This window comes from Procambarus clarkii, chromosome 29 (assembly GCF_040958095.1).
Source record: "Procambarus clarkii isolate CNS0578487 chromosome 29, FALCON_Pclarkii_2.0, whole genome shotgun sequence".
Lineage (NCBI taxonomy): Eukaryota > Metazoa > Arthropoda > Malacostraca > Decapoda > Cambaridae > Procambarus > Procambarus clarkii.
The window spans coordinates 7,821,109-7,958,608 of record NC_091178.1 but is presented as its reverse complement, the minus strand read 5'-3'; the positions used below and the strand labels follow the sequence as shown (position 1 = coordinate 7,958,608).

General features: G+C 48.7%; 6 protein-coding genes and 1 pseudogene across 7 annotated transcripts; 4 read left to right on the top strand and 3 right to left on the bottom strand.

The window, feature by feature from the left end:
• Positions 1 to 1,800: 1,800 nt before the first annotated feature.
• Positions 1,801 to 3,000, top strand: LOC138369578 (uncharacterized). The gene has a single exon (XM_069332999.1). It carries the CDS (start codon positions 1,801 to 1,803, stop codon positions 2,998 to 3,000), a length of 1,200 nt encoding a protein of 399 aa, XP_069189100.1.
• Positions 3,001 to 5,098: 2,098 nt separating this feature from the next.
• On the bottom strand, positions 5,099 to 6,028 carry LOC138369577 (octapeptide-repeat protein T2-like). Its single transcript, XM_069332998.1, has one exon. It carries the CDS (start codon positions 6,026 to 6,028, stop codon positions 5,099 to 5,101), a length of 930 nt encoding a protein of 309 aa, XP_069189099.1.
• Positions 6,029 to 46,331: 40,303 nt separating this feature from the next.
• On the bottom strand, positions 46,332 to 118,910 carry LOC123765006 (protein glass). Of its 2 annotated transcripts, none has more exons than XM_045753333.2 (2): positions 118,782 to 118,910; positions 46,332 to 50,519 (listed from the first exon to the last, which is right to left on the bottom strand). In XM_045753333.2, exon 2 carries the CDS (start codon positions 50,282 to 50,284, stop codon positions 47,939 to 47,941), a length of 2,346 nt encoding a protein of 781 aa, XP_045609289.2. In that variant the 5' UTR covers positions 50,285 to 50,519; positions 118,782 to 118,910; the 3' UTR covers positions 46,332 to 47,938. The 2 variants fall into 2 exon arrangements, with proteins under 2 accessions (XP_045609289.2, XP_045609288.2); XM_045753332.2 differs by lacking the exon at positions 118,782 to 118,910 and adding an exon at positions 65,297 to 65,457.
• LOC138369576 (putative uncharacterized protein DDB_G0285119) lies at positions 59,277 to 64,723 on the top strand. The gene is made up of 3 exons (XM_069332997.1): positions 59,277 to 59,373; positions 63,671 to 64,051; positions 64,395 to 64,723. Exons 1-3 carry the CDS (start codon positions 59,277 to 59,279, stop codon positions 64,721 to 64,723), a joined length of 807 nt encoding a protein of 268 aa, XP_069189098.1.
• On the top strand, positions 61,262 to 61,377 carry LOC123765201 (U6atac minor spliceosomal RNA; annotated as a pseudogene).
• Positions 64,762 to 65,250, top strand: LOC138369575 (110 kDa antigen-like). The gene has a single exon (XM_069332996.1). It carries the CDS (start codon positions 64,762 to 64,764, stop codon positions 65,248 to 65,250), a length of 489 nt encoding a protein of 162 aa, XP_069189097.1.
• Positions 118,911 to 127,535: 8,625 nt separating the features above from the next.
• Positions 127,536 to 129,076, bottom strand: LOC138369574 (heterogeneous nuclear ribonucleoprotein M-like). The gene is made up of 3 exons (XM_069332995.1): positions 128,972 to 129,076; positions 128,291 to 128,501; positions 127,536 to 127,831 (listed from the first exon to the last, which is right to left on the bottom strand). The coding sequence occupies exons 1-3, from the start codon at positions 129,074 to 129,076 to the stop codon at positions 127,536 to 127,538; spliced, it is 612 nt and encodes a 203-aa protein (XP_069189096.1).
• Positions 129,077 to 137,500: the final 8,424 nt, after the last annotated feature.

Sequence of the window (137,500 nt, the reverse complement as noted above, 5' to 3'; positions counted from 1 at the left end):
AAAAAAAATTGCATTGTTCTTCATTGCATTCATATCATTTGCTCCATTATAAGTATAGGTTGACTTTCCCTTGATGCTTATTAACTTCTCGCAAACCTTAATTGTTTTTAAAGCTTGGTTATTCTTTCCTTCATGTCATCTCTCTCACTTCCTTCTCACCTCAAACAGACAGGCAGACAGAAACAGAACAGGGAACAACAGGGAGACAGAAAGACAAGCAAATATTCTCTTTTCCAGACAGAAATGTACTAGAGAGGGGCGGACTACCTCAAGGTACAGCTCGAGTGATGGGAGCCACATCTTCACTACCTGCTCTCTTCATCATTCATACCATTTACACTTCACACGATCAATCAATACTGTAACCAACTATCCTGGCCATTCAACAATCGCATTGCCGAGGTCTTACTTTATTAGCGCCATATATGAATGTCTCCTCACGGTAGTCATCATAATATTTAATGCTACAGCTTTCAGGTCTATGTGAGGTCAGTAAGATTTTCATCAAACATTCAGGCCAGTATTATCTTTGTCACTGTTCATGAAGCACTTACATGAATTTATATTATTGGTCAGCTACTATTGGTCTTTGCAAGCATGTTAGCAATATGCTAACATGCTTGCATATTGCTACCCGAATCAACCTACCCTGGCTTTGCGCCCTGGAGAGGCCACTCCAGACCGACAACCAGAGCGCAACTCCATAGTCTCCTGAGACTGATGGATCCTTACTACTAGCAATATGTGTTGAGATGCCAACATGCAATAGTAGCCAGTCGAATCTAATCTCAAATCTTTTTTTTTTATTAGCAGCTAAGGCATTAGAGATGATGATTAGATGATTGTGGCTAAGGCATTAGATGATTGTGTTACCGAGGCCGAGAAGCAACGTGATAATGTAAGAGAAACAATCAAGCTTTTACTCTCAGTTCTCATGATAACCTTCGATTTTGCAAAGCATAAATATTTGCATATACTAAAATGTATTCGGCTAATAGAACAATGAGAGATATCGTGGCCAATTTCTTTCTCAGCTTCCGAGTGTTAATCTAAATGGAACCATTCTGCATCTTAGCGAAATAAGAACGAGCTCCTCGGCCCGGAGGTAATGAGGAAATATAAATGCATTGCCCGAATTTTTGGGTGGGGAGGAGAGGCGACCCAGAGACGGAGGAGCAACCAGGAGATCTTCAGTACACCCACGGTTAGTGTCCCTGGTTGGCTCAACCTCTCTCCCTCCACCACTCTTATTACACGTAGCAAATTCTCTTGTTTTGTGAGATTAGTTCAGTCTGGCTTAAATCTTTACAACTATATTATAGGCGAGTAATTTTTTTTTTTTTGTGGAGGAAGAAATGCAAGTTTCTTGTCCCCCCCCCTACCCATGACCCCTGCAACACCTACCATACTCAGGAGGGGGCGATATACCCCCTTCCTCCCCCTCCTCCTCTCACCCATTTTCCCACCACTCAGAAATATGGATTTCAGAAATATGCATTTTCCAGTTATCATCCATACTAATATCCAGTGACTGCCAACACTTGCCACAATATCCATCTGGATGTTGTCAGTCACACCTCACCCAGCAAGCTTCATCCATCATGCAACCCACTCTCCACCCCCCCCCCCCGTTCACGGTCACCCAGCCCCCCACACCCCCTCTCCCCAGCTATAATCATCCAGCCCCCCACCACCCCTCCCACCCCACTGACAAAGTTCACCCCATCGATACCACTGACAGGCATGCAACCTCCACATAAGTGTGTTCCAACACGGCGTGTTCCAACACTGTGTTCCAACATGGTGTGTTCCAACACCTGTCAAGAGCAGCATCCCAACAGACACCTGTCAGAGCAGCATCCCAACAAACACCTGTCAAGAGCAGCATCCCAACAGACACCTGTCAGAGCAGCATCCCAACAGACACCTGTCAGAGCAGCATCCCAACAAACACCTGTCAAGAGCAGCATCCCAACAAACACCTGTCAAGAGCAGCATCCCAACAGACACCTGTCAGAGAAGCATCCCAACAAACACCTGTCAAGAGCAGCATCCCAACAAACACCTGACAAGAGCAGCATCCCAACAGACACCTGTCAGCAGCATCCCAACAGACACCTGTCAAGAGCAGCATCCCAACAAACACCTGTCAAGAGCAGCATCCCAACAAACACCTGTCAAGAGCAGCATCCCAACAAACACCTGCCAAGAGCAGCATCCCAACAAACACCTGCCAAGAGCAGCATCCCAACAAACACCTGTCAAGAGCAGCATCCCAACAAACACCTGTCAAGAGCAGCATCCCAACAGACACCTGACAAGAGCAGCATCCCAACAGACACCTGTCAGAGCAGCATCCCAACAGACACCTGTCAGCAGCATCCCAACAGACACCTGTCAGAGCAGCATCCCAACAGACACCTGTCAAGAGCAGCATCCCAACAAACACCTGTCAAGAGCAGCATCCCAACAAACACCTGTCAAGAGCAGCATCCCAACAAACACCTGTCAAGAGCAGCATCCCAACAAACACCTGTCAAGAGCAGCATCCCAACAAACACCTGTCAAGAGCAGCATCCCAACAAACACCTGTCAAGAGCAGCATCCCAACAAACACCTGCCAAGAGCAGCATCCCAACAAACACCTGCCAAGAGCAGCATCCCAACAAACACCTGCCAAGAGCAGCATCCCAACAAACACCTGCCAAGAGCAGCATCCCAACAAACACCTGTCAAGAGCAGCATCCCAACAAACACCTGTCAGAGCAGCATCCCAACAAACACCTGTCAAGAGCAGCATCCCAACAAACACCTGTCAAGAGCAGCATCCCAACAAGCACCTGTCAGAGCAGCATCCCAACAAGCACCTGTCACTGCAGCATCCCAACAAGCACCTGTCAGAGCAGCATCCCAACAAGCACCTGTCAGAGCAGCATCCCAACAAGCACCTGTCAGAGCAGCATCCCAACAAGCACCAAAGAATGCAAAGACAAGTGCTGAAGACAGCAGACACAGCCGTCCTGGGGGACTCAGCACAGCATGCCGGATCTCCCCCCTCCCCCCACCCCCCCCCCCTTCCCCCTTCCCAGTCCTCCGGTGCTGCCCTCACGTGCTGACGCCAGCACACAAGAGTGCGCGAGCACGCTCCTTTTTCCACGTTGTTGCAAGGTTGTGCAACACACCGCCACTCGAGCGAAAAGTGACCAACGCTGTTGCTGAGCAAAACTCAAACCACGTCGGAATTTGTTCAGACTGAATATCGTACCGTCGTTTCCTGCTAGCGTATATTGTCTTTGTTTTGGGTCCTTTTATTAAACCTTTAATGTCGTGTTTTGTAGGTTTCAGACCTTCTATATTTACGCATTATGTCTATCGTAGCCAGCCAACGAACACTTGATGGTGTGTGTTGCGTCTCAGGGATACAACACCCAGTCCCTCCTCTCCTAGTAGTGTTGCAGGTAGAGGACCCCAGGGGCCGTCAGGCCTACAGCAGGGGTGGTGGGGGGCTTGACGCCCCCCGTCCCCCCCAAGACGTTACCTGCAGCAGCTGCACGACAAGGGACAGGTCAGGACGCTCCGATGACTCACACACTAGGCGGAGGAACACGGCGCACACGTGCAACAAGGAGCCACCACTTGGCTGGCTGGCTGGCCCCCTAGCAGCAGCAGCAACACGAGGCCCTACGCGCTCCTCTACAAGGTCACCCTCGTCTTCGTCTTCTCCTGCGCCCCCCGCCACCACCTCCTCCTCCTCAATGTAGCACAGCTCCGGCGGGGATACAGTGGCTCCCGCTCTCAGTATTACACGGTATTACAGTGGACGCTCTCTTGCAGACTCGGCAAATATATAAGATTTGTATTTTGTGTCTTATAATATTTTATAAGATTGTTCCCTTGTCGTTAGACCATCTTGCTAAGTAAATATTACATTTAGATCTAATTTGAATTTGCAAATCTTCATCTCTTCTTCCTTCCTTCCTTCCTTCCACCCTCCCATCCCTCCTTCTCCATCTCCCTCCCATCCCTCCCTCTCTCTCAACCCTCCCTCCCTCCCTCCCATCCCTCTCTCTCGCAGCTTCACTCCTGGTATCACAGAGTTAAATTTATTACGTATTTTACCGCTTTACCGACTAACTTTCCATAAAGTTTATCTCAGTCAGTGGTTAAATCTGCGGCGGGTGGCGGCCTGCTGACCCTCCCACACTCTCACCCTCACAAACCTTTACTTCAGCAAGTGTTCACATTTATCCCGCTTGGAGCCAGCTTCCCTGACCTCAGTGCCACCCTTTGTACTCCCTTCCCCCCCCCCTGCTCCACCACACCTCTAACCCTACCACACATTAATCCATCTCCCGTACTAAAGAGCCAGGTCACGACTCGGCTCCCGGCACCCCCGCTAACACCCCCACCAGCCCCCCCGAACACCACATTCGCGGGTCATTCATAAGTTTTACAAGCGGTGTGGCGGGCAAGCAACAAGAAGCACCACCACCACACCCACTGGCCAACCTCCGGTCAGCCAGAAGCGGACGGAGTGAGTGGCCGGCTGGCGGCGCCATGTTGCTCTATTGATTTTCTTTCGCTCACAGATCCCCCGTCTTAGCTGGACCAAGGGGCCTGGCTGGCCAGACCTAGAGGCTGGCTGGCTGGCTGGCTGGCTGGCTGGGCCTCGACGCTTGCCCCTGGCCACCACTCGGCCTCCCACGGTGCTCAAGTGACTGGTCGGAGGCGCTGCTACCTTCCATCACTGACTGCTGCAGGAGGACAGGAGTTGGTCGGGTCCTCCTGCTGCTGCTGCTGCTGCTGGTGTAAGTCGTGTGCGTCGTATCTTGGTGATGAATGTCGGACAGCCCAAGGTGCCAGGTCGTACCCCCCCTCCCCTTACACCACGACAACCCCCCTCCGCCCGCCACCTCCGGGGAACCACCCCTCCCCTCCCCCCCCTCCTTCCATACCAACACTTGACTTTATTACCATACCTCCTCTCTTCCTTCGTCTCTTACGCTTCTTCCTTCATCTACTACTTATAGGTAGTTCTTCCTTCTTGTTGGTTTGATGCTCGCTACTTCTTCATCCTTCCTCTCTCTCTTCCCGTTAGTCATTTATTGTTTATCCTTGTTGCCTCCTGGTCCTTGTTGCCTCCTAGTCCTTCCTGCCTCCTGGTCCTTGTTGCCTCCTGGTCCTTGCTGCCTCCTGGTCCTTGCTGCCTCCTAGTCCTTGCTGCCTCCTGGTCCTTGCTGCCTCCTAGTCCTTGCTGCCTCCTGGTCCTTGCTGCCTCCTGGTCCTTGCTGCCTCCTGGTCCTTGCTGCCTCCTGGTCCTTGCTGCCTCCTGGTCCTTGCTGCCTCCTGGTCCTTGCTGCCTCCTGGTCCTTGCTGCCTCCTGGTCCTTGCTGCCTCCTGGTCCTTGCTGCCTCCTAGTCCTTGCTGCCTCCTGGTCCTTGCTGCCTCCTAGTCCTTGCTGCCTCCTGGTCCTTGCTGCCTCCTGGTCCTTGCTGCCTCCTAGTCCTTGCTGCCTCCTGGTCCTTGTTGCCTCCTGGTCCTTCCTGCCTCCTGGTCCTTCCTGCCTCCTGGTCCTTGCTGCCTCCTGGTCCTTGCTGCCTCCTGGTCCTTGCTGCCTCCTGGTCCTTGCTGCCTCCTGGTCCTTGCTGCCTCCTGGTCCTTGCTGCCTCCTGGTCCTTGCTGCCTCCTGGTCCTTGCTGCCTCCTGGTCCTTGCTGCCTTCTGGTCCTTGCTGCCTCCTGGTCCTTGCTGCCTCCTGGTCCTTGCTGCCTCCTGGTCCTTGCTGCCTCCTGGTCCTTGCTGCCTCCTGGTCCTTGCTGCCTCCTGGTCCTTGCTGCCTCCTGGTCCTTGCTGCCTCCTAGTCCCTCCTGTCTCCTAATCCTTCCTGCCTCCTCCTCTTTCATGCCTCCGCCTCCTTTTTCCTGCCTCTTCCTCCTCCTCCTCCTCTCTACCTCCAGTTCATCATCGTCAGTGTAGGTTGCTCCCTCCTCGCAGCTTCGTTCAGAACCTGCCCTCCCTAATGACCACATTGATCACCCAACTCACTACCACGCTACCACAAGCACCACACACTACCACAAGCACCACACACACTACCACAAGCACCACACACTACCACAAGCACCACACACTACCACAAGCACCACACACACTACCACAAGCACCACACACACTACCACAAGCACCACACACACTACCACAAGCACCACACACACTACCACAAGCACCACACACACTACCACAAGCACCACACACTACCACAAGCATCACACACACTACCACAAGCACCACACACTACCACAAGCACCACACACACACTACCACAAGCACCACACACTACCACAAGCACCACACTACCACAAGCACCACACACACTACCACAAGCACCACACACTACCACATGCACCACACACTACCACAAGCACCACACTACCACAAGCACCACACACTACCACAAGCACCACACACACTACCACAAGCACCACACACACTACCACAAGCACCACACACACTACCACAAGCACCACACACACTACCACAAGCACCACACACTCTACCACAAGCACCACACACACTACCACAAGCACCACACACACTACCACATGCACCACACACTACCACATGCACCACACACTACCACAAGCACCACACACACTACCACATGCACCACACACTACCACATGCACCACACACTACCACATGCACCACACACTACCACATGCACCACACACTACCACACACTACCACAAGCACCACACACACTACCACAAGCACCACACACACTACCACAAGCACCACACACTCTACCACAAGCACCACACACACTACCACAAGCACCACACACTACCACAAGCATCACACACACTACCACATGCACCACACACTACCACAAGCACCACACACTACCACAAGCACCACACACACTACCACAAGCACCACACACACTACCACAAGCACCACACACTACCACAAGCACCACACACACTACCACAAGCACCACACACACTACCACAAGCACCACACACACTACCACAAGCACCACACACACTACCACAAGCACCACACACACTACCACAAGCACCACACACACTACCACAAGCTCCACACACACTACCACAAGCACCACACACACTACCACAAGCACCACACACACTACCACAAGCACCACACTACCACAAGCACCACACACTACCACACACACTACCACAAGCACCACACACTACCACAAGCACCACACACTACCACAAGCACCACACACTACCACAAGCACCACACTACCACAAGCACCACACACTACCACAAGAGTACAAGACAGGCTCGTGGAAGCCTACACAAGTCTCCACCTCCAGTTGAGAGGCGGGACCAAAGAGCCAAAGCTCAACCCCCGCAATCACAACTAGGTGAGTACAAGCTTTTTAACATTACCGCCATGTGTATTTCCTCCTCCATGTATCTCTTCCATGTCTCCTCCTCCACCATGTGTCTCCTCTACGTGTCCCCTCTTCCACAATATCTGCTCCCTGTGTCACCTTTCACCATGTGTCGCAAAGCTATGACAAGTTTTGTAATAATAGGTATTTGTATGGTCAGCACAGTAACCGAACCAGGCAATGTGATGTAGTCATTGTGGGAATTCGCCTTGGCTATAGGCACATCTGGCAGGTTAGTGAGTCTGAGCCACTACCAGAATATTCAGATTGTAAACTCTGTGATAAACCTTTAATGCATTCACAAGAACACTATATTGTTGAATGTGAAACCGTAAAGGTCTTTAGACCTCCTGGCCTCTTGTACCACCAACTGTGTAACTATTATATTGACTCAGGTGTTCTGGACGACATCCTAACAATTTATCCAAAATTTGCTTGTCCATTTTAAAGAATGAAGAACAATTTTTAATTATATTACTTCTAAGCTGCATCACTTATGAACCCATCCCTGCCCTTGTGTGGCAGTGCACAATAGAAAGTTGTTTTCACATATCTATACATTAAAACATTGATTGTAACCGTGATATATATGTGCTTCAGCCTACAGTTTAGACCTATTGTCTTGTGTATGACCCTCTGTCCTGCGTGACAGTGAATACCAGCATTATCCTCACTTTAATAAGACTATCAAAATCCTCAGATTAGGCAAAATTGTAATTAATTTTGTCAATAAAGATGTTAATAATAATAAAACATGTGTCGCCCGCCTCCATCATGTGTCCCCCACATTACATCATATTCTCCCTGTAGATTTGATCCCAGCTGTGTCTGGGTACAAGTGACAGGATGAACAACCCAGCGGGTTTTCTTCCTATTGGGGAGTGTTGTACATTCTGCTATGGCCGTATGTTCACTCACAAGATGAGTGGCGCTGCCCAATAAACTCGCCCCTCGGGCAAAATTTAAAATTTAAAAATCATATTCTCCAGGTCCGCAGCCAAGACAACAAACTGGAAACTTCCTATGTATTGAAGCGGCTGATAACAGGTTGTAACTTCTTCACGGTACCAAGTGTGTGTGACACTCTTGTCCCTACGAAAATATGAAAGCCGTTAAGGTGACTCTGCCCCAATACTCTTGTCTCCGCCACATTCCGCTGAAGCCGTTCATACGGGAGGAAAACTGAGGTGAAGGTTAGGCTCTTTACCTCACACTAGTCACAGTGTTCGTACCAACTACCCACACACCTATCCTTCAGTACTCAAAACAACACAACACATTCACAACACACGATGTAATCACTGTACCACTGTCGACCCTTCCTTATGGTCGACCTAGATCCCGAAAATTGGGAATTATGCTTTACTCTCCTATTCTGATTCCTCTGAGGAGGTCTTTCTGGTACTCATAGTTTCAGAAATCTGTTTTCTGCTTTCTAAACAGAAAATAGGGCATTATGTGGTGGGATATTGCAGCAAAAGTTGTTACTGGCATGAAAAACAAATCTGTAATGGCAAGACTCGATTTCGAATCTTAAGTAGCCTAAGACCTTCCTCTCATCATGGGGAATTCTGTGTTGCGAAATATTTGTAGTTAAATAACATGGGTGAAGCATTTTAAGAGGACAAACGTTCTCTAGAATGCGTACAGAGAATGATGAGAAAGTTAAGATTCTTCCATTCACCTGGGTGCTAGGAGGCTCGAACCGCGGACCCCCACGCATGTGAGGTCGAAGCTCTATCGACCGCGCCATTAAGTACCTCCTGAACCTCCCATGTGAAGAGATTAAGAAAGCATAATTTACATTCCCGAGAAAAGCACAGAGTAAAGAGAGGGACATGACTGAAGTGTGCAATGCTAATAAATAAACATTAAAGGGATATTAATAGTGCTAAATATATGAACAAAACCGAACACGCTACAATGGATAGGTTTATTTTCAGAAAAAAATATGAGTAAATAGTGTGGCGAAGTGGGCGCCGTCCACCTGGTAATGGCGCCGCCTCCACGAGGGGGCAGAGGACAAAGACAGTGAGGCTCACCTTGGATCTTGGCGTCTCTGGGGTCTTGTCCGCCGTGGCTTCCTGAGAGCTCCAGGAGTAGACAGGTCGACCGTCCAGGTCTTCGTCCAACCTGTCCTCTTACCATGAATGTCGCGTTTCGCTCGTATGCGTTACACAAGGCCAAAAATTGTCGTACTAGAAAATTGAAGCGGTTCGCGAAAGTGACTGTACTGTCCCGTTTTCTGTTTGGGGTCCTCTGGTAGGTTAGGACACTTTACATTGACCGTTTTCTTGACGTTGGGAAATCTTAGAAAGACGGGTTGCTTCGCTCGGCCTGGGGGGTGGAGGGAGAGGTCCCTAGGAGCTCAATATCCTGATAACTAAGCAGGTGGGTAGAATCAGCTGTATTCTGAAGGTGGGTGTGTGTGCGCACTCTGCAGGCGGGGGCCAGGTGCCCTGGGGCCAGGTGCCCAGCCCTTCCTGAACGGCGGCTCAATCACCTCCGGTTATACCCTGGTGGGGAAAATATTCCCGCTGGCAGGCAGTTTAAAAAAAGATTTATACATTTTAATGTATGGTTCATCACTTAAATTTATGGTTCATCACTTAAATTTATGGTTCATCACTTAAATTTATGGTTCATCATTTAAATTTATGGTTCATCACTTAAATTTATGGTTCATTATTTAAATTTATGGTTCATCACTTAAATACATAATTCATCACTTATTCCTAAGGTTCATCACTTAAATCTATGGTTTGTCACTTAAATTTATGGTTCACTTAAATCTATAATTCATCAATTATTCCTAAGGTTCATCACTTAAATTTATGGTTCATCACTTAAATACATAATTCATCACTTAATCCTAAGGTTCATCACTTATATCTATAATTCATCACTTATTCCTAAGGTTCATCATTTAAATCTATGGTTCATCACTTAAATTTATGGTTCATCACTTAAATACATAATTCATCACTTAATCCTAAGGTTCATCACTTAAATCTATAATTCATCACTTATTACTAAGGTTCATCACTTAAATCTATAGTTCATCACTTGGATATAAGGTTCATCACTTATATCTAAGGATCATACAGTTAAATCTATGGCTCATAACTTTAATTTATTATAGTAGTAATGACTTTGTGATTTCTCCTGATAATTACAATTTACCACTTCAATCTATAATTCATCACTTAAATTTATGGTTCATCACTTAAAACTAAGTCTACGTAAACACAGTACTGTATTTTACTGTATTAAAGTACGGAGTAGTTGGTGGTGATGTTGTTGTTGTTCGATATAGTGATGAGGACGGCAGTGGTGCTGGATGTGCCGAGGGAAACTATCATGTCTTGTGGCAGATAAACACACTGGTACAGTTGTTTGGGGACGCTCTAGGCGTCTCTCAAGGAGCTGAGCACTGGCCCCACCCCACACAGACAACTGTGCACGGTCAAAGTCGAGGCGGAAATGCAATGGCCGCCTACTAAACTCGTGCCTAATTGGGTAAACACGTCTTCCTGGAGTAGCAGGTGGTACTGAGGGCACACACCGACGCCGTCAACAATAACACTTTGAATCCGGATTCACGGAATGAGTTCATGGCCGGCCTGTTTCAATGATCCGTGTGGCAGGCAGCCACACATTAACACAATGTAGTTTTCTTTTAAAAATGTATCATGAATCATAGGTAAAAATTAAATAAAATGCTGGTAATTTAACGGTTTTCAATGTTATTTCAATAGTGTATTTTATAATTGTAAAGCCTTTAATGTTGTCATGGTACTTCCGGCATCCGGGAAAATAGACGCTGACGAGTCGACGAACGAAAAAATTCAAGGAAAATTTCACAAAATAAAAATAAAGAAATGGGGTAAGGTGTACAAGTATACAGTGCTGACCTTGCGTATACTTCTGAGATACACTACACTGCTTGAGAGGTCGCTGTGCAGTACCTTGCTCCCTAAGAGACAAATCTTAGGCGAGCTCTCCCCAGTTCTAGACAACTGGGTCCTGAGTCAACAAAGATTGTTTACAAGAGTCTCTCACAGCATATAGCGGGCAACGTGAAGCCTGCATATTCGTGTTATCGATAAACGCTTAGGTACTGTTTCCTTTCTGCGCCGTACATCTGGTAATGGCGCCGCCTCCACGAGAAGGCAAAAAATAATTAACAAACACAAAGACAGTGAGGCTAACCTTCAGTCTGACGTCTCCGGGGTCTTGTCCGTTGCTTTCTGAAGCTTCGAGAGGAGACAGATTGGCTGGCGAGGTCTTCGTTCGGCCTAGGGGGTTCTAGGAGCTCGACGTCCTGAAAACTGAGCATATTTTAGCTGTGCTCTCAACGTCGTGCGGGTGTCTGCTGCCGGAGGCGCCGGGGCTCAGCCAATCATCTCCGGGTATGACCTGGAGAGGTAAATACTCCCAAAGGCGGGCAGTTTAAATATGGATTCCCTCCACAAGTGGGTTGGAAATAGGAATGTACAATTTTTAGAACACGTTGTTAGGTAACATGATAAACGTGGGATCACTGGAGTGTTTCCAGCGTCAATTACATAAATATACGCGTGGATGTGGTTGGATAGGAACTGCCTCGCATAGCCTAGTAGGCCTTCTGCAATCTTATGATTCCTAATGTTGTTATGTGAAGGAATGATTCAAGAGGTTTGAGAAATTAAAACTGTGGTGTAATTAAATATGCAGTTGACCAATTTCTTGACAGAACTTACTCATTTTCAAACCCAATTCGCAAACTGGCGCACATAAATCACACGCGCATGTGTTTGCAGCGTAAATCTTCAACCCAGCTCATAAGTGAGGCTGTCAGATACTCAAATACTGCAGAAGGTTCACAGTCCTGCAATAACAGCCTCCCCATTACGCTGTACCTTGGCTTCTTTACGGTCACAGACATCACATCAGGTGCGCCGACCTTAGTGAAAGTTGAATACGCAAATGAGTTGAAGAAATGCAAGGAAATAATCATACCTTGTATAGGTGGTTAACAAGTAGAATTCACTGAAGGAAGTTGTTTAAGCCACCTCCATCCACAACCTTGAACAACAGAATAGTTAAATTATAACGTAACAAGTTCAACAAGGCCAGTAGGCGGGACATAAAGAGCCAGACTTCACTAGTCACACCCGTCAGCCTACCCCCACCTCCGTACGCTGCGGGAAGAACTAGATTATTATTTCTCTTGCCGGTAATGTATGCCCAAAACCACGTCTAGTCTATGCTTTACCTCCTCAGTCAAACACTTCTTGACTATTCTTACTTTAACCAATCAAAGTTTATTTTCTCTACCCAATTTTAAAATAACAGAACCTAATCAACCCCAAACCTAGACTTTCCGAAACCTCCCGCCAATCCAACAATAGGCTATCATAAACCCTAGCCAATTCAAACCCAGTCTAACCTGTTTTAGCTAAACTTTAACCAATCAAACGTTTTCCGCATTATTATAATATCCTGTGCAAGTTCAGCCTTAGCCTAACCAAAATAAAATCAAAGTTTCAGTCGTCTGATATTAATTTCACAGCCCATCCTCTTGAAATGATAGTATTTATAGGAACTATTTGGTCGAAAGTGACAATATGTAGTGATAGTCCACTAGAAGTTCGCTGTTTGTACTCTTAAATTTCATAGAATCTAGAAAATGAGGCTAAAATACAAATTTAAACATTCCTAGGCCTAGTATAGCAGATATATGTACTGTATTTTGCATAAGTTGGCGTGTATCAGGACTAGGATTGCTGAGAGAAGTTACGTTAGGTTTTATATTTATATTGCTGTAAAAATAAAAAGTTTCGGCCAAATTCAGTAATACTTAAACATCAACTTTCTGGTGGTCCATCACTACATATTGGTACTTTTGGCGGTCCATCATTACATATCGGTACTTTCTGGTGGTCCATCACTACATACTGGTACTTTCTGGTGGTCCATCACTACATACTGGTACTTTCTGGTGGTCCATCACTACATACTGGTACTTTATTGTGGTCCATCACTACATACTGCTACTTTCTGGCGGTCCATCACTACATACTGCTACTTTCTAGTGGTCCATCACTACATACTGCTACTTTCTAGTGGTCCATCACTACATACTGGTACTTTCTAGTGGTCCATCACTACATACTGCTACTTTCTAGTGGTCCATCACTACATACTGGTACTTTCGACCAAATAGTTACTATAAGTACTATCATTTTAGCAGGATAGGCTGTAATTTCACATATAATTAGACACCTTTCTTGTGCCACACTCGTTCCTTTATCGCTTAATTATCAAGACTTTCACCACTTTTGTGTTCGTTTACTTTCAGTTTCCTGTTATATTTTATCTATATTTGTATCGCCATTGATTCGTAACTTGTGTGGTACTTTTCGTTTTCTCTTGCCAAGTTCTTTCCATTCGCAAATTTCCTTGGACGGAGAAGAAACGGGAATAACGGGTTGGATAGGACGACGGGCAAGCATGGACGGAGAGGAGTGAAGGGCTAAATGAAACAGACATGGCTGGGATTGACAGAGACGAGCACGAGACAGACTCAAGAACGTTTATTGAGACAGTAAAGTACATCTCAAAAGGGATAGAGTAGCTTAGGCTATTTCTACCCTCCGAGAGAGTCACAGACGGGCAGGGGGGGTGGGGGACATACAGTGAGATGCAGGGGTAGACAGGTTAGGTAAATGACGGACATGAATCATAAGATAGAAATAGACAGACGATAGCTGAGGACATTTCATTTCTTTATTATGCATCCCATACCCATCCTGCCGGCGGTGGTAGAAAGGGTTACAGAGGAACATAATGGGGTTCAGGAACTAAACCACATAGTTCGTTTAGCTCAGCAAGTAACAAAGTGTGTAGCAAAGTGTGAAGCTGCTCAAATACAACTGAGGACATAGACGAATTTCGCCACAGCCTCAGTCATGTGTCCTCATCTTTGCTTACACAATACAATACAGTGATTACTAGTACAGTAATCACCAATTCTACAACTCATCACAGACATTCCCCAGGATACAGTGAGTTCATGCCTTCTATGAGTTAAACAGGAAGCTGGCCCCTATTCCCCCCCCCCCACCCACCCCCACAATCTATATATATACATACACCACCTCCTTCCAACCCCCCCAACCCCACCTGCCTCTTTCACACTACCTACCCCCCCTACTCTTTACCGAACATCCCTATCCATTGCTTATCCATCTAACACGGGATAGGGCGAACGTGTTTCGACTGTCAGAACTGTAATTCATCCCCCCCCCCCCCCCACCCTTCCCCCATGTCCTTGTCCTCTGTTAGGTTTGCTTAGTTAAGGTTAGGTTAGGTTAAGTTAGGTTAGGTTAAGTTAGGTTAGGTTAGGTTAAGTTAGATTACGTTTGATTTGGTTTAACTGCTTCATACCATCGCCATCACTGGATGTTTTTACCTGAGTCACTGCGTTTTACCTGGCCGAGCGCTGACTACTTCCCGTCACCTGGCCGAGCGCTGACTGCTCCCCTGTCACCTGGCCGAGCGCTGACTGCTCCCCTGTCACCTGGCCGAGCGCTGACTGCTCCCCTGTCACCTGGCCGAGCGCTAATGTTATTCAACACTTGCTATAGCCTCGGTGCCAGTGCTGTGTGGGGGGGGGGCACATTTCTCCCCATTAGATTCCCGCAAGCACAACTAGGTGAATACTCGTACCCACCAAACACCTGTACGCGTGTGACTGCTCACCTGTTTTGCCAATATGTATTAGAGATCAGGATCCAGATTCACGAAGCAGTTACGCAAGCACTTACGAATCTGTATATCTTTTCTCAATCTTTGGCGGCTTTGTTTACAATTATTAAACAGTTTACAAATTATTAAGCAGTGAGGTCCGAAACACCAAGAGGTTGTTTATAACAATAACAAGTTGATTGGGGAAGTTTTCATGCTTGTACTGGGCACCGGACCCAACAACTGGGGACCTGGGGACCGGACCCAACAGCTGGGGACCTGGGCACCGGACCCAACAACTGGGGACCTGGGGACCGGACCCAACAACTGGGGACCTGGGCACCGGACCCAACAACTGGGGACCTGGGCACCGGACCCAACAACTGGGGACCTGGGCACCGGACCCAACAACTGGGGACCTGGGGACCGGACCCAACAACTGGGGACCTGGGGACCGGACCCAACAACTGGGGACCTGGGCACCGGACCCAACAACTGGGGACCTGGGCACCGGACCCAACAACTGGGGACCTGGGGACCGGACCCAACAACTGGGGACCTGGGGACCGGACCCAACAACTGGGGACCTGGGCACCGGACCCAACAACTGGGGACCTGGGGACCGGACCCAACAACTGGGGACCTGGGGACCGGACCCAACAACTGGGGACCTGGGGACTGGACCCAACAAGTTACACCAGATGTAAATTTACCAAGGATTATATTGTGCTACCCGTGAGCGTCTTGGCTGCTCTCTCTCTCTCTCTCTCTCTCTCTCTCTCTCTCTCTCTCTCTCTCTCTCTCTCTCTCTCTCTCTCTCTCTCTCTCTCTCTCTTAGTATTTCAATCATTCAGTTCAGTATTTCAATGATATACATCCTGGCAATTCTCCCCATCTCTATCTTCTCTTTCTCTGCCCTCTTCTCTTGCATCATTTCCCCTCCCATATCCTGTGATGTGAAGCCGTCTCCCACCCTCTCCTTCCCTTCCTCTTCAGTTCATTCATCTCGTGCCTTTACCTGCGTCTTCTTTCCCGTTATCCTCTATTATGCCTGTCCCCCCCTCTCTACTACTCCCCCACTCCTCCCCCCTTCCTCCTCCACCTCTCTTCTCTTGTTCTCGCTCTCACCACTGTTTACTCCGCCCTTTCATCCTTCCCTCTCTCTCCTGAGCCTTTGCTGTGTCTCATTCGCCAGCGCCACTCTCTCTCTCTCTCTCTCTCTCCCTCACCCCGTCCCCTCTCTCTCCCTCACTCTCTCCCCACACGCAACACCCCCCCTGCTGCCCCTCTCCCATGCTAGTCCTCCCTCTCCTCACTTATCGACCTCACTAGGGGTCAGGGGGCCGGGATTCGGTCACTGGCGGGAAGCTGGTTACAAGATCACAGATTCTTGGAGGCGTAAGTTGTGTCAAGGTCCGTGCGTGGTCTGTCTGTCTGTCTCCCCCGCAGCACACACACACAACTCCTCCGTCACGTGACAGTCAGAAAACACGTTCTGATCTCATGGAAAAAAAAAGGGGAGGGATTAAATTTCTGCAAAATCGCTTCTAGTCTGTACTGAGAATTTGAGAGCTAAGGAGAGGCTTCCTGTCTTGGCCAGAAGGGGCCGTGAGTCTCATCACGTGACCCCAGCCACACGTGGACAATGTCCTCGTCATTGTGGTGACCAGATCTTTTAGTTGGGGTAGAAACTGAAATTGAAATAAGTTTATTGAGGTAAAATACACACAAAGGGATGAGGTAGATCAATGAGTGGGAGCCGGTCGGCCGAGCGGACAGCACGCTGGACTTGTGATCCTGTGGTCCTGGGTTCGATCCCAGGCGCCGGCGAGAAACAATGGGCAGTTTCTTTCACCCTATGCCCCTGTTACCTAGCAGTAAATAGGTACCTGGGTGTTAGTCAGCTGTCACGGGCTGCTTCCTAGGGGTGGAGGCCTGGTTGAAGACCGGGCCGCGGGGACACTAAAGCCCCGAAATCATCTCAAGATAACCTTAAGAAGCTCAAGCTATTCTCACCCCGTTCCGGTCCGTCTAATTACCACAAACTACACAAACTTCAGAAAGCTTCCTGGCAATACGTTAGTAATGAATAAATATGATATATTTACTCATTATAATGTTGGTGCTGAATGTACAACACGAAAAAACATAATTTTAATCTGAAAAAGTATCTTTTTATTTGAAATTAGACGAAAATAAAAAGCTGGTGACGCCAAATCAAGTCGACGATCCAAGCTTCGGTTAGGTTAGGTTAGGTTTGGTTAAGTTAGGATAGGTTAGGTTAGGTCAGCCTAACTTAATATATCATATTTATTCATTACTAACGTATTGCCAGGAAGCTTTCTGAAGTTTGTGTAGTTTGTGGTAGCTTGTGGTAATTAGACGGAACCCCCCCGTTCAGTACATCGTGTTAATACATACATAGACACATCACAAACAATAAACGTATTACCAAACATTCTGAGAGATAAACCATATACATTTCCTAGGGTAGAATCTATCCCTTTGAGATGAATTTCTTGCTTGCCTCAATAAAGATACTTGAACTTGAACTTAGTTGTATCCTTGCTTGTTCGGCCATAACGCCTTGTTCACCACCGTGTAGGTCGCGTTCGGTACACGGGATGGGAGCCAACGTTACAAACGCGACCTACTGCGACAAGTCATGGCTCACAAATATCTCCGTTTTCTCTGCATCGGACTCAATACGAAAGACGAGCTGTGAGAGGAAGCGAGACTCCAGGTCTGTTATCCCATAGATTGATTGATCGATGAAGATTAATCCACCCAAGAGGTGGCACGGGCATGAATAGCCCGTAAGTGGTGGCCCTTTTGAGCCAGGAGATCTGTGGAAGTGCGACTGCACCCTGCGTGACGGGAGATGTCTCCTATGTCCCATAGATTGATTGATCGATGAAGATTAATCCACCCAAGAGGTGGCACGGGCATGAATAGCCCGGATGTGGTCAATTTTGGGAAGCTGGTATCTATAGCCAGCCATACGTGTCTCTCTAACCTACAACTGAAAAAATCCAGCGATCCATTGTCAATGGTCTTACCGGATAATCTGTAGCTGTAAAACAGAATGTCTGTCTCTGTCTGAGGCTGGAGGCCAGACGCTTCAGGCTAGCCTCATTAAAATTTCCGGGATTAAAGATAATTTGATTTGGAGAATAATAAATGTGGGGGGGGGGGGGATCGATGTTGACCGCCATGCCCTCCCCTTTTCCTACCATCCCAGCTTGTGCACAGGTTCGGAATCCATTTCCCCTTCACGAAGTCGAAGGATATGTGCCATGAGATGAAATCTGCCAACACAAAGTTCCAAAATGTATGTGCAGATGACAGATTTGCATTTTGAGCTCAAACCTTTTGGTTACACTGATGGGCAACAGTGTGTGGGGGGAAGATTACAGTGATGGGATGAACAGGGAAGGTGGGGGGGGGTGAGGGGAATGGGGTCTGGGGAGGGGGGGTGGAGACAGGGATGGTGAGAGTCAAGGTCCAAGCCGTCATAATCCATTTCCACGATTCAAAAATGTTGGGAAGTAACGAAAGCAAATTCGTTAAACATGAGCGGCCGTTTTTTTTGAAAGCCATGTTGACAACCTTTCATTAATCGAAGATTATATTGAGAGAAAATGAAGTACATCTCAAAATGATAGAGTAGCTTAGGCTATTGTTTTAAGTTTTTTAGTCACTATGAGTTACTTGACCCAACTCATGTTTCAAAGAACCGGTCTTCTCCCTAGGCTTTGTTTGATATAGCTGGAATATTACATAGCACTGGTTGATACCTGGTTGATACCTGGTTGATACCTGGTTGATGGGGTTCTGGGAGTTCTTCTACTCCCCAAGCCCGGCCCGAGGCACTAACTCGCCTCCGTAAACTATTGAACAATTTGATGTAATTTACAGAGCACAATATTTCACAGCTATGTAGCATACCTCTGACAGCATGTATTAGGCCTAGGAAGGTTAGGTTAGTTAAGTTTTCTTTTGCAACTTCAGTATACAAACGTGTCCGATTTGTATCCGAATTCAAGAGTACCGATTTATACTCTTTTATTGTCTTCTACGTCCATATATGTACGATGGTCGTCATGGGTGCTACAAGTACGACCTAAACAGGAGGATGGAGTGGTATGTCTGTGTAATATTGTTGTTGTTATAGATTCAGCTATTCTTAACAAGTTCCAAGTAGCACGGGCTATGGTGAGCCCGTAGTGGACTTACCTGGCACAGGAGCGGTGCTGTGTGTGTGTGAATGTATGCATATACACGCTAAGTACTGAGGTCTGGTCACCTACTAAGCTTCACCAATCCACCTCACTTCTTGATGCCTTAAGCCCCCATAATCCGCTTAACCCAAGGCTACAACTCACTCACCGTTTTCTATCATTTAGCCTGGTTAAATTTTTAATTTCTATATGATCGTTTTCTCATAAGCTACCCCCTTACTTCACCCTTCATTATAGCGCGTGGTGGAGTTCTCTTCGGTAAATAATTAACTGTAAATTTATGGAAACTAACCAAACTATAAATGTACTAAAGAGACATTTATGAATAAAGTTTTGAATTGAGTCATCACCAGAGCATCCTAGTGATGACCTAGAGAGAGAGAGAGAGAGAGAGAGAGAGAGAGAGAGAGAGAGAGAGAGAGAGAGAGAGAGAGAGAGAGAGAGAGAGAGAGAGAGTGTGTGTGTGGGAGGGAAGTAGTTTGAACAATGTCAGGTCCCCAAATGACGCAAGCCGCGTCGGGTCAAGTGAGGTCAGACAGTTCCTGGAGCTGGTCTCAACAGGTCACTAAGGGAACAATGCCCTTGGGAGTGTCCCCGCCTGCCACACTGAGGAATGACAAGCGTCGCTACACCCAACACGTTTAAGGTACATATAAAGGTGGGGGGGGGGGAGGGGGGTAGAAATAGCCTAAGCTACTCTATCCCTTTGAGATGTATTTCTTTCTTGTCTCAATAAATATACTTGAACTTGAAATGTACATATTTGGCTTGTGTGTCGGACAGAAACAGGCAATGAAATAATTGGTATTATCACAGTTGTGCGTTAAATTAACACACAGATAACAGTAAAACCAAATTCATTTACTAATCTAGAAGAAAATCTATGAAATGTTGTACTCCAAAATCTATTTTTCCATCAACTATCAATCTAGATAGTTGATGGACTGTGGGATAGTTGATGGAATATGGGATAGTTGATGGGCTGTGAGATAGTTGATGGACTGTGGGATAGTTGATGGACTGTGGGATAGTTGATGGGCTGCGGGATAGTTGATGGACTGTGGGATAGTTGATGGACTGTGGGATAGTTGATGGACTGTGGGATAGTTGATGGGCTGTGAGATAGTTGATGGGCTGTGAGATAGTTGATGGGCTGTGAGATAGTTGATGGGCTGTGAGATAGTTGATGGGCTGTGAGATAGTTGATGGGCTGTGAGATAGTTGGACTGTGGGATAGTTGATGGGCTGTGAGATAGTTGATGGACTGTGAGATAGTTGATGGACTGTGGGATAGTTGATGGGCTGTGAGATAGTTGATGGACTGTGGGATAGTTGATGGACTGTGAGATAGTTGATGGACTGTGGGATAGTTGATGGACTGTGGGATAGTTGATGGACTGTGGGATAGTTGATGGGCTGTGGGATATTATTTTTGGTTTCAGTAATATTCCTGCCCGGGCTCTAATACCTCTAATACTTAGCTGGCCCGCTAAGTGTGACTCATTTTAGTCATACTAAAGGTGGTAGCTGAAGCGGGAGATGAAGTGGTAGATGAGTTCATGACTTGTGATGTCTTCAGTAAGGTTAACCTTACTGAAGTTATAAGGTGTGTCTCTTTGTGGCTTGTTATGTGTGTTAAGAGTGAGAGAGAGAGCGGGAGGGAGGGAGAGGGAGGCGCGGGGTGTCTCCCCTGGTGGTGACGCCTGCCGCAGCCTGGCAGTGTCCAGGGCCTGGGTGACTGTGTCAAGGCCGGCTGTTGCCTGTTGCAAGGTGAGCAGCCTGCACGCTGTCCCCAGGTGGCCGACCTCTGCCACAGGTGGCGCGGGGGGGGGGGGGGGTAGGTCGCTGGTGGGAAGGGGGGGGGGAAGGTCAGTGAGGACCTCTGGGATATTAAATATTCGCTTAACCCGTAAATACCACCGTTACGGGCTCACCATAGCCCGTGCTACATGGACACTTCGTTCTGAGTCGCTAAATCTAAAACAACGACCGTAAATACCATCAGTTACAGCCCCACTGTTACAGAGAGATAGTTACAGCCTCGCTCCTGTGCCAGGTGAGGCCACTACGGGCTCACCATAGCCCGTGCTACTTGCAACTTCTGGTTCCAAGTAGCTGAATCTGAAACAACGACCGTAAAGACCTTAAAGTGGACGGTCTCTGTGGATGAGCAGTTTCTCCAGCCCACACTCTCAGTAATCTAAAGGTGCCAGTTTGCACCTCCTGCCCCCCCTCCTCTGTACCCCCTCGCTGGCACCTCCTGCCCCCCCCCTCCTCTGTACCCCCTCGCTGGCACCTCCTGCCCCCCCCCTTCCTCTGTACCCCCTCCGTGGCACCGGTGTCACTCCACAATTTGCATGGAAAGATTTCGACAAAGTCTGGTACACAGGGCTAAAATACAAGATGATCTGGCGCTTGAACTTCCACGGAGACTACCAGACAACACTTTGCGACGTCATAGACCACATGCAGCTGGGGTCAGTGTTGGTAGCTACTTGGGAGACTTAGTCGAAGTGAAACGTGGAGTACCATAAGAATTTGATTAATGGTTGCCCTCGGAGGCGGCTAGTTTACTGTGCACCCCATACTCACCCTGTGAGCCGTAGCGCAAAAAGGATTACAGAGGGCACAAAAGGTCTTTATCAGATCTCAACGGTGATAATTACATTAACAATTACATCTATCCGTCACACCTCATTATTACAATGTCAGCTAGTCCATGAACTCCTTAACACACAACCACTAAACATCAGACGACAGCACCAAGCCTCCAGGGTGTGAAATACCGTCGTAATGTTAGACCCAATGTTAGAAAGATTACTCCAAGATGAGACGCCTCGCTCCCACAGCTGGTGGCCAAGAGCTTGGAACTAGGCGATGGAGACCAAGCCCTATAATGTATCATTCCAAGATGAAATTGAAACCAGAGCCACAAAAAGCTTAACTTAGAACATATACACATACACATAGAACATAAACATAAACACAAGCATATGAGTGTGTATATGTGGATACTACACAGTTCTCATCAATACACGAGAGAAATCTTCAAATACAATACTTCCTATATACATATATACATTATATACGTGTATAAGGAACAGGGTAATTTATAAAATTAAACAATAAAATGTAATTGAATACTTCAAATATATCTTCAGTATATATGAATATTATCATCTTCAAATACATGAGAGAAACTTTACATGCCTTCTGAGCTCTCAGACGACACACAGCAAGGTTACTCTAGCCACCAGACGACACCAGCAAGGTTACTCTAGCCACCAGACGACACACAGCAAGGTTACTCTAGCCACCAGACGACACACAGCAAGGTTACTCTAGCCACCAGACGACACACAGCAAGGTTACTCTAGCCACCAGACGACACACAGCAAGGTTACTCTAGCCACCAGACGACACACAGCAAGGTTACTCTAGCCACCAGACGACACACAGCAAGGTTACTCTAGCCACCAGACGACACACAGCAAGGTTACTCTAGCCACCAGACGACACACAGCAAGGTTACTCTAGCCACCAGACGACACACAGCAAGGTTACTCTAGCCACCAGACGACACACAGCAAGGTTACTCTAGCCACAAGACGACACACAGCAAGGTTACTCTAGCCACCAGACGACACACAGCAAGGTTACTCTAGCCACCAGACGACACACAGCAAGGTTACTCTAGCCACCAGACGACACACAGCAAGGTTACTCTAGCCACCAGACGACACACAGCAAGGTTACTCTAGCCACCAGCCACACACACATGGTGCCAACAGGCGGGCTGTCCGCCGTACTAATCATAATATCGTGTCAGCAAGGCGCACAGCTCGCCTGCTATCATAAGTTGCTCTATATCCCACTTTTCGTAAATCTTGTCATGCACTGTACCTCTTCGTCTTTCTTACGACAAGACTAAGACTCGATCTGTATATAAGAACTACTTTATCATCCTAATATCACTGCGGGCTCACCATAGCCCGTGCTACTTAGAACTGTGTGTTCGATTTAGCGAATCTTAAAACAACAACATCCTAACAACCCCCCCCCCCCCCGCCCTCACCTAACTCCTTTATCCAATAACCTCCCCCCCCAGCCCCAACCCCCCTCCCCCACCCCCCTCATCCTGTACTCCAACAACGTAACGACATATTAAGTGATTCTGTTTTCCCCTTTGTTGGTAGATAGGATTTTACCTGTTGCCGGGTCGAGAGTTATGCTACCTTAGCCCAGTCAGGAGCCAGTTTTTTGTTTGGGGGTAGGTGGGGGGGGAGGGGGGGAGGGGACTTGATCGGCGAGGCTGTGATGACAGCAGCTAAAATATCCTACACGCCATCACAGCCTAGCTGGTCCGGTATGTCCTGTAGAAAAATGTTAAATTAAACTTTTGGGAAACGAAGTTTTGTTCCGGTAATATTTATGACAGGTGACACGACCAGGTGACACGACCAAGTGACACGACCAAGTGACACGATCAAGTACCACGACCAGGTGACACGACCAGGTGACACGACCAGGTGACACGACCAGGTGACACGACCAAGTAACACGACCAGGTGACACGACCAAGTAACACGACCAGGTGACACGACCAGGTGACACGACCAGGTGACACGACCAGGTGACACGACCAGGTGACACGACCAGGTGACACGACCAGGTGACACGACCAAGTGACACGACCAGGTGACACGACCAGGTGACACGACCAGGTGACACGACCAGGTGACACGACCAAGTGACACGACCAGGTGACACGACCAGGTGACACGACCAGGTGACACGACCAGGTGACACGACCAGGCTTCTCCTCCACCACCAATTCACCTTAATTTAATCTCCAAACTTCTAAAAAATAAAAAATACAATATGTACTGACATGACTTATGCCCCCCTTGAGGGACTTGAAGCAGAGGGGGACTTATGCCCCCCTTGAGGGACTTGAAGCAGAGGGGGAGGCGGGTAGAAGAAATAGCCTAAGCTACTGTATCCCTTTGAGATGTATTTTATAGTCTCAATAAACGTACTTGAACTTGAATTACAATTTCCTTAGTGTTAGACAACCCGGAAGTTCATGTATCCTTAACCCTTACATAGAGAACATTGTGCAATATTCTTTAACATTTTGTTCCATTTATTCTGTGCAAATTCCCCCCCCCCTGGTCATTGGGTACGTGTTCCATAGTAAATTACATTTTACTCAGGAGTTAAAGGTTTTCTACGCCTCTTCTGATCAGTCATCCTGGCCAGGATGACTGGCCAGTCATCCTGGCAGTCATAGGGTGTGAGGGACTCCTCCGTCACCTGTCCATGGCGTTACCTATCTTATGTAATAATCTGGTGCCTTACCCAGCACAGTGTGTGTTTGTGTGTGTGTGTGTGTGTGTGTGTGTGTGTGTGCGTGGGTCTGTGTGTGCGTGTGTGTGTGTGTGGGTCTGTGTGTGTGTGTGTGTGTGTGTGTGTGTGTGTGCGTGGGTCTGTGGGTCAGGCGGTGATATGAGTGGCTTGAAGCACCCGCCGGCTGCCCTGTCCCCGGGGTCGTGTTTTTGTTGTGCTTCGGAAGGAGTGCGCTTATTTGTTGCCCTCCACACACCTCCCTCTTGCCTCTCCCTCTAGCCTCTCCCTCTTGCCTCTCCCTCTAGCCTCTCCCTCTAGCCTCTCCCTCTAGTCCCTCCCTCTAGCCTCTCCCTCTAGCCTCTCCCTCTAGCCTCTCCCTCTAGCCTCTCCCTCTAGCCTCTCCCTCTAGCCCCTCCCTCTAGCCCCTCCCTCTAGCCCCTCCCTCTAGCCCCTCCCTCTAGCCCCTCCCTCTAGCCCCTCCCTCTAGCCCCTCCCTCTAGCCTCTCCCTCTAGCCTCTCCCTCTAGCCTCTCCCTCTAGCCTCTCCCTCTAGCCTCTCCCTCTATCCCCTCCCTCTAGCCCTTCCCTCTAGCCTCTCCCTCTAGCCTCTCCCTCTAGCCCCTCCCTCTAGCCCCTCCCTCTAGCCCCTCCCTCTAGCCCTTCCCTCTAGCCCCTCCCTCTAGCCCTTCCCTCTAGCCTCTCCCTCTAGCCCCTGAGGTTGCTAGACAAGGATTATGTGTACTCACTGAGATGTGTGTGTGTGTGTGTGTGTGTGTGTGTGTGTGTGTGTGTGTGTGTGTGTGTGTGTAGGGTTGAGCACTATAGCCTTAGATCCATATTTTGAGTTACTGATCAATCACTGTGACGGTTACCAGCATGCGCTCGAGCTTGTCTAATGCTGCTTACCCAACAGTGACTATGGGGAAGAGAGGTCCAATTCTCGATGCCTCGCTGGCATGCCTGCTTGTACCTGTTGCCTCGTACAATCAGCCTGTCACGAGCGGCAAATGGCACACATGTCACTTTAGGAAGACACAGTTTCTCAACTTTCTTTGTTTAATTATAATAAATGTACCGAGTCTGGTCGTAACTAATTCCTTCAGATATTTACTCACCTCGTTTGGGGGGAGGGTGGCGATTGTTGCGTCATGCAGGTGTCATGCAGGTGTCATACACGTGTCATGTAGGTGTCATGCAGGTGTCATACACGTGTCATGGAGGTGTCATGCACGTGTCATGGAGGTGTCATGCACGTGTCATGCACGTGTCATGCAGGTGTCACCTCTGCGTTTCTTCCCCAACCTTGACCCTCTCACGATAGTTCATCTGTGAAGACGTCTTGGAACTAATTGAGTAGTTCCACACCCGCCTGTTGTTGGTCTTCTCGAGACTCTGTGTTATGTGTCCCTCACACGGGTCAAGAACAGAACTGGTTGGGCCTTAGATATTGACACAGTGTCGTTTTGAAATTACCTCCTGAGTGGTGGTTTGTGGCTTCCTCAGGTGCCCGTCTGTGGCGCCGTCACTCACATGTGGCTGGAGTACACAGGTGTCGTCACTCACATGTGGCTGGAGTACACAGGTGTCGTCACTCACATGTGGCTGGAGTACACAGGTGTCGTCACTCACATGTGGCTGGAGTACACAGGTGTCGTCACTCACATGTGGCTGGAGTACACAGGTGTCGTCACTCACATGTGGCTGGAGTATACAGGTGTCGTCACTCACATGTGGCTGGAGTACACAGGTGTCGTCAGTCACATGTGGCTGGAGTACACAGGTGTCGTCACTCACATGTGGCTGGAGTACACAGGTGTCGTCACTCACATGTGGCTGGAGTATACAGGTGTCGTCACTCACATGTGGCTGGAGTACACAGGTGTCGTCACTCACATGTGGCTGGAGTACACAGGTGTCGTCACTCACATGTGGCTGGAGTATACAGGTGTCGTCACTCACATGTGGCTGGAGTACACAGGTGTCGTCAGTCACATGTGGCTGGAGTACACAGGTGTCGTCAGTCACATGTGGCTGGAGTACACAGGTGTCGTCAGTCACATGTGGCTGGAGTACACAGGTGCCATCACTCACATGTGGCTGGAGTACACAGGTGTCGTCACTCACATGTGGCTGGAGTACACAGGTGTCGTCACTCACATGTGGCTGGAGTACACAGGTGTCGTCACTCACATGTGGCTGGAGTACACAGGTGCCGTCAGTCACATGTGGCCGGAGTATACAGGTGCCGTCAGTCACATGTGGCCGGAGTACACAGGTGCCGTCACTCACATGTGGCTGGAGTACACAGGTGCCGTCACTCACATGTGGCTGGAGTACACAGGCGCCGTCAGTCACATGTGGCTGGAGTACACAGGCGCCGTCAGTCACATGTGGCCAGAGTACACAGGCGCCGTCAGTCACATGTGGCCAGAGTACACAGGTGCCGTCACTCACATGTGGCTGGAGTACACAGGTGCCGTCAGTCACATGTGGCTGGAGTACACAGGCGCCGTCAGTCACATGTGGCCAGAGTACACAGGTGCCGTCACTCACATGTGGCCAGAGTACACAGGTGCCGTCAGTCACATGTGGCTGGAGTACACAGGCGCCGTCAGTCACATGTGGCTGGAGTACACAGGCGCCGTCAGTCACATGTGGCCAGAGTACACAGGTGCCATCACTCACATGTGGCTGGAGTACACAGTTGTCGTCACTCACATGTGGCTGGAGTACACAGGTGTCGTCACTCACATGTGGCCAGAGTACACAGGTGTCGTCACTCACATGTGGCCAGAGTACACAGGTGCCGTCACTCACATGTGGCCAGAGTACACAGGTGTCGTCACTCACATGTGGCCAGAGTACACAGGTGCCGTCACTCACATGTGGCCAGAGTACACAGGTGTCGTCACTCACATGTGGCCAGAGTACACAGGTGTCGTCACTCACATGTGGCCAGAGTACACAGGTGCCGTCAGTCACATGTGGCTGGAGTACACAGGTGCCGTCACTCACATGTGGCCAGAGTACACAGGTGTCGTCACTCACATGTGGCCAGAGTACACAGGTGCCATCAGTCACATGTGGCCAGAGTACACAGGTGTCATCAGTCACATGTGGCCAGAGTACACAGGTGCCATCAGTCACATGTGGCCAGAGTACACAGGTGCCGTCACTCACATGTGGCCAGAGTACACAGGTGTCGTCACTCACATGTGGCTGGAGTACACAGGTGCCATCAGTCACATGTGGCTGGAGTACACAGGTGCCGTCAGTCACATGTGGCTGGAGTACACAGGTGCCGTCAGTCACATGTGGCTGGAGTACACAGGTGCCATCAGTCACATGTGGCTGGAGTACACAGGTGCCGTCAGTCACATGTGGCTGGAGTACACAGGTGCCGTCAGTCACATGTGGCTGGAGTACACAGGTGCCGTCAGTCACATGTGGCTGGAGTACACAGGTGCCGTCAGTCACATGTGGCTGGAGTACACAGGTGCCGTCAGTCACATGTGGCTGGAGTACACAGGTGCCGTCAGTCACATGTGGCTGGAGTACACAGGTGCCGTCACTCACATGTGTATAAAAGGGCGTAACTTGGGGGTATTAAGGAAATGTTTATATTTACTAACACGAAACAGAGTATATAAATTTGATTAGTTAAGATTCAGGTGTGTGTATTTGTATTTATTTACTATTGGTGCCTGCAGAATCGAGCTTAGCTCTTGGACCCCGCCTTTCCAACCAATCTACTTTCCTCAATTATGCCTGCTACATATATTTCTCCTTAACACAAGCACACATCCCCAGGAAGCACGCCCGTAACAGCTATCTAGCTCCAGGCACCTATTTACTACTAGGTGAACAGGTCCCATCAGGGTGAAAGAAACTGCCCATTTGTTTCTGCCTCGGCCGGGAATCGAACCCGGGCCCATAGGACTATGTCCCGAAAGCGTTATCCACTCAGCCGCGATGCCCCCAGGGTGTGTGCGTGTGTACTCACCTAATTGTGCTTGCGGGGGGTTGAGCTCTGGCTCTTTGGTCCCGCCTCTCAACTGTCAATCAACTGTTGTACAGGTACCTGAGTCTACTGGGCTCTATCATATATACATTTGAAACTGTGTATGGAGTCAGCCTCCACCACATCACTGCCTAATGCATTCCACCTGTTAACTACTCTGACACTGAAAAAGTTGTTTCTAATGTCTTCTAACGTGTGTATGTGAGTGAGAGAGAGAGAGAGAGAGAGAGAGAGAGAGAGAGAGACAGACAGAGTAGTGTCAGAGTAGTAGTTTCAGTGTCAGAGTAGTTAACAGGTGGAATGCATTAGGCAGTGATGTGGTGGAGGCTGACTCCATACACAGTTTCAAATGTATATATGATAGAGCCCAGTAGACTCAGGAACCTGTACAACAGTTGATTGACGGTTGAGAGGCGGGACCAAAGAGCCAGAGCTCAACCCCCGCAAGCACAACGAGGTGAGAACAGACAGACAGACAGACAGCAGCCAAGCAACCTAGAAACAATCAAAAGATATCGACTCGGGCACATGGAGAAGGAGGGTTGTAAGGAATGAAAGGGAGGGAGGGAGAGTAGGAAGAGGGAGAGAGGGAGGGAGGGAGGGAGGGAGGGAGAGCGGGAGGGGGAAGGTGGCGGGGTTTCCCATGTGTCACGCCGATAATCCCGCCGCTCACGGAGACCTGACAGTGTCTGGCCGGTAACACTGCATGTATTACCCCCAAGTTTATCTCTGATTCCAGGAGGCATTTCCCTACCATGGTACCTTCTGTCCGGCCTCCTCTTTCCCTGTATCCTTCATTACTTTGCACTTGCCCGAGTTGAGCTCTATTGTCCACGTGAGGGACCACTCTTAAATTTTGTCCACGTCGTCCTAAAATTTCTAGCAGTCTTTCATAATAATCGGGCAGCACAAGGCTTCTACACCTGCTCTTAATATTCATGGTGATATCTTATCTAGTGCCACAGCCTTAGTGGTGTCCAGCTCCATCAGTTTCCTTGAGGCCTCGTCTCTGGTTAGCTCAAAGTCGTCCAGCGTTCCTTGGTTTGGTTCCATCCCGCCTCATCTCGTCACCTTTGCTCTATTGTGACGACCTCCTGGATGTTCCTGTTGAGTTTCACGCATACATCTCTGTTGTTCTCAGTGAATGTTTTGACTTATCATTAGTTTTTTTTTTTTTTTTCTACCACAGACGTGGCCACACACACACATCATTTGTTTGAGTACTTGCTCCTTTACTGATCTTATCCTTCAAATTGCTTTTATGTTTCCATTCTCACTCTGAGACACTCATTCCTAACGTCTGTGGTGCCCCTGTTTGCTCTCTGTTGTCGAAACAACAGAGACGAAAAAAGGAAACTGAGAACTTAAATGCTGAAACAGGAAGTTGAGGACAATCACAGAATCAACAAGAAACAGCACACGATCCTTTCCTTTAAGCGAGTTCAAAAATTACAGTCGGCTCTTAAGTACCACAAAAGAGGGCCAAAGACATCAGAGACGATGTCACCAACTGTAGTGTCGTGTATCTGACGTCACTAAAGCCTTGACCTCAGATGGTAGGAACGACAAGACCGTCTTACAGTAAAGCACCCCACTAGAGTTTATAAATTAAAATTTTAAATAATTTAATCACAGGATACTAAGCAATTGGGTTGAGCGAACAAAACTAGGATGACTAAACTGTAAACACGGGTAAAGTCCTTCAAACTTCAGCTCCCTGGCGGCAGCGGCGGCAGCAGCAGCAGCAGCAGCGGCAGCAGTAGTAGCGGCAGCAGCAGTAGTAGCAGCAGCGGCGGCGGCGGCAGTAGCAGCAGCAGCAGCAGCGGTGGCAGCAGTAGCGGCAGCAGCAGTAGTAGCAGCAGCAGCGGCGGCAGCAGTAGCAGCAGCAGCAGCAGCAGCGGCAGCAGCAGCAGCAGCGGCAGCGGCAGCAGCAGCAGCAGCACCAGCAGCAGCAGCAGCAAGAGATGCCACTCGTAATCACCAGGATCAAACCAACAGCTGACCCATGAAGAGCGAGACATAAGATACAGAGGAGTGTGCTTTATTAGTGTCAGGAGCACAAAAACCTCCCACGTCTAGGGGTTTAAGGAGAGGAGAAAAAGAAAAAGCAGTAGACTCGAACTCGGCAACAAGAATCATCGCTTAAAGCAGCCAGCAGGTTCCAGCGACCAGCACTAAGAAGTAACAAGAGCCGCTGGACACCTTAAAGCAGCCAGCAGGTTCCAGCGACCAGCACTAAGAAGTAACAAGAGCCGCTGGACACCTTAAAGCAGCCAGCAGGTTCCAGCGACCAGCACTAAGAAGTAACAAGAGCCGCTGGACACCTTAAAGCAGCCAGCAGGTTCCAGCGACCAGCTCCTCGCACCAAGAAGTAACAAGAGCCGCTGGACACCTTAAAGCAGCCAGCAGGTTCCAGCGACCAGCTCCTCGCACCAAGAAGTAACAAGAGCCGCTGGACACCTTAAAGCAGCCAGCAGGTTCCAGCGACCAGCACTAAGAAGTAACAAGAGCCGCTGGACACCTTAAAGCAGCCAGCAGGTTCCAGCGACCAGCACTAAGAAGTAACAAGAGCCGCTGGACACCTTAAAGCAGCCAGCAGGTTCCAGCGACCAGCACTAAGAAGTAACAAGAGCCGCTGGACACCTTAAAGCAGCCAGCAGGTTCCAGCGACCAGCTCCTCGCACCAAGAAGTAACAAGAGCCGCTGGACACCTTAAAGCAGCCAGCAGGTTCCAGCGACCAGCTCCTCGCACCAAGAAGTAACAAGAGCCGCTGGACACCTTAAAGCAGCCAGCAGGTTCCAGCGACCAGCACCTCGCACCAAGAAGTCCAAAATCAATTGGGAGCCTTGAACCTCAGAGCGAATCCCAGGCAGGCTCCCCACCCACACTATTCACCACTTGACTCCTGCTTTACCTTCCTCCTTGCCTTCTACCTTGCCTTATTTATTGCCCATTACCTTGCCTTCCTCAATGTCTGCATCCTAGGTCTCCCAAATGCCTGCTTTCTAACCTTACAAAATGCCTTTCTCCTTGCCTGCCTCCTGGTCTTGACTCCTTGCCTGCCTCCTTACCTACTTGTCTGCCTCCTTACCTACTTGTCTGCCTCCTTGCTTTTTATCTGTCTAAATTCTGTTTTCCTGCTGACGTTCTATCTGCCATGCTGCCTGCCAAATCTCCCGTCAGTTATCGCCCCTGCCTACGTGTGTGCTTGCTATCCTGCCTCTGCACCAGGTAACCTGTGTACCTGCCATCATTTCAGTTTACCTGCTGGGGGGGGGGGAGGGGGGGGGGAGGGGGGGGGCAGGCTAGCATGGAGGGGGGGTGTGTGGGGTGTGGTGGCTCCTGTTGTGTGGTGTAGCAGAGTCCGTGACGTCAGGGGTGTCTCCCTCGTGTTCTTAGCATGAAGAAGACGCCCCCCCAAGACAGCGGTGTCGACCAACAAGTTGCACAACGACTCGTCAGCGGGGGAACAATGCGCTAAGCGCCCGCGTCACAACTTAATCTGCGCTTCTTTTTTGTTGTTGTAAGAGAGAGTGGAGGTTGTGGGGAGGGGGCGAGTCTCCCCCGCCCCTGTGTGAGGTCTGGATGCATCCTTCCCAGGTCATTGTTTTGATAAAGGATTTTGTTTATTTTCACTCTAAAAATGCCTCTCAAAATGGTGAATGTAGGAGATATTGGCGAGAGTTGCCACCAGGAGGCGCGCGTGTCCTAGCTCCTGCCATAGAGGACTTTACGCAAGCACACGCAAGCCTCTAACCCCTCAACACACACACACACACACACACGCAGGCACACGCAAGTACAAGCAAGCCTCTAACCCCTCAACACACACACACACACGCAGGCACACGCAAGCCTCTAACCCCTCAATACACACACACACGCAGGCACACGCAAGCACACGCAAGCCTCTAACCCCTCAACACACACACGCAGGCACACGCAAGCCTCTAACCCCTCAACACACACACACACACGCAGGCACACGCAAGCCTCTAACCCCTCAACACACACACGCATAATACAGTTCCTGTAACGAAATGATGAAGAGGGGGAGGGAGGAAAAGAAAGATAGGAGGGAGAGAAGGACGAGAGAGGGAGGGAGGGGAAAGAGAGGGAGGAGCAGAGGATAATAAGAGCTGCACATATGGCCGTAAGACCTACACTGCCCCCAGGTGTGTGTCGTAGACGTACCTGTGGTGGTACAATCCTTCATTAACGCTAAGAGTCAGTATGGATGAAGACCGCACAAGACAGCTCCAGGAAGACAGGCTGCTCAGGTGATCTGAGAAATGGTTACTTGCTCGGCTATGGACACAGAAGACTAAGAGGTGATGCGCAATAAAGAGGTTATCTTGAGATGATTTCGGGGCTTGAGTGTCCCCGCGGCCCGGTCCTCGACCAGGCCTCCACCCCCAGGAAGCAGCCCGTGACAGCTGACTAACACCCAGGTACCTATTTTACTGCTAGGTAACAGGGGGCATAGGGTGAAAGAAACTCTGCCCATTGTTTCTCGCCGGCGCCTGGGATCGAATCCAGGACCCCAGGATCACAAGTCCAGCGTGCTGTCCGCTCGGCCGACCGGCTCCCTGGTCCACATTAACCCCCCTACATTGTTTACTAGTTATTGTGGGTGTATATTTCTTAAGCATTATAAACCGATGTATTTTGTATTATACATTTCATATGGTAATTATAATTTTGTTTATTTTAAAGCCGAGAGGCTCTTAAGAGTTGGGTGATGACGTATATATATTTTGTGGTGGCTTGGAGTCACTTGTGTGGGTGTGTGGGGTGGTTTGGAGTCACTTGTGTGGGTGTGTGTGGTGGCTTGGAGTCACTTGTGTGGGTGTGTGTGGTGGCTTGGAGTCACTTGTGTGGGTGTGTGGGGTGGCTTGGAGTCACTTGTGTGGGTGTGTGTGGTGGCTTGGAGTCACTTGTGTGGGTGTGTGGGGTGGCTTGGAGTCACTTGTGTGGGTGTGTGGGGTGGTTTGGAGTCACTTGTGTGGGTGTGTGTGGTGGCTTGGAGTCACTTGTGTGGGTGTGTGGGGTGGCTTGGAGTCACTTGTGTGGGTGTGTGGGGTGGCTTGGAGTCACTTGTGTGGGTGTGTGGGGTGGCTTGGAGTCACTTGTGTGGGTGTGTGGGGTGGCTTGGAGTCACTTGTGTGGGTGTGTGGGGTGGCTTGGAGTCACTTGTGTGGGTGTGTGTGGTGGCTTGGAGTCACTTGTGTGGGTGTGTGGGGTGGCTTGGAGTCACTTGTGTGGGTGTGTGTGGTGGCTTGGAGTCACTTGTGTGGGTGTGTGGGGTGGCTTGGAGTCACTTGTGTGGGTGTGTGTGGTGGCTTGGAGTCACTTGTGTGGGTGTGTGGGGTGGCTTGGAGTCACTTGTGTGGGTGTGTGGGGTGGCTTGGAGTCACTTGTGTGGGTGTGTGGGGTGGCTTGGAGTCACTTGTGTGGGTGTGTGGGGTGGCTTGGAGTCACTTGTGTGGGTGTGTGTGTGGTGGCTTGGAGTCACTTGTGTGGGTGTGTGTGTGGTGGCTTGGAGTCACTTGTGTGGGTGTGTGGGGTGGCTTGGAGTCACTTGTGTGGAGTCACTTGTCACATCTACTACGTCTACTTACAACAGGTTTATATTATTGTTATTGTTTAAAACTTTTAGTAAATTTGAAAAAACTGACGGGGAATTTTTTGCACTCCATTAATGACTTGATGAAAGTTAAACTTTGAATAATCTTGTGACATTTAAAATTATACCATCGAGTGCAGCGACTAGCAGAGCTGCTCCTGGACCTCGATTCACGTAGCAGTTACGCCAGTACTTACGAACCTGTACATCTTTCCCCCAATCTTTGGCGGCTTTGTTTACAATTACTAAACAGTTAATGAGCTCCGAAGCACCAGGAGGCTGTTTATAACAATAACAACAGCTGATTGGTAAGTTTTCATGCTTGTAAACTGTTTTATAAATGTCACCAAAACCGTCAAAGATTGAGGAAAGATGGACAGGTTCGTAAGTACTGGCGTAACTGCTTCGTGAATCTGGCCCCTGGTTGTTTAGCGCGACTCCCCTTGTAACAGTGGTGAGTGGAGCTCCATGCATACTTCCTATTTTTTAATGTTAACCTTTAAAATAGACTAATTCTACCTATTTACTTATTAGACTAATGCTACTATTTACCTCGTATATTTTTTTAGGCTAATGTGGCTTCAATTACCATGTTTTTTTCTAATAAATCTGAGACACCCTCTCAATCTGTTCTATCAATTACTTACTCTCGGGTGAGTTTGTTAATGACTCTACAACACTTACCTGATCACCTTAAGAGTGAGGCGGGGACCCAGGAGCTGCAGCAGTGTCCCAGACCCAACTGTCCTCAGGCCAGGATGGTTCAAGCTGTGGTCGACACCCCCCCCCCCCAAGACGCATTCATAAATGTTAACGTATTGTGTCGTTAAAAATAGGTTTGCTCTCGTTTATATGTTAATATTATTACATGATAAAATTCCATATATATAGTTAAGCGTATGTTAGGTGTTTAGGTTCTGTTGGCGATTATTTGTAGTACGTGGGTGAAGCATTTGCTGCAACCCGTCCTCGACTCAAGTCCATTACATCCAGCGGTCGACCCCGCAGACGCATTCATAAATTTGTACATGGTGTTCATTAAACACGGAAATGTTCTCATTAATAAATTAATATTATCATATATTAGCATATTGTGCATATGTAGGCATAGGTTAGGTTAGGTGTTTAGGTTCTGTTGGCGATTATTTGTATTTGTAGTACGTGGGTGAAGCATTTACAGCGTTGTGGTTCGAACAAAAATTCGTCAGTGAAGCACTTGTTCCGGAAGTGTTCGAACGTCATCAGATGTGAGTCGTGTGTAAACTGTTTTTCATTCATAAACAGGGGGTTTGGCGGTTGGCTGGAATCACTTTTGGATCTTTGTTTGGAGGACGGGCTGCATTTACAGCGTTGTGGTTCGAACAAAAATTCGTCAGTGAAGCACTTGTTCCGGAAGTGTTCGAACGTCATCAGATGTGAGTCGCGTGCAAACAGTTTTTCAGTCACAAACATGCTGCTTGGCGGCTGGAATAACGATCATTTTACCTTCGTTGTGTTGCATATTGTTTGGTGTTGCTTTTGGATATTCACAGCAGCTCAACACCGTGTATGTAGTAGTCTGTCTGTTAGTGACGTTACTGAGGAGTAGCGAGGCGCCCAATGTCTCCTCTTGATGTGTTCTCTCCAGTCATGATGTGAGTTTACTTAGGGAAGTAAACAGGGCAGAATGCCTAGCGTCGGCCAGGCGTCACCTGCAACACTGTAAACTCTGACACAGGAATGTCCAGATTCAGCAACACATAATAAGTGGAGAATGATTGATTGATAAAGATTAAGCCACCCAAAAGGTGGCACGGGCATGAATAGCCCGTAAGTGGCGGCCCTTTTGAGCCATTACCAGTATCAAGAGATGATACTGGAGATCTGTGGAGGTGCGGTTGCACCCTGCGTGACGGGAGATGTCTCCCGTGAGTGGAGAATGAACAGCGGGGCCGTCTAATTACTCAAAGCTACCCAGCGCTGCCTTACATAATGGAGAACTATGATATATTTACTCACTATAATGTTGGTGCTGAATGTACAACATGAAATAATGTCATTTAAAAATAAAAATATAATTTTAAACATTGGATTTTGACATTTAAAATAATGTCAAATTGTCATTCTAACAAAATTAGACGAAACTAAGGGGCAGGTGATGCCACAGGAAGTCGACGATCCGAGCGACAATGTTGTGGCTTTGAGTAATTAGATGAACCCAATTTCGTTATAAAATGACTTTATAAAACGAGTAAAAATATATTTTTTCTCCCTGTTCTACATTCAGCACCAACATTATAGTGTGTAAATATATCATAGTTACCCATTACTTATGTAATGGCAGGAAACTTTGGGTAAATAGACACACCGACGTGTCGACCCCCCAACACGTCGACCCCACTTGTCACCTTTAAGACGACACCACTTGTCACATTTAAGACGACACCACTTTGGGTAATTAGTGTTGAACGTGGAAGGTATATATATATATGAGAGAAACTAAATTAGAAAAGAGAGCTTGCGACAGGAACTTTGAATTCGTAAATATATAATAATATAATGAGAGAGAAAAAAGAGAGTAGAGAGTGGAAAAAAAGAGAGTGGAGAAAGAGTAAAGAGAGAAAGACCGCACTTCTGAAGTGCAGCATGTGTGGGAGAGTAGTGGAGAGCAGCAGCATGTGTGGGAGAGCAGTGGAGAGCAGCAGCACGTGTGGGAGAACAGTGGAGAGCAGCAGCACATGTGGGAGAACAGCAACATGTGTGTGAAAGCAGCAGCATGTGTGGGAGAAGAAGTGGAGAGCAGCAACAAGCAGGAGGGTGGGGGGGGGGGGGCGACACAGCAGGTCGGCTCAGCAACTGGTGCTCAGCTCCCAAGAATTATTTCTTTGCTCTTGGAGCGACCTGTTGCTGGCGACTCCAAGAGTTGTGTTGTCAGTGGTGCTGGTGGTAGAGCCAAGGGGGGGGGGGGGGGGGGAGTGTTGTCAGTGTTGGAGGCCTGGTCGAGGACCGGGCCGCGGGGACACTAAAGCCCCGAAATCATCTCAAGATAACTTCAAGATAACGGTGCCAGACTCAGTCGTCAGGGAGAGTGGCGGCACCTGTGACAAGTCTAGTCCCGCGGACCCTCGATTCTATCCCTCAGGTAAATTCAGGTTAATGTGTTGGTATTTGTAGCCCGATACAGGTGTGTCAGGAGACACACCTGTCGAGTGAACACTCCTTCGGGTAATGACTAGTAACGTGGGTGTGGAGTGACAGTTGTCGTGACCAGGTGTGTGTGTGTGTACTCACCTAGTTGTGCTTGCGGGGGTTGAACTTTGGCTCTTTGGTCCCGCCTCTCAACTGTCAATCAACAGGTGTACAGATTCCTGAGCTATCGATTCTATCATATCTACATTTTAAACTGTATGGAGTCAGTGTGTGTATTTGTGTGTGTGTGTGTGTGCGTGTGCGTGCGTGTGGTGGGGGGGAGGGGAGCAACAACCCAGTCTCAGGTCCACCCAAGAAGACGGAACGTAGAACTCCAGTACTTAGGGCCTAGAGTCAGGTCAGGGGGGGCAAGGGGTAATGAGCCCTTGGGGGCGGGGGGGGGGAAGGGGGTCGACGCCAGGTAAGCTTAGCAATGCGTCACCGTCTTGTAATGCCCTGACCAGCCCCCAGTCCTGGACGACACGCTCCCAGGGTCGTCCCTAATATCCCCCCCAGGGAGCCCCCAGGGAGCCCCCAGGGAATCACCGCTGCCTGTGTAGAGAAACAGCAGTGATGGTGCCCGGGCTGGCGGGCGGGAAGCTGTGGTGTTAATGGTGACAATAATGGTGACATGTTTCACACACAGAGATCACAATAACGTGATGCATCAAATGAACAAATCCACAAGGGCCGTGACGAGGATTCGAACCTGCGTCCGGGAGCATCCCAGACACTGCCTTAATTAATCGACTGAGCTACGTCGATTAAGTCAACGTAGATGTAGCTCAGTCGATTAAGGCAGTGTCTGGGATGCTCCCGGACGCAGGTTCGAATCCTCGTCACGGCCCTTGTGGATTTGTTCTGGTGACATGTTTAATGTGGTCTGTGGTGGAGGGAAGGGAACTATCAGGGGGAAAGCGCCAAGCCCATACGACTATATAGCACTTGGAAGGGATCAGGATAAGGATTTGGGATGGGACGGTGCGGGAAAGGAATGGTGCCCAACCACTTGGACGGTCGGGGATTGAACGCCGACCTGTATGAAGCGAGACCGTCGCTCTACCGTCCAGGCCAAGTAGTTGGACTGTGGTGGAGGGAGCGGTCACTAGTTGTTGATATTAAATATAATATTGCCTGGGGTACATTTTATGGAAATAAAATGTCTGTTGGGAATCTATGTGTTTTAAATAAAAATATAATAATTAAGGAAACTACATAAGGTCTATTGACCCATATCTGGCAGCTCCTATTGATAACCACTCGATCTCCTTCACACATGTCTAACCTACACTTGAAACAATACAGCTATCCCACATCTATTGTGTGGTACCCAGTAATTCGCTTCATAAATCGACAACCGTCTAAAAACCAGTATTTACCCAGGTCTTTTCTAAAGGTAAACAATTGTTTAATGAGAATTATACTATTGTATATGTAATGTAGCAGTGCCTTGTAAAATTTATGTATATATGATTTATATTGTATCTTATGAAATAAAGATAAAAAAATAAAGGTATTCTGTATATTCAAGAGAAGATGGTAGCTGTACTTAGTCTGGTTAATAGTGCGACGACTTGTAGGGTTGTCCCCCCCCCCCCCCCGCTCCCTGAAGGTGGAAGTGATTGGGCACCGTACCACAACTCTGTCCTCATATCCCAGCTTTTAGTCTGTCCACATCCCGCTCCCCCCCCCCCCCCCAGGGCTCCTGGGACACTGACTGGAGTGTCGACAGGATGTTATGAGGGAGCACACATGGTCTGAACGTGTTGAAGCCGGTGTCTCACAATCTCTGCTTCGAGTCCTTCACACGACACCTCGAGACGCCCATCTTGCTTTTGTGAGTCTACCTCGTGTCTTTAGTCTCAGGGCCCCTATGTTACACGTGCAGGGGGCCCCTGTGTTACACGTGCAGGGGTCCCTATGTTACACGTGCAGGGGCCCCTGTGTTACACGTGCAGGGGCCCCTGTGTTACACGTGCAGGGGGGGGGGGGCTGTGTTACACGTGCAGGGGTCCCTATGTTACACGTGCAGGGGCCCCTGTGTTACACGTGCAGGGGACCCTGTGTTACACGTGCAGGGGGGACCCTGTGTTACACGTGCAGGGGCCCCTGTGTTACACGTGCAGGGGCCCCTGTGTTACACGTGCAGGGGGGGGGGCTGTGTTACACGTGCAGGGGACCCTGTGTTACACGTGCAGGGGGGGGGGGCTGTGTTACACGTGCAGGGGGGGGGGGCCCTGTGTTACACTTGCAGGAGGCCCTATGCGTGTGAAGGGGCCCTCTGGTTACGGAGGGCCCCTTGAGCACCAGGTGTAGATGATCCTCATGCTGAACGTGGCACTCAAATGAGGTGTGCCTATCACGCTCCCTCCCCCCCCCCTCCCGTGACGTGAGGGCCCAGGCCACCCCCCCCCACCATGAGGTGTGGGCCCAGACCCCCCCCCCCACCATGAGGTGTGGGCCCAGACCCCCCCCCCCCACCATGAGGTGAGGGCCCAGACCCCCCCCCACCATGAGGTGAGGGCCCAGACCCCCCCCCCCCACCGTGAAGTGAGGGCCCAGGCCCCCCCACCATGAGGTGAGGGCCCAGGCCCCCCCACCATGAGGTGAGGGCCCAGGTCTCAAGGCTCCAACTCTTCATATAGTTTAGACAAGCTGCTTAAAACGCGGATATTCCCACGACGGTGGACAACGCCGCCATGTTGTTGTGGCGCGGGTGTCAAGGGCCCTCCTGAGGCGCCTGGTGGCCCTGTTGACACCTGTGAAGGTCCCATTGTGGTGCTGAGGGCCCCTAAGTGGTGCACAGGGCCCCCAGGGGTGTGAGGTGCTGGGGGCCCCCAGCGGTGTGAGGTGTGCGGAGGGCCCCCAGCGGTGTGAGGTGTGCGGAAGGCCCTCAGGGGTGTGAGGGCGGCAGCAGGAGAAACAACATACCATTAGGATGACAACACACACCTGGGGGTTAGTGCATCACCCCAGCCGCACCCAGACCATAGTCACGATTACTGCCTCCTCCATCCTTCCCTACACCCCTGCTGCCTCCCCCATCCTCCCCTACACCCCTGCTGCCTCCCCCATCCTTCCCTACACCCCTGCTGCCTCCCCCATCCTCCCCTACACCCCTGCTGCCTCCCCCATCCTTCCCTACACCCCTGCTGCCTCCCCCATCCTCCCCTACACCCCTGCTGCCTCCCCCATTCTCCCCTACACCCCTGCTGCCTCCCCGATCCTTCCCTACACCCCTGCTGCCTCCCCCATCCTCACCTACACCCCTGCTGCCTCCCCTACACCCCTGCTGCCTCCCCTACACCCCTGCTGCCTCCCCCATCCTCCCCTACACCCCTGCTGCCTCCCCCATCCTCCCCTACACCCCTGCTGCCTCCACCATCCTCCCCTACACCCCTGCTGCCTCCCCCATCCTCCCCTACACCCCTGCTGCCTCCTCCATCCTCCCCTACACCCCTGCTACCTCCACCATCCTCCCCAACACCCCTGCTGCCTCCCCCATCCTCCCCTGCCTCCCCCATCCTTCCCTACACCCCTGCTGCCTCCCCCATCCTCCCCTACACCCCTGCTGTTTCTACACACCTGAACCCAACATACCTGTTGCCTCTACACACCTGTACCATACATACCTGCTGAATCTACACACCTGTACCCAACATACCGGGTACCTATATACACCTGTACCCAACATACCTGCTGCCTCTACACACCTGTACCCAACATACCTGCTGCCTCTACACACCTGTACCCAACAATCCTGCTGCCTCTACACACCTGTACCCTACATATCTGCTTCCTCTACAAACCTGTACCCAACATACCTGCTGCCTCTACACACCTGTACAGATGAGACACAAGTCAGCACCCACCACACACTTTCCTGACTGTAGGAAGCCACCATTCACATATTTACGTCGTGAATATTCGCGTCAGTTAACTACACAACTAGGGGGGGGGAGAGGAGGCACTCTGAACCAGCGTTTGGTAAGAAAGACGCCCCAAACGTCTGAGATAATGGTCCATGTTGCAGAGAGAACAGCTCAACAGTTGTTAAATGTGTACACGACATTCTCTGAGCGAGGTGTGTGTGTGGCTCACAGAGCGAGGTATGTGTGGCTCACAGAGCGAGGTGTGTGTAGCTCACAGAGCGAGGTGTGTGTAGCTCACAGAGCGAGGTGTGTGTAGCTCACAGAGCGAGGTGTGTGTGGCTCACAGAGCGAGGTGTGTGTAGCTCACAGAGCGAGGTGTGTGTAGCTCACAGAGCGAGGTGTGTGTAGCTCACAGAGCGAGGTGTGTGTAGCTCACAGAGCGAGGTGTGTGTAGCTCACAGAGCGAGGTGTGTGTAGCTCACAGAGCGAGGTGTGTGTAGCTCACAGAGCGAGGTGTGTGTAGCTCACAGAGCGAGGTGTGTGTGGCTCACAGAGCGAGGTGTGTGTAGCTCACAGAGCGAGGTGTGTGTAGCTCACAGAGCGAGGTGTGTGTAGCTCACAGAGCGAGGTGTGTGTAGCTCACAGAGCGAGGTGTGTGTAGCTCACAGAGCGAGGTGTGTGTGGCTCACAGAGCGAGGTGTGTGTAGCTCACAGAGCGAGGTGTGTGTAGCTCACAGAGCGAGGTGTGTGTGGCTCACAGAGCGAGGTGTGTGTAGCTCACAGAGCGAGGTGTGTGTGTAGCTCACAGAGCGAGGTGTGTGTAGCTCACAGAGCGAGGTGTGTGTAGCTCACAGAGCGAGGTGTGTGTAGCTCACAGAGCGAGGTGTGTGAAGCTCACAGAGCGAGGTGTGTGTAGCTCACAGAGCGAGGTGTGTGTAGCTCACAGAGCGAGGTGTGTGTAGCTCACAGAGCGAGGTGTGTGTAGCTCACAGAGCGAGGTGTGTGTAGCTCACAGAGCGAGGTGTGTGTAGCTCACAGAGCGAGGTGTGTGTAGCTCACAGAGCGAGGTGTGTGTAGCTCACAGAGCGAGGTGTGTGTAGCTCACAGAGCGAGGTGTGTGTAGCTCACAGACCTCGCTCTGTGAGCTACACAGAGTTCCTTCAGACATGGAACTCCACAGGTCCAAACACCTTTGAGCATATAGAGTAAATTCTAAAAAACAAAAAAATACTTTTTAATTCGTTCCATCAATCAATGAATATTTCTTTTCTAAATAATTATAAATGGCATTTCCTCTTATTACTTCAAGTAGCTCACTGTTGATTCATATTCCAAAGTGGTAACAGTTTTTTTTAGCTATAGTGGCATAACCAAATATTTAATTGATAATTGATATGGTTATTCAAGTTCATTCATTGTTTACGGCATTTACAGGTCACTAGGGCAAATTTGTTTATAAAAGTAACCTTCCAATATGTTATTCAGCTTCATCTTCATTTGCCCATTTTTTTTATATATAAATCTGAACATATTTCCACTTATCAACTTGGAACACCACGCAGCCACATTAGGACTTAAGGCTTATCAAGGTCTTCCTCACACCAAACATTCTTTAATCTCAAGTTTTCATTACAGTTTTCTTCCATCTTGTACAAACTCGTCTTTAAATGTTAATAATGGTTAGGGCGAAGAGATGGAGGTCCCGCGTGTATCATCACCTCACAGCTCCTCGTGTTCTTACCTGGTCCATGTGTTCTTACCTGGTGCATGTGTTCTTACCTGGTCCATGTGTTCTTACCTGGTGCATGTGTTCTTACCTGGTCCATGTGTTCTTACCTGGTCCATGTGTTCTTACCTGGTGCATGTGTTCTTACGTGGTCCATGTGTTCTTACCTGGTCCACGTGTTCTTACCTGGTCCATGTGTTCTTACGTGGTCCATGTGTTCTTACGTGGTCCATGTGTTCTTACGTGGTCCATGTGTTCTTACCTGGTCCATGTGTTCTTACGTGGTCCATGTGTTCTTACCTGGTCCATGTGTTCTTACCTGGTCCATGTGTTCTTACCTGGTCCACGTGTTCTTACCTGGTCCATGTGTTCTTACCTGGTCCATGTGTTCTTACCTGGTCCATGTGTTCTTACCTGGTCCACGTGTTCTTACCTGGTCCATGTGTTCTTACCTGGATCTTACAGGTTGTAAGTTAACACACGAGTCCATATAATTACCCAAAGCTTCCCGCCATTCCGTTAACAATGACGAACTATGATATCTTTACTCACTATTAGGCTGCTGCTGAACATAGAACATGGAAAAAAAACTTATTTTTACTCTGAAATAATATCATTTCATAAGAAAATTGGGTCCATCTAATTACCCAAAGCCTCAACATTGTCGCTTGGATCGTCGACTTCCTGTGGTGTCAGCTGTCATTTAGTTTCGTCTAATTTTCGTTATAAAATTATATTATTTCAGTGTAAAAATGTTTTTTTTTTCATGTTATACATTCAGCACCAACATTATGGCGAGTAAATATATGATATTTCTTCATTACTTATGTAATGGCAGGAAGCTTTGGGTAATTAGACGGGCCGGTTAACACATGATGTTAACATCATGTGTTAACTGCGCCATGCCACACACCCTCTTAACAGTTAACACTTGTACACGAGGAAAAACACACTAATTCTTCACGCAGTAATATAGAGTAAATTCTAACAAAAAATAATAATACTTTTTAATTCGTTCCATCAGTCAATATTTCTTTTCTGAATGATTACAAATGGCATTTCCTCTTATTGCTTCAAGTAACCTCCCAATAATTAACTTGTTAGAAGTCAGGCACAATTAATTGTCCTCAAAATATATATCACAATAAACAAAAAGTCTAATGCACTTGGTGACCCCCTGACGGGGGTGATGGTGACCCCCTCACAGGGGTGATGGTGACCCCCTCACAGGGGTGATGGTGACCCCATCACACATATATATCGATTGATATATCACGTTAGTGATTGGAGTGTCATAATTGTGAACATAGCATTCACATTCATAGCAGAGGGAGTGAGACATTCTGATATATACAATGCGCACATAGTAGCCAGAATGCACTTCTCGGCCTACTATGCAAGGCCCGTTTTGCCTAATAGGCAGTGATTTTCTTTATTTCCAATTAGTTTATTTGAATTATTATTATTATATTATATTAAGAACATAAATTACTGACGTAGTTGTGTTAGTTTAGGTTCGGTCATGTCTACGTTAGTTTTAACTCAAATTTAAACAAAATAACTTATACATAAGGAAATGGGTAGATTTATCATTTAATAAGAAAAAAATCAATATATAAATTCAGGAAAACTTGGCTTATAAAGCAAATTGGGCCTTGAATAGTAGGCCAAGTACGACGTTCTGGCTACTAGATACAATATATATATATATATATATATATATATATATATATATATATATATATATATATATATTTTAAAAACTGTTTCCAATTGGTTTATTTAAATTAATATTGTTATATAAAGAGAATGAATTACTGACATTAGTTATATAGTTATATTAGTTTATGTTAGGTTAGGTATGGTCATATTTTCACGTTATTTTTAACTAAAATTTAAAAATAATTAACTCGGATATGTGATGGAAAGCTTTATCATTTCATAAGAAAATAATTAAAATGATATATAACTTCAGGAAAAGTTAGCTTATTAGGCAAATGGGCCTTACACAGGCCAAGTGGTCTGTTTATTCTGGCTATTATGTACATTATATATTTATAGCGTACATAACATCTGATGAGTTTCCTCTTCGACTCTCACTATTAAACTGCTTAAACACATTATTCAGCAATTGCATTGTTTATGAAATATATTTAACAATTTCAAAATATTTATATATACAGTATATTTAAGATCTTAGGCTTCATCATTTAGAGCAGTGACTTGCACATCATCAATTAGTGACGATGAAGTAAAGTAATTAGGCTAGTGCCAATGCATAAAACCCAAGATAAAAATTCTCAGCCCTATTTCAATGCTTTGAATGGTCCTTTTAAATACTCCAGCAACATTCATTAATGTGCTTGCAACTATGCAAAAGTTATACACCCACGTCTCAACCATCATCAGATCCACCTGTAAGTGTAAACACTGATATATTTCTTTTCATCTGGTTATGTAGATTATTTAGGAGTCTCCTTTTTATGTGGTGTTAAGTTACTGAGTGTGAGAGACTGTAAGACTCCTTACCCCTGTCAGGGGTCACAGGAGACGGTGACCCCTCTGGTTAAGACATGCTGCTATAAACTGTGCTCAGTCTTGGATAATACCTCCATCAATCATGCTAGTTTCTTGACCCCTGTCAGGGGTCACAGGAGACGGTGACCCCTCTGGTTAAGACATGCTGCTATAAACTGTGCTCAGTCTTGGATAATACCTCCATCAATCATGCTAGTTTCTTGCCTCGTCGTGAAGAGGCACATGTAATTGAATGTTTTACAATGGTCAACATGTTCGATAATAAAAAAGTCATTACTATCACAAAGTTTATTGTTTTTTGAGAGGTAAATGATCAGTAATGGATGATGGGAATGATGGTCATGCGAGGTGGCCAGCAGCCCCCACACACAGGTGGCCAGCAGCCCCCACACACAGGTGGCCAGCAGCCCCCACACACAGGTGGCCAGCAGCCCCCACACACAGGTGGCCAGCAGCCCCCACACACAGGTGGCCAGCAGCCCCCACACACAGGTGGCCAGCAGCCCCCACACACAGGTGGCCAGCAGCCCCCACACACAGGTGGCCAGCAGCCCCCACACACAGGTGGCCAGCAGCCCCCACACACAGGTGGCGCCACCACCTTACTGGAAGGTTAAGCTAAAAGCCAAGTACAAAAACTAGTCTTTATTCTTAAAAAGAAATCTAAAATCCGTAACACAAATGGCATTATTAATGTCTAAAGTCAATATCACTAAGGTCTAAATTTGAGTTTCATTATTATAACATTAACGGTAATGATATACAAGATGGCCCTCGGCACCCTCAACACAACTGGATAACAGCCTTAGACACCAACTAAGGGGATAAAAGTCTAATAACATAATTGTCTTTCATTAATTTCAGGCCAATGAGGTAGACCAATAAAATAGGCTCGTCTGCTGGCCATCTAGACCACCAAACGAACTTAAATACAATCGAAACAATTGGATGAAATTGATAATTCATAACAAATTGATAATATTAAAATCAAATTATGAGGGGGGAGGAGAGAGTAGGGGGGTGGGGCGTGTTTGTTGGCGCGTTGACACAGACACCAAGGGGGTACAGACCGCTAATCATCATGTAAAAATAATAAAGAGCCAAAATGGCTTCACAATCTGGTCGAGCGAAAGAGGCGGGCTGAACCGTTACACCAAGATCACTTTCACGTCACCATGACACCAAGTAGCATATTATCACTTGCATATTACTAACCCTGTTAGGTTTTGTGCATAAGTTTTGACACACGCTGAGGTATACCGAGTATTCTGAGGTATTGTATGTGTAACCGTTCTAGCTGGTGGCGCCCGGGTTGTTGCTCCACCACCATCACTTCCCCACCAAGCCTCTAAGACGCCACCTCTCGACACCTTCACTCTCTGTAGGCGGTGGTTGGTGGGGGTCACACCAGACCCCGGACAAGGCGAGGTCCCCACCGTCAGGTCAGCGGAGGGAATGGTCTCTGGGGAGGGCAGGGGAGGGGAAGGGAGCACGAGACAGGTAAGTCGGTGCGAGAGATGAATGATGAAACAATTGGTTGAGTCTGATGCTTGATCAGAGGCAAGTGGCAGAAGGTGTGATGGTTGGGGGAGGGAATTTTCAGGGGAAATCGCCAAGCCTTTACTACCATATATAGCACTTGGAAGGGGTCAGGATAAGGATTTGGGATGGGATTGGGGGAAGGAGTGGTACCCAACCACTTGGACGGTCGGGGATTGAACGCCGACCTGCACGAAGCAAGACCGTCGCTCTACCGTCCATCGTGTACAGTTTGGAAATGGAGATAGTTGTTGGGGTGAGGGGGGGGGGTGTGTGAGGTAGGAGGTGAGGGTCGCGCGGGTCAGCTCACCCGGGCGGCGGCCACAACAATACTGATACAGGTATCGTCACTTCCCTGCACACTGGCGACCACGAGCCTCTGAGCGGGTGTGTTTCACAGTAAGATGAGGACATGATGCGAGGTAATGGAGGCCTCAGGCACGGAACGCGAGGCACGGGGCCGAGCCGGGGCGACCCTTGCCACCCGAGGGGCGGCGGGGTCAGTATGGCACATGGGCGGCCGCCCGCGGCATGGAATGTTGGCGCGGTATCACAGGGCGGCGGAAGCCGCGTGAGGTAGATGCGGGGCGTGGCGGCCACAGGAACTCAGCACCGGCGGAAGACGGGCGCGGGCGTGTGCGGCCAGGTCACCCACAGGGGTACACGCCGCCCACTCCGGGGCCACAGCTAGGCCATCATCAGTAAACTTGAGGAGCCACCACGTGTGGAGGGTGGCCTGGGTGGCCAGGAGGACCGTGACCAGGGTGGGCCATGGCACCGTGTGGGACACCTGGGCGGTGGCCCGGGTGGTGTCCCGGGAAGCCTGGTGGACCATGGCTCATGGGAGGCCCCTGGGGAGGGGGGGAGGGGGTGGCGGAAGCAGCGGCCGCCATGGCTTTCTTGCGGTGCGTCTGGAAGTGCTTGAGCATGTGGTCCTTCCTGATGAACCCTTTACCGCACTGCTCACACGTGAAGGGTTTTTCTCCGGTGTGGAGGCACATGTGGCGGCGCAGGTCAGTCTTGTGGTTGAACTGCTTGGGACACACTTCACACTTGTAGGGCTTGTCTCCCGCGTGCTTGCTCTGGTGGTCGTTGAACGTCAGCTCGTCAGGAAAACGTTTGCCACAAGTGCCGCACTTGAAAGGCTTCTCACCCTCGTGGTAGGTTGTCCGGTGTTGCGTCAAGTAACACATGCGGTTGAACAACTTGCCGCAGTCCTGGCACCTGAAGGAACCCTCGGTGCTGACACTTGTGCTTGTGCCGCCGGACTCGCTGGAGTCCATGGAAGCCTCGGACCCGGTGTCGCCCCCTGCTGGCTCCGGGGAGCGAGACATGGCGCTCGCTCCGTGCTCACTCTCAAGCTTGAAACTGCTAAAGCCATCCAGGCTCGGCCCGGGGAAATCATTCATGGAATGAAACCCCGGGCCCTGGAGGCCCCCCTGCGACTGATAACCACCGAAACTGTTGTTCCCGCTGCCGGGGTAAAAAGGGGGACCACCCCCCATAGAAGCTGGAGGTTGACTACCAAACCCCGTCGGGTTGGTGCTGAAGTGGCCGTGGTATAGCGTGGGTGCCGTCGGGGGCTGTTCTCCCCCTAGGTAGTGTTGTGCTTGACCGAACTGTTGCGCAGGATGGAGCCCCTGTGAGGGCCCTGGGACGCCTGGAGGCTGGTACCCTGATAAGGATGTTGGTGGGTTGTATGCAGGCGGAGGCTGCTGCATGGGAGGGGGCGGCGGCGTATCCAAGGCGTCTGCGGCAGACAGGTTGCTCTCCTCGTCCTGGCTGGAGAGGTTGGAGGCTTCCCCTATGCTCTTGGCGCCCGGGGAGAGTATGGGCGGCCTGGTGGGGTCCGGCGTGGACCTGTTGGCGTTGTTACTGTTGTTCTTGGTCATGTTCTTGTGTAGCGTGGTGTTGTAGTGCCGCTTGAGGTGCCCGTGACTCGTGAACCATTTATTGCAGTCTTCACATTTGAAGCTTTTCGGCCTTTTGACGTTGGAAGCGAATTCTGAAGGAGGAGCAGACTCTCGCGGGGACTGTGGCGGAGCACCAAACATGCTGCTGGACATGCTGCTAGACATGCTGCTGGGCATGCTACTGGACATGCTGCTGGGGCTGCTCATGGCTTGGGGCGTGGTGGTCATCCCCTGCGGGTGGTAGCCGCCCATGCTGCCCCCGCCGCCCGAGAGGTAGGAGCTGCCGCCGCCTCCTCCACCCAGTCCGGGGATGTGCTGGGGAGGAGCAGGAGGCCCAGGGTAGCCCGCCTGCGGTAGGGGCGGGAGGCCACTCATGGACAACCCGCTCGGAGAAGGAAATTGCTCATGAGGTCGCCACATGGGCGGCAGCGGCCCCGGCTGCTGTGGCTGAGATTGCTGTGGGATGCCACTGCTGCCCAGCACCTTCTGCGAGTCCAGGTCGAGGATCTCCGGCGTGTCTGCTGTCGGCATCTCCTCCTTGATATCTGTGTGAGGGTTGCCAGGAGAGGGCGTCGGCGCCGGAGACCGACCCATGTAGGGGTGAAACCTTGGGGCAGTGTTTGCCCCCCGTCCGTAGAAACCGTCATCGAAGCTACCATTGAGAAACCCTCCTATCTGGTACCCACCAAACTGTTGTGGTTGGTGTAGATGCTGCTGGCCGAAGTCTGGATAGAAGCCTCCGGGCGACTGCTGAGGGAAGCCGACCGTGAGGCCGTGCCCTGAGGGAGGGCCCTGAGGCACAACACCTCCCTGCGGAGACTGCATACCTGGAGACATCTTGTACTCGTACTGCATTGGTGATGGCACACTGAAGGAGCTGGAGCCGACTCCAGCATTAATACTCTGCACTGAACTGCTCACTAAACCCCCCTCACTGCTGCTCACTCCCAAGGGCGTCAGATCACCTTGCACAGGTGAGGGTGCCGGCGCACCACCCTCACGTCCACGCTCATCACTGCCCATCCACATGTTCATGAGGTTTTCCTTGTGATACTGAAGGTGCACTTCGAGGGACCGCGCGCTCTCAAAGTACAAGCCGCAGTCCTTGCAATGGTGCGACCCGCTCGCCATGGCTAGCTACGCCCCACGGGGAGCCGGCCTCGGACTGCTCTTGGCCGGATCATCACTAGGACCTGGCGAGTGCACGTGTTACAGAAGACCAGGAGCAACTGAGGAAGCGAGCGGCACACGTGCGCTCTCGGCGGGCGCTGCCTCCGTTTTGGCGCGCTCTCGGCCCAGCACTGAGCACCACCGTTTTCTGTGAGTCGGCCTAAGCTGGCGGCCCGCCTCTCCAAGGACACCTGACCTGTACGGGGGAGAAACACGCCGTCACTATTTACGTCAACATCACTACTTTAATAAAAACACACCTGCCATGCTTGCCCGACTTGCACAAGACCAACGCACACTGGCCACTCCTCGGGGTCATCACCCCACAACACAATGCACTCATTTACACTAAGGAATACAGAATAAATTGAAACATGTAGATGACCACACAAGTCCTGTATTATAAGACATCAACAAGTGCAAAAATAGTAACCTACTCCGCCTCTCCGGCTTCCTGTAATGATAATATTAGCACAAGAATGAATGTTACAATAACAGAATGATTAGATAATCCCAAGGTGTAAAGTTGGAACAAAACCACAAATAATTAGAGCTTTTAAGTCAATGTCAGTCAAGAACAGTCTGTTTTATACCCACAACCTGGGGATGGAACTTTCCCCCTCCCCCAAGAGAGTGAAGCCCCCTCCCCCATGAGATGGCAGCCCCCAAGAGATGGCAGCCCCCCTCCCCCAAGAGATGGCAGCCCCCCTCCCCTAAGAGATGGCAGCCCCTCCCCCAAGAGATGGCAGCCCCTCCCCCAAGAGATGGCAGCCCCTCCCCCAAAAGATGGCAGGGGGGTTCAAAGCAAGTTTCACCGTCACAGCCCCGTCCAAATCTCTTTCCAGATACACAAAAACTCAAATTAATAGCAGACGCAGCCAGGTGATACGGCCGCCGCGACGTCCATCACTCTCTGTCCAATCTGGCGATGCCAATAAATCTGAACCGTAACAAGGAGACCCAGCATATATCACAAGCATCGCCCCACTGGTTTACACCGTAAAACACTACTCAACTATGATTAAAAACCACCGCCATTAACAACGCCACCTGGTTTAATTGTCTTTTTTTTTGGAGGGGGGCCTCTCCAGAACGGGAATGTTTTTTTTTTTAGAACGGTGAATAACGGGCCAAGACGTGAAGTGACCTCATAACAGTAGAGTTAATTTCTTAGTCATTCTAAGAATGTCTCTAATTCAGTGTACCAGCCTGGAGCATACCTGTCTGGAGTGGGATTCGGGAGTTCTACTCCCCGAGTCCGGCCTGGGGCCAGGCAGGGGCTCAGTCACGTGGCTTGAGGGAGAGAGAGAGAAAGAGACAGAGTGAGACAGAAAGAGAGAAAGAGAGAGAGAGAGAGAGAGAGAGAGAGAGAGAGAGAGAGAGAGAGAGAGAGAGAGAGAGAGAGAGAGAGAGAGAGAGAGAGAGATGGGGGGGGAGACAGAAAGAGGGAGAGACAGAAAGAGAAACAGAAAGAGAAAGAGAGACAGAAAGAGAGAGAGAGAGAGAGAGAGAGAGAGAGAGAGAGAGAGAGAGAGAGAGAGAGAGAGAGAGAGAGAGAGAGAGAGAGAGAGAGAGAGAGAGAGAGAGAGAGAATAGTTGCCACACGTCGCCAGCTGAAGCCTAGTAACAACAACCACGTTTTTCCTCGTCTCGTGTGGCCGTTTAGTGTGTGTGAGAAAGAGAGAGAGAGGGAGGGGGGGGGCAGTTTTGCATCACACTCTGCCTTTGTTTACCCGCTTACAGCGCTCTCATGACTCCCGAATGACTTACAGGTCGCACGTGAAATAAGCGACATCGGCAACCCCTCAGTGAGAGCCATCCTAAAAAATGGCTTCAGTAGACATTGGTGTCCCAAGACAGGGAACGGGATCAATAACCTCACGACATAAACTCATCCAATAACATCAATGGCGAGTACACACCCACGTCTTCCATACTGGATATAGGAGATATTTCCGCATTTCTCTCAGCGCAGATCCGTCTGAAACGTGGGACGTTAGGGTGAAATATGGCAACATCGCCCTGTTATTGGCAGAAGGTGGCTGGAGATGCATCGATCACTCCATATGACCCCTCGGCCTTATGGTCACAGGAGCGAAAATAGGGTGGCGGGCAGCAGAGAAAATAAATAAGAACCTATACCCCCACATTTTGTAACTCCGGCCTCGTCTTAAAATGTATTTATTAACTGGACATCGAAGACCGACAAAGATGGAATTTTGTGTAGTAACTCAGCCAGGCATAATTTATAATGGACATGTCCCTAATCACCGGCATTCCTGCGGCCAGAGGGACCGTTTAACACCTATATATGGATTATTTCTTAAGTTTTTTGTGGTGTAAGGTACAGGACGAGGGGCCAGTGCGGCCTCTCCTGCCAGGGACTCCCACCCGGCCGCTTCTCAAGTCTAGTAATTAATTTTGAAGAAAATTCCTTTATAATAGAAAATAGGGCAGAATTTTCAACGACGGTTAAGCCATTACTTTGGGACAAACGAATGTTTCCTTATGACAATTTATCGTGATTGGTTGGCCTGTTTCTAATTGGATAATCATTTTAATCTTTGCAAAGTTAATCTTTTTATGTCCAGGAATACCAATACCAAATATCTAGCGCTTATTTACCTAAATCGTTGAGTAGGCCTACCGAGGGCAGCACACGTCACAGGGAAGTGTGTGTGTGTGTAGCAGCGGGCAGTTGTGTGGCGGCCTCCCGCCCGCTGGAGGGCGGGGCGGCCAGCCAGGCGGGACAGTCCATCTCCCGCCAAGTCCACCGCCACCCATTTTATAGCTTTCCAACAATTGGTTGAAAACAATATCTGCCATTCGACGCGCGCCATAAACTCCACTGACAACTGTGTGCGAATTTTTTTTCTAGGACTAGAGTGAAAAGAGCGTGAGAAATACAGCCGTGGATATTTACATGTGAAGGAGCGAGAGAGAGAGAGAGAGCAGGAGGTTGACTGTTGGGAGCCATCCCAAGCTGCGCTAAGCTGCAGTGACGGACGACTTGGTCTGGCGTACGACTCCAGACGCTGCGGCATCATCAATGGCAAACGGGCGGGCTACCTCCGGTCAACGGGCAGTGGAAGCCCCGGGGAACTTTGACCACAATCGAATTACCTTCATACACACAAAAAAAAATAAAACACAATCCATCACCTGGGCAAGACAGACGGCTATTAAACACCACCTGATGCTACCCAACACCTTCCATTTGGCGACCCCGCTCTGCCCTGAAGGGGGGCGGGGCGGGGGAGAGGAAGGGGGGAGGGTATGATAATTATTCTCTCGTCCTGTCATGCACTCATAAACCAGACCTGCTCCCCTCCACTGACCTTACTTGCCCCCTCCTGCTGTCTCACCTGACCTGCATCTCCTTCTTACCTGCCCAACACCCACTCCCCACCACAGCCACTCCTAGCCCCACCCCAACACAGTCCCAGCCCCTCTAATTCCTACAGCCCGAGACTTTGGGACCGCGCAGGAATATCCGTGCAAAGACCAAGTATCCTGGCCCCACAACAGACCTGTCACCTCACCTTAAAACAACAGGTTATTTACAAATACAATATACGCACATCTTATAATTATTACACGACCAGCACATGGTGGGCTATTCAGTCTGCTACACTCACATGCCCACCTGCCCACGTGCCCCCGTGGTATGACTTTATGATACATGTCCACGAGGAAAGACATTCAAGCATCAAACTCAGACCCGACCAGCGCCCACTCCTACACTCCTAAATTACCACGTTAAACAAGTGGCTTATCCCACACACCTGCCAACCATCGTCCACAACCCTCCATTTATTATTTCTACTGTAATCATATTATATACACACACACACATATATATATATATATATATATATATAAATATATATATATATATATATACACATATATATATATATATATATATATATATATATATATATATATATATATATATATATATATATATATATATATATATATATATATATATATTATATCCCACACCTGGCTACTCGAACATGTGTACATACATACATACGTACACGAGTAAAGATCTTGAGGCGATATGATCCCAACGTATAAGATACTGAAGTGAACAGCCAAAATGTATTCTAGACGGTCTTTTTTCTAGACGGTCTCTAGACGATTTCTAGACGGTCTTCTAGTGACAGGGGAGGACAACATGAGGGGGACACAGGGGAGGACAACATGAGGGGAGGACACAGGGGAGGACAACATGAGGGGAGGACACAGGGGAGGACAACATGAGGGGAGGACAACATGAGGGGGGACCCAGGGGGAGGACAACATGAGGGGGGACACAGGGGAGGACAACATGAGGGGGGACACAAGGGAGGACAACACAGGGGAGGACACAGGGGAGGGGACACAGGGGAGGACAACATGAGGGGGGACCCAGGGGGAGGACAACATGAGGGGGGCACAGGGGGAGGACAACATGAGGGGGGACACAGGGGAGGACAACATGAGGGGGGACCCAGGGGGAGTACAACATGAGGGGGGCACAGGGGGAGGACAACATGAGGGGGGCACAGGGGGAGGACAACATGAGGGGGGACACAGGGGAGGACAACATGAGGGGGGACCCAGGGGGAGGACAACATGAGGGGGGACACAGGGGAGGACAACATGAGGGGGGGACACAAGGGAGGACAACATGAGGGGGGGACCCAGGGGGAGGACAACATGAGGGGGGGACCCAGGGGGAGGACAACATGAGGGGGGACACAGGGGAGGACAACATGAGGGGGGACACAGGGGAGGACAACATGAGGGGAGGACAACATGAGGGGGGACCCAGGGGGAGGACAACATGAGGGGGGACACAGGGGGAGGACAACATGAAGGGGACACAGAGGGAGGACAACATGAGGGGGGGACACAAGGGAGGACAACATGAGGGGGGGACCCAGGGGGAGGACAACATGAGGGGGGACACAGGGGAGGACAACATGAGGGGGGACACAGGGGAGGACAACATGAGGGGAGGACAACATGAGGGGGGACCCAGGGGGAGGACAACATGAGGGGGGACACAGAGGGAGGACAACATGAGGGGGGCACAGGGGAGGACAACATGAGGGGGGGACACAGGGGAGGACAACATGAGGGGGGGACACAGGGGGAGGACAACATGAGGGAGGGGACAACATGAGGGGAGGACAACAGGTGAAAGTGGCAGACACAGACCAGTCAGAGGACTATAAGGAAACACTGGCTCACGGTGAGAGGGTGCCCAAGCGGCGCGACCTTGGACCACGGCTGCTGGAACCGTAGGATGTGTAAATGTATCAGGACATCAGCTATAGCGGGGCTCCTGAGCTAGAGTTTGCTCCCTCCAGACACAACTAGGTAAACACACACACACACGACAGAAGAGTTAGAGGGGACATGATCACCACATACAAGATTCTCAAAGGAATTGATAGGGTAGATAAAAGACATGTTATTTAATACAAGGGGCACACGCACTAGGGGACACAGGAAGAAATTGAGTGCCCAAATGAGCCACAGAGATATTAGAAAGAACCTTTTTAGTGTCAGAGTGGTTGACAAATGGAATGCATTAGGAAGTGATGTGGTGGAGGCTGACTCCATACACAGTTTCAAGTGTAGCGGTTAACAGCTGAAGGGCGCCTGACAGCTGAGTGGACAGCGCTTTGGATTCATAGTACTGAGGTTCCACGTTCGATCCCCGGTGGAGGCAGAGACAAATGAGCAAAATGTTTCTTTCACACTGATGCACCTGTTACCTAGCAGTAAATAGGTACCTGGGAGTTAAGACAGCTGTTACAGGCTGCTTCCTGAGTATGTGTAACAAAAAGGAGGCCTGGTCGAGGACCGGGCCGCGGGGACGCTAAGCCCCGAAATCTTCTTAAGATAACCTCAAGAAGGTAGATATGATAGAGCCCAATAGGCTCAGGAACCTGTACACCTGTTGATTGACAGTTGAGAGGCGGGACCAAAGAGCGAAAGCTCAACCCCCGCAAGCACAACTAGGTGAAATACACACACACACACACACACACTGGATGGGGCTGGGTGGCCGAGTGGACAGCGCTCTAGACTAGTGGACCTAGTGACCGGGGTTCGATCCCCCGCACCTGGCGGAGACAGATGGGCAGTTTCCTTAACCAGAGGTGTTGGTTATGGGAGGGGGTTGGTTGTGAGAGGAAGGAAGGGAGGGAGGGAGGGGGGGTTGTGGGAGGGAGGGAGGAAGGGAGGGTTGTGAGAAGGAGGAAGGGGTGGGGGGGGGGGTTGTGAGAGGGCATACAAGAGGGAGAGCGGATGGAGGCTGTGAAAGAGAGCACACAGTTAACCGCTAACATCAAAGGCCGTACAGCACACCTCCCGGCCAGAGAGCTCCCTTCACCCGGAGCGTAGATGTCTCCTGTTACAGTTCTCTTGTTACTCATAAATGAGGCGGAGAATTGGTTGCATTCTTGTACACAAGTTGGGTTGTAGGCCCACGTGCCCCAGGCCACCTACATAACTTCCTCAGTAAGTGAGCTACGAGAGTGTCTCGTAATGCACCAACCAACCCAACTAGCCACTCTTACATGCAAGACTTTCCCCATATACACCAACACTGACTGCGAGGTCTTCAAAAGCAGAGCCCAGGAAATCCCAGGAAATCCGGTCTCATACCAAATAATATACATGGAAGATACAGGGAAGAACAAGGCACCTGACACGAACAAGGCACTTGGCACGAACAAGACACTTGGCACGAACAAGGCACTTGGCACGAACAAGACACTTGGCACGAACAAGACACTTGGCATTAGCAACATAAACAAACCTTTCTGTGAAGGAAATTCATCCCTATATACTTCCCACTTACTTCACAAACACCAGGAAAAAACAAATGGCAAATTACAGAACAATTTCCTGTTTGAGATAACAGGCAAAAAAAAATTGACAAAACAATCTACAGATTAGTGAAGTTCAGTGAAGAACAGCAGAATATAACATCATACAATAACAATTCGGAAATCCCCAAGTGGGGGCTCGCGCAGCCACCGCTCTCATCTAAGCTCATCGGCGATGCCATGACGGAAGAGGAACGCAACAGTGCTCAGAGACACATAAAAACATTCAATAACTCTGGCACACGAGGCTATAAACAGGACGCCACCATTAGGGCTCCCACAGAGCTTTACTGATAAATTATAAAGGTTCATAGACACCAGAACAGCGAAGATTGGGAGCTATATGGGAGAACAGGTGGCACTCAAGAGTGGAGTGCCACAGGGAAGCTGCCTACCACACCTTTGTTCAACACACGCACAGCTGGCCTGGTCCCTCCCTAGCGTGAGGAATAATTTACATAATGCGAAAGACGTAATTAAAATATTTAGCCAGCCAGGACAATCAACGCCGGTACTGGTCAACAAGACTAAGGCGGCAATAGAATTCATGAACAACTTTTATAAAGCCATTGAAAGCTGATTGCAAGTCACAGTGTGACAATGTGAATATTTGACACCAAACCCACAGAAACGTAGTCCGTTTTTTATATTTAGATTTCTCAGCTGGGTAGCCAAGCTTTGGAAAATTAACAACAAACAAAGAGTTTGTTGTAAAACTGTAAAACTTTTACAGTTGTTGTTGAACTGTAAAAAGTTCCAAATATTATACATTGCTCAAATTCAAAGCACATAACCGTCAACAATCAGCCAATCTATGCAGGATACCATGAACACACAGCCAGAGAACCTCAGACTACAATAGTCAGTTATTATCTTATGTTCTTAGTCCCAGATACGACGCTCCGACGCCCACACCTGGAGAGCCAAGAGCCTCGATGTACTCGAGATCACCTAAGCCCCACAATACATAATTTCACAATAAAAATGCTGACTCGGAGAACCCCAATACTAAACACACCGCCCACACACACACACACACACACACACACACACACACATATATATATCCCATCAAAGAGCAACAGCAAAACATGCCCCTAACCATGCGAGCGCCCAGAGCATTATGTATGACAGCACATCCACATGTGCTGTCATACATATGAAGAACCTGACAACCCAGCTCCCTGAAGTGCCAGACACGCACAAGGTGTCAGCAAGGCGGACTGGCCGCCTCTTGCTTCACCAGTGTTACCTAATAATCATATCTGTGAAAAGCAGGTGTGCCATACACACCTGGCCTGTGCTCCCCCCCCCCCCCACAGCGTACGTGTCACACACACCAGCAACAAGTGCCACCCAGCACACACCGCCAGGGACCAGCCACCCCGCGTCGACTCCTAACTTCCTTTCCTGGAAAAGCGTCACTAGTTGTAGGTAAACAAGGAGGGGGGGGGGGAAATGGAGGGGGGAGTTACCGGTGATTGTGCCCTGGGGGGGGGGGCTCTCGGGGTGCTCTTTTAGACTCTCCCATGGTAAACCTCTACTCCCCTTCCCCCCCCCACACACTACAAGTATGTATCGGTGCTTCTACAATCACCCACCGAGCCCCGCTCCTGTGCCAGGTAAGTCCACTACGGGCTCACCATAGCCCGTGCTACTTGCCCCGCTCCCGTGCCGGGTAAGTTACGGGCTCGCCATAGCCCGTGCTACTTGGAACTTGTTCCGAGTAGCTGAATCTATAAACAACAAATCACCGACACACTTCATAGCCCGGGAAGACGATGGTGAGCATCGAGGAGGTGTAGGGGGGGCGGTGTAGGGGGGCGGCGGGGGGGGGGAAGGTTATACAATGGTAAACATGTAGGGGGAGGGAGAGGGGGGGGGAGGGAAGGTAGGGGGGGGCCGCACGTAGCGTAAATATAAACAGCTGGCAAACCTGATCTTGCAAGCTCTTGTCCAGACACAGACAAACAGCCGGCGTGTTGTGTGCTCTGTTTACCCCCCCCCCCCCCCTCCTCCTCCTCCCGCACACTCTTCACCGTCAACGGGATTTCATCATGCACGCGCACGCACGTGCACGAGCTCAAGCGCATGCACGCAACATAAGTGACCCCCATCAACTGGCTGCAGGAGTTCCATTGCAGATAGTTCAAGGTAATGACTCAAGGTACAGAGGCGAGGGAACGGTGCTGCTCTCAACGGAGCCGGTCGGCCGAGCGGACAGCACGCTGGACTTGTGATCCTGTGGTCCCGGGTTCGATCCCGGGCGCCGGCGAGAAACAATGGGCAGAGTTTCTTTCACCCTATGCCCCTGTTACCTAGCAGTAAAATAGATACCTGGGTGTTAGTCAGCTGTCACGGGCTGCTTCTTGGGGGCTGAGGCCTGGTCAAGGACCGGGCCGCGGGGACACTAAAGTCCCGAAATCATCTCAAGATAACCTCAAGATAACGGTGAGAAGGAACGGTGCTGCTGTGCGCGGAACACCGTGCCAGACCAAGGAGCGTGCTCCCCAGGCACACCGTGCCAGACCAAGGAGCGTGCTCCCCAGGCACACCGTGCCAGACCAAGGAGCGTGCTCCCCAGGCACACCGTGCCAGACCAAGGAGCGTGCTCCCCAGGCACACCGTGCCAGACCAAGGAGCGTGCTCCCCAGGCACACCGTGCCAGACCAAGGTGCGTGCTCCCCAGGCACACCGTGCCAGACCAAGGAGCGTGCTCCCCAGGCACACCGTGCCAGACCAAGGAGCGTGCTCCCCAGGCACACACACACATAACGTCGCAATAAGCCAGGTTGGCAGACCATGGACCACCTTTCAAGTCCCTGAACAAGACTTCATTCAGAACACTGCACACACCAGCTATGCAGAACCCGTCCTGGAGTACGCAGTGACGGCGTGGAGCCGCCTCTGACCCCCGGGGCTGTTATTGCTAACTTAGTGAACCTCAATGACGCTGAAGACCCGAGATGAACCAGGGCGAACATGCTCACGACATACATAATATCCGGGCGTCGACAGTGAGACTTGACATGGAAGCGACCAGCGGAAGACACGGGAACTTGAACAGATATATGCAAGACAGAACTGCTGGTAGTTAAGAAGAGACGAGGGAGAAGTAGGATGTTGAAGAGAATCCAAGACTCTTGTTTCAACCGGGAATTGGAGAACAAAAGAGCGGGAAACAATGCCGGACTGCGCTAGTTGAGCGAGGGTGAGGAAGCGGGGCCCAGGAACTAAAGCTCGTGTCATACAACTATACAGAGGTGACGACATACAAGGTAAAAATACAATAATGGTAAATAGTACATAATTTAGGTAGGTGAGAGCAGCCTAATGTGGAGGCGGAGGTCAATGGTGCTAAACAGGAAGTGAGTAAATACCTCCACTGATTGGATGCCTTCACTCTCTGCTGCCCTCCCCCCTGCTCCCTCCCGCTGCTGCCCTCCTGCTGCTGCCCTCCCGCTGCTGCCCTCCCGCTGCTGCCCTCCCGCTGCTGCCCTCCCCCCTGCTCCCTCCCGCTGCTGCCCTCCTCCTGCTCCCTCCCCCTCCTGCTAACACCAGGGGCTACACATAAACAACGAAACATCAGCAGCATATGGAACGTTGACCATCTTTACAACGTGTTCCGGCAACCTAAATCAGTACCTTTTCAAAGTAATCTGCACAGCCTACGTCAGACCAATTCTGGAATATGCAGCAACGGCCCGAAATCCTCTCCCGGGAAAGGATTATATGCAACTATAATCAACTATAATACTGCCAGAACCACAAGGGCCACGATGCCATTCTCACCACCCTAGGGAGCCGGTCGGCCGAGCGGACAGCACATGGGTTTGTGATCCTGTGGTCCCGGGTTCGATCCCGGGCGCCGGCGAGAAACAATGGGCAGTTTCTTTCACCCTATGCCCCTGTTACCTAGCAGTAAAATAGGTACCTGGGTGTTAGTCAGCTGTCACGGGCTGCTTCCTGGGGGTGGAGGCCTGGTCGAGGACCGGGCCGCGGGGACACTAAAGCGCCGAAATTATCTCAAGATAACCTCAAGATGTTTATTGAGACAAGAAAGAAATACATCTGAAAGGGATAGAATAGCTTAGGCTATTTCTACCCTCCTAATAATAAGGTATTACATGCATTTAATGTAATAATTTGTCTCATTTCGAACTTTTATAGCACATTTCATGGCTGACTAAGATCCATACTAATTATCAGTGGCAAAGCTTTTTTAGGGGGGGCAGTGTGAGTTGTGAAGGTCGTTTAGCTCCTATGTAGTAAATATAATAACACTTACTAGGCACAAAGCTACACTTATCAGCCAATAGTCCCGTCTAAAAGTGCGATTGAGTATCGTACACACTAAACCCCTATAACAAAATAAACCATAAAACATAAGACTTACTACAATGCCGTATATTATTTCAGTACTATATGTCGTACAAGACATCAATAAGCAATCGTGAGTCACCCCAAGTCATCAACTCCGAGGGTGTTGATGTCATTGACAGGGTTGATAACGATAAATTATTTAGCATGGGGTGGGATACGAACAAGGGTGACACAGGTGGAAACTTTGTACCCAAATGAGCCACAGGGACGTTTCAAATGTAGATATGATAAGAGCTCAAATTGGCTCAGGAATCTGTACACGCAGTTAATTGACAGTTGAAAAGCGGGGCCACGGAGCAGAAGCTCAACCCCCGCAAGCACAATAAAGTGAGTTAACCTCCTTTTCAAACACACTAACTCGTCCGAGAATGGTGAACTCATACACCGGCATACAGACGATGTTAGTTTTCTAACTGTTAATCGTCATGTCTCGATAGGTTAACATAGGTACTCAGACCCAAGGTATCGTCTTGTATATGAATAAAAATAAAAAAGATTAGACTGTAAAATCCGTCTTGAACGGATTTTTAATCCCGTTGAAGAACTGTTGAGAGAGTATGCAACTTAATGTATCCGTACGAAACGATCCACGCGCCAACGCTTGTATACGAAATAACCATTCGCAGTTATTTTTTTTAATTTATTTTGAAAGCCGTCCATATTTATAATTATTGATGAACTTTTACTAAACTTTATCAACAGTTTTTTGAGCATCTATTTAATATTATCTCCAGCATACAACAAAGAATTGTAGATAAGGTGAATACAGACCTATGGGCCTGTATTCACCATATCGTGAATGGTATCCACAGCAACAGTCATCAATAAACAGTCTATTCACATCAACATTCACAACGATATCACCATATCGTTGTACGCCAGCAACGAGGAGGCCTGGTCGACGACCGGGCCACGGGAACGCTAAGCCCCGGAAAAAACTCCAAGGTAACTCCAAGGTGTGGGCCTATGTTCGCTAGAGGGCAGCATAGAGAGAGGAAGTATTAGTCGGGCACAGTGAAGGTACAGACCAACAGACGTCTACGGCTGAGCCCCACAGCCACGGTGACTACACGCTGTGTAGAACAGTGGTGCACCTCACCATCCCCCGTCACTCATGGTGCACCTCACCATCCCCCGTCACTCATGGTGCACCTCACCATCCCCCGTCACTCATAATACGTCATAATGTTCTTAATGAACAATCCACAACAGCCACCCCCCCCCCACAACAGCCAACAACAACCCCCCACAACAGCCACCCCCCCCACAACAGCCACCCCCCCCCACAACAGCCAACAACAACCCCCCACAACAGCCACCCCCCCCACAACAGCCACCCCCCCCCCACAACAGCCAACAACAACCCCCCACAACAGCCAACAGGAAACGCTAAAGTGATCAATAAAATCATCAATAAACAGTCCACAGCAACAGTCATCAATAAACAGTCCACAGCAAGTCATCAATAATAGTCCACAGCAAGTCATCAATAATAGTCCACAGCAAGTCATCAATAATAGTCCACAGCAACAGTCATCAATAAACAGTCCACAGCAACAGTCATCAATAAACAATCCACAGCAAGTCATTAATAAACAGTCCACAGCAAGTCATCAATAACAGTCCACAGCAACAGTCATCAATAACAGTCCACAGCAAGTCATTAATAAACAGTCCACAGCAAGTCATTAATAAAGAGTCCACAGCAACAGTCATCAGTAACAGTCCACAGCAAGTCATTAATAAACAGTCCACAGCAACAGTCATCAATAAACAGTCCACAGCAACAGTCATCAATAAACAGTCCACAGCAACAGTCATCAATAAACAGTCCACAGCAACAGTCATCAATAAACAGTCCACAGCAACAGTCATCAATAAACAGTCCACAGAAACAGTCATCAATAAACAGTCCACAGCAAGTCATTAATAAAGTCCACAACAAGTCATCAATAACAGTCCACAGCAAGTTATCAATAAGTCCACAGCAACAGTCATCAATAAGTCCACAGCAACAGTCATCAATAACAGTCCACAGCAAGTCATCAATAACAGTCCACGGCAACAGTCATCAATAACAGTCCACAGCAACACGTCATCAATAAACAGTCCACAGCAAGTAAACAGTCCACAGCAACAGTCATCAATAAGTCCACAGCAACAGTCGTCAATAAACAGTCCACAGCAAGTAAACAGTCCACGGCAACAGTCATCAATAACAGTCCACAGCAACAGTCATCAATAAACAGTCCACAGCAAGTAAACAGTCCACAGCAACAGTCATCAATAAGCAGTCCACAGCAAGTAAACAGTCCACAGCAAGTCATCAATAAACAGTCCACAACAACAGTCATCAATAACAGTCCACAGCAAGTCATCAATAACAGTCCACAGCAACAGTCATCAATAAACAGTCCACAGCAAGTCATCAATAAACAGTCCACAGCAGGTCATCAATAAACAGTCCACAGCATCAGTCATCAACAAACAGTCCACAGCAACAGTCATCAACAAACAGTCCACAGCAACAGTCAGCAATAACAGTCATCAACAAACAGTCCACAGCAACAGTCATCAACAAACAATCCACAGCAACAGTCATCAATAACAGTCCACAGCAACAGTCATCAACAAACAGTCCACAGCAACAGTCATCAATAACAGTCCACAGCAAGTCATCAATAACAGTCCACAGCAACAGTCATCAATAAACAGTCCACAGCAACAGTCATCAATAACAGTCCACAGCAACAGTCATCAATAACAGTCCACAGCAAGTCATTAATAAACAGTCCACAGCAAGTCATTAATAAACAGTCCACAGCAAGTCATCAATAACAGTCCACAGCAACAGTTATCAATAAACAGTCCACAGCAAGTCATCAATAACAGTCCACAGCAACAGTCATCAATAAACAGTCCACAGCAAGTCATCAATAACAGTCCACAGCAACAGTCAGCAATAACAGTCCACAGCAAGTCACCAATAAACAGTCCACAGCAACAGTCATCAATAAACAGTCCACAGCAACAGTCATCAATAAACAGTCCACAGCAACAGTCATCAATAAACAGTCCACAGCAACAGTCAACAATACAGTCCATCGCCACCAATAATTAAGTCTACCACCAGCGCACAGTTCACACAAGTCCCACCGCATGGTTAAGTCCCACCGTGTTACAGCCAACACGGCCAAGTCCCACAGCACAGTCAAGTCCCAGCGCACGGTCAAGTCTCACCGCACAGTCAAGTCCCAGCGCACGGTCAAGTCTCACCGCACAGTCAAGTCCCAGCGCACGGTCAAGTCTCACCGCACAGTCAAGTCCCACCGCACGGTCAAGTCTCACCGCACAGTCAAGTCCCACCGCACGGTCAAGTCTCACCGCACAGTCAAGTCCCAGCGCACGGTTAAGTCTCACCGCACAGTCAAGTCCCGCCGCACGGTCAAGTCTCACCGCACAGTCAAGTCCCAGCGCACGGTCGTCAAGTCCCACTGCACAGTCAAGTCCCAGCGCACGGTCAAGTCTCACCGCACAGTCAAGTCCCAGCGCACGGTCAAGTCCCACTGCACAGTCAAGTCCCAGCGCACGGTCAAGTCCCACCGCACAGAGAACTGGTCAATAAGGTCTCAGACATCACAACTATAGGTACGGAGCGCCGAGAGAGACAGACACACGCAGCTTCCAGTCCTACCTGCACAAGACGGCCAGACGAAGGGCACCACCAGCTGACTCCTGAGTGCGATTTGTTAAGTCTCCTGCGAGTGGCACGCGCGTGTGTATGTGTGCGTGCGTGTGTGTGTGTGTGCACTCGAGCCGCGGACCGCACCATCCACTCGCTAGCGTCCCGCCACCATCACTGACTCCCTCAGTTTCAACTTTGAACTGGTCAGCGCTAAAGAGGAAGGAGGGTGGGATCTGGGGGAGGGGGGTGGCCGGGTGGGGCTGGGGTTGTGGGGGGGGGGAGGGTTGCTTCTGGAGATTGGGGGAGGGGGGGAGCGGTTGGCCAGGGGTAGGGGTAGGGAGGGGTAGGGGAGGGAGCGAGTGAGAGGAGAGAGTGAGGAAAAGAGAGAGAGAGAGAGAGAGATGGTCGAGATGCCACGAAGGGAATTATTTCCTCCGGTCTTCCGGTGTGCATTCACGGTGTGAGGTTTGGGCCATGTGGAGGTTGAGGGTTGTCCGGGGCCACGAGGCTCACCCCGCCTGGACCACGACGTGTGAGGGTGGCCGTGGAGGCCTCATCATCCTGGCTAAGGGTATGTGTGTGTGTGCGCGCTGAGGGACTTTATCGATTGTTCCAAGCCCCACTTGGATCCGCTTGGCAACTCTTCTCTCTGACCATCAATTCACGAACGATTCTCATTCCCTGACCATACACACACACATAGCGCTCAGGGGGTTGTAGTCCAAAGGGCCCGGGTTCGATTCCTGGCCGAGACAGAATAAAATGGTCAGTTTCTTTCACTTGATGCACCTGTACACTTTGCATTAACTAAGTACTCGGGAGTTAGACGGCTGCTGCGGTCCGTAAGAATGAAGGGAACTGCAGAAGGCCTATTGACCCATATTTATATCCAACGATTCTCATTCATATATATGTCTAACCTTCGCTTGAAACACTCAAGGACTCCTACGGCTATTATGTTATACAGGTAACCGGTTCCACACATCCACAACCCTATTACTAAAGACCTGGGTAAATACTCAAGTTTCTCCTTCCGGGAGTCGGTACATTAACAGCCGGCGGTAAGAAAGGCGGGGTCCAAGAGCTAACAGCTCGATCCATCAGGCACAAATAGTAAATACACAAACATACACACACACTTTTAGATTTAGACGCCGAGTTTGTAAATGATTTAGACAAATCATAGTTATAGCAGGAGTGAAGTGGTCTATAATCTTGCCTAAACATTTCCTTAAATTAACAGATTAATAGAATCTTAGCTTAGTCGATTAAGGCAGCGTCTGGGATGCTCTCGGACGCAGGTTCGAATCCTCATCACGGCCCTTGTGGATTTGTTCATTAATAAAATAAAATCCAAACGGGAAACAGTCGTAAGTAGAGTGCCCAGGAGACCTGTCCTGGGACCTCTCTTATTTACTACATATAATAACGATTTCGATGTAGGATTCACGGGAGACATCTCCCGTCACGCAGGGTGCAGTCGCACCTCCATAGATCTCCAGTATCAGCACTTGATACTGGTAATGGCTCAAAAGGGCCTCCACTTACGGGCTATTCATGCCCGTGCCACCTTTTGGGTGCTTAATCTTCACCAATCATCAATTTAGGATTGAACAGCAACATTTTCAAACGATGCAAAAAATTGGGAAGGAATAAAATAATAAAGTGGATAATCACTACAAGATGATCTAGATTAACTTTTAAAGTGTATTAAAGAGTTGTAATTTATGGATCAAATTACCTATGTGGAGTCGGCTATCTTGACTCGGGTGTGTGGAGTCGGCTATCTTGAATCGGGTGTAAGGAGTCGGCTATCTTGAATCGGGTGTGTGGAGTCGGCTATCTTGACTCGGGTGTGTGGAGTCGGCTATCTTGAATCGGGTGTGTGGAGTCGGCTATCTTGACTCGGGTGTGTGGAGTCGGCTATCTTGACTCGGGTGTGTGGAGTCGGCTATCTTGAATCGGGTGTGTGGAGTCGGCTATCTTGACTCGGGTGTGTGGAGTCGGCTATCTTGACTCGGGTGTGTGGAGTCGGCTATCTTGAATCGGGTGTGTGGAGTCGGCTATCTTGACTCGGGTGTGTGGAGTCGGCTATCTTGACTCGGGTGTGTGGAGTCGGCTATCTTGACTCGGGTGTAAGGAGTCGGCTATCTTGAATCGGGTGTGTGGAGTCGGCTATCTTGAATCGGGTGTGTGGAGTCGGCTATCTTGACTCGGGTGTGTGGAGTCGGCTATCTTGACTCGGGTGTGTGGAGTCGGCTATCTTGAATCGGGTGTGTGGAGTCGGCTATCTTGACTCGGGTGTAAGGAGTCGGCTATCTTGAATCGGGTGTGTGGAGTCGGCTATCTTGACTCGGGTGTGTGGAGTCGGCTATCTTGACTCGGGTGTAAGGAGTCGGCTATCTTGAATCGGGTGTGTGGAGTCGGCTATCTTGACTCGGGTGTAAGGAGTCGGCTATCTTGACTTGGGTGTAAGGAGTCGGCTATCTTGACTTGGGTGTAAGGAGTCGGCTATCTTGACTCGGGTGTGTGGAGTCGGCTATCTTGACACGGGTGTGTGGAGTCGGCTATCTTGACTTTACATCCTTCTTTTGAATGTAAAGTCCTTCATCTTGACTTTGCTCCTATTTACATCGTTCCAAAGTGATTGATATATATACACATCAAGCCAAGACTTACACTAACCAAGTGATCTCAGCGAGACACGATATCAAAGGCTTGGCTGAGGTCAAGATGTGAAATGTCGCAATCTTTCCACCGTCAACTGCTTGAAATATATTATAACAGGAGAGAGAGTGTTCAACACGAGCGGTACTCGATAAAACCATGTTGTGAATCCTTTGTGGATTTGTTCATTTGATGCATCACGCAATTGTGATTTCTGTGTGTAATGAAGTAAGGGCGAAGAGGGAGAACGGCCTATTGACATAGCTCGAGTGCACGGGGGGAGTTGTGTAAAACCCTCGTTTGTGTATCGGAGAGGCTGCAGGATCCAGTAAGTTCAGTAGAACTTCGGTTTCAACTCCTTTTGACCATGTCGTAGCTCAGTCAATTAAGGCAGCGTCTGGGATGCTCTCGGACGCAGGTTCGAATCCTCGTCACGGCCCTTGTGGATTTGTTCATGTAAATCATTTATTAATCTGTGTGTTTTGACACGCAGGCGAATGATTATAGCGATTATCGATACAAGGAAAGTTTGTATAATAGACGTTAAAATAATTAATTGATATTTCAGTGGAAGTGATCAACCTTCTTACTCAAAAAACGTGACGTAATATTTGCCACCCTCCACGCTTATAGCTTTGGAGATTGTACTAATACTCAGTAAGGTGCTAATGAGTTATAATAAGGTGCCCTTCGTAAGAAAATAAGAACTTAAGAATTAATGGCAACCGCAGAAGGCCTATTGCATCATACACACGTGTGTGTGTGTGTGTGTGTGTGTGTGTGTGTGTGTGTGTGTGTGTGTGTGTGTGTGTGTAAATCACGAAAGTTAACACGCAATGAAAAATGTGACAGCAAATCACGGAGGAAGAACTTAAACAGGAATTTCCTTAAGTACTTTCGTATTTAATAATACATCTTCAGAAGGGTCTAACTTAAAGGACACGTGTCCAACTTGCTCTGTTAGAACCTGTTACGAGCTGAGAGTATAATTATCAGGTGTGCAGGACGGATGTAATTGTTACTGTAATAATCTCCGTTGAAGTGTAATAATGATCTTGTGTCCCCTGTAACCCGTTTTTGCGCTACCGCTCACAGACTGAGTATGGGGTGCACAATAAACTAGCCGCCCTCGGCAACAACAGTTACAAGAATCACACTTAGCATTGCAGGTTAATATAGTAAACACAACATATAACTGTTGACCAAACCACACACTAGAAAATGAAGAGATGAAGCTGTTGTTGTTTAAGATTCAGCTACTTGGAACAAAAAGTTCCAAGTAGCACGGGCTATGGTGAGCCCGTAGTGGACATACCTGGCACAGGAGCGAGGCTGTAACTGAGAGAGAGAGACGAAGTTGTTGTTGTTGTTATAGATTCAGCTACTCGGTACAAGTTCCAAGTAGTACGGGCTATGGTGAGCTCGTAACTTACCCGGCACAGGAGCGGTGCAAGTATCACAGGCTATGGTGAGCCCGTAGTGGACTTACCTGGCACAGGAGCGGTACCGTCTGAGGAGAGACGAAGGAAGCAAGGGCAATAAATAGGCAAGAGAGGTGAGGAGTTGGAAATCTTAAAGGAAGAAAACAGCAAGGCGAAGGGTACGGAAGATGAGGTGTAAACAAGGATGTAATAATAGGAATAAGAAAGGGATCGTACGAGTAAACAGACAAAGAAATTGAAAGATAAAAGGAAGGGTAGGCTTATGTTAGGTCCCGTTTGTTTATAACAAACTTCCTTCAATCATCACAATCGACTTGATAATGGTCCAGATTCACGAAAGCACTTACGCAGGCACTTACGAACCTGTCCATCTTTTCTTAATCTTTGGCGGCTTTGTTTCCAATTATTAAACAGTTAATGAGCTCCGAAACACCAGGAGGCTGTTTATAACAATAACAACAGTTGATTAGCAAGTTTTCATGCTTGTAAACTGTTTAATAAATGTAACCAAAGCCGTCAAAGATTGAGGAAAGATGTACACGTTCGTAAGTACTCGCGCAAGTGCTTTCGTGAATCTGGCCCCAGGACGGACCGAAACGTCGTCGTCTCCTCATTTTAAGAACATAAGAACATAAGAACAAGGTAACTGCAGAAGGCCTATTGGCCCATACGAGGCAGCTCATATCTATAACCACCCAATCCCACTCATATACATGTCCAACCCACGCTTGAAACAATCGACGGACCCCACCTTCACAATGTTACGCGGCAATTGGTTCCACAAATCAACAACCCTGTTACTGAACCAGTATTTACCCAAGTCTTTCCTAAATTTTCTAGTGTGTGGTTTAGCCAACATTTTTCAGCCACGTTATTGTGACTTTTCATCTGCACAACATATAACCGTTACACTACTGGGGCAAAATGCTTGTAGCTCCTAAGTATACTGTCTATCATACCATTATCACACATCATACCAAATTGATATGGCACACTACTTATTTCCTTATTTCTATAGTTATCAATAAGTTGACACAATAATACATAATGTTCTAAGGTGTGGGCGTGCGGCATACTACATAATTTACACTCCTTATCTTTGTCACTGACATCAACACCGTATTGCCAGATATATTTGTATCCTAATTTTCATCTCATGTAAACTGAATCCTTCCAAATAGACTTTCCTCTACCATAAGGGAGTAGAAATAGCCTAAGCTACTCTATGCCTTTGAGATGTATTTTTTCTTGTCTCAATAAACATACTTGAACTTGAACTCTACCATAAGTGAAGGAGGAGTTTGTTTGTATTATTGCATAATGCTTGTGTTACTACTGTCCACCATTTTCATTCTCTTAACTTTTTCTTGATCCTCTTGGATCATCATGATTCTTGTCTTTATTTGTTTAAAAGCTTTCTTACATACAACATCGACAAGAGTTTGTTTTTTTAGGCTCTCTTCACCATATCATACTTTATAACAGTAGAACATAAGAACAGTAGAACATGCTCTCTTCTTTATCATACATAGTGCATTACTTCCCACCTCTTAAACTGAGAGGATTAATTCATGAGCTCCCTCACCTCTCATTAATCTAAAATTAATCTAATGGCAGAGGCTACATTTATCTCTGAAATTCTATCCCCAATACTCTTCAAATTAAATTCCATCCTCATTATCTCAATCACAGCATTTCTTGGACATCCTAAGATAATTCTCGTGGCTTCATTTTGTACCTCCTCCAACTTGCCCATCCTACCTTTACCAAAACAAGAAATGACAGTTGCAGCATAATCAATAAGAGATCTTACAGTACTCAAGTATATCATTCGTAGCACAGGGACTCCCACTCCCTTTCCACAGCATGCCAAGGCCTTCAGAGGTTGTAATCTCTTCCGACATTGACTCAACAGTCTGTTCATCTCAGCTTCCAAACTCTCATGGGTATATCCAACATATGTGCCTAAATGCGAACAAGCCTGAATGGTCCCCAGGACACGCAGTGCCTAAATATGTATATATATTAACTCTATATACTTTTGCCATTTATTTTCAATATAATGGGTCTCCAACTTCCAAGTCTTTTGTTCCTCCCCAGGTCCTAATCCAACTTAAGATGCCACCCCCAGTACTGGCAGCCTTACGGGTTATTCATGCCCGTGCCACTCTATGGGTGGCTTAATCTTTATCATTAATCAATCACCAGCAGCCTCTATCTTTTGGATCAATCTTTCGTGTGGCACTGTTGGGTAAGTCAGTGCCTGGGGGTGCACGGTGACCTCAGAAGGAGGTGTAAGGAGAGGTGTTGAGAAGCCGGCGTCCCCCACACGCCGGCCCAGGAGCAGCACTTCAAGGGGTCTAGGGTATTTAGTACACCTGGTGCTAAAATCAAGAGGCGGGAGCCAGGAATTGAAGCTCAATCTCTTCAAACACAAGGAGGTCACCGATTGTTCGACTGATGGAACTGGCAGGAGGCAGTTGTGAGGACCGTTAGCCTTCACACACACACGCATACACGCACACAGGCACCCACACGCACGCACGCACACACACTTACACGCGTGCACATGCACTGAAACGTGTGCGCAGGCATTCACACGCACTTACATGCGCGCACACGCAACCATCCCCTCCCGCCATTCCCCCCGCCCATTCTTGTGGAAGGTCACTCCACATGCACAGTCACGAACGCACAAATACGCACATAAACACACACGCACGCAATTATATGTAAAAATATAAACTCAAACACAAGGCACAGCTTCGTATCATCCTTTGCTGATGACACAAAAATCAGCATGAAAATGACCTTTGCTGAAGACATTGAAAAACTACGAGCAGATATTAATAAAGTTTTCGACTGGGTATGGTCGACTTGAGAATGGTCCAGGACGGACCGAAACGTCGTCGTCCCTTCACCTTCTAGTGTGTGGTCTGGTCAACATTCTACAGCCACGTTATTGTGACTCGTCGCCTGCACATGATGTTTAACAGTGATAAATTCCAGGTACTCAGGTATGTTAAAAGTGAGGACCTTAAACATAATACAGGGTACAAAACACAATAAAATGTGCCCATAGTAGGAAAGCAGCATGTAAAGGATTTGGAAATAATGATGTCTGACGACCTAACGTTTAGGGAGCATAACCAAGCAAGTATTGCATCAGCCAGAAAAATGATAGGATGGATTACGAGAACTTTCAAATCCAGGGATCCCATCACAATGGTTGTACTCTTCAAGTCACTTGTGTTGTCCCGTCTCGAGTACTGCTCAGTATTCACTTCCCCCTTCAGAGTAGGAGAGATTGTTGAAATAGAGGGAGTACAGAGTACATAGACGCGATAAAGCACATAAATTATTGGGATCGTGTCAAAGCCCTCCAAATGTACTCACTAGAAAGAAGACGAGAGAGATATCAAATAATATATACGTGGAAAATACTGGAGGGCCAGGTTCCAAATCTACACAGTAAAATAACAACATATTGGAATGAACGATATGGAAGAAAATGCAGAATAGAACCAGTGAAGAGCAGAGGTGCCATAGGCACAATCAGAGAACACTGTATAAACATCAGAGGTCCGCGGTTGTTCAACATACTCCCAGTGAGCATAAGAAATATTGCGGGAATATCCGTGGACATCTTCAAGAGAAAACAAGATAGTTTTCTTCAAGGAATGCCGGACCAACCAGGCTGTGGTGGATAGGTGGGCCTGCGGGCCGCTCCAAGCAACAGCCTGTTGGACCAAGCTCTCATAAGCCAAGAATGGCCTCAGGCCGGGCTTGGGGAGTAGAAGAACTCCCAGAACCCCATCAACCAGGTATATGTACAAGCACCGATATACATGCACACCGCAAACGCAAATGCACGCAAGAGTAGGCAAATGCAGGCACTCTCTCCCCATCGTGGCCCCGTGTAAGGCAGAGGTTTCTCAACACAGCGGCGGCCCTCATCTGGTGGTCCCTCGCTGCCCATTTACTCACGACGCTCATCGTTATTTATTGTGTTGCAACTCTGGCCACGTGGTTCCTGCCTTCCTTCCTCTCTCTCCCTCTCCCTCTGTCCCTCGCTCTCTCTCTCCCTCTCCCTCCCTCTCTCTCCCTCTCTCTCCCTCTGTCCCTCGCTCTCTCTCTCCCTCTCCCTCCCTCTCTCTCCCTCTCCCTTTCTCTCTCCCTCTCTCTCCCTCTGTCCCTCGCTCTCTCTCTCCCTCTGTCCCTCGCTCTCTCTCTCCCTCTCCCTCCCTCTCTCCCTCTCTCTCTCTCTCTCTCCAGAAAAGGGTATAGGCGTAAACGGCATCATGCTCATCAGAGCAGGCTGAGAGCCTTCCCATAGCTCAGTGTAACCTTATCCTATTTGACTTCCCAGGATATTGCCTGTCGGTTTAGAACCAGGTCTCTCAATTACTGCTGGGTGAACAGGTGCGAAGAGTTATGGATTGGTGACCAGTCAATCCTCCCCGGGTAGCCGCGGGGCGAAGTGTGCGTGTGTGTATAACACATTCGGGGGTCCCGGTCCTAAGAGGCTCGGGTTCGACTCCCGGCTGAGACAGAAACAAAGGACCAGTTTGTTTAAATGAACAAATCCACAAGGGCCGTGACGAGGATTCGAACCTGCGTCCGAGAGCATCCCAGACGCTGCCTTAATCGACTGAGCTACGACATGGTCAAAAGGAGTTGAAACCGAAGTTCTACTGAACTTACTGGATCCTGCAGTCTCTCCGAGGCACAAACCAAGCCCTTGTGGATTTGTTATTGTGATTTCTGTGTGTAATGAAGTAAGGGCGAAGAGGAAGAACGGCCTATAGACATAGCTCGACTGCATGGGGGGAGTTGTGTAAAACCCTGGTTTGTGCCTCGGAGAGGCTGCAGGATCCAGTAAGTTCAGTAGAACTTCGGTTTCAACTCCTTTTGAAGTTGAAAGTTTTTCCTTTCTCCAGCATAGCTGCTGGAGAAATTCCCACTTTTATTTCCCCAAACTCATTTAAGATTAGTGCTAGAGGTATGCCGAGAGGCCTATGCTGCTTCTTTAAACATCCAGGGTGATACTCTATCTGGCCCAACAGCTTTAGTTAGTGGGTCCCTCGATTGTTTCAAGCGTGGGTTGGACATGTATATGAGTGGGATTGGGTGGTTATAAATAGGAGCTGCCTCGTATGGGCCAATAGGCCTTCTGCAGTTGCCTTTGTTCTTATATTCTTATGTAGTTACATCCAGTGATGTTAGTTGTATCCTTACTTTCTTTGCTGTTACCTCACTATCTAAGTGTCTCGTCAGGGGGGGCTGCATCCTCATCTAACAATGGAAGCTGTTAAGGCCCAGTAGTGAACACTCCGTGGAAGCTGGCACTGAGCGCCTCACAAATTTCTTCATCATTTTCTGTATACTTGTCTCCCTTTGTTCGTAACTTGCTACCGTGGCCAGTCATTATTATTTTCCATTTCCTTATTTTCCTTGTTATTATATAAAAGTTTCGGTTGATTCCTTGCTTTGGGAGCAATATGAGGCTGACCAAACGACACTTCAGCAGATGGAGACACGAGGACGTGTCGGTCCGTCGTGGACCACCATCCAGTCGTGTGGGCCGAAACGTTTCTTCATCTTCTGAGATGTGGTTTGATCATCACAGCTTCAGCCAGGATAGTGTGACTCATCGTCTGCAACTGGAAGCAATATCATTGTCATAGTTTCTTCCCGCCCAACTTATATTTATGTAGTCATTGCTGGTCCTGTTGCATCTGTCCCGGGTTTCCTCTGTTCTGTGCTCTCTCTATTTCCTCCACTCCCTCCTGCTTTTTGCTTTCACTTCCGGCACTGTCTATTGACCCACGAGTTATTAGGGTCTCTACTACTTTTCCCCTTAATGGTGGTATGAATCTCTCTTCTGCCTCTGCCTTGTGTACTCACCTATTTGTGCTTACGGGGGTTGAGCTTTGGCTCATTGGTTCCGCCTCTCAACCGTCAATCAACTGGTGTACAGGTTCCTGAGCCTACTGGGCTCTGTTATATCTACATTTAAAAACTGTGAATGGAGTCAACCTCCACCACATCACTGCCTAGTGCATTCCATCTGTTAACTACTCTGGCACTGAAAAAGTTCTTTCTAACGTCCCTGTGGCTCATTTGGGTACTCAGTTTCCACCTGTGTCCCCTTGTTCGCGTACTGCCAGTGTTCAATAGATTATCCTTGTCTATCATGTATATACCCCTGAGGATTTTGTAGGTAGTGATCATGTCTCCCCTTACTCTTCTGTCTTCCAGTGTCGTAACGTGCATTTCCCACAGTCTTTCCTCGTAACTGTTTTCTCATAAAGAGAAAACAGAGTAGCCAAATGAGCTACAGACACGTTACAAATCATTTCTTCCTCTCAAGAGTAGTTAGCAAATGGAACACACCGAGACGTGATGGGATAGAGGCAGAATCAATACACAGTTTCAAATGTGGATACGATAGAGCCCAATAGGCTCAGGAACCGGCACACCAGATTGAGGGCGGAGAGGCTGGACGAAGAGGCTCAACCCCCTCAAGCACGACCACGTGAGTTACCCAGACTCGGCCCCGTCACCCTTTCCCAGATATTAGGAAGAGAGTAACAGTAATCGCCACTTCCGCTATTTAGAGTTACGGTACTCACAAGGTCCGCCGGATTACACCGCCCCTCACCCACGCCCCTAAATTATGATCTACTCGCCTGGGTGCCCGCCTGGGTGTCTGAACACCCGGGTGCCCGCCCGGGCGTCTGCCCTGCTAGCTGCCCACCCGGGTGTCTGTCCTGCTAGCTGCCCACCCGGGTGTCTGCCCTGCTAGCTGCCCACCCGGGTGTCTGTCCTGCTAGCTGCCCGCCCGGGTGTCTGTCCTGCTAGCTGCCCGCCCGGGTGTCTGCCCTGCTAGCTGCCCGCCCGGGTGTCTGTCCTGCTAGCTGCCCGCCCGGGTGTCTGTCCTGCTAGCTGCCCGCCCGGGTGTCTGCCCTGCTAGCTGCCCGCCCGGGTGTCTGTCCTGCTAGCTGCCCGCCCGGGTGTCTGTCCTGCTAGCTGCCCGCCCGGGTGTCTGCCCTGCTAGCTGCCCGCCCGGGTGTCTGTCCTGCTAGCTGCCCACCCGGGCGTCTGCCCTGCTAGCTGCCCACCCGGGTGTCTGTCCTGCTAGCTGCCCACCCGGGCGTCTGTCCTGCTAGCTGCCCACCCGGGCGTCTGTCCTGCTAGCTGCCCACCCGGGTGTCTGTCCTGCTAGCTGCCCGCCCGGGTGTCTGCCCTGCTAGCTGCCCGCCCGGGTGTCTGCCCTGCTAGCTGCCCGCCCGGGTGTCTGCCCTGCTAGCTGCCCGCCCGGGTGTCTGCCCTGCTAGCTGCCCGCCCGGGTGTCTGCCCTGCTAGCTGCCCGCCCGGGTGTCTGTCCTGCTAGCTGCCCACCCGGGTGTCTGTCCTGCTAGCTGCCCACCCGGGTGTCTGTCCTGCTAGCTGCCCGCCCGGGTGTCTGCCCTGCTAGCTGCCCGCCCGGGTGTCTGTCCTGCTAGCTGCCCGCCCGAGTGTCTGTCCTGCTAGCTGCCCGCCCGGGTGTCTGCCCTGCTAGCTGCCCGCCCGGGTGTCTGTCCTGCTAGCTGCCCGCCCGAGTGTCTGTCCTGCTAGCTGCCCGCCCGGGTGTCTGCCCTGCTAGCTGCCCGCCCGGGTGTCTGTCCTGCTAGCTGCCCGCCCGGGTGTCTGCCCTGCTAGCTGCCCACCCGGGTGTCTGTCCTGCTAGCTGCCCGCCCGAGTGTCTGTCCTGCTAGCTGCCCGCCCGGGTGTCTGCCCTGCTAGCTACCCGCCCGGGTGTCTGTCCTGCTAGCTGCCCGCCCGGGTGTCTGTCCTGCTAGCTGCCCACCCGGGTGTCTGCCCTGCTAGCTGCCCGCCCGAGTGCCCGCCCTGCAGCACCACCAGCATCTGGTGACGTAGAGAACTGCTACGACTCCTGGAGTTACCCTTGGCATTTGGTGCCACCCCCCCCCCAAGGTCTGACGGAGCCGGGCCGCATAGCGTGTAGGATGGCTGTGTGTGGCCCGGGTTGCTGTGTGTGGCCCGGGTTGCTGTGTGTGGCCCGGGTGGCTGTGTGTGGCCCAGGTGGCTGTGTGTGGCCCAGGTGGCTGTGTGTGTGGCCCGGGTTGCTGTGTGTGGCCCAGGTGGCTGTGTGTGGCCCAGGTGGCTGTGTGTGTGGCCCGGGTGGCTGTGTGTGGCCCGGGTGGCTGTGTGTGGCCCGGGTGGCTGTGAGTGTGGCCCGGGTGGCTGTGAGTGTGGCCCGGGTGGCTGTGTGTGGCCCAGGTGGCTGTGTGTGGCCCAGGTGGCTGTGTGTGGCTCGGGTGGCTGTGTGTGGCCCGGGTGGCTGTGAGTGTGGCCCGGGTGGCTGTGAGTGTGGCCCGGGTGGCTGTGAGTGTGGCCCGGGTGGCTGTGAGTGTGGCCCGGGTGGCTGTGTGTGGGGCCCGGGTGGCTGTGCGTGGCCCAGGTGGCTGTGTGTGTGGCCCGGGTGGCTGTGTGTGTGTGGCCCGGGTGGCTGTGTGTGTGTGGCCCGGGTGGCTGTGTGTGTGTGGCCCGGGTGGCTGTGTGTGTGGCCCGGGTGGCTGTGTGTGTGGCCCGGGTGGCTGTGTGTGGCCCAGGTGGCTGTGTGTGGCCCAGGTGGCTGTGTGTGGCCCAGGTGGCTGTGTGTGGCCCAGGTGGCTGTGTGTGGCCCAGGTGGCTGTGTGTGTGGCCCGGGTGGCTGTGTGTGGCCCAGGTGGCTGTGTGTGTGGCCCGGGTGGCTGTGTGTGGCCCGGGTGGCTGTGAGTGTGGCCCGGGTGGCTGTGTGTGGCCCGGGTGGCTGTGTGTGTGGCCCGGGTGGCTGTGTGTGTGTGGCCCGGGTGGCTGTGTGTGTGGCCCGGGTGGCTGTGTGTGTGGCCCAGGTGGCTGTGTGTGGCCCAGGTGGCTGTGTGTGGCCCAGGTGGCTGTGTGTGGCCCAGGTGGCTGTGTGTGGCCCAGGTGGCTGTGTGTGGCCCAGGTGGCTGTGTGTGGCCCAGGTGGCTGTGTGTGGCCCGGGTGGCTGTGTGTGTGGCCCGGGTGGCTGTGTGTGTGGCCCAGGTGGCTGTGTGTGGCCCAGGTGGCTGTGTGTGGCCCAGGTGGCTGTGTGTGGCCCAGGTGGCTGTGTGTGGCCCAGGTGGCTGTGTGTGGCCCAGGTGGCTGTGTGTGGCCCAGGTGGCTGTGTGTGTGGCCCGGGTGGCTGTGTGTGGCCCGGGTTGCTGTGTGTGGCCCGGGTGGCTGTGTGTGGCCCAGGTGGCTGTGTGTGGCCCAGGTGGCTGTGTGTGTGGCCCGGGTGGCTGTGTGTGTGGCCCGGGTGGCTGTGTGTGGCCCAGGTGGCTGTGTGTGGCCCAGGTGGCTGTGTGTGGCCCAGGTGGCTGTGTGTGTGGCCCGGGTGGCTGTGTGTGTGGCCCAGGTGGCTGTGTGTGGCCCAGGTGGCTGTGTGTGGCCCAGGTGGCTGTGTGTGTGGCCCGGGTGGCTGTGTGTGTGGCCCGGGTGGCTGTGTGTGGCCCAGGTGGCTGTGTGTTTGGGGATTTAACATTCCTGGTGTTAACAAGGTTGTGGAGAGAGGCCCAGTTGAAGGAAAAAGGTTTGAAAATGTGAATTAAAGTGTAAGTTACGGCATCAGGCGGGCTGTCCGCCTTGCTGACACGATGTGTGCACGTGTTGGGCAGCTACCCTAAAGCTTGCTCTCTCTCTCTCTCTCACTTGTCAGGAGCTGTGAGTGTTAGTAAGCTTAGTCTCTTCCGTTTCAACATTTGTCGATGTCTATAGATGAATACTGTGTAACATTCTCATATACACACTCAGATGCTTATGTGCGTGTTCACATGTGTTGTACTCACCTAGTTGTGCTTGCGGGGGTTGAGTTCTGCTCTTTCGGCCCGCCTCTCAATTGTCAATCATTCAACTGCTGCTAACTATTAACTATTTTTTTGTTCCAACACACACACAAACACACACACACACACACACACACACACACACACACACACACACACACACACACACAGGAAGCAGCCGGTAACAGCTGTCTAACTCCCAGGTACCTATTTACTGCTATGTAACAGGGGCATCAGGGTGAAAGAAGCTCTGCCCATTTTTTTTCTTTAGATATATACAAGAGTTGTTACATTCTTGTACATTCTTGTTTCTGCCATCATCGGGGAACGAACTCGGACCCTAGGATTACGAGCCCAGAGCGCTATCCAGTCAGCCATCAGGCCCCACAACGTGAGTTTGGGGCCTGTTTTTTTTTAGTAAAGAGGGAAGAAAGGCATAGGTGAAGGGAAGTATAGAAGTGGGAAATACAGTGAAGCCGGTCCGTCTAATTACCAAAAACTACCACATACTACACACGCTTCAGAAAACTTCCTGGCAATACGTTAGTAATGAATAAATATGATATATTTACTCATTACAATGTTGGTGCTGAACATACAACATGAAAAAACATCATTTTAATCCGAAAAAGTATCTTTTTATAAAGAAATTAGACGAAAATAAAAAGCTGGTGACGCCAAATCAAGTCGACGATCCAAGCTTCGGTTAGGTTAGGTTAGGTTTGGTTAAGTTAGGTTAGGTTTGGTTACGTTAGGTTAGGTTAGGATAGGTTAGGATAGGTTAGGTTAGGTCAGCCTAACTTAATATATCATATTTATTCATTACTAACGTATTGCTAGGAAGCTTTCTGAAGTTTGTGTAGTATGTGGTAGTTTTTGGTAATTAGACGGACCCAGTGAGAGGTATGAAAGCAGGCGGCCTGTCCGCCTTGCTGACTGGGGCCCGTGTGAGGTGAAGGGTGAGTGAGTGAGTATAGTGTGTATCGGAGGGGGGGATATGGGGGGGGTGGAGGTAAAGGATGCAGCAAGGAGTAAAACAAATTTATATTTTAGAGGAAAAAAATTATATTTTAAATTTTACACCGGAATGCTACTTGCTCTTGGGCACCGCCACTCGTCCCGTGAGTAGACACACCGCCGTAGCAGCATGTACAACACTCCCCAATAGGAAGAAAACCCGCTGGGTTGTGGAAGGTGTTGTTGTTTTAGATTTAGCTACTCGGAACATAAGTTCCAAGTAGCACGGGCTATGGTGAGCCCGTAGTGGACTTACCCGGCACAGGAGCGGGGCAAGTAGCACCGGCTATGGTTAGTCTCCTCTGGAAGGTGTTGAAAGTGTATTCAGAAGTAGAGATATGGGGGTAAGGAGGTGTGGTGGCGGGGTGGGTGGGGTGGGTGGAGGTGTGGGGGGTGTAAGGGGTGGTGGGGAGAGCGAGGTCAGGTCCCCAGGGGCCCGCGTGAGGTCACCCTCCCGACGCCCAACAAAACACTCCCGCCATCTCATCCAGCTTCGCAAACTGATTGTCTTTCTTTTTATTCAAAAGAGGGAGAGAGAGAGTACGCGCGCGCGCGCATGTGTACACGCGTTCAGCGGCGTTGTGGAAATGACGGAGAGGGGGGATAGGTGGGGGGGGGGTATAGGCTTCAGCTCCTGGTCCCCGTCTCTAGCCACTTCTCGAGTGTTTAACTCTAGGTCAGGTTTTTATCTGGTTGTGAACTAATATACAGAAGCAGCCTCCTGCCTCCATTCGTTCTGTCTGGGGCAGAAAACCTATGCATATTATATTATTATATATATATATATATATATATACACACACACACATATATATATATATATATATATATATATATATATAAACAATCTTTGGACAACACCCACCAGTGGGACTCGAACCCAGAAAGCACAACTACCTTCCAGTAGCTGGCATAACTAGTATGCTTTAACCCACTACGCCATCAGACCTTACAAAAGAAGTAGATAGTTCGAGATATATATATCTCAAACATCTCTACCTCCCGAAGGCACCAGATGAGTGAGGGGTCAGTCTGCAATTTTCGTCAAGCCACTGTCAATGTGAGAGAACTCGTGTCCAGCTTATAAGCCTATACTTGCATAAACCACAAGTGAAGATAAACAATCTTTGGACAACACCCACCAGTGGGACTCGAACCCAGAAAGCACAACTACCTTCCAGTAGCTGGCATAACTAGTATGCTTTAACCCACTACGCCATCAGACCTTACAAAAGAAGTAGATAGTTCGAGATATATATATCTCAAACATCTCTACCTCCCGAAGGCACCAGATGAGTGAGGGGTCAGTCTGCAATTTTCGTCAAGCCACTGTCAATGTGAGAGAACTCGTGTCCAGCTTATAAGCCTATACTTGCATAAACCACAAGTGAAGATAAACAATCTTTGGACAACACCCACCAGTGGGACTCGAACCCAGAAAGCACAACTACCTTCCAGTAGCTGGCATAACTAGTATGCTTTAACCCACTACGCCATCAGACCTTACAAAAGAAGTAGATAGTTCGAGATATATATATCTCAAACATCTCTACCTCCCGAAGGCACCAGATGAGTGAGGGGTCAGTCTGCAATTTTCGTCAAGCCACTGTCAATGTGAGAGAACTCGTGTCCAGCTTATAAGCCTATACTTGCATAAACCACAAGTGAAGATAAACAATCTTTGGACAACACCCACCAGTGGGACTCGAACCCAGAAAGCACAACTACCTTCCAGTAGCTGGCATAACTAGTATGCTTTAACCCACTACGCCATCAGACCTTACAAAAGAAGTAGATAGTTCGAGATATATATATCTCAAACATCTCTACCTCCCGAAGGCACCAGATGAGTGAGGGGTCAGTCTGCAATTTTCGTCAAGCCACTGTCAATGTGAGAGAACTCGTGTCCAGCTTATAAGCCTATACTTGCATAAACCACAAGTGAAGATAAACAATCTTTGGACAACACCCACCAGTGGGACTCGAACCCAGAAAGCACAACTACCTTCCAGTAGCTGGCATAACTAGTATGCTTTAACCCACTACGCCATCAGACCTTACAAAAGAAGTAGATAGTTCGAGATATATATATCTCAAACATCTCTACCTCCCGAAGGCACCAGATGAGTGAGGGGTCAGTCTGCAATTTTCGTCAAGCCACTGTCAATGTGAGAGAACTCGTGTCCAGCTTATAAGCCTATACTTGCATAAACCACAAATGAAGATAAACAATCTTTGGACAACACCCACCAGTGGGACTCGAACCCAGAAAGCACAACTACCTTCCAGTAGCTGGCATAACTAGTATGCTTTAACCCACTACGCCATCAGACCTTACAAAAGAAGTAGATAGTTCGAGATATATATATCTCAAACATCTCTACCTCCCGAAGGCACCAGATGAGTGAGGGGTCAGTCTGCAATTTTCGTCAAGCCACTGTCAATGTGAGAGAACTCGTGTCCAGCTTATAAGCCTATACTTGCATAAACCACAAGTGAAGATAAACAATCTTTGGACAACACCCACCAGTGGGACTCGAACCCAGAAAGCACAACTACCTTCCAGTAGCTGGCATAACTAGTATGCTTTAACCCACTACGCCATCAGACCTTACAAAAGAAGTAGATAGTTCGAGATATATATATCTCAAACATCTCTACCTCCCGAAGGCACCAGATGAGTGAGGGGTCAGTCTGCAATTTTCGTCAAGCCACTGTCAATGTGAGAGAACTCGTGTCCAGCTTATAAGCCTATACTTGCATAAACCACAAGTGAAGATAAACAATCTTTGGACAACACCCACCAGTGGGACTCGAACCCAGAAAGCACAACTACCTTCCAGTAGCTGGCATAACTAGTATGCTTTAACCCACTACGCCATCAGACCTTACAAAAGAAGTAGATAGTTCGAGATATATATATCTCAAACATCTCTACCTCCCGAAGGCACCAGATGAGTGAGGGGTCAGTCTGCAATTTTCGTCAAGCCACTGTCAATGTGAGAGAACTCGTGTCCAGCTTATAAGCCTATACTTGCATAAACCACAAGTGAAGATAAACAATCTTTGGACAACACCCACCAGTGGGACTCGAACCCAGAAAGCACAACTACCTTCCAGTAGCTGGCATAACTAGTATGCTTTAACCCACTACGCCATCAGACCTTACAAAAGAAGTAGATAGTTCGAGATATATATATCTCAAACATCTCTACCTCCCGAAGGCACCAGATGAGTGAGGGGTCAGTCTGCAATTTTCGTCAAGCCACTGTCAATGTGAGAGAACTCGTGTCCAGCTTATAAGCCTATACTTGCATAAACCACAAGTGAAGATAAACAATCTTTGGACAACACCCACCAGTGGGACTCGAACCCAGAAAGCACAACTACCTTCCAGTAGCTGGCATAACTAGTATGCTTTAACCCACTACGCCATCAGACCTTACAAAAGAAGTAGATAGTTCGAGATATATATATCTCAAACATCTCTACCTCCCGAAGGCACCAGATGAGTGAGGGGTCAGTCTGCAATTTTCGTCAAGCCACTGTCAATGTGAGAGAACTCGTGTCCAGCTTATAAGCCTATACTTGCATAAACCACAAGTGAAGATAAACAATCTTTGGACAACACCCACCAGTGGGACTCGAACCCAGAAAGCACAACTACCTTCCAGTAGCTGGCATAACTAGTATGCTTTAACCCACTACGCCATCAGACCTTACAAAAGAAGTAGATAGTTCGAGATATATATATCTCAAACATCTCTACCTCCCGAAGGCACCAGATGAGTGAGGGGTCAGTCTGCAATTTTCGTCAAGCCACTGTCAATGTGAGAGAACTCGTGTCCAGCTTATAAGCCTATACTTGCATAAACCACAAGTGAAGATAAACAATCTTTGGACAACACCCACCAGTGGGACTCGAACCCAGAAAGCACAACTACCTTCCAGTAGCTGGCATAACTAGTATGCTTTAACCCACTACGCCATCAGACCTTACAAAAGAAGTAGATAGTTCGAGATATATATATCTCAAACATCTCTACCTCCCGAAGGCACCAGATGAGTGAGGGGTCAGTCTGCAATTTTCGTCAAGCCACTGTCAATGTGAGAGAACTCGTGTCCAGCTTATAAGCCTATACTTGCATAAACCACAAGTGAAGATAAACAATCTTTGGACAACACCCACCAGTGGGACTCGAACCCAGAAAGCACAACTACCTTCCAGTAGCTGGCATAACTAGTATGCTTTAACCCACTACGCCATCAGACCTTACAAAAGAAGTAGATAGTTCGAGATATATATATCTCAAACATCTCTACCTCCCGAAGGCACCAGATGAGTGAGGGGTCAGTCTGCAATTTTCGTCAAGCCACTGTCAATGTGAGAGAACTCGTGTCCAGCTTATAAGCCTATACTTGCATAAACCACAAGTGAAGATAAACAATCTTTGGACAACACCCACCAGTGGGACTCGAAGTGGGACTAGTTATGCCAGCTACTGGAAGGTAGTTGTGCTTTCTGGGTTCGAGTCCCACTGGTGGGTGTTGTCCAAAGATTGTTTATCTTCACTTGTGGTTTATGCAAGTATAGGCTTATAAGCTGGACACGAGTTCTCTCACATTGACAGTGGCTTGACGAAAATTGCAGACTGACCCCTCACTCATCTGGTGCCTTCGGGAGGTAGAGATGTTTGAGATATATATATCTCGAACTATCTACTTCTTTTGTAAGGTCTGATGGCGTAGTGGGTTAAAGCATACTAGTTATGCCAGCTACTGGAAGGTAGTTGTGCTTTCTGGGTTCGAGTCCCACTGGTGGGTGTTGTCCAAAGATTGTTTATCTTCACTTGTGGTTTATGCAAGTATAGGCTTATAAGCTGGACACGAGTTCTCTCACATTGACAGTGGCTTGACGAAAATTGCAGACTGACCCCTCACTCATCTGGTGCCTTCGGGAGGTAGAGATGTTTGAGATATATATATCTCGAACTATCTACTTCTTTTGTAAGGTCTGATGGCGTAGTGGGTTAAAGCATACTAGTTATGCCAGCTACTGGAAGGTAGTTGTGCTTTCTGGGTTCGAGTCCCACTGGTGGGTGTTGTCCAAAGATTGTTTATCTTCACTTGTGGTTTATGCAAGTATAGGCTTATAAGCTGGACACGAGTTCTCTCACATTGACAGTGGCTTGACGAAAATTGCAGACTGACCCCTCACTCATCTGGTGCCTTCGGGAGGTAGAGATGTTTGAGATATATATATCTCGAACTATCTACTTCTTTTGTAAGGTCTGATGGCGTAGTGGGTTAAAGCATACTAGTTATGCCAGCTACTGGAAGGTAGTTGTGCTTTCTGGGTTCGAGTCCCACTGGTGGGTGTTGTCCAAAGATTGTTTATCTTCACTTGTGGTTTATGCAAGTATAGGCTTATAAGCTGGACACGAGTTCTCTCACATTGACAGTGGCTTGACGAAAATTGCAGACTGACCCCTCACTCATCTGGTGCCTTCGGGAGGTAGAGATGTTTGAGATATATATATCTCGAACTATCTACTTCTTTTGTAAGGTCTGATGGCGTAGTGGGTTAAAGCATACTAGTTATGCCAGCTACTGGAAGGTAGTTGTGCTTTCTGGGTTCGAGTCCCACTGGTGGGTGTTGTCCAAAGATTGTTTATCTTCACTTGTGGTTTATGCAAGTATAGGCTTATAAGCTGGACACGAGTTCTCTCACATTGACAGTGGCTTGACGAAAATTGCAGACTGACCCCTCACTCATCTGGTGCCTTCGGGAGGTAGAGATGTTTGAGATATATATATCTCGAACTATCTACTTCTTTTGTAAGGTCTGATGGCGTAGTGGGTTAAAGCATACTAGTTATGCCAGCTACTGGAAGGTAGTTGTGCTTTCTGGGTTCGAGTCCCACTGGTGGGTGTTGTCCAAAGATTGTTTATCTTCACTTGTGGTTTATGCAAGTATAGGCTTATAAGCTGGACACGAGTTCTCTCACATTGACAGTGGCTTGACGAAAATTGCAGACTGACCCCTCACTCATCTGGTGCCTTCGGGAGGTAGAGATGTTTGAGATATATATATCTCGAACTATCTACTTCTTTTGTAAGGTCTGATGGCGTAGTGGGTTAAAGCATACTAGTTATGCCAGCTACTGGAAGGTAGTTGTGCTTTCTGGGTTCGAGTCCCACTGGTGGGTGTTGTCCAAAGATTGTTTATCTTCACTTGTGGTTTATGCAAGTATAGGCTTATATATATATATATATATATATATATATATATATATATATATATATATATATATATATATATTATTAAATATGACCGAAAAAGTAAGATTAATAATTCTAACACGAATTTTCTCAATCTTTCGTACATTTCTTTTCACTGTTGGAGGTAAATCAAAAATCAATTCTCCAAAATTCATTTTTATTTCTAGTCTGACGCGACACGAGCGCGTTTCGTAAAACTTATTACATTTTCAAAGACTTTAGTTTACAAATACACAACTGAATAGAACTTACGCATCTCCGACTTTGTTTATATCTGTATTTGAGAGAGGTGGATGGGGTGAGGTGGCATTAATAAGGTATTAATTTCATCAACACAAGACAACAAGAGGTGGCATTATATATATATATATATATATATATATACATGAAGTCATGGTATTGGCCGTGGCGAGAGCAGCTTAAGCTGCCTCAGTCCTGTATAAGTTTAAGTTACAGCCCCGCTCCTGTGCCAGGTAAGTCCACTACGGGCTCACCATAGCCCGTGCTACTTGCCCCGCTCCTGTGCCAGGTAAGTCCACTACGGGCTCACCATAGCCCGTGCTACTTGCAACTTTTTGTTCCAAGTAGAGAATCTTAAACAACAACAGGTGTATACGGATTTATATATTACTAAACTTATTTAAGCTTAAACATTCATGCTCCTGTGGTCACTTTGTCTATCGTGGGTTGTTTAGAAGTTACTCGGTAATAATTATCTTGTAGTCGACTTGATAACGAGTAATTAAATATTGTGTGGTTGTTGTTGTTTAAGATTCGCTACCTGCGACAAAAAGTTCCAAGTAGCACGGGCTATGGTGAGCCCCAAGATATATATATTGTGTGGTTGTGGTTAGCCAGACCATCAACCAGGAGGCCTGCTCAGAGACCGGGCCGCGGGGACCTACACACACACACACACACACACACACACACACACACACACACACACACACACACACACACTCTAACATGAACAATAACACCAGCGCCAATGTTGTTGTTGTTATAGATTCAGCTACTCGGAACAAGTTCCAAGTAGCACGGACTATGGTGAGCCCGTAGACCAGCGCCGAGAGTGAAGACTCTTAAGAACGCGCAGGTCCCCCCCCCCCCCAGACAGGCGGTAAACACCTCACCTGCGCCAGTAACGAGCAGCACCGTCACTAACAAGGAGTGACGGGCTACAATTGAGAGATATGAATTGACGGTGTTGGTGTGAGTGATGGACGCGCGGATCTCACCCCTACCGCACCCAACATGTGACTCCCGCACCCAACATGTGACTCCCGCACCCAACATGTGACTCCTGCACCCAACATGTGACTCCCGCACCCAACATGTGACTCCCGCACCCAACATGTGACTCCCGCACCCAACATGTGACTCCCGCACCCAACATGTGACTCCCGCACCCAACATGTGACTCCCGCACCCAACATGTGACTCCCGCACCCAACATGTGACTCCCGCACCCAACATGTGACTCCCGCACCCAACATGTGACTCCCGCACCCAACATGTGACTCCCGCACCCAACATGTGACTCCTGCACCCAACATGTGACTCCTGCACCCAACATGTGACTCCCGCACCCAACATGTGACTCCCGCACCCAACATGTGACTCCTGCACCCAACATGTGACTCCTGCACCCAACATGTGACTCCTGCACCCAACATGTGACTCCCGCACCCAACATGTGACTCCCGCACCCAACATGTGAATTTCCAAACTTTCAGGGGTGGCGTTTAGCCTACGTAGAAGTCACCAGGATAAGGGCCTAGGTAGAAGTCACCAGGATAAGGGACTAGGTAGAAGTCACCAGGATAAGGGCCTAGGTAGAAGTCACCAGGATAAGGGACTAGGTAGAAGTCACCAGGATAAGGGCCTACGTAGAAGTCACCAGGATAAGGGCCTAGGTAGAAGTCACCAGGATAAGGGACTAGGTAGAAGTCACCAGGATAAGGGACTAGGTAGAAGTCACCAGGATAAGGGCCTAGGTAGAAGTCACCAGGATAAGGGCCTACGTAGAAGTCACCAGGATAAGGGACTAGGTAGAAGTCACCAGGATAAGGGTCTACATAGAAGTCACCAGGATAAGTGACTTCACCGTTCAACACATTGCCAGACTGGCTTGACCGCTGTTCACCTCCTGGCAGGAAGAACACTACAGAGGCTGGAACACAATCAACCAAGCCACGTAGTTAAACAAATGTTCAAAGACAACAACTGTCGCGTTGAACATTTGCAGGAATAACTGAGTGAACCCTTGGAACAAGTGAAGCGGCTGTCAGTATTGCCACACACACGATAATATACTTATAATCAACTTGAAAGTACTTTAATATTTTGATTTGAGAAATAAACCTGGCAGATGCAGTATAAAAATGTAAATAATGGTGAGAACTGTGAGCCAGAGACCACCGCCGGTCTCTACACAAGTCTAATAGTCAGTAATAAATTGGATTAAAATATGATTAAGTGCGCAGGTTTGTGTTTACAAGTCACCACTCCGGGCAAAACATGACCAAACACGACCAGACATGACCAAACACGACCAGACATGACCAGACATGACCAAACATGACCAGACATGACCAAACACGACCAGACATGACCAAACACGACCAGACATGACCAAACACGACCAGACATGACCAAACACGACCAGACATGACCAAACACGACCAGACATGACCAAACACGACCAGACACGACCAGACATGACCAAACACGACCAGACATGACCAAACACGACCAGACATGACCAAACACGACCAGACATGACCAAACACGACCAGACATGACCAAACACGACCAGACACGACCAGACATGACCAAACACGACCAGACATGACCAAACATGACCAGACATGACCAGACATGACCAAACATGACCAAACATGACCAGCAAACAATCTCCAAGCGAATGTTTGCGGCGTCGGCGCCCTCTGGCAACTTATTGAGACGACTGTAGAGGCGGCGCCTCATCATGCATAAATCCCGCGTCTCCTCTACACACACACACACACACACACACACACACACACACACACACACACACACACACTCACACACACACACACACACACAGGCAGGAGCAACAGGCAGGAGTAAAAGGTAAGGTGCTCCAGTGGATAAGGGAGTATCTAAGCAACAGGAAACAGCGAGTAACTGTGAGAGGGGTTATCTTGAGGTTATCTTGAGATGATTTCGCGGCTTAGCGTCCCTGCGGCCCGGTCCTCGACCAGGCCTCCTTTTTGTTACACACCCACGAAACAGCCCGAAGCAGCTGTCTAACTCCCAGATACATATTTACTGCTATGTGAACAGCGCATCAGGGTGAAAGAAACTCTGCCCATTTGTTTCCGCCTCAACCGGGGATCGAACCTGGAACCTCAGGACTACGAATCCCGGGCCCTGTCCACTCAGATGACAGGGTGACATCAGAGTGGCGAGATGTCACCAGCGGAGTCCCACAGGGCTCTGTACTTGGACCCATCCTGTTTCTAATATATGTAAACGATCTTCCAGAGGGTATAGACTCATTCCTCTCATGTTAGACTCATGTTCCTTGAGGATGCAAAAATTATGAGAAGAATCAAGACAAATCAAGACAGAACACGAAACAATGGATAAATTGGATAAGTTTAGATTTAGGAAAGACTTGGGTAAATACTGGTTCAGTAACAGGGTTGTTGATTTGTGGAACCAATTGCCGCGTACCATGGTGGAGGTGGGGTCCCTCGATTGTTTCAAGCATGGGGTGGACATGTATATGAGTGGGATTGGGTGGTTATAAATAGGAGCTGCCTCGTATGGGCCAATAGGCCTTCTGCAGTTGCCTTTGTTCTTATGTTCTTAAATGAAGATAGACAGAGACGACCTGGACGACCTGGACAAACGGTCTAGATAATGACTACTAAACAAATAAAAATCAAATCATAAAATTATATTACTGTATTTCATAGCTGGAATATTATCTAATGCAAAAAGGCTCAATAGTTTATTACACTCGAAAGAAAACTTGAGGGTTGAAAGATGTTAATCACCTGTTTATAGTCTGTTCGTTGGAGACAGGTAAGCAAGTCCCAGCTGTGTCTGGGTACAGGTGACAGGATGAACAACCCAGCGGGTTTTCTTCTTATTGGGGAGTGTTGTACATGCTGCTATGGCGGTGTGTCCACTCACAGGATGAGTGACGCTGCCCAATAAACTAGCCCTCCGAGGCAAAATTAAAAAAAAAAGGTTCTCTCGAGAGTGCCTTAAAGGATTTTCCTCTCTCTCTCTCTCTCTCTCTTTCCTTTTATCGTTCGGTGCTTAGAGCAGTCCGTTCACAACCGCATGGTCCCGGGTTCGATCCCCACGGCAGGACACAGGCGTTTGGCCACATCTCACTAACTTGACCTTTTTTTCAGCTAGCAGGTTATAGGTGCCCCGGGAGAGGCAACACTTGCGGGTGACCTCCTGACTGTTGTTAGTTGTTGACCTACAAGGGGGGGGGGGCTCAATAACCCTAACAGGCTTCTGCTGTCAGGCAGGGACTGACAGCTGAGTTGACAGCGCTTCAGATTCGTAGTCCTGAGGTTCCGGATTCGATTCCCGATGGAGGCGGAAACAAATGGGCAGAGTTTCTTTCACCCTGATGCCTCCTGTTCACCTAGCAGTAAATATCGTATCTGGGAGTTAGACAGCTGCTACGGGCTGCTTCCTGGGGGGGGGGGTTGAACAATAATGAGGCCTGGTCGAGGACCGGGCCGCGGGGACGCTAAACCCCGAAACCATCTCAAGATAACCTCCATATAACCTCAAGATTCTTCTTCCTGAGAATGGATAAAAACTGGGGAACCCTCCTGTACTTCACACACGGAGATCACACTAATGTGATGCATCAAATGAACAAATCCACAAGGGCCGTGAACCCTGTCGTAGCTCAGTCGATTAAGGCAGTGTCTGGGATGCTCCCGGACGCAGGTTCGAATCCCCGTCATGGCCCTTGTGGATTTGATCTTGTGTCAAGAATTTCATATTTAGGCCCTAAGACAGGTTAGGTTTATGGTTAGGCTGTCTCAGATTTGGTAATTTCCATTAAAATGTTGATAGTGTAGACCTTCGACTTCTTAAGATTGCAACAGTTCAACATGTTCCATAGAAGATACTGAGGTATGGGAGAGACTGCCGGATCATCATTTATATAATTCATGTTTTGCTTTGTGTTGCGGGCAGGAGTTGCCCCTGAGTGATGGCTGGCCTCCAGACACACTGGGGCTAGTGTGTTACCCCCAGTGTGAGAGTTGGGTGTCACACCTCCCTCCAATATCTCGTACTTCCAGTCTAAACTTATCCTTCTGCAGGTATGTCCATCTTGGGTGGTGATGGAAGGTTAGCCTAGACGCTGCCGTTATCTGACACGTCCGGGGCTTAATATGCCCGCCACGATTTTAATATTTTGTGTAGATAAAGCAAGATTTGTATTTGTACTGTATCTTGTGTGTGTGTGTGTGTGTGTGTGTGTGTGTGTGTGTGTGTGTGTGTGTGTGTGTGTGTGTGTGTGTGTGTGTGTGTGTGTGAGGGCAGAGTGTAGGGTGATGGTGTCAAGGGAGGAGTTTGGTCACAGCGTGTTAAGTGTGACCTGAGAGGTGACCTGACCCCGCCCTCACCTGTGACAGGTGTGAGGCTGTAACAGGCTCACACCTGTTACAGCCTGATGAAGATTAAGCCACCCAAGAGGTGGCACGGGCATGAATAGCCCCGTTACACCCCAACACGCTATATATATATACTCACCAGTAAAATATAACAATAAAAACAAAACAAAAATATAAATATGGATTTTTTAATATTAAATATTGACATTTAATAATATTGATAATAATAATAATAAAAATTGGTTAGAGTTTGTTATTTACAGACGAAGTAACACATACACTAGAGATGTGTATTGTTTTTGTGGTTTAAGATTTGGAACCAAAAGTTGCAAGTAGCACGGGCTATGGTGAGCCCGTTGTGGACTTATCTGGCACAGGAGCGGGGCTGTTACTTGTGTGAGAGAGAGAGAGAGAGAGAGAGAGGTGGAGCCAGGTTCTCGATGTATATACCCTGAGAGTTTGCTTTAATGCTGAGACACAGCCCCGCTCCTTTGCCGGGTAAGCTACGGGCTCACCATAGCCCGTGCTACTTGGAACAAAGTGTTGTGACTGCTGGGTGAGTAAGCTCCAGCGGTGGCCCCAATACCCCTCCAGAGGCTGATAGACCTTAATCCCTACACCACCCCTGACGGCGGATCACACACTCGTTATTTAAGACAACAGAACCCCACGTTGTTGCTGCCTCTCCGTTGTTAGGCGTCTCCCCGTTGTTGCTCCACTCACAATCGGGAATCCCGGGCGCAACAGAAATGGTTGAGCACTTTTCCTATCACCTAATGCCTCTATTCACCTAGCAGTAAATATATACCCGAGAGCAAGTCAACCGGTATTGGGGGTTGCATCATTATATATATATATATATATATATATATATATATATATATATATATATATATATATATATGCTTACTTACAATATAATGTTGTGATGCTTTTGAGTCAAGTTGAGGCCTGGAAGAGGGGGGGGCGCAGTATCCGAATCTCTTTTTTTTTGTTTCTTGATCGAAGAAATTGTATATAAATCCCCTTCAGGACGTGGATTACAAATGGATTTCTCAGCGACAAACACCAAACACAGACTCCAGGTGGTGGTGCCAGGTGGTGGTGCCAGGTGGTGCCAGGTGGTGTCAGGTGGTGGTGCCAGGGGGTGCCAGGTGGTGTCAGGTGGTGGTGCCAGGGGGTGCCAGGTGGTGCCAGGTGGTGGTGGGGAGACGGTGAGCTGTGTTGCTACGGGTCTTCGTGAGGTGTGTGTGTGTGGGTTGCGTGTGACGTGAAACGCGCGTGAGGCGTGCACATGGCTTGCTGGTTGTGTTGCGGGGCCATGACTGGCCTGGTGGCTGCCTTCTTTGGGGCCCTGGGCCGCGCTTGAGGGCCCCGGGCTGCGCTTGAGGGCTTGAGGGCCCTGGGCCGCGCTTGAGGGGCCCCTGGCCGCGCTTGACGGTCCTGGGCCGCGCTCAGCGGTGACCGTTGTCACCACACAGGAACAGTTACAGTGTAGCAGCGGTGCCAAGACACGGCTGGTAAACAAGGGGTCGAGGGGGGCGTCACCCAGACCTACCTTTACTCTTTTACAATTTACCTCAAAAATATATCTCAATAATATTAAACATTGGTATAACAATTATGAGCCTGAGAATGTACAACAGTTTTATAATAACCTCGTGAATAAAACCTATGAGGCCATCAACAATAGTGAGTCACGCCAAACAAAAAGAAGTACTGGTAAACAGGTCAGACACAACCAGTACTATGATGATGCTAAACTGAAAGAGCTTAAATCAATTGCTAGACAGACAGGTAAAGCATATAAGAGCCTTAGAACTCCTCAAATGTTAAAACTCTTTCAGGCCGCGCTTGCAGCGGCAAGGGAGAGAATGACTGAACTGAGACAAAATAAATGGGAGGGTTTTGTTAGTGGACTTAACCTGCATACTCCCCTGGGCAAACCCTGGAAAGGCATAAACAAAATTATTGGTAAAAATAGTAGACAAGTTTCACACCCAAACCCGCTACAGAAAGCCAATCAGTTAATTGCAAAATGGGCTCAGGTTTCCAGCCTTGGAATGTTACCAGCTAGCACTAGGGAGAAATTGCAGGCGAGGTCCACAGACAGAAATGCTCTCATAAATTTCATGTTGAGCAAGCAACATGATGAATGTGATGTTCCATATACAGATTATGAATTGGATGCAGCCCTCTCCAGGGGCAGTAGCACGGCTCCTGGTGAGGACGGTATCACCTATGATATTCTAAGACTCCTACATCGTGTACCCGGTAACCCATTATTAGAATTGTTTAATGCCAGCTATACCACTGGGCAGTTGCCTGTATCATGGACCACCAGTCTTACGGTACCTGTACCAAAGCCTGGCCAACCTGATGCTTTCCGTCCCATCTCACTGACCAGTTGCATGTGCAAAACCTTTGAGAGAATGGTGCTTAATAGATTATTGTATAGAGTTAAAGAGCACATGTCACCTGATATCAATGGTTTCACACATGGTAAAAGTGTACACAACTGTATCACAACCTTTCTTACTGTTCATGGAGATAAAAGGCACAAGTACACAACATTTCTTGATTTAAAAAATGCCCTTGATATTGCTAATAGGGAAGTGATTATGTACGAATTAGCGAGAATGGATATAGGGGGACATTTATTACAATGGATACGAGGCTATCTTACCAACCGGAAGTCCTCTGCACTTGTAATCAACGCTGTTAAAACTAAGGTATTTAACAGACAAATTGGCAACCGCAAAAGTGGACCACGAAAACTTCAGATAGCATACCAATAAACTATGTCTCTTCTTTCAAATACCTTGGCACTAGCAGTGCCAAGGGCTAGCAAACTGGAACTAGCAGGTCCATTGTTCATCACAATGAAATGTGTGAAGTAAAACATGTGTATGGGGCAAGTAACAAAGTCAGTAGACTAACAGATGTTGTCACAGCTCGTATAAGACTTGGCTACAAGTATCTCTGGCAGTTCGGCTTGAATAGGGATCTAGATGAAGTAAAGTGTAAAGTGTGTGGACAAAGACAGGGACACACACTCGAACACTATATCTTGGACTGTAGTCACATTGAGCTATTTAGAGATAAATCTAAACTCACGTTGTATGATATGGCAACCTATCTTATTAGTAAGATAAAATACCTGAAATCTTTGCACTGTATCCATATTTCGCTCCCAGTAGATAAACGACATAAGAGATTAAGAAACTCAGTATTGTGAAGACTAATAATACACAGAAGCTCCCCTATGACTCTGTAATATCTCCATTGCTCAAACAATTATGTATTAGCGATAAGACCTACCATTAATGTATAATGACTTACTGTAAATATATAGCTCTTGAAATAGAACATTCTCTGTAACTAGTTGACATTGTAACTATAAGGTGTGAAGGATAGATGAAATTGTTTATGTAATTATCACCGCTGAGGTCTGATAAAGACCTTTTGTGCCCTCTGTAATGCTTTTTGCGCTACCGCTCACAGGATGGGTATGGGGTGCACAATAAACTAGCCGCCTCCGGAGGCAACAATCAAATCAAAACCAGACGGACTTAAACAAGGAGGTAAGTAAGTGACCAAGTGAATGACGCTGTTCCGCCAGCGAGGAACAAACAAGTGGGACCAAGAGAACAGGTGACCGTAACCAGGCCATTGTGACAATTCAGTTTCTTTATTATGCACCCCATACCCATCCCGTGGGCGGTGGTGTAAAGGGTTACAGAGGCACATAATCGCTTCAGGAACTGAACCCTCTAGTTCGTTTAGCTAAGCAAATAACAATTTTTGACGCTAGTTACAAAATTATTAATGTTATATATACATGTACACATTCTCATACATACATGTACATATATATATATACGTATACATACTGCCGACGGGGCCATACATTGATCATGGTCACCAACTTGTACACGTTCCTGTGGCCATCATGGCCCGGGCCACAGCTCTGGTAGACATCATGTGGCCAGTTACTGAGCACTCGGACACAGGGTGATTATAGTGCGTTAACAATTCTAACATACAATAGTGCTTTAACATACAATACGTACATTCCCGTGTGTTGTATGTCATTAGGACTCGAGGTATGTTCTCTTACATACAGTTATCTTATCTTGAGATAATTTCGGGGTTTTAGTGTCCCCGCGGCCCGGTCCTTGACTTGGTACAGTTCAGTTGGTTATTGAGTACTCAGCCACTGAATATGATTAATGTACGTTTACAAGGTGAAATGAAAATCCAAATGAGAAAACACCTGAGGGTGTTAAACTCAGCCACTCAGCACCTGGGGTGTTAAACTCAGCCACTCAGCACCTGGGGTGTTAAACTCAGCCACTCAGCACCTGGGGTGTTAAACTTAGCCACTCAGCACCTGGGGTGTTAAACTTAGCCACTCAGCACCTGGGGTGTTAAACTCAGCCACTCAGCACCTGGGGTGTTAAACTTAGCCACTCAGCACCTGGGGTGTTAAACTCAGCCACTCAGCACCTGGGGTGTTAAACTCAGCCACTCAGCACCTGGGGTGTTAAACTTAGCCACTCAGCACCTGGGGTGTTAAACTCAGCCACTCAGCACCTGGGGTGTTAAACTCAGCCACTCAGCACCTGGGGTGTTAAACTCAGCCACTCAGCACCTGGGGTGTTAAACTTAGCCACTCAGCACCTGGGGTGTTAAACTCAGCCACTCAGCACCTGGGTGTTAAACTCAGCCACTCAGCACCTGGGGTGTTAAACTACGATTCTCGAAGGAACTGCTTGTTCGTCAACAAAATGTAGTTATTAGGAACGGAACGGCGCTATACCCATTTGTATACCACAGAGTCTATCACAGATTAAGAAAGTAATTAGAAACAGAGCAATGCAGAAGATGTACAGTGACCACAACACAGCAGTTGCAACATCAGGATCTGCGGGTTGGTACAAGAATTCAACCAACTACGAACCACTTAGTTTGATGAAAGGGAGCAGTAGAGCAACAGAAGTACACTTACATCGCATCAGGCTTGGATACCCATGTGCATGGGAAATAGGCTTACAGGTTCTGGAAGATGAGAGGAAATGTCAGCACTGTAGAGAAATGCCCGACAGACCACTGGAACATTATCTAACACAGTGCACAGTTACAGCCACAACAGACCACTGGAACATTATCTAACACAGTGCACAGTTACAAACCCATCAAGATTTCAACTTAGATTCAACAGAGCAGAAGAAGTTGTTAAACACATGGGACAAAATCTTACTGAAGCGACCATACGAGTCATAAATACTCATACTCCGCCTAAGTAAAACAGAAACAAGCAACACTTAGTGGGCCAGCCAGAGGCTTAGGGCCCGCGCAGGAATATCCCTAAAAAAAAAACAGTAACACACACACCTAAGGGGGCCTGTGGCTGATTGGATAGCATGCTGCACGCGTAATCCTGTGGTCCGGGGTTCGATTCCCGGCGCCGGCGAGAAACAATGGGCAGAGTTCCTTTCACCCCTAATGCCTCTGTTACCTAGCAGTGAATAGGTACCTGGGACTTAGCTGTTACGGGCTGCTTCCTGTGTATGTATATGTGTGTATGTGTGTATTCACCTAGTTGTGCTTGCGGGGGTTGAGCTCTGCCCTTTCGGCCCGCCTCTCAACTGTCAATCAACATGGTGTACAGATTCCTGAGCCTACTGGGCTCTAGTCATATCTACATTTGAAACTGTGTATGGAGTCAGCCTCCACCACATCACTGCCTAATGCATTCCACCTATTAACACCTGTAACACTGAAAAAGTTCTTTCTAACGTCCCTGTGGCTCATGTGGGTACTCAGTTTCCACCTGTGTCTCCTTGTTCGTGTCCCACCAGTGTTAAACAGTTTATCCTTATCTACCCTTTATAAGGTGTAGACCAGGGAGCCGGTCGGTCGAGCGGACAGCACGCTGGACTTGTGATCCTGTGATCCCGGGTTCGATCCCGGGCGCCGGCAAGAAACAATGGGCAGAGTTTCTTTCACCCTATGCCCCTGTTACCTAGCAGTAAAATAGGTACCTGGGTGTTAGTCAGCTATCACGGGCTGCTTCCTGGGGGAGGAGGCCTGGTCGAGGACCGGGCCCCGAAATCATCTCAAGATAACCTCAAGATAACCCCCCTGGGGATTTTGTACGTGTTGTTGTTCTAGATTCAGCTGCACGGAACACAAGGTTCCAAGCAGCACGGGCTATGGTGAGCCCGTCGTACTCACCTGGTACAGGAGCTGTGGTAAACGAAGACCCACTAAGACCCTGAACTCAGTGGGTGTTCCCGACGAAATACGTCGTCTCTTGTAGGTAGTGATCATGTCTCCTCTTACTCTTCTGTCTTCCAATGTCGTGAGGTGCATTTCCCGCAGCCTTTCCTCGTAACTCATGCCTCTTAGTGTGTGTGTGTGTGTGTGTGTGTGTGTGTGTGTGTGTGTGTGTGTGTGTGTGTGTGTGTGTGTGTGTGTGTGTGTGCAGCAGTAACACCCCTCAGTGAGGTCTGGGAGTCACCATTAGAAGGAATCTGAAACCTAATGAAAATGGCATAAGTTACGGAATAAAGATAATGGCATACTGTCATATATTTCTATCCGCACTAGTAACACCAACTGTAACATTCTTTAGCGTTTTCTGGGCGTTGAATAGGCGGTAATTCCGACCATTAACGAACTTTATGAAAAACATTTTCATGTTGTGAATACACACCACCAGCAACACACACACACACACACACACACACACACACACACACACACACCAACAACATCAAGTACCGCAGAGACGCTGAGAACACAGTTATGCAGCGACACACGCACACACACGCGCGCGTGCATCGTTTGGGGTTGTAATTGGTGGCGCAGGCAGATACAAACACCCTCAAGCACGCACAAAACTATGTAAACACAACATCTCCCGAGTGCGCGCGCATGTCCCAGGCTTAACACACAATCATTCTCCCGGCGTGTGCGTGCACGCGAACACCTAGGCCTCCTCTAGGGAGCTAGTATGGAAACACACACGAACGCACACGCAAGTAGTGAATTCAACGCACACACACGCACCACACTGGAGGGGGGGGGGAAATATGTGGAAGAATACACGAAAGAGAATCTCATGTACGTGCGTACAACATACTACACACACGCACATGCACATGTATGTACGTGCGTACAACATACTACACACACGCACATGCACATGTATGTACGTACGTACAACATACTACACACACGCACATGCACATGTATGTACGTACGTACAACATTATAGGCACGCAGGTCCGTGTGCGTGCAGACACATGTATACAAGCGCGCGCATGTGCGTGCTGACACGTGTATACAAGCGCGCGCATGTGCGTGCTGACACGTGTATACAAGCGCGTGCACGTGCGTGCAGACACGTGCATGCATACAAGCGCACGCATGTGCGTGCAAACACGTGCATACAAGCGCGCGCACGTGCGTGCAGACACGTGGTGCAGCCTACACATAGAGAACTTTCCTGTGAACACTTCCATGACCACAACTGGTAAAGTGTTCGAAACATCAAGAACACGGAATGGAAAATGATCTTTCTTACTTGCTTCTCATAAAGTTCGTTAACGGACCTCCCGACAACGGCCAGAAAACGCTAAAGAACAACGTTACAGTTGCTATTACTAGTGCGGATTGAAATAAATAATAGTATGCCATTATCTCTATTCCGTAACTATGCCATTTTCCTTAGATTTCAGATTCCTTCTAATCATGACTTTTAGACAGTTTTAGGAACAAGATTTAGTCATTTCAATATTATGCAAAAATATTAAATGGAGGAAACAATCCGTCCATTTCTTATCCGTTTTAAAAGCCTATCATATTAACAGCGATTGTCAATCTTCCTTTTGAGTTTATTTTCATTCCTGCGTCAGTGTCATCGGTCAATGTTGTCATGTTGCTGCTCAGTCCAGTGTCTGGTGGTCTGTATGTATGGTAGACAACACATGTGCCAGGACTTGGCCCTGGCAACACTCCACATTGAGGCCAGTTAGAGTGTGAGGTGGTGGAGGGCGCTACAGAGCTGCTGGTGAGTGGTGGAGGGCGCTACAGAGCTGGTGGTGAGTGGTGGAGGGCGCTACAGAGCTGCTGGTGAGTGGTGGAGGGCGCTACAGAGCTGCTGGTGAGTGGTGGAGGGCGCTACAGAGCTGGTGGTGAGTGGTGGCAGCGACAGAGCAGCCAGAGAGAGAGAGAGAGAGAGAGGTCAGGGTCGCCTGCAGTCCACACCCTTCAGAGTGGCCCCTATACTGCCTCACAAGGTGCCTCTCCCTTCCCCTCTCTGCCAACTGACGAGAGGCAAGACAGTGAACGCCAGGGGTTATCAGAGCACATATTACCTTATGTTATAACCTTTACAATATGCCAGGCAGGACTGAGGGCACACATGGCCTGCTGGCACAAGTGCCTTGACAGTGGCCTGCGCGGGCACCGGTGGCCCTGTGGCCCTGCTGCTTGACGTCAGCTGAAGAGGGTGTGGTCAAGCAGGCTGACGTAGCTCACTTTAGCGGAAAGATAAAAAGAAAATGTTGCTTCATGCTCGGAATCTTTCTGTGTTGGTAGAAAGGTTAGGGTATGATGGACATGTGCTGGATTACATGTTCCAGGCTCGACCACGCGAAGAGTGTCAGCGAGGGATCAACAGGAAATCGGGTAAAAGGAGTTTCTGGAGGTGGCCGAACACTGCTTCCTGACCCAATTTGTTAATAAGCCCACCAGGGCGACGAGGTGCTGGACCTGGTGTTGGCACACAAGGAAACACTGACCAGTGACACACTCACCGCCCAGTTAAGAAACACTGATCATCGGGAAATTAGATTTGGGATTACATGGAAGAGCGGCGCGAGATAATGACTCCCAGGGTCTAGGCTTTCCACAACAATGAGTAATGGAGACTATCCAACTCTAGTAGACTGTGGGAGGACCACACCTCGGGAGACTGTGGGAGGACCACACCTCGGGAGACTGTGGGAGGACCACACCTCGGGAGACTGTGGGAGGACCACACCTCGGGAGACTGTGGGAGGACCACACCTCGGGAGACTGCGGCATGACCACACCTCGGGAGACTGTGGCAGGACCACACCTCGGGAGACTGTGGGAGGACCACACCTCGGGAGACTGTGGCAGGACCACACCTCGGGAGACTGTGGCAGGACCACACCTCGGGAGACTGTGGCAGGACCACACCTCGGGAGACTGTGGCAGGACCACACCTCGGGAGACTGTGGCAGGACCACACCTCGGGAGACTGTGGCAGGACCACACCTCGGGAGACTGTGGGAGGACCACACCTCGGGAGACTGTGGCAGGACCACACCTCGGGAGATTGTGGCAAGACCACACCTCGGGAGACTGTGGGAGCCTAGTGAACGGTGAGGACAACACCTCTAAATTGTTTTCATATGGAGGAGAAGAGGAGGTCCCAGGATAGAGCTCTGGAGTATTCACTCGCTCTATATTGATGCTTACCATCTATTTCTTTTAAAATATTTATAGCAATACAAATTATGCGGTTTGCCTGCTGACACATACCAGATGGCTCCCATTTAAATCTACCCCTCCCCTTCTAATCCATGTTTCTATCTATTCCTAAGATATTATAAGCATACTTAGCAAGAGGGTAAATATAAAAATGTTGTGGATTCCTTCTCACATTGGCCTGCAGGAACATGATAAAGTTGACGCCCTTGCTAAGGCTGCAGTAAATAAAGACAGTGTTGAACGGAATCTTGAGTTATCAAATAGGTCCCTTAAAAGTGTCATTAGACAAGAATTCCTGGATGGATTTGAAGAAAGTAGAACAGTGCAAACTGGAACTAGCAGGGTCCATTGCTTCATCACAATGAAATGTGTGAAGTAAAACATGTGTATGGGGCAAGTAACAAAGTCAGTAGACTAACAGATGTTGTCACAGCTCGAATAAGACTTGGCTACAAGTATCTCTGGCAGTTCGGCTTGTATAGGGATCTAGATGAAGTAAAGTGTAAAGTGTGTGGACAAAGACAGGGACACACTCGAACACTATATCTTGGACTGTAGTAAAATTGAGCCACTTAGAGATAAATCTAAGCTCACTCTGTATGATATGACAACCTATCTTATTACCATGGATAAAATACCTGAAATCTTTGCACTGTATCCATATTTCGCTCCCAGTAGGTAAACGACATATGAGATTAAGAAACAAGTAGTGTATTGTGAAGACTAATAATAAACAGCAGCTCCCCTATGACTGTAATATCTCCATAGCTCAAACTATTATGTATTAGCGATAAGACCTACCATTAATGTATAATGACTTACTGTAAATATATAGCTCTTGAAATAGAACATTCTCTGTAACTAGCTGACATTGTAACTATAAGGTGTGAAGGATAGATGAAATTGTTTATGTAATGTAGCGAGTAAACTTATACTCGCTCCGTTATCTCATCATCTTAATGACATAACTAATTAACACTAACTACACAAGATCTCCACAGGTCTCCAGTATCATCTATTGATACTGGAAATGGCTCAAAAGGGCCACCACTTATGGGCTATTCATGCCCAAGCCACCTTTTGGGTGGCTTAATCTTCTCTCTCTCTCTCTCTCTCTCTCTCTCTCTCTCTCTCTCTCTCTCTCTCTCTCTCTCTCTCTCTCTCTCTCAAACAGTACAATTTCCAGTCAAGAATGTAGCACTCGGCGTAGGCAGTTCTAATCGTCTCCAAGACGCTACAGCTTCGACACAGAACAGGCAGCAGAGTAGGACCACATCCAGCTACAACGCTCTCCCACATAGAGCTCCGCGACTCCGGCCACACTCAGCTCTCTGCTCTGCTCCAAGCTCCGTCTCAACGTCCACGACACTGCTGTATCCAGGACTAACAAATAAATATGAAACTCACTAAACACTGTGTATCTAATCTACCCAACAACGTAACATAATCGTACGTTACAGTAATAGTCACCGTTGAGGTTTGATAAAGACCTTTTGTACCCTCTGTAATGCTTTTTGCGCTACCGCTCACAGGATGGGTATGGGGTGCACAATAAACTTACCGCCTCCGGGGACAACAATCAAAAATCAATATTCCTGAAACCTGTTGATCTGTTTGTCTCAACAATACTAACTAGTAGCCCATTCCACAACCCTCTCCCCCAAACCAAACCAGTTGGGGACGGAAGGGAAGGGAAGGGAAGGGAAGGGAAGGGAAGGGAAGGGAAGGGAAGGGAAGGGAAGGGAAGGGAAGGGAAGGGGAGGGAGAATGGAGAAGGGTGTAAAAAATACAGCGTAGTTGGGGTGTAGCGGAGTGGGTGGCCTCCGCCGGTGACCACAGAAGGTAAACACAGCGTTTTCTGTTCTCTGGGAGGACTTGAGTAGACTTCCTGTTGGCAAGTACCTTCGTCCAGCAGTCACTCTCTGGCTCAGGTCCGCACGCAACAAGAGGTTAATGTGCTTGCTGTGCTCAGAGTGAGTGCGTTAGGTGAAATATGCGCCAGTGAACATTTGCAGCACTCAAAGGTGTGATTTGATGGATGTGGCATATTTTGTTAGTAACAATCATCATGTGATAAATCCTCTGCTTGACTAGATGTAAAGTGTACTCAACAAATTATCGTGCCAAATTACAAGTGCGGTTTGTTAGTATACCGCGTATACTAACGCGTTATACTAACAATAGTATATAACGCGTATACTAATAGTATATGTTTGTGAGCATGCGCACAGAAACATATACTAACTACCTTTAGAAACGTGTGTAAGTAATCATTATAAACCTTGTATACCGCATATTAGACTAATCCTGGAGTATGCGGCTGCAGTGAGGAGTCCGTATCTAGTCTAGCACAAGACTAAACTGGAGAAGGCTTAACGGTATGCCACCAGACTAGTACCCGAGCTGAGGGGTATGAGCTACGAGGAAACACGACGGAAACTAAACCTCACGTCGCTGGAAGAAATTAGTTATGAGAGATATGGTCACCACATACAAAATTCAAAGGGGACTTGATAGAGTAGATAAAAATAGAGTATTTAACACAGGTGGTACATACACATTAGGGGACACCGGTGAGAAATGAGTAGTCAAATGAGCAAAAGAGACGTTAGAAAAAAAAATTCAGTGTCAAAATGTTCAGTGTCAAAAATTGTTCAATTGTTCAGAATAGTTAACAGATGAAATGCACTAGGAAGTGATGTGGTGGAGGCTGACTCCATACACAGTTTCAAGTGTAGATATGATAGAGCCCAGTAGGCTCAGGAATCCTGTACACCTAGTTGATTGACGGTTGCGAGGCGGGACCAAAGAGCTAAAGCTCAACCCCCGCAAGCACAAGTAGGTGAGCACACAGAGCAGGTAGAGCGAGGCCAGTAGGCGGGGCAGGGTGACCCCGACCTCACTCCCCTGTAGCACCTGGCAGGTAAGTACTCATACCTAGGCGCGCGCGCACACACACCTACCGACACTCTACTGTCCAGTGGATTGTCAGTGGAGAGGCGGGACCAAAGAGCCGAAGCTCAACCCCCGCAAGCACAACTGAGTATACACACACATATGTGTAATATGTCTAATATGCGGTATACAAGGTTTACAAGGCTGACTCCATACACAGTTTCAAGTGTAGATATGATAGAGCCCAGTAGGCTGAGGAACCTGTACAGAACATGTACAACAGTCAATCAACAGTTCCTGTTGATTGACGGTTGAGAGGCGGGACCAAAGAGCCGAAGCTCAACCCCCGCAAGCACAACTAGGTGAGTACACACACACACAGTAACAGAACGAGGGGACATGGGTGGAAGCTGGAAACTCAGATGAGTCACAGAGATGTTAGGAAGTTTTCTTTTAGCGTGAGAGTAGTGGAAAAATGGAATGCACTTAAGGAGCAGGTTGTGGCAGCAATTTCTATTCATAATTTTAAAACTAGGCAAGGGCGCCTGATAGCTGAGTGGACAGCGCTTCGGATTCGTAGTCCTGAGGTTGCGGGTTCGATCCCCGGTGAAGGCAGAGACAAATTGGCAAAAAGTTTCTTTCACTCTGATACCGCCTGTTACCTAGCAGTAAATAGGTACTGTGGGAGTTAGCCAGCTGCTACGGGCTGCTTCCTGGGTGTGTGTGTGTGGGGGGGGGAGGGTATGATCGTTGATTGATGACATTTGAGACACACAGGTCACGGGCCGAAAGAGCAGAGCTCAACCCCAGCAAGCACAACTGGGTGCACACACACACACACACACACACACACACACACACACACACACACACACACACACACACACACACACACACACGGTTACTTGGTGTGTGGTGTGGAGACCTCAGTGGTCCCCGTCATGGTCCCAGGCCCTCACCACACTCCAGCGTCTTGTGTTATGAACAAGTCCACAAGGGCCGTGACGAGGATTCGAACCTGCGTCCGGGAGCATCCCAGACATCTTGCGTTATGTCATCATATACAGTACTGTGCGCGGTACTGTGCTGGTACCCTATCATGCACCAGGGGTCACCGGGTGCAAGGTCATCTAATGTTTCCCTCGGACAGGATGATTGGTCAAGGGTCAATGGGTCCCGCAGCACAGTAAGGTCACAAGCAGATGACGCATCCACAGTTGAAACCTGAGGCCAGATAGTTGGGCATCATTTCCTGTCATCTGATGATTCTCTTCATCAAGCGGTATAGTAGGTAAGCCGCCGGCTTCCTGTCCTCAGGTAAATCAGGTACCCTTGAGTTATGCAGCTGTTGTGGTTTGCGTCGTGGTGAAGGTGATCAGTAGTCATTGCCCAGAGGGGTCTTGTTAGACGTAACGGGCTTCCTGCCCTAGACCATGTCACACCATACAGGGAACCATGCGTGGGGTGTCAGTCTAGTCCACCACCACCACCAAACTTTGCCCTACAAAGCTCCAAGAATTGCAAGCCATTTGGTCTAAAATTATTGATAACAGAACACACACGAGTATAGTTACCTGGTTGATCCGGCCCGAGGCCAGGCTTGACTAGAGTTTGGTCCAACAGGCTGTTGCTTGGAGCGGCCCGCAGGTCCACATACCCACCACAGCCCGGTTGGTCCGGCACTCCTTGGAGGAATAAATCTAGTTTCCTCTTGAAGATGTCCATGGTTGTTCCGGCAATATTTCTTATGCTCGCTGGGAGGACGTTGAACAACCGCGGACCTCTGATGTTTATATAGTGTTCTCTGATTGTGCCTATGGCACCCCTGCTCTTCATAGTGCTGTATATAGTTAACAATTGGAGTGTTCACTGTTATAATATGATATTCCAGCCTAATTCTGGCAGTTATTACGCCTACTGTCTAGTGCATGACTTGTCCTGTCCATACATATAATTCTCAGTTCTCAACTTAACTCTTAATGTTAGTGTTTTTTTGCCCTCAGATTGTCAGTGATTGGTCTTGTGTGAGCCCAGGTGCACTGAAGCAGTGTGGGTGTCTTGACAAGAGTGAGGGGCATCACCAGACCTTGTTCCATCTCTTACATGTTGCACGCGGCGTTAACTGCCTCGTGTCTACCGTCGTGTGGGATAATACCCAAGGGAGGCAGTATATATACAAAGGATACGAAACAAAACTCACTTTGTGCTTCAATTATATGAAATTGTTTTAAGAGACACAATGCTTATTTTGCCGGTGGTTGAGGTGGTGACTGAGGAGTTCAAAGTTAGGAAACAAACTTAGAACAGACTTCACAATATCACATTTCCACTTATCTGCTTCACATGTCCTCGAAGGTAGTGAAACGAAATGTGTTACAACGCAGCCCGTCCTCCAAACAAAGATGCAAAGATCCAAAAGTGATTCCATGCACCCGCCAAACCCCCTGTTTATGAATGAAAAACGGTTTACACACGACTCACAACTGCTGACGTTCGAACACTATCCGGAACAAGTGCTTCACTGACGAATTTTGTTCGAACCACAACGCTATAAATGCTTCACCCACGTACTACAAATACAAATAATCGCCAACAGAACCTAAACACCTGAACCTAACCTAACCTATGCCTATTTATACACAATATGCTAATATATTATAATATTAATTTATACTTGAGAAAATTCCCGTTTTGAATGAACAGCATGCTAAAATTTATGAATGCGTCTGTGGGGTCGACCGTTGAATGTAATGGACTTGAGTCGAGGACGGGTTGTACAACGAGCGGCCATACTGACGGTACACACGCTGAGGGGAGACGTGAGTGTACCTGCGGTGCGTAACTTAGGCTGAGACATGCTGTTACTGAGGTAATGAGGGCGGAAATGAAGGTAGAACATTGCGGAGAGGGTTTGAGGTAAATAGTGCTTCGCTGATTAAGATAATGAGAGGAGGAAGAGGATGATGCCAATGAGTCAGGGGGGGGGGGGAGTAGAAATAGCCTCAGCTACTCTATCCTTTTGAGATGTATTTCTTTTTTTGTCTCAATAAACATACTTGTACTTGAACTTGATGCCAATGACTTAATCCAGTTAGTTCAAGAAGTGGCAAGAAATGCAACATATCTTAGGGTACAAGAGAGGGTAAAAGAATGTCTTATTACATAATGGTACTAAATATTATGTCTTGAGTGTACTTAAGAGACAAATGTCACCACTAGCACACAGGTGCCCACTGTTTCCCTGGTACTGAACAGGTGTATGAACGCCCCAGGTGAGGAAGGGAATTATCACGGGGAAAGCAACAAGCCATTACGACTATACAGCACTTGGAAGGGATCAGGATAAGGATTTGGGATGGGACGGGGGAAAGGAATAGTGAGTTACAGTATATGATCATATACTGTATATGATCATATAATTAAAAATCTACCGAATTTGAGTAGTGTACTCTACGTGTGTATTGTTAGGGATCGGTGGCTGAAGATGGGCAGGCAGGATGTAGCGTCTGGATTATTTAACCGAGGACACCGACATCAACACCGTAGACACTACTGGCAATCCCAGTCACTGTCGACGATGAGGAGGTGGCTGCGGGAGGGAATCAGTAACACCAAGAATCAATCTTCGTTACAAATATCCACGGAGATTTGGGATGGAAACAACAGTTGAGCAGCGGAGTTGCAGAATCTGTAGTGAGAGTGACGGACACCGCCTCGACCACTACCTGAGACAATGTGAACATCCTGACGAGACATTAGAAATATGTGTAGAATAATAAACCCCACATTGTTTAAGTTAGGAAAAACACTATTTATCAAATATAGATACTGTTCTTAATAGATTTCCCCATTTTGCACCCGCAAGATAACGTAAGTTTTTAAGGAATGTTATTCTTTTTTGTCTGATAAACTGTTCACTTGAGACAGTTAAGCAAGTCCCAGCTGTGTCTGGGTACAAGTGACAGGAAGAACAACCCAGCGGGTTTTCTTCCTATTGGGGAGTGTTGTACATGCTGCTATGGCGGTGTGTCCACTCACAGGATGAGTGGCGCTGCCCAGTACTGTCACTATGGCGGTGTGTCCACTCACAGGATGAGAGGCGCTGCCCAATACTGTCACTATGGCGGTGTGTCCACTCACAGGATGAGTGGCGCTGCCCAGTACTGTCACTATGGCGGTGTGTCCACTCACAGGATGAGAGGCGCTGTCCAGTACTGTCACTATGGCGGTGTGTCCACTCACAGGATGAGTGGCGCTGCCCAGTACTGTCACTATGGCGGTGTGTCCACTCACAGGATGAGTGGCGCTGCCCAGTACTGTCACTATGGCGGTGTGTCCACTCACAGGATGAGTGGCGCTGCCCAGTACTGTCCCTATGGCGGTGTGTCCACTCACAGGATGAGTGGCGCTGCCCAGTACTGTCACTATGGCGGTGTGTCCACTCACAGGATGAGTGGCGCTGCCCAGTACTGTCACTATGGCGGTGTGTCCACTCACAGGATGAGAGGCGCTGTCCAGTACTGTCACTATGGCGGTGTGTCCACTCACAGGATGAGTGGCGCTGCCCAATACTGTCACTATGGCGGTGTGTCCACTCACAGGATGAGAGGCGCTGCCCAATACTGTCACTATGGCGGTGTGTCCACTCACAGGATGAGAGGCGCTGTCCAGTACTGTCACTATGGCGGTGTGTCCACTCACAGGATGAGAGGCGCTGTCCAGTACTGTCACTATGGCGGTGTGTCCACTCACAGGATGAGTGGCGCTGTCCAGTACTGTCACTATGGCGGTGTGTCCACTCACAGGATGAGAGGCGCTGCCCAATAAACTCGCTCCTCGGGGCAAAATTTAAATTTAGTAGAATCCCAGTCACAATACTGTAGACGAGCCTCAACACCTCATCAGGGAAGTAAAGAAAAATGAATATAAACTAAGATCGATGTTGATCCTTGCACACGTAGTCAGTGTTGAATGAGGTGGTTGATGTAACAGCAGAGACCACCACAACACATTGATGTCTTGCTCTATAACTCAGGAAACAAGTTAAGACGAAGGATGAAGTTGATACAAGAGGATAGAGATTCACGAGAGCCACACTGGCGGACGGCATCCACTACATATTCACCCACAGGTAACTTGCAACTCTGTCCTCATGTATGGCACGGGGCAGTCTATGTGCAGAGACTCAACAATGGTCCAGGTCAACGTGACAATATTAGTGTTTTTATTTTTAGTAAAATCCCGCAATTTTTACGTTTTGGTCGCTTCCTTTACGAATTTGACGCATTGGCAGAATGAACAGGTGTTCAAGAATGTGCAGAATGCCCCCGTGTTCACACGCTGAACCACCGTGGTCAAGAATGCACTTTCATGGAGGAATTTAGAATTGTTGAAACCTGCAATGTACCGCATCAGATTCTATGGATGTTTGTAAATGGCGTGACGGAGGCGAGTTTATAGAGGAACTAAAACACTGAACCCAAGGGTGACAATAGCCCCTTGAGGGGCTGGTAACAGAGGAGGGTGACAATAGCCCCTTGAGGGGCTGGTAACAGAGGAAGGTGACAATAGCCCCTTGAGGGGCTGGTAACAGAGGAAGGTGACAATAGCCCCTTGAGGGGCTGGTAACAGAGGAAGGTGACAATAGCCCCTTGAGGGGCTGGTAACAGAGGAGGGTGACAATAGCCCCTTGAGGGGCTGGTAACAGAGGAAGGTGACAATAGCCCCTTGAGGGGCTGGTAACAGAGGAGGGTGACAATAGCCCCTTGAGGGGCTGGTAACAGAGGAAGGTGACAATAGCCCCTTGAGGGGCTGGTAACAGAGGAAGGTGACAATAGCCCCTTGAGGGGCTGGTAACAGAGGAGGGTGACAATAGCCCCTTGAGGGGCTGGTAACAGAGGAGGGTGACAATAGCCCCTTGAGGGGCTGGTAACAGAGGAAGGTGACAATAGCCCCTTGAGGGGCTGGTAACAGAGGAGGGTGACAATAGGCTACGCTTCTCCATTTCTGCGAGATGTAATATATATTGCCTCAATAAAGTTGCCTCACCTCCTACTTCCTTACCTCACCTCCTACCTCATTACCTCACTACTCTGTCTACCGCCTCACTACTCGCCATGAGGCTGACAGAGGTTTTGTATTTCCAGGAAGACCAAGAGTGTTAGATGGAGCTCTTAGATGCGCTCTTCCGCATAGTAGATTCAGGAGAGTAGATGCTCCGGCCCTCTGACAGAGGCTAAGGTGTTCTACCGGTGGCGTGCAGGGCGGAATGTCAGGCATGTAGAGTGGGCGTGCCTAGGCTTCCAAGGTACGCCCGCGGCCACCCTGGGTCCGCCCACACACGCCCACCCGCCACAACCTCCACACTGGGAGACCGGCCAGGTTCATGACTGCTGCTAGGTGGGGCGTGGGAACCCTGTGTGTAGTTGTGGTGGTGTGGTGGTGGTGGTGTGGTGGTGGTGGTGTGGTGGTGGTGGTGTGGTGGTGGTGGTGGTGGTGTGGTGGTGGTGTGGTGTTGGTGGTGTGGTGGTGGTGTGGTGTGGTGGTGGTGGTGGTGTGGTGGTGGTGGTGTGGTGGTGTGGTGGTGGTGGTGTGGTGGTGGTGGTGTGGTGGTGGTGGTGTGGTGGTGGTGGTGTGGTGGTGGTGGTGTGGTGGTGGTGTGGTGGTGGTGGTGGTGTGGTGGTGGTGTGGTGGTGGTGTGGTGGTGCGGTGGTGGTGGTGTGGTGGTGGTGGTGTGGTGGTGGTGTGGTGGTGGTGGTGGTGTGGTGGTGGTGTGGTGGTGGTGGTGTGGTGGTGGTGGTGTGGTGGTGGTGGTGTGGTGGTGGTGGTGTGGTGGTGTGGTGGTGGTGGTGGTGGTGGTGTAGTTGTGGTGGTGTGGTGGTGGTGGTGTGGTGGTGTGGTGGTGGTGTGGTGTGGTGTGGTGTGGTGTGGTGTGGTGGTGTGGTGGTGGTGTGGTGGTGTGGTGGTGGTGGTGTGGTGGTGGTGGTGTGGTGGTGGTGGTGTAGTTGTGGTGGTGGTGTGGTGGTGTGGTGGTGGTGGTGTAGTTGTGGTGGTGGTGTGGTGGTGTGGTGGTGGTGGTGTGGTGGTGGTGTGGTGGTGGTGGTGTAGTTGTGGTGGTGGTGTGGTGGTGTGGTGGTGGTGGTGTGGTGGTGGTGGTGTGGTGGTGGTGGTGTGGTGGTGGTGGTGGTGTGGTGGTGGTGGTGTGGTGGTGGTGGTTTGGTGTGGCGGTGTGGTGGTGGTGGTTTGGTGTGGCGGTGTGGTGGTGGTGTGGTGGTGGTGGTGTGGTGGTGGTGGTGGTGTGGTGGTGTGGTGTACTCACCTATTTGTACTCGCCTATTTGTGCTTGCGGGGATTGAGCTCTGGCTCTTTGGTCCCGCCTCTCAACTGTCAATCAACTGGTGTACAGATTCCTGAGCCTACTGGGCTCTATCATATCTACATTTGAAACTGTGTATGGAGTCAGCCTCCACCACATCACTGCCTAATGCATTCCACCTGTCAACTACTCTCACACTAAAAAAGTTCCTTCTAACGAAGGTGTGGTGGTGGTGGTGTGGTTGTAGTGTGGTTGTGGTGGTGGTGTAATGATGGTGTGATGGTGTGGGGGAGAGAGGGTAGGCATCTCACCACGCCATGTGCTCACAGCTGTCAGTAAAGTAATTCCTCTGTGATCTCCGTGCGCCCTTTGATAGCCGCGCCGAACAACCTGACCTTATCTGCCCTTTCTCTTCCCCTGAGTAGTGCACGTGATTACGTCTCCCTCTTTCAACTGTATGATACATTTAGTATTTCTTCACAGCTCACGCCTCTTTGATCTGGGACCGGTTGGGTAGCATCCGTCTGGACCGTCTCCAGCTTCGTCGCGTGGTTAATGACCGTGAATTCCGGAAGTGGTCAAAGATATGGTATATGCAAAGTCTTGAACGACTTCTTATTCAGACTGCTATAGACACCACGAACGTTGAGGAACAACATGCCGCTGATGACACGGGGTTGATGTGTGCTGCAGGAGAGGTGTGGGGGGGGGGCGAGGTGTACACTGCTAGTACTGAATCACGGCGCCTTCATGGGTAGCTACTCAACCTTTGTTAAGGTTAAGGAATGCCACCATCGGAATGGAATCATTCCCATGCTGGTGTTACCAATAACCACCACTAGCACCACCACCACCACTAGCACCACCACCACTAGCACCACCACCACCACTAGCACCACCACCACTAGCACCACCACCACTAGCACCACCACCACCACTAGCACCACCACCACTAGCACCACCACCACCACTAGCACCACCACCACCACTAGCACCACCACCACCACTAGCACCACCACCACTAGCACCACCACCACCACTAGCACCACCACCACTAGCACCACCACCACCACTAGCACCACTAGCACCACCACCACTAGCACCACCACCACCACTAGCACCACCACCACCACTAGCACCACCACCACCACTAGCACCACCACCACTAGCACCACCACCACCACTACTTTCCTTGACACATGAACTAGTTAGCGTTACAGAGGTGTGGGTGTGGTCGGCAGGCTGGCACAACTCCTTAGTGTCTTGGTGTGCAACTTTCACCCGTGTGTGTGTGTGTGTGTGTGTGTGTGTGTGTGTGTGTGTGTGTGTGTGTGTATGTGTGTGTGTGTGTGTGTGTATATGTGTGTGTGTGTGTGTGTGTGTGTGTGTGTGTGTGTGTGTGTGTGTGTGTGTGTGTGTGTGTGTGTGTGTGTGTGTGTGTGTATGTGTGTATGTGTGTATGTGTGTGTGTGTATGTGTGTGTGTGTGTGTGTGTGTGTGTGTGTGTGTGTGTGTGTGTGTGTGTGTGTGTGTGTGTGTGTGTGTGTGTGTGTGTACTCACCTATTTGTGCTTGCAGGATCGAGCACTGACTCTTGGATCCCGCCTTTTTATCCATCGGTTGTTTATAGCAATGACTCCTGTCCCATTTCCCTAACATACCTATTTTTAAAATCATGAATAGAGTTTGCTTCCACAACCTGCTCCTTAAGTGCATTCCATTTTTCCACTACTCTCACGCTAAAAGAATACTTCCTAACATCTCTGTGACTCATCTGAGTTTATAGCTTCCATCCATGTCCCCTCGTTCTGTAAATATTACGTGTGAACATTTCATTTCTTTCCGCTTTGTCTATTCCCCTGAGTAGATTATACGTTCCTATCATATCCCCCCCCTTTCCTTCTTTTTTCCTAGTGTCGTAAGGTTCAGTTCCTTCAGGTGCTCTTCATATCTCATCCCTCGTAACTGGGACAAGCTTCGTCACAAACTTCTGAACCTTTCCCAGTCTCCTTATGTGTTTCTTCAGGTGGGGACTCCATAATGGGGCGGCATACTCTAAGACTGGCCTCACGTAGGCAATGTAAAGCGCCCTAAAAGTCTCCTCACTTAGGTTTCTGAATGATCTTCTAACTTTTACCAGTGTAGAGTACGCTGCTGTCGTTATCCTATTTATATATGCCTCAGGAGATAGATTAGGTGTTACGTCCACTCCCAGGTCTCTTTCTCGCGTCGTCACAGGTAGGCAGTTCCCCTTCATTGTGTACTGTCCTTTTGGTCTCCTATCACCTGATCCCATTTCCATAGCTTTACATTTGCTCGTGTTGAATTCCAGTAGCCATTTATCTGACCATCTCTGCAAACTGTTCAGGTTCTCTTGGAGGATCCTGCAATCCTCATCTGTCAAGTCTTCTCATTAATTTTGCGTCATCAGCGAACATCGACATGTAGGATTCTACTCCTGTAAACATGATATTTACGTATATTAGAAATAGAATTGGTCCCAGCACTGATCCCTGAGGTACTCCACCTGTTACTGTTCGCCAGTCCGACTTCTCGGACTGACCGTTACTCTCTGGCTCCTTCCTATTAGGTAGTTCCTTACCCATGATAGTGCCTTTCCGCTTACTCCTGCCTGCTTCTCTAGTTTGAATAGCAGTCTCGTGTGCGGTACTGTATGAAAGGTTGTTTGGCAGTCCAGAAACATGCAGTCTGCCCAACCTTCTCTGTCCTGCCTTAGTCTTGTTATTTTATCATAGAATTCCAAAAGGTTTGTTAGGCATGATTTCCCTTTCCAGAACCCATGTTGATGTTTGTTTACAAACCCAATGCTCTCCAGGTATGCAACAAGTCTTAGCCTAATTATTCTTTCAAGTATTTTACAGGGGATGCTTGTCAGTGATACGGGTCTATAGTTAAGTGCCTCCTCCCTATCTCCTTTCTTGAAGATCGGCACGACATTTGCCTTCTTCCAGCAACTGGGCAATTCTCCCAGTTGCTGGAAGAAGGCAAATGTGACTCATTAAAGATCATTGCCAGAGGCACGCTGAGCGCCTGTGCTGCTTTTTTTAGTATCCACAGTGATACTTTGTCTGGTCCAACCGCTTTAGTTGCATCCAGTGTTGTCGACTGTTTCATGACCTCCTCTGCTGTCACCTCTATATCTGATAGTCTTTCATCTAGGGTAATCTCTTCCAACAATGGGAGCTGCTCAGGCTCGGTAGTGAACACTCCATTGAAACTGGCATTCAGTGCCTCGCAGATTTTCTTGTCACTTTCCGTATATGCCCCCTCTGTCTTCCTTAGTCTTGTCACTTGGTCGTTCATCGACATTTTTCTTCTTATATGGCTGTGTAGTAATTTAGGTTGGTTTTTCGCTTTGAACGCAATATCATTCTCAATTTCTTTCTGAAACTCTTCATATATTAATGTAATCGTTCCTAGCTCTGTTGCTGTGTGTGTGTGTGTGTGTGTGTGTGTGTGTGTGTGTGTGTGTGTGTGTGTGTGTGTGTGTGTGTGTACTCACCTCACCTATTTGTACCTTCAGCCTCGAGCTTTAGCTATTGGACCCACTCTTCCCAGCCGTCGCCTGTCTACTACAATGACTCGCGGAATATTTATCTGATATATATACTTTGTAAATTATGAACGTAGCACCTCTTCTCCAACTTGCTCATTTAGTTCCTTTAACTGTCCTACTGCCTCTACGCTAACAAACAATCCAGCCTCTTTATGACTGTTTAGGATCATATCTGTTTCTGGAGCCTCCACCTGTGCCCCCCCCCCTCTCTCTCTCTCTCTCTCTCTCTCTCTCTCTCTCTCTCTCTCTCTCTCTCTCTCTCTCTCTCTCTCGTGGGTCTATGTAACTGTGTTTGGTCTGACGCAAACATTCCAGAGTGAAGCTGCCCCAAACCGGTAGTAGTAGAGTGCTCCAGTGTGGTGACTGATGAAGGCACTCGCTAAGGTGGTGTTCAGCACGCTAGTACTGTCATTATTATTAGTGCCAGTATTATTAGTTCAATTCTCACATTTTCCACTTTTTTATGTTCAAATTTACCGTGGAATGTGAACAGGTTGGGCTTGGGGGTTATTTGATGGTGGCCATGTTGGTGGTGTTGTTGGCTATGTTGGTGGCGATGTTGTCGGCCATGTTGGTGTTGTGGGTCGTGTGATGATGGTTATAGTGCCGACACTCCCGCCAGCCTTGTTGTAACTGTGGCGTTACACTTTAACTATTATGACGTTCAAACTCTTTGTCCAATCTGACCTTAAAGCTGTGGATGGAGGCGGCTTCCACAACCTCCTCTTTCAGTGCCTTCCACTTGTTGACCCCCCTCCCCCCTCCATATACGACATATGAGATTAAGAAACAAGTAGTGTATTGTGAAGACTAATACTAAACAGCAGCTTCCCTATATCACTGTAATATCTCCATACCTCACACAATTATGTATTAGCGAAAAGACCTATCATTAATGCATAATGGTGCATAGCTATTGAAGTGGAACAATCTGCTACTAGCTGACAGTACAATTATAAGGTGTACTGGATAGATGTAATTATTAATGTAATAATCACCGCTGAGGTCTGATAAAGACCTTTTGTGCCCTCTGTAATCCTTTTATGCGCTGCCGCTCACAGGACGAGTATGGGGTGCACAATAAACGTTGATATATAAATATATATATATATATATATATATATATATATATATATATATATATATATATTATATATATATTATATATATATATTATATATATATATATGGGGCAACAATAAGAAAATCCCAAATCTTTTCCGCTCTGATTCTTGTAACTGCTGTCCTCTTATGGAGGCCGGATCCCCTGGTCTCCTTCACCCTTCCTCATCTTCATTACCTTACATTTGTTTGGACTGAACTCCAGCAGCCATTTGTTACCCCAATCCTCGAGTTTGTCAAGGCCTTCTTGCAACTTTCTGCAGCTCTCCTTTGTTTTTAATGTGTGTGTGTGTGTGTGTGTGTGTGTGTGTGTGTGTGTGTGTGTGTGTGTGTGTGTGTGTGTGTGTGTGTGTGTGTGTGTGTGTGTGTATATAAACAATGTTTATATCAGTACCACCTCCACGAGGCCCGCAGTCTGCGTCGTCGGGAAGTGCACGGGTGTTTAGACACCTGCTACCAGATGTGTCGACCACAGGTGTGTAACACGTGTTGAGAGACCTGCCACAAGAGCTATGTCTACCACAGGCTTGTAACAGGTATTGAGACACCTGCTACCACATGTGTCGACCACAGGTGTTCAAGAAGAGAAGATCTTGGGAGGAGAAATTCTCAGGCGCAGCAAGATTTCTCTTCGAAAATTTGCTTTACGTCAAGACCCTGAGGCCACGCGAAGACTAACACCAGGGTGAGCCCAGGGTGAGCCCAGGGTGAGCCCAGGGTGCTCCTGGGCTCACCATGAGTGAAATACAAATCATATGGACACAGGTCAAGCGACTTCTGGCTCCAAATACCACAATATGAAAGTGAAGGACACATACCAAATGAGACACATACTAGGCGAGACACGGGTCAAATGAGACACTTGGGAAACATACTAATAACCCCCCTCCCCCCGGCCTTAGCAAGCGGAGAGTTGAACTGTATACAGTAACATCGGTTAACCCCGACAAGCGGTCGGTGTTACATGCCACATTATTGGAACGACATAGTTTTTGTCGTCGTGCTCAGCGCTCCTCTCTTAAAATTGACATACATGAACATTCAATATGTTGATGTATGCTATCACATTCAATATGTCTGTGTACAGTATGCGAGTGTAAATAAAATGGTGGACATTTGTTGGTACGGAATTATGGAGTGTTGTACGTGCGTCCGAGGCGTTATGTACCCGCGTGAGCACCTGTGCTCAACGACAACAAAGGTGACGACGACCAAGTGATGCTAGTCGCCGCAGAATCCAAGAGTGGCGTTAGTCCTACGGTCAATCAACGTTAACTAGACGTTAATGACGTTGAATTGGCGTTGCTCTTGGACATTTGTGTCTACTGGGGATCTGGTCGACCCGCATGACCCTGGAAACAACCCGGGTTCGACCAGACGACCCGCATGACCCTGGAAACAACCCGGGTTCGACCAGACGACCCGCATGACCCTGGAAACAACCCGGGTTCGACCAGACGACCCGCATGACCCTGGAAACAACCCGGGTTCGACCAGACGAGCGGCCGCGTGCCTCACATTCCAGCCATCCACAGCCTGGCGTGGGCTGGGCTGCGACCTGACCCACAACCTGGGAACATCATGCTAGCCGCTCCAGATAAATGTATGATTACCGGGCCGGTGCACGGAGCCTAGCCATGCATGCCTGAGAGGGACAGTACACTAGCCAGCGCGGCCTGTGTTTTGGTGTGTAGCAGCCTGCACACAACACCCTCCTCCCCTACCCCTGGGGACAGGTTTGGCCAGGCCGGCCGTCTGGGCCGCCAGCCTGGGTGAGCTGCCCACCTGGAGGGCCGCCGATTCGGTCGTGTTTAGGGCTGTTGTCTCCTGGTTGTTCTGCGTGTCAGCAACTGTTCTTGCCTTGTTGGCCGTGTTCTCCACTTTTTATCAGGAACTAAAGATTTGTTAATGGAAGGAAAAACAATGTTTCTGTGCATTAAGTCTTAACGATACTATGGTTCTTCCGCGTTACTGAGTAGCAGTAACGCGGAAGAACCATTATGACTTACGATACGTCGCCGTCTGAATGACCGCTAAAGCACTTTCACCGAGAATACGAACAATTCCAGTTGTATATAACAGTAATTTTAATACACGACTGCTGTTACCAGTAGGCTACTAGTGGGATATTAAGGTTACACTCACCTTACAGTCCATCTTCTTACTTGGGGAAGAAAGTTTTTTCCTGAGTTGGTAAAAACATTTGTATGTGTGTCGAGTCCTACACGGTGCTGCCACCTCCCGGGAACCCGCAAACAACACAGCCCTCTACCCACAGCCCGTCCTCCAAACAAAGATCCAAAAGTGATTCCATGCACCCGCCAAACCCCCTGTTTATGAATGAAAAGCGGTTTACACACGACTCACAACTGCTGACGTTCGAACATATCCGGAACAAGTGCTTCACTGACGAATTTTGTTCGAATCACAACGCTATAAATGCTTCACCCACGTACTACAAATACAAATAATCGCCAACAGAACCTAAACACCTAACCTATGCCTAAAAATGAGCAATATGGTAATACAACATAATATTAATTTATATTTGAGAAAAATTCCTGTTATGAATGAACAGCATGTTAAAATGTATGAATGCGTCTGTGGGGTCGACCGCTGGATGAAATGGACTTGGTCTAAGGAAGAGATGGAATGGACTTGGTCTAAGGAAGAGTTACCCACCTACTACAAATACAAATAATCACCAATAGAACTTAAACAAACCTAACCTAACTTAATATACGCTTAACTATACACTTTAGTGTATAATAATATTTATTTATATAAGGAAAATAAACGTATTTTTATTACACAATGTGACTGCGTCTCTGACTTGCCTCAAGTGGGGTCGCTTTAACTAAATGCTTAATAAAACGTACTGTAATTACAAACAATTCCAGTAGAACCAAACCACCCAACAAACTAGCCTAGGCCTAACTATACACACGCCAGTAATATATACATTATTATTAATTTATATTCGGGAATTTTTCGTAGTTACCAAACATGTTCAAGGTGTTGGACGGGTCGTTAAGGTCAACTGGAGCTGAGACGACCCTGGCCTGAGGACAGGTCGTACCCGCACTAAACTCGTCAGTTTATATTTGAACTGAGAAGAGAATTAGGTATTTATATCTAATATATATATATATATATATATATATATATATATATATATATATATATATATATATATATATATATATATATATATATATATATATAGCGTTGTGGTTCGAACTGGTAATATATTATATTAGAGAATTTATATTTGAATTAGAGAATTGTATATATCCACAAGACACCGTAATGATCAGTGAAAATTTTGTGGAGTTCTCATTTTTAAAAGATAGAATATAATGATGTATGAGGCAGCCCGGGGAGGTTCCCACACAAGTTAACTTGTAGTGATGTGGTCGAGACCCGTCCTACCCTGGCCTCCCTGGCCTGCCCTGGCCTCCCTGGCCTTCCCTGGCCCCCACCCGGGGCAAGATGGGGAGTCTGGCGGCACCTTTAGTTCACTGCTCGCTAATGTTCACACAGCTGGAATTAGGTGCTTGCCTATCACTGCTTACCTTTAGTGAATGTGGGGAAAATGAGGTCTAGCTCTCTATGCCCCATCTTCTAATATTGTTTTTTACCTATTGCGTTATATTAAAACTTTTCTGAAGTTCGAATTCATTGTCGAAGTTGTCCTTAGAGTTGTGGATGGAGGAGGCTTCCATAGTGGCTTCACTCATCCAACTATCAACAGCCAGCCTTGATTGCAGCGTTATTGCACAGAATTGTACAATAATTTTCAGAGAATACATTCTTCAACTTCCTTCCCCAGCAAAGACAAACGTAAGATATATAGAAAAGAATCGCGCTAAAATCATTGTTTCAAACCTTTCGTTCATATTCAATAATCCATATCGTTAAGAAAGACCACTTCCAAAATGCGCTAATATATTTAACATTTATATTACTAGTATTTATTAAGGTGTTTTCACAACTTAGCGAGCGCTTTGTCATGGGTTCGTATCCTGGCCGGGGAGGATTTACTGGGCACAAATCCTTAACTGTAGCCTCTGTTTAACGCAACAGTAAAATGTGTACTTGGTTGTAACAACGATTCTTCGCGGCAGGGGATCGTATTCCAGGGACCTGCCCGAAACGCTACACGTACTATAGTGGCTGTACAAGAATGTAACAACTCTTGTATATATCTCACAAAAAAAAAAAAAATTACCCATTGTGTACCCATTGTTTGTGTCGGCTTATTTAGCGCCTTACTATTACCGCCCCTTGGTATAGCCCTTCTTCCATGTGGCGACACAAGAACAGTCACCAGAGATGGCCGCCACACCATAAACTGGGCACAAGAGACCAAAGGTCTCCTGAATGTGACCTCACAACAATGTGAGACAAAACCTGAAACAAACAAGAACATGTAAACACATTAATAATGCCTCACAATCCGCTAACAAACGACCATGATTACATATCTTCTTCCATTCAGAGGCCCAACCACTTGGGGTGGACGGTAGAGCGACGGTCTTGCTTCATGCAGGTCGGCGTTCAATCCCCGACCGTCCAAGTGGTTGGGCACCATTCCTTCCTCCCCGTCCCATCCCAAATCCTTATCCTGACCCCTTCCTAGTGCAATATAGTCGTAATGGCTTGGCGCTTTCCCCCTGACAGTTCCCCTTCACTTCCCTTCAGAGTATATACAACATGAGAGCCTCGGTCACCCCCAGCACCGCTCCTGTGCCAGGTAAGTCCACTACGGGCTCACCATAGCCCGTGCTACTTGCCCCGCACCTGTGCCAGGTAAGTTACGAGCTCACCATAGCCCGTGCTACTTGCCCCGCACCTGTGCCGGGTAAGTTACGGGCTCACCATAGCCCGTGCTACTTGCCCCGCACCTGTGCCGGGTAAGTTACGGGCTCACCATAGCCCGTGCTACTTGCCCCGCACCTGTGCCGGGTAAGTTACGGGCTCACCATAGCCCGTGCTACTTGCCCCGCACCTGTGCCGGGTAAGTTACGGGCTCACCATAGCCCGTGCTACTTGCCCCGCACCTGTGCCGGGTAAGTTACGGGCTCACCATAGCCCGTGCTACTTGGAACTTGTTGCAAGTAGCTGAATCTATAACAACAACAACATCGGTCACCCGGCCTCTCTGGGTGGCAACAATCCTGTATGTTGTATCTGTCTCCATCTTAAGAAACAATGTCTCAGGTTTTCACTAATATAATGATCAACATTTATATTGTAATTATTAGTGAGACTTGTTATTGGCTCGGGAATCTGATTGTATTATATTATATTAATACAAATAATATTATTATTATTTTGGAACATCAGTGACCGTAAAATGAATTATTATTATTAACATTTTTATTGACAAAATTTAATTACAATTTTGCCTAATCTGAGGATTTCAATTTAGTGTTATTAAAGTGAGGATAATGCTGGTATTGAGTGTCACCCAGCACACCCTATGCCCCTGTTACCTAGCAGTAAAATAGGTACCTGGGTGTTAGTCAGCTGTCACGGGCTGCTTCCTGGGGGTGGAGGCCTGGTCGAAGACCGGGCCGCGGGGACACTAAAAGCCCCGAAATCATCTCAAGATAACCTCAAGATCTCAAGATAACACAACACTGGTTCACGGCTCCCACTCACAACATTATTAAGCAACTCGTCCTCGACACTGTATGACAGCAAATCAGCCTCAAGGCCGCGTTCAACAAGTTTTTTGTCATTTATTTAAAACAGCAACATTTTCAAATATAAAATGGCACAGGCCGAGACGCGTACCCAGCTTCTCAGTATTAAACACTGAGAAATACATGGAATCTCAAACTAAATATTTTTTTTCATACAATTCTTGAACCCGTAGAGAATTGAGTACAAGAACCCGATCATCAGACAGAGCCTTATTACACAGCATGTCAAAGGTGGTATAATCAAATCAATCTTCCATAGTTAACATAAAAAGAAAACGAAGTGGCGTAATCACGCCCAGAGCCCCGAATTTTTCTAGTTGAGTCAGCCCTCCAATTAGAGGCCTGGGCTGCCGTACGCTTGTCATGGGCATGATAAAGCAGTCTGCCACTGACGAATCTGGATAGCGTTTTACGACGCAAACATGCAATTCCTTCCTCTATTATTCCGTAAACTTGAGGCGACTTTGAAACGTCTCAGAATACTACTATTACAGATAAAAAAAAATATCCTCGCCTTCAATATTTTCGACGTGAGATTTCTATGAAACATCTTCAAATTAATAAAATGTTTTAATTATGTTTGACACAAATCGCATTAATGCAAATTAACTTTAGCAATAAATAAATAATATCCATTTATATTATTTATTCATATATATATGGGGTGTCTATGGCCCTGATGAGTAGCAAACTTTGCAGTCATCAGTGTCTAGATCTTGGTGAGTGTAGTTCCGGAACTGGGAGGTATGAGCTACGAGGAAAGGCTAAGAGAGCTGAACCTCACATCTCTGGAAAACTGAAGAATAAGAGGCGACATGATAACCACCTACAAAATTCTCAGGGAAATTGACAGCGTGGACAAAGACAAACTCTTCAGCACGGGTGGGACACGAACAAGGAGACACAGGTGGAAACTTAGAACCCAAATGAGCCACAGAGACATTAGAAAGATTTTTTCCAGTGTCAGAGTAGTTAACAAATGGAATGCATTAAGCAGTGATGTGGTGGAGGCTGACTCCATACACAGTTTCAAATGTAGATATGATAGACCCCAGTAGGCTCAGGAATCTGTATACCAGTTAATTGACAATTGAGAGGAGGGACCAAAGAGCCAGAGCTCAACCCCGACAAGCACAACTAGGTGAGTACACACACACATCAGGAAGCAACTCATAGCAGCTGTTTAACTCCCAGGTACCTATTTACTGCTTGGAGAACATGTACACCAGGGTGAAAGAAACTCTACCCATTTGTTTCTGCTTCTGCCGGGGATCGAACCCGGGCCCTTAGGACTACAACCCCAGAGTGTTGTCTACTCAGCCGTGAGGCCTCCGCGTTACACACACACATTATATATATATATATATATATATATATATATATATATATATATATATATATATATATATATATATATTGTGACGGTAACGCGTTGGTGTTCGGCTGTTTCAAAAGCTAGGGGTATGGCCTCGTCACATAAAGAAACAAAAAGAGAAAATCTGGAACTTTCGTCTGTGGTACGGTAATGGGAAGACACACAAAACACAAGTAAATTTAACAATGAAATTTTAATTACGTTAGAAAAGCAAAACATGAATAAAATGGACATAAAATTTATAACATAAAATCAATCAAACAAAATAATAAGAATAATCAATGGCAAAATGAAAAGTTACGTTAAGACAAGTGAGTAATAACAAAGTGAATAATATACAATGAGATATATGGGTGCAGGAATATTGGCTTTAAGCTGCCACCTCTCTTAGTACACGTAAGCCAGAGCTTAGTCTACCAATGAGACGTGTTAACTTGTGGAAAGCACGGGATATTCTGAGGGCTGTAGGTCGTGGTGGCTCAGAAGTCAGCTAGTGTTTCGGGTGGAGGGAGCAGGTGCGACAGGGCACCAGCCAATCAGCGATGAGCAGGCGACGGACAGGTAGTTTGGTGGTTGGAGTGGTGGAGGTGGAGCAGGTGTTCCTGGTGCTGAATACGTTTGCTCTCTGGCAAACCTTGGTGTTGTACTTGTTGGATATTTCTTCCATATTAGTTGTATAGGGACGTACTTAGGAGGGAAGAGCAGGCTCAATCTCTCTTGAAGGAGATTATCGTCACAAAATATATATATATATATATATATATATATATATATATATATATATATATATATATATATATATATATATATATATATATATTTGGAAGACAGAAGAGTTAGGGGGGACATGATCACCACATTCAAGATTCTCAAGGGAATCGACAGGGTTGATAAAGACAGGCTGTTTAACACAAGTGACACACGCACTAGGGGTCACAGGTGGAAACCGAGTGCCCAAATGAGCCACAGAGATATTAGAAAGAACTTTTTTAGTGTCAGTGGTTGACAAATGGAATGCATTAGGAAGCGATGTGGTGGAGGCTGACTCCATAACTTGGGGGGCCTCGTAGCCTGGTGGATAGCGCGCAGGACTCGTAATTCTGTGGCGCGGGTTCGATTCCCGCACGAGGCAGAAACAAATGGGCAAAGTTTCTTTCACCCTGAATGCCCCTGTTACCTAGCAGTAAATAGGTACCTGGGAGTTAGTCAGCTGTCACGGGCTGCTTCCTGGGGGTGGAGGCCTGGTCGAGGACCGGGCCGCGGGGACACTAAAAAAGCCCCGAAATCATCTCAAGATAAGATAACCTCCATACACAGTTTCAAGTGTAGATATGATAGATCCCAATAGGCTCAGGAACCTGTACACCTGTTGATTGACGGTTGAGAGGCGGGACCAAAGAGCCAGAGCTCAACCCCCGCAAGCACAACTAGGTGAGTACACACACACACACACACACCCTCGCCTCGGAGCAAGAGGTAAAGTACCAAGCCAGTCAAACAAACAAACAAACAAAAACCTGTGGTTCTGCGTTAGCAACAAACAAAACATGAACTACGTTTTTGCAGCCTAAAATTTAGCCAGCATCTTGCGCCAATAAACATCAGCACATAAGGGCAAGAACATTTACCGTGAAGGAGATAATCAAGTGCGACTTTGTGAATTTGGCCGCCGTCCACCACTCGCCAGGAGCTGTCATCTCGAGTTTCCAGAACACGTGGCCAGCACGCATGAAGTGTTCAGCAATATTCACTGGGCTGCAAGAACGCGTGGTGCCTCAGAAATGGACCAATCCGGGGTCAAAGGTTGGTAGAGAACAATTCCCTGAAAAAATTTGCAGGAAATGCTTGGCGGCTTCTTATCTCTTTCCGGGAGGCTGGCCCTCAGGAACAGGACTAAGCAGCGTGAGAAATGCACTGCCATCTCTATGTAAAATGTTAATAACATTTATGGCATATTTCAGCTTCTATTACGCAAGCTTGTTATTAATATATTCTACCATTTATGGTATATTAGATAAGCAAGTTAAGAGCAGTCAACCCTAATCATTAGGAGTTACACTGGTGATTCAGGGGCCAGTCCGCCACACAGGCGTGAGCAGCAAGTTAAGCGCGGGAAATACCTCATTTCTCTGTCCTGGCCTGACCAGACCCCGCTATCAATATACCCAATATACAGACTCTTATATCCTTTATGGCAGCGTTACAACATGCAGAAAAGACATTTTCATGTGATTTATAACTAAAGGTTTCCTGTAAACTTCCTTTTTGTGCATTTATTTGCATATATATACGATAATATTTGAGAAGCAGAATACATGGAGTGTTCAGGTGACGCCTAACATTCAGCCAAGTTTAGCAAACATTTTAACCCGGTCCTCTGCGCAATGGGAGTCTTCTGAGGGTCCCGGCCGTAATTACGCACATTTGAACCGCCCAGCCAGGATACTTTACACGGGCCAACACATATTAAACTGTCTAGTTATACAAGCGTGGATGGGGCGGGCGGGCGGGGAGGGAGCTGGGGGAGGGGACGAGGCAAGTTTTCACCATCGAGCACATTACTCAAGCCCGCTTAACAATTTTTCCCTTAACAATAGGTTCTTCTTCATGATGTTACCCGCGCTCATAAAGCTTTAATAGCATGGGGCGTAGATTGGGAGCGACGCGCGCTGAACCCACCAGCTTGGCGGGAAGGTCCAACCTTGCGGCCATGTTTATGGACAAGCCGGTAAAGACAGCTTCCATCACTCAGCATGTCTTCCTCCTCAAAACACCGACAGAGAGAGATGTGGACATAACTCTCAGTCAAGAATCTCAAGAGATCTGGACATCACCCGGCAAGTTACATTAGATTGTATTAAGACACGCTAGTGTCTGCCCTCGCTTGAGCGCTATTCAACACTTGAAGTTTACACCTGTAAGAATTCCATCAATTCCAGCGATACATTCTCGGAAGGTGATTCGCATACAAGGAATGTTGGACGAGTCTTGGCGGTCACTCAAGGGCAGAACCAGGCCTTGAATCCCGCCTCAATGCATGTACGAATTGATGCGAATTTTTGAAGTTAGAGAAACGTGTAAATTTCCCATTCAGTATGAGATATTTATTTAATGTGTAAATATTATTTAATATTTGCTATGTTAACTATATTATTCATCTAATTATTAAAAGAAAGGGAGTGTGTAGGAATGGGGAGATGGGAAGGGAGGAGGAGAGGCAGGATACCTTAGCGTCAGCCGCAGATTAGGCTAAAACGGTTATACTATTTTGAAGAGAATACTGTAGGCTCACCATAGCCCGTGCTACCTGGAACTTTTTGTTTCAGGTAGCAAATCTTAAACGACGATTGAAGAGAATACGTCACAGAACATGCTATGGGCACATAATGTAGAATATATTATGACATATTATTTTATGTAATTTATTGTATTTCCTATGTGTACAGTCTTCGGTGCAGGCAGGTGTGGCCCACTCAGCGTGTTATGACCGGAATTAATGACCAATATTGATCACACAAGTCTTGATCGTTTGAACCCAGTGACTCATGAGTCTGGAGTCACCACCTAGACCGAATGAGACAGGAATTTGTATCTGTAAGGTGTAAAGTGTTTTTCATTCGGGGCACCGAGACGGTTTTCTGAAGTGGAGACCGAGACAGCGCTGCTCCTTCAGCCAGGTAGAGACAGGGAAACTTCGGTGCCATAACAAGCACAGGAACCAGCATCAAATTGGCGAGTGTGGTGATAACTGCCCGATGTGGCTGTAGTCAGTCTCTCACAGCCGCATCCTTCACAGGTTAAGGTTGCAGCAGCCTAGAGGGAGCAGCTGTAGCGCTCTAGGGAGCGGCTGAGGCGCTCTAGGGAGCGACTGTAGCGCTCTAGGGAGCGACTGTAGCGCTCTAGGGAGCGACTGTAGCGCTCTAGGGAGCAGCTGTAGCGCTCTAGGGAGCGGCTGTAGCGCTCTAGGGAGGGACTGTAGCGCTCTAGGGAGCAGCTGTAGCGCTCTAGGGAGCGGATGTAGCGCTCTAGGGAGCGGCTGTAACGCTCTAGGGAGCGGCTGTAGCGCTCTAGGGAGCAGCTGTAACGCTCTAGGGAGCGGCTGTAGCGCTCTAGGGAGCGGCTGTAACGCTATAGGGAGCGACTGTAGCGCTCTAGGGAGCGGCTGTAACGCTCTAGGGAGCGGCTGTAGCGCTCTAGGGAGCAGCTGTAACGCTCTAGGGAGCGGCTGTAGCGCTCTAGGGAGCGGCTGTAACGCTATAGGGAGCGACTGTAGCGCTCTAGGGAGCAGCTGTAACACTCTAGGGAGCGGCTGAGGCGCTCTAGGGAGCGACTGTAGCGCTCTAGGGAGCGACTGTAGCGCTCTAGGGAGCGACTGTAGCGCTCTAGGGAGCGACTGTAGCGCTCTAGGGAGCGACTGTAGCGCTCTAGGGAGCGGCTGTAGCGCTCTAGGGAGCGACTGTAACCCTCTAGGGAGCGACTGTAGCGCTCTAGGGAGCGGCTGTAGCGCTCTAGGGAGCGGCTGTAACGCTATAGGGAGCGACTGTAGCGCTCTAGGGAGCGACTGTAACCCTCTAGGGAGCGGCTGTAGCGCTCTAGGGAGCGGCTGTAGCGCTCTAGGGAGCGACTGTAACCCTCTAGGGAGCGGCTGTAGCGCTCTAGGGAGCGGCTGTAGCGCTCTAGGGAGCGGCTGTAGCGCTCTAGGGAGCGACTGTAACCCTCTAGGGAGCGACTGTAGCGCTCTAGGGAGCGGCTGTAGCGCTCTAGGGAGCGGCTGTAACGCTATAGGGAGCGACTGTAGCGCTCTAGGGAGCGACTGTAACCCTCTAGGGAGCGGCTGTAGCGCTCTAGGGAGCGGCTGTAGCGCTCTATGGAGCGACTGTAACCCTCTAGGGAGCGGCTGTAGCGGGGTATAGAGGAAGCTGTCACCTAGGTCGCCAGCCGCCATCACTCACTACAGTGTGCGTGATCCAACATGGTGAACCGCGCCGCCCACCAATTGCACTTGAGCTATCGTCAGAGGCAAATTATCGTTCTCCTGGCGAGGCCGCATTTTCTCAGTCACAGAATGGAAATGTGTCAGACGGGCAATTTGGTCGGATTATAAACTATTCTTTACTCTTTACGCTTCGTTAGCGAATAACAAACTTACTAGGTACTTTGTGCTATATGAATGGAGGAATTGACAGCTTAGGATGTATAAGATGCAGTAATATAAGAGCCGATACATTCGTTAGTGTATGAAACTTTACCTCAAACACACAAGCGCACAACGCTGCTCCCTCAGCAAGGTAGAGACATCGAGACATAGAGACATCGAGACATCGAGACATAGAGGCATAGAGACATCGAGACATCGAGACATCGAGACATTGAGGCATAGAGACATAGAGGCATAGAGACATCGAGACATCGAGACATAGAGATAGGTAGATACTACATAGAATCCAATTTATAACATAAATTTAATGTCATGTTATATTTGGGAGTTAAGCCTAGAACAAGGCTACTGGAATTGGTTTGATTATTCAGTGCGTGTGTAATATACTATTTGTGTCTGCAAAATTGAGCTATTAGCTCTTGGACCCCGCCTTTCTAACCATTCTATGTTTCCTTTATTATATCTACTACATATATTTCTAACACACGCAAACATACACATATCCCCAGGAAGCAGCCCGTAGCAGCTGTCTAACTCCAATATATATACCTATTTACTGCTAAGTGAAGAGAGGCATCAGGGTGAAAGAAACTCTGTATACCAATTTGTTTCCGCCTCGGCCGGAAATCGAGTGCGGCCCTAAGGACTACGACTCCCGAGCGCTGTCCACTCAGCCGCGAGGCCCCCAGGCCTGTGTGCGCGCGCGAGTGCGTGTACTCGCATAACTACACTTGCGAGAGCTTAGCTTCGGCTCCATGGTCCCGCCTTTCAACTCTCCATCAACTACTATACATGTGACAGTGTCAGACCACGGAGGAAAATTGAAACAGGAATTTCCTTAAGTACTTTCGTATATTAATACATCTTCAGAAGGAGTGTATTAATATACGAAAGTACTTAAGGAAATTCCTGTTTCAATTTTCCTCCGTGGTCTGACACTGTCACATTTTTAATCACGTGTTTATTTTCGTGATATACACACCTAGTATACATATGTTTAGCGTGTGTGTGTGTGTGTGTGTGTGTGTGTGTGTGTGTGTGTGTGTGTGTGTGTGTGTGTGTGTGTGTGTGTGTGTGTGTGTGTGTGTGTGTGTGTGTGTGTGTGTGTGTGTGTGTGTGTGTGTGTGTGTGTGTGTGTGCGTGCGTGCGTGTGCGTGCGTGAGCTGGTATGCACGTATGCGTGTTTATGCCCCAAGTTTAGCCCTTAACATGAGCGTGATTACCACTCTCAGTTCCTGAATAAGTTACTCCGGAGCCCACCAGCGTAGTTCACTGAAGGAAATAGCCGTTCATTTCCTGCGTTTGGTCCACGAGCCGTCTAGCTCAGCGGCCGCGGGGCCACACTTCCAGGGACCACCTCCTCCGGCCTCCTCCTCCTCCTCCTTCCCCCCAACACTGGTTTCCATGTAATGAGTCTTAGAGTCCACGTCATCTCCCATGTTGACAGCTGCTTTACTCCCACGTTGGACTAATAACAGTAATGCTGCTGCTCCCGCTTGCCTGACTTACCCGCCTACTGCTGCCCACACTTGTCATTAATATTTGTATTTTAAATTTAAATTTAAATTTAAAATTTTAACTGCTGCTGCACCGCCTGCTGCTACTACATCACCTGCTGCTCTTGCTACTGCTGCTGCTGCTGCTACTGCTGCTGCTGCTACTGCTGCTGCTGCTGCTGCTACGCCGTAATTTTCAATATTCAAGCACATGGCCTTTGGATAAGATGATGACACTAGAGCAGCAAGCATGGTGTCCCCGCCTGCCCTTGACTCTTTCTGGTACTCCTGAAGACATTAGGGAGTCACCCTCATGACCCTGGCTAGCATGGGGGACCTCCCACACACACACACAGGCACCCCCATGACCCTGACTACCATGGGGGACCTCCCACCCCCACACCCAAGGCACCCCCATGACCCTGGCTACTATAGGGGACCTCCCACACACACACCCAGGCTCCCCCATGACCCTGGCTACTATGGGGGACCTCCCACACACACACACAGGCACCCCCATGACCCTGGCTACTATGGGGGACCTCCCACACACACACCCAGGCTCCCCCATGACCCTGGCTACCATGGGGGACCTCCCACACACACACACACAGGCACCCCCATGACCCTGGCTACCATGGGGGACCTCCCACACACACACCCAGGCACCCCCATGACCCTGGCTACCATGGGGGACCTCCCACACACACACCCAGGCACCCCCATGACCCTGGCTACCATGGGGGACCTCCCACACACACACCCAGGCACCCCCATGACCCTGGCTACCATGGGGGACCTCCCACACACACACCCAGGCACCCCCATGACCCTGGCTACCATGGGGGACCTCCCACACACACACCCAGGCACCCCCATGACCCTGGCTACCATGGGGGACCTCCCACACACACACCCAGGCACCCCCATGACCCTGGCTACCATGGGGGACCTCCCACACACACACACCCAGGCACCCCCATGACCCTGGCTACCATGGGGGACCTCCCACACACACACCCAGGCACCCCCATGACCCTGGCTACCATGGGGGACCTCCCACACACACACCCAGGCAACCATAACACGAATTTTAACTGAAACAAAAAGTGACTATAATCGGTGTAGATATTATTGCACAGGAATTCCTTTAATAATTGATTTTAGCACTGGAGGGCCACATATTCTTAGTACTGGAGGGCCACATATTCTTAGTACTGGAGGGCCACATATTCTTAGTACTGGAGGGCCACATATTCTTAGTACTGGAGGGCCACATATTCTTAGTACTGGAGGGCCACATATTCTTAGTACTGGAGGGCCACATATTCTTAGTACTGGAGGGCCACATATTCTTAGTACTGGAGGGCCACATATTCTTAGTACTGGAGGGCCACATATTCTTAGTACTGGAGGGCCACATATTCTTAGTACTGGAGGGCCACATATTCTTAGTACTGGAGGGCCACATATTCTTAGTACTGGAGGGCCACATATTCTTAGTACTGGAGGGCCACATATTCTTAATACTGGAGGGCCACATATCCTTAGTACTGGAGGGCCACATACTGAGACACACAACACTGGTACTAAGACATAGAGGCAGCACTGAGACACACAACACTGGTACTAAGACATAGAGGCAGCACTGAGACACACAACACTGGTACTAAGACATAGAGGCAGCACTGAGACACACCATCTACTCATGTCTCACCCTTGTTGTCAGTAGAAATGACTGACAAGGTTATTAACGTGAATCATAACTGCCTCGTTAGGTATTATCAACCGGTGGTTATTAGGGCCGAGGTGAGACACATACCTCCACACCATACAACCAGAGAGATGAGAGACACCACACCATACAACCCGCAGGCTTGACCACCACACCATACAACCCGCAGGCTTGACCACCACACCATACAACCCGCAGGCTTGACCACCACACCATACAACCCGGCGGCTTGACCACCACACCATACAACCCGCAGGCTTGACCACCACACCATACAACCCGCAGGCTTGACCACCACACCATACAACCCGCAGGCTTGACCACCACACCATACAACCCGCAGGCTTGACCACCACACCATACAACCCGCAGGCTTGACCACCACACCATACAACCCGCAGGCTTGACCACCACACCATACAACCCGGCGGCTTGACCACCACACCATACAACCCGCAGGCTTGACCACCACACCATACAACCCGCAGGCTTGACCACCACACCATACAACCCGCAGGCTTGACCACCACACCATACAACCCGCAGGCTTGACCACCACACCATACAACCCGCAGGCTTGACCACCACACCATACAACCCGCAGGCTTGACTACCACACCATACAACCCGCAGGCTTGACCACCACACCATACAACCCGCAGGCTTGACCACCACACCATACAACCCGCAGGCTTGACCACCACACCATACAACCCGCAGGCTTGACCACCACACCATACAACCCGCAGGCTTGACCACCACACCATACAACCCGCAGGCTTGACTACCACACCATACAACCCACAGGCTTGACCACCACACCATACAACCCACAGGCTTGACCACCACACCATACAACCCACAGGCTTGACCACCACACCATACAACCCGCCAGCTTGACCACCACACCATACAACCCGGTGGCTTGACCACCACGCCATACAACCCGCAGGCTTGACCACCACACCATACAACCCGGTGGCTTGACCACCACACCATACAACCCGCAGGCTTGACCACCACACCATGCAACCCGGTGGCTTGACCACCACACCATACAACCCGCAGGCTTGACCACCACACCATGCAACCCGGTGGCTTGACCACCACACCATACAACCCGGCGGCTTGACCACCACACCATACAACCCGCTGGCTTGACCGCCACACCATACAACCCGCAGGCTTGACCACCACGCCATACAACCCGCAGGCTTGACCACCACACCATACAACCCGGTGGCTTGACCACCACACCATACAACCCGCAGGCTTGACCACCACACCATACAACCCGCAGGCTTGACCACCACACCATACAACCCGCAGGCTTGACCACCACACCATACAACCCGCAGGCTTGACCACCACACCATACAACCTGCAGGCTTGACCACCACACCATACAACCCGCCAGCTTGACCACCACACCATACAACCCGCCAGCTTGACCACCACACCATACAACCCGCCAGCTTGACCACCACACCATACAACCCGCAGGCTTGACCGCCACACCATACAACCCAATTGACCGCCACACCATACAACCCGCAGGCTTGACCGCCACACCATACAACCCAATTGACCGCCACACCATACAACCCGCAGGCTTGACCACCACACCATACAACCCGCTGGCTTGACCGCCATGCACTCCTAATATCTCACTATGCACAGACAATATAAATGAGCACCTTAAACCCCCACACTAATGGAGGGCAGAAAACAAGGTGAGCAAGAGTTGAGCGAGACTAAAGCCTCTTCCTCGCCCCACACACGTCCTACCTTAACCCCTGGCCCGGTAATAGTCCGGCCCGACATAGCGGGTGGCGCAGGGGCTACAAAAGCGCAGCCCCGCGAAGCGCAGATTACCATGCTGGTGCTGTGTCCGCTACGGTCTCGATGTTAGGGCTGTCACCATTAATGTCCCGCCCTTCTAGCTTTGTTTTCATACCAGGAGGAGCGGCCCACGATTGATGATCAGTGGAGCATGGAACTCTTTCGGGGAGCGGACTCTCCTCCGACCAAAACAAAGGCTGGCGAGTAGGGGCTCCGGACTTGATAGTGCGAGCGATGCTCTGGATCTGTGATGAAAGAGCGGAGAGTTCCGTAACGACAGATGATGTCGTCTCGGGACTACCAAGATGATCCCTTGACTTGATGAAGTGATTCCAAGCTCGCTATCGTAGTCCCAATGCTGACAACATAGCTCCATCTGCCATAGTGGCCCCCACCAAATTTTTATGGCTACTGAAGGTGGTTTGGTTATACATATCAAACTGCAAACGCCATGGTTCAAGAACTCCATTCAGTCCTGCAACCAAGAATGTGGTCAGTGATGTTAGAGAGGGAGTTGTCTGTAACATTAACTTGGTCCATGACACAAGAATGGGACTTCAGGAGGAGTCCCAGGAGCACTGGGCTTACAGACTCAGTCACCAGCCAGCAGTGGAAACCGACGAGTCCCTGGACAAATGATACGCCTGATTTTGATGGGTAATTTGCATGTATGTGTGCGTGTGTTGTGTGTTCGTGTGGTGGTGGTGTGTGTTCGGGTGGTGGTGGTGTGTGTTCGGGTGGTGGTGTTGTGTGTTCGGGTGGTGGTGGTGGTCGGGGAATTGTGAGTTATGTTGGGAACTTGTGTGAGGTGTTTCTAAGGTGTTTGTGTGTGTTATTTCAAGAGATTTCTGTATGGTATGTCAGGAGAAGGGGGTTTATGTGAAGTATTTCCAATGGGTTTGTGTGTGTGTGTGTGTGTGTGTGTGTGTGTGTGTGTGTGTGTGTGTGTGTGTGTGTGTGTGTGTGTGTGTGTGTGTGTGTGTATGTGACGTGAGTGTGTTGGGTTACATGACCGAGGTGTGGGTCGTGGTGCAGCAACACTCCCGGGTGTGTTCCAGCATTCACCAAGCAACACTTTCCCACAACTCTTTCTTGTTTGTTTTTTTGCGTGGTGGCGGGGAACTAGTTTATTTGCGTGTCCTGTGGGAGCTCCTACAGACGGAATAATATAATCTCTCTATCTGTCACCGAGTGGCTCTTGACGCACGTATACTTTCTTACGGAGGAGTAAGGTCCTCTCTACACGTCTGATCTCAGTTGAGATACACACCTAGTAGTACCTCACCACTCTCTCTTACTGACAGCAGTAAGAGAGCCAAAGACGCTACGTAAGAGACTCTAAATGAGCCAACAAGAGACAGCAGACTCTACTTCTGTTCACTTAACGGAAGTAGAGCAACAGTGAACACGAAGTGAAGCAGAAGCAGACAACAGGCAAAAGGTGCGGTGGTCACCGGCTGGAAGTGTTCGCTGCTTTATTGGAATCTCAAGCCTGCAGGGCGGCCAGTACTGAAGCACCCACAACATCACCATGCAGGCCGGCCAGTACTGAAGCACCCACAACATCACCATGCAGGGCGGCCAGTACTGAAGCACCCACAACATCACCATGCAGGGCGGCCAGTACTGAAGCACCCACAACATCACCATGCAGGGCGGCCAGTACTGAAGCACCCACAACATCACCATGCAGGGCGGCCAGTACTGAAGCACCCACAACATCACCATGCAGGGCGGCCAGTACTGATGCACCCACAACATCACCATGCAGGGCGGCCAGTACTGAAGCACCCACAACATCACCATGCAGGCCGGCCAGTACTGAAGCACCCACAACATCACCATGCAGGGCGGCCAGTACTGAAGCACCCACAACATCACCATGCAGGCCGGCCAGTACTGAAGCACCCACAACATCACCATGCAGGCCGGCCAGTACTGAAGCACCCACAACATCACCATGCAGGCCGGCCAGTACCGAAGCACCCACAACATCACCATACAGGGCGGCCAGTACTGAAGCACCCACAACATCACCATGCAGGGCGGCCAGTACTGAAGCACCCACAACATCACCATGAGAGTATGCGAGAATATCAAATCTACCAAAACACACAGAGACACAGAACAGTAACAGCCCAACAAAAGAAATCATGCAAAATTTAAGAACGATATTATTATGATATAGAATCAAATAAGATAAAGATGAGGCAGAAGAACCAAGAGAAGCATAGAGGAACACATACAACTTTTCGATGAAGCGTAACCAAGTGTTATATTTTGATGGGATTCCAACATCCTATGAATTTCCAAGTGGAGGCGCAAGTCTCGCCAGCCTATTCAATCAGGAGCCATCGCGCTCCGCCCACCACAAGATGAGCAGTGGCGACGAAATCCATTTTTTTTTTATTTTAGAAAAAATGATTTTTTTTATATACATTTCTTTGGACTATTTTTACCCCTCAGGAGGAGTTAGAACGTTATCAGTGCTGTGTGTTTATGTATATATGTAATATATGTGAGGGTCTCGGAGTACGGACAGTTGGTTTAGTTGTCGACTCACTGTTGGGGATCCCGGGTTCAGACCTCCACAGCCACTGTGAATGTAGGCTTACTACAAATGCAGACATAACTGTAGTGATATAACTGTAATTACAGAATTATAACTGTAATTACAGACATAACTGTAATTACTGTAGCCGTCAGCACTTGTGAAGTTCCCTCACGTGACTTCAGGATGGCCTCACTAGTACATGCTCTTCTCCCCGCCATCATGTTCCTCAATAGACAAAATACTTCTCCTCAAACACCACCGTCACCACAGGCTATAGGGGAATTTCTCATCACAAGCAACGTGCGCAGGCGCCCGTATACAGTGTGAGACACAGAGCGCCGCCAGGTGGGGGGAGGTGCTCCATAGCTCCCCCCCCCACAACACCCCCCCACAGGCGCCCCCCCCCCCCACATCACCCCTCCCCCCCCCACCTATGGCTGCAACATTTACGCTTCACATATCACCCCGCCGACCCCCATAACTAGAACCATCCCCCCATATTAACCCAATCACCACTAGGATCTCTATCGTTAATAGACTTAATGACCGGGTATTTCAGACGGCTATGGTTTAAGAATGTGGCAAAATGGTGTTGGAAGAGCGACGGAGGGTTTAAAGGATGAGAAATAAGAACAAGGTGTATTGGGAACTGGCTCACTAAGTCCTGATTATTCCCGGGCAGATGTACAGGCTTCCCATACATACACTGTTGCCAACGGCGCCACCACACTGGAACCTTTGTACTCAACATGTTCCAATTTTCTCTCAATATTGAATATACTGAATGAAATCTGTAATTTAATTTACATTTTTATATATGTTGGGACCCGCTGGTTCAGGCACTTGACACGAAGTTGTGGACTAGTGCTCATCTTTTACTTTCTCAGCATTGATGTTTCTTCGTTAAATTTTGTTTCATATTCAAAACATAACTCTTCTTGTTAACGTGTCACCGAGATAGGCCTATTGTAGATGAGATAGGCTTAGAGCTTT

Coding starts and splice junctions, on each gene's coding strand:
- LOC138369578 (XM_069332999.1), top strand. CDS start 1,801: ATGGTGTGTTCCAACACCTGTCAAGAGCAGCATCCCAACAGACACCTG.
- LOC138369577 (XM_069332998.1), bottom strand. CDS start 6,028: ATGTGGTCATTAGGGAGGGCAGGTTCTGAACGAAGCTGCGAGGAGGGA.
- LOC123765006 (XM_045753333.2), bottom strand. CDS start 50,284: ATGGCGAGCGGGTCGCACCATTGCAAGGACTGCGGCTTGTACTTTGAG.
- LOC138369576 (XM_069332997.1), top strand. CDS start 59,277: ATGCACGCGCACGCACGTGCACGAGCTCAAGCGCATGCACGCAACATA. Junction 59,374..63,670: donor TCCATTGCAGATAGTTCAAG/GTAATGACTCAA, acceptor CCACGGCAACAG/TCATCAATAACAGTCCACAG. Junction 64,052..64,394: donor CAATAAACAGTCCACAGCAG/GTCATCAATAAA, acceptor ATTAATAAACAG/TCCACAGCAAGTCATTAATA.
- LOC138369575 (XM_069332996.1), top strand. CDS start 64,762: ATGGTTAAGTCCCACCGTGTTACAGCCAACACGGCCAAGTCCCACAGC.
- LOC138369574 (XM_069332995.1), bottom strand. CDS start 129,076: ATGTCTCGATGTCTCTATGCCTCTATGTCTCGATGTCTCGATGTCTCT. Junction 128,502..128,971: donor TGTGCGCTTGTGTGTTTGAG/GTAAAGTTTCAT, acceptor CGCTCCCTATAG/CGTTACAGCCGCTCCCTAGA. Junction 127,832..128,290: donor CTACAGCCGCTCCCTAGAGG/GTTACAGTCGCT, acceptor GCCGCTCCCTAG/AGCGCTACAGCCGCTCCCTA.